Source organism: Salminus brasiliensis, chromosome 1, assembly GCF_030463535.1.
Source record: "Salminus brasiliensis chromosome 1, fSalBra1.hap2, whole genome shotgun sequence".
NCBI classification, from domain to species: Eukaryota; Metazoa; Chordata; class Actinopteri; order Characiformes; family Bryconidae; genus Salminus; species Salminus brasiliensis.
This window is the reverse complement of record NC_132878.1, coordinates 61,691,492-61,808,748: the sequence shown is the minus strand read 5'-3', so window position 1 is coordinate 61,808,748 and position 117,257 is coordinate 61,691,492. Positions and strand designations below refer to the sequence as shown.

The window sequence follows — 117,257 nt, the reverse complement described above, 5'->3', positions numbered from 1 at the left end:
TGATTAATTCAATAAATGTTGCTCAAACAAATTGGGTTCATTTCCAAAACTCTCAAAACAAAATTCAGTTTTTTATCACAGTTGTTTTCATAATGTCTCATGCAGCCCCCAGCCGACTACAATTTCAATTAATTTTCATGTATTCTCACCGCCAAAATGTGTCATTTTTGCACTGATTTCCTGTTTGGATTATGAATAGCCTCAAGAATCAGGACATTATGTATTTATGTATGCATGTATTTATTTGCATATTTATTGTTTACACAGTCTGCAGGAACTGAGTCCTGGTACGGATCAGTTGTGATTATTAGCATGGATCTTTTTACTGAATAAAGGAGCCACGTCAAACAGGTGTCAAAAAATCAGCATAATTTCATCGGAAGAAACGTCTTGAACCTGCTGCTGTCGAACAGCCCTGGGCTTCTAGCTGTGTCTGATGAACAGCGCTGATCAAAATGATGTTAAATCCTTGATCTTGCAAACATCCTGAAATGTTTAGTGTCATGGCAACACTTTAAAGAGCATGTGAGAGCAATTTTTTTGGCAAAAAAATTATAATAATACATTTCTTAAGTAAGCTTTGCCTGTGCTGTAATAATTTCTGGAATTTGGATATATATCAACCAATGATTTATAAAGGAAAATCATCAAAATTATCATGGGGGCCCAAACTTTTTCATACCACTGTAGCTAGGGGGCTCCCAAGTAGCACAAGCATCTTTGTGTTGGCCCTATCGTTAGGTTTAAGGTGGGCTGAGCACCCACTTCTCCGAGCATGTTCAGCTAAGGGTGAAAGCTAGCATTTGTGATTGTACTGCTGTGCATTGCTGTACAATGATTACCATTAGCAGCCTTCACCCTCTTAGCACTGGTCCATGTGATGGGGGTCCTAGCTAGGGAGTAGGATTTGGAATTGACTAAGTTGGGGGGAAATCTTAATTAATGACAATAGTAAAGCACAGCTAGCTGAGCAGCATAAGTATCTTTGAATAGGTTTGTAGTAACCTAGTTGGCTAACCTGTCTAGAAAAAACTAAAACAATAATGATACATTGAAAAGGCTATTTGCACTATAAAATATGTAAGATTATGTTAGCACCAAGCTAATGGTAGTGTGCATTCACCTTTTCACACTGGCTGTAATGCGACAGCTCTAGCTTAACCAAGGATATTTGAAGCTTGTAAGCCATACCTGTAGTAAACACTTATATATGTATGTATGTAAACACTTAAGTATATATGTCATCTAATGGCTTAACTTTTGAATATTATAATAAGAGAGAAATACTTGTTTTGAGATCATAAACACATTACGTGTCATTAGAGTAAACCAACATAGTGGAAATCTAGTTCGCAACTACCCAGCAACTGTGCTGCCTATGAGCTACTGCCAATTTACTGTCATTTTTTACAGTGTGTGCTGTATTAGTAGGCTCATTTCATTTCTGCAGCCACTGAAAATCTGCTGGATCCAGAGAGGATTGTCATCCTCTCTGCATTTGACAGGAAACGCAGGACAGATCAGCAATAAAACATACATTCAAGTGAAGTATTGCAAAGCAATTCATGTGCATTGCTTTTTGTAAGTATTCAGAGAGAAAGGAATGCATTAACTTAGCATGTCAGGCTTGTGATTCAGTAACTCTGTGGGAATTCATTCTGCTTGAAACAAATATCATTTTTCAAATGGAAATGAAGCACATGCACACAAACTCACAGTCACATTCGCACAAACAAACACAAATCATTATGAAATATTGCTGTGATTTAGAAGGTTTTTCACAGCTCAGCTAATCTAAGCAACATGAAAATATGCTTCAATGGAGCACCAATATTTGGAAAGACGTTTTAATGTGCTGATCTGAAGAGAATCCGTGTGTGGTGGCCTCTTGAGCAAGGCTTCCTGCTTGCTGTCGGATGGTTAAGTGGCTTCTACATGGGCTAAACACTAATGGCTTAAAAATTCCATACACAAGTTACCATTATTGCAGTGTAAAATCTCTCATTTGAGACGACCATGGGGTTGCTCAGGCACATAATGGCCACTACTAGATTTACAGGCAGTGACTTGACCGCTGACTCGCTTCATAGCTTCAGCAGTTTATTTTCGTAAGACTGTGGGGTGACAGGGCAGGGTAAAGGCAGTGTGAAACTGGAGGTTCACGTTGGGCAACGGATAACACTTTATCTGAAAGTGGCAAGAAATCTGTTAGATAACTATTAGAAGACTCTGCTGTTTGTTGCCTAAGCCAGTGCTGTCCTCTCTGGTCCTAGTAGACCCACTACCATGCATATATTTGTGTTTCCTCTAGTTTGACACACCCACTTAACTTAGTATGGACTATTTAATAAATGAATGAGTTAATCAGGTGTGTTGAGCAGAGGAAAAGCTCTAAACGTGCTAGGCAGTGGGACCAGGGTTGTAGGCCAGTGGCCTAACCTCTCCAGAAATCTTTGTCTAGGTGGATGCTGGTAAGACTGCATATGAAGTCTGACCTCTAACATCTTAGTAATACATTTTATTCCCAGACACCCAGACTAATTAGTGAATTTAACTATTTTAAGGTGCACCCACTGCTGATGCAGGTGTACAATTGCACATACTCAGATTGTCCAATCATCATTAAAAAAGCATTGCTGCATTGCAAAAGCACTGTAAAATGGAATGCTCTGGAGAAGCTGCCTAATAGTCCATGGTCACTGTGCCCAATGTCCTGGGCTGTAAAACAGTAGGCATGTGCTCTCTGGAGTCAAGGAGCTCCATACAATACCTTTGGGATGTAAACAATGTACATTGATCATTTTTAGTTTGTCACAGAAATAACACAATATTCTGAACAATTATTTTAAACGATACATTAATATTCTTTGCATTAGGTCCCTTTAATGCATATTATAGATTCAATTAATCTGACCAAAAAAATATCCCACCTTTCATGTTTGATTACAGCCTACCTTAATTATTGGCACAGGCCTCTACTTCAAACAACATCACAGTGTTAATCAGATAAAAGGGACATCACTTGAAAAAAATCTTGATGTTCTTTTTAGATCATTAGCTGGAAACACATCAATCTACTGTATGATTCTGAGTGCATTGTTGTCTGTGCAGGCAGAGGTCACCGATGTGGCAAGTTTGTCTCTCGGCTTCAGTGGGCACCAGATTTGTTTCAGTTCAGTGGCCTCTGTCCTCTCTTGAACCATAACATATTGTAATGTGTATTGTTCAGAGCGATAAGAGGCTTTCTTGAAGTTTGCTAAACAAACCAATTTTATTGCAGAAAAATATTTTCACTGGGCCAAGAAAGCACAGCTGGCCCTGCTGCTATCTGGGAGGGAATGATGGCTTAGTCCATCTTTCTAATCCATCTCAGGATCAGAATCGTTTATTAGATAAGCACAAGGAATTTGTTCAATTCACCCAAAAATAAACAACAAAATGTCAGAATGCAATGAAAAATAAATAAATGGAGATTGTTCCAGAATGGACAAATCCAACATGTGTTGATTCAGCCCAGCTAAGTGGGTTTGATGATGGGTTTGATGACCCAGTGTGCTAGTGTGTCGGTCTTTATCCAGCTGTTCAAGACAACTACAATACAATAACATGCATTATCTGAATTCTATTTTTATATAAAAACAGTCAGTGTTTATATGTTTTGACACTGCATGGTTCACTGGGGTTTTTTTCAGATTTGCTGGCTAAAATCTTAGTAAAGCATCAGTAATCGACTGCGCAACACCAATAACTTTCACAAAGTCTGGAAACAGTGACCTGGTGCAATACTCCATTATCATCATCATCATCCTTTTATCTGCTTGATCCAGTTCGGAGTAGAGGTAAGTGCAAAGCTTCAGCACTATTGACCAGTGCTCCATTATGGTTTAGGGCCAGCAGAGTTATTTTTCTCCAAGCTAAGAGGCTTGATACCTGTTAAAAAGTGGTGGGGCATCCAGTATTTTAAGAATTTTTTATTTTACAAACTCCGTAGCCCTTATGGTTTTGGTAACCATTTCAAAAATAGCGTTAGCAAGTTAGTAGTTTGGTTAACATTAGCCAAATGAAAGTCTTTACACAGCTCAAGCTATTGTCTACATTTAGCTTTACATTTTCATAAGTATCATATAATAAGCTACGCCTCACAGGAATGCCTTATTGAGATGTTGGAGTAGTGAGCTAATGCCAATCCTGTCGCAAAGGCAACTAAAAAACACGGTTAATATTCCAGATGTTACTCAGAAATAAAACATATATTTACTTGTTTGTCTTAAGAGTCCATGGTAAAAAAGGGAATTTTATTTATTTTATTTATTTATTTGTCAGTCCCAAGTCTGTGCTCTTGCCTGAGGACATTGTTTATCCATCTCAGTTCTAATCAATATCCTCATGTGCTGTGTGTGGGGAAATTAACCCACTGGCTGGTTTGTTACTGTGATTCAGACACTAATATGGCAGCTAAAACTACCTAAAAAACAAAATGGCATTAACCCAGCAGCTGAACTACCCAGCACTGAGAATAGTCCAACAACATCACCCAACAATGGCTCAACCCTGCAGTCAACCTGAGTGTGTAAATCACCAGAGACTAGTATTTGTTAAATAATCTAAAACTAATAAACAAGAATATACAATATAAATAATACAAATTAAAAGGTTACAGTCTGTAGGATCATGTGCATTGTGACTGAAGGCTTAGTGTGCCATATGATGTGTGAACAGCAGCTTGAGGAGATGCAGTGGCTGGTCACACGTGTCCTGCAGGATGTACGGTATGTGCTAGCCTTCCAGACTGCTGTCCAGAGCATCATGCAATGTGGCAGACTTGGATAGGCGAAAGTGAGGAAAATGTATAAATAGAAAAATGATTACTTTTCTCTCTATGCAACAAAATTGCATCAAAACGATCGATAATAATGTTCTGCCTCTGCACTTCTGCTGCTGGTGTTCAGGCTTTTTGTTGGGGGGGTAGGCACTCTGGTATAGGATAAAGTCTAAACATACTGCTTCAAGCCAAAATAGACAGAACTACTAGCTTGCCTTGTCAAGGCAAGGTAGTACTCTGTTTACTCAGGTAGTGGCATTTTTCTTTTACAGCTATTAAACTACATAAAACAGCAGTTTTAAGCACTACAACACAATATTTACTCTAAATGTGATACAGGTATGCAGTATCTGGAGCCAATATTTGGTGCATAGATTCATTTAATCATTTTCCACAATGTACTATACTAAGATGTACCATAATGATGACAAGAACTGCTAAGTACATTCATTCACTTCTGACATGAAAGAATATGTATATTGGGAACAGAATATTGATAATGACTGTAAGGTAAGTACTGTTTAATAAGGTAAGTGTTATTTTTATGTTCTACATAATTCAATTCTAATGTAATGCTGTACATGCATGGATATGTTCACTTCTACTACTACTATAATTTCCAACATAGAAAAATATGTACCAGGTATCACTTAGAATTTATATCTATTTAACCATTAAATGTACCGGTTAAGTACTAAGCACTCACTGTACTGTGAAACAAGTGCTATTGAAATCCCATCCCAGCCACATTGTATTCAAGAAGGCAGTTCAGCAAATATATTTGTAATTGGCTTTAAAGGCAGGTCAAGGGCTTGTAGTGACTTGATTTCAGACATGGCACACACAACACCTCACATCTTGTTGGCTTTTGTTCCCATTTGTCTGTGGGTGTTTATCCAGCTTTAGCAGGTGCCGCTACAGACAGGCTCTCTTTTCATTCCAAAAGTGTATTGACAGTGTCCCAGTCTAGCAGGCGCCTGATTGCCACCAAGTCCACAATGGCCTGTTTCCAAATGTGGAGAGAACCCTCCCCACCACCACCACCACCACCCACTCTATCCCCCTTCACACCAAAGATGCTTTCCTCTGTAATGTGCCATTCATCCAAGAGAATCAGATGCTTAACGCCGGCCTGTGCTGCCAGTCACTGAAACTAAGGCGCACGGCTCCAAATGAAGATGTGGAAATCCAATCTATGTTCCAGCCGGAGAAGCAAGCAATTTTCTCCCTCCTCCCCTCTATTGATCTCAGGGCTACTGATTCAGAGCCCAGCTGCTTACTGGACACAGAAAGTGGAGAGCTGCACCAAACACTAAGGGAATTTGGGACAAAACGATTGAGCCAAGTGTTTTTTTTTCCCTCCAGCTTTCTACATCATAACAAAAACCCAGGGGCTTCATAGAAGCAGTCAGGAATGACAGCACATTGTGAAGTGTACATTATACTCCAAGTTTCTCCTAGATGAACACTATACTATCAGAGAAACCTGACTTATTGTGTGGGAGAATGCAATGTCCTTAGCTGTCTTTCACACCCTCCTGTGAGAGCCTTCCCTGTTTATGCGTAAGTAAGTCTGATGTGTGAGTCTGCAGCACCCTCAGGGAAGTCGTTTGTGCTTGGTTGGACTCCTGTGCTTCACTGCTGCACTGAACATTCGAGTCCGACACAGAAGACTGGAGCGACATGTTCATTTATCATCCTGGTGATAAACAGGTTTGTTTTTATTTGACGTCAGGCTGTGTTATGAATATGTGAGTATCTCTGTGTTAATAACATGTCCCATATGGGTTCTGTTATATGCGAATGCAATACTATAAGAAGTGCAGTGATAAAGTATTTGCCACCTCATCTTTGTTGAACATATTAATCATAATCAATCAGTCAGATTTGCAAACAAAAGACAAACTACAGTTTTTAAATAATTTTCACATCCTCAAAATCACTGGTCCTGTGTGAAAAAAGTAGTTATCCACTAGTCACTAGTCAAGCCAAACTTACCAACCAAATTTAGTTTATAATTGAGATCAGTTGAACTAGACACACACTACAGCAACTGCATTTCCCAATGGCCCCAAAGAATAAAATTATAGTTTTGGAGAAGCCCAGCCTAGATTGAAACCCACTGAGATGATGAGCCTTAAATGGGCAGTTCTTAAAAGCCCTCCAGTGGGGGTGAATTAAAACAATTCTGCATAGAAGAGTGGACCTAAATTCCTCCAGAGCGACAGGAAACACATTCCAGCATTTGTTGTTGTTAAAGGCAGCACAGCTAATCATTACATATCCCTTTTCAATAATAAATCTGTCTGCATTATGTATTATATACACTATACAGACATACACTACATGCACTATATTTGGAGCATTGCTGTGAGGATTTAATTGCATTCAGAGACAAGAGTGTTACTGAGGTCAGGGTGTTGGATGATTACCACCGCACCTCATTTCCAACTCCCTAACTCATCCAAACATATTGACTGGAGCCCCATCTTACCAGATAGCACAGTTCCACTGCTCCACGGCTCAATGCTGGGGGGCTTTATATCTTATTATATCCCTCTAGCCCACACCAAAATTAGGCATGGTGCCAGTCGGTTCATGTTGATCTGCCACAGAGAGTCCTGTGTGTGCACATTTACACATCTGTGTCAGCAATGGTTGCTATTTAACATAACTGAAAGAATTCAGCCACAAACACTTGGACATATAGTGTATGTAAACACATATGTACTATATGTACTGTAATATCTATATGAGACCTATATAAGTGACTCTATATGATATGTAGCATATGCACTGTATATGTGTAGGCATCTAGTTAAGTATTTTTACTTATCTCTAAAATTGAACTAAAAAACTAACCCTAACTGAAACCAAAACAAAATTATTCTGATTCTGTTCCTGCAAGTTAACTTTTCTCTGGTTCTCATGACAGTTTTGCCCTGAAGAAGGACACACAATGATTTAAAACAGTAGCTTAAACTAAGAATAGTGAGACTATAACAAATCTGCAAGTTTTCGCACTGAAAGCCGTCTTCATTGGGAGACACTGGCCAATTAGCTGAGTATGTTTTATCTTTTAAAGAATAGGCGACGAAAATAATTTACTTAAATCGGATTTAAACAGCACAGAAACCAGGCTGCAAAGCATCTTTTAAGGATCTTGGAGCTCTCAGTAATATGATTTAAAAGCTACATGCTGGGCATTTTCATCCATGCAGAATATTAATCCCAATTAACTAATAAAACTTTTTCTGGCCAGCTAGGCAATGCCTAAATAGTCTTCATCATGTGGCATTAGCAAAGCTAACATCAAACACTTGTGGGTTTCACTCCCTGCAGTGTGAAGCATCTTATGAGGGGTGATATATGTGTAGCAGAGGACTTAGGTAAAGGTGTAAACAGCTTCCAGGCAGCAGCAACATTAGTGGGGGATTATAGATGCTGTGTCGAGGAGTAGTTGGTCCTTCATGAGCATCTCTTCACCCAAGGCTGAGAAACATAGCCACAACACACACATACACTGCTAACATACAGTTGCATGTCAAAAAAAGTTTGGGGTCGTTGTAAAATAAAAAAAAAACTTTAAAGGTCTAAAGAACCTTTGAAAAAAGAAATGACACATACTTACTACAAACATGGTTACGTATAGAAGCAGAAGTGGTTCTTCTATGGCATCATTTAGAGAAGAATTTGTAGCACATTTATTTTGTAAGAATAATATCTCACTTATTAATAAGGAAACTACAATGACTCTGCAAAAGTGTGGTAGGATTTCTAACCCTAGCCCTAAAATATTTTTACCTGTTTTAAGAAACTGTGAAATTATAGTTCTACCAGGCATTCTAATGCAGTGTCACCCCAGCTAGAAATGTTTGGTTAGGAGAATGTTACGTGAACATTCAAAAAATGTATTAATTTAATAAAAGTATTATTGTTGAATCTGTGTTTTTCATATTTCAGAAAGTAATGCCATCTCAACATCTTTTTTTTAACATCTGTGTAAATTCAATTCTATGTTCCAATTCTTAGGTTCGAAAAACATTATTTGAAATATTCACTACATATTTTTGGCAGTGTGCTTATGTATGCATTTTATTTATGTTTTTTATTGTATTGTCCTTTATTTCTTGTATTGACATCACTATGAAAGGGTTTTAATAACGTTGTAAGGCATTATTACGTCACACGTTTTCAAAAGGTTTCTGGAGCGGTACTCCTGTAATGGTACAGGATAACCTTTCTGAAACCTTTTAAAACATTGCAGAACATTCCTATAATGTTCTCTCCTAACTGTATTTTTCTCCAGCCAATCATTATAAAAAAAGGTGTTGTAAGATTGGAGAGTTTGCTGAATGGTAATATTAGCAGACCAACAAGAGCAAATGACAGACAAACTCCATACCAAGAGGCAAAACTGCCCCAACTGAGTGAGAGCAGGCTGGATGATGTATCTTCCTGAGTCGGCGTTAAGAGTTTGTGTATTGACGCCTGAGGGTTTCTCTGATGCTGTGATAGGGGTGACGAGATGGTTTGTTTTGCTGCCTTGGGAACAAACAGATAGACTGGACTTATTTGCAGCCACTCCGCAGCAGATGTCCTTCACTGCATGTCAAGCAGTGGTGCATCAAAGGTGTTGCTTCCATATGGAGATGGCTTCAGTTTCTCTCTCTCTCTCGCTCTCCCCTTCATGTATTCAGACATACTCTCCTGACCTCTGTTAAAGCAGCAAATGCCAAACAGTGAAGCACGGCCAACTGTGAAATTGTAACAATCGGGGCTCCATGTTGATCTGACAGTGGAGCGGGGCCCAGAGCTGAATGGAGCAGCAGAGGGACTCTCCTTCGTTCTGACATTTACAGACCAATGTTCTACCCACACTTTTCACAGGCCACGCTGCTTGCTTACACATTAAAGTTCCCAACCCTCATAACAAACAAGGTGTGTTTGGAGATGTGTTTTTTTCTGCTCATGGCTCCTCCTCAAATATCCTCAGATATGCAGCCCTTAAAGGAATAGTTTGAGCAAAACTCAAATCAACAGCTGACACCTGTTCATACCTAACGTTCTGAAGTTTGCTTCTTTAGTTTAGAATGGAGGATGCTAGTCTAACTTTGCTAACAAACTCTGGACTTGTCACCAATATCATCTCCATAAACACAGCCCAAAACATTTCTGAACCAACTCAAAACACATCCAGATCTTCCTTTCTTTCATGTAAACAAATCAATCAAACTTCTCCACACATCAGTAAGGACCACCGTTTTGATTATGCATTGCAAATCAGCATAAATGTTGAAAGAAGTAATATAATTAAGGGTCCCTAAATGTATATCGAGTATATTGGCAGAACTTAGAATTGTTGGGCCTAGTGTAAGATCATTTCATGTACATAGCAAATCAATTAAGACTGTGGCATGTGTTTACCTAGCTGATAAAGGTGTCAGCAGTGTTTATTAGCAATGTTAGCCTTGCATCTCCCATTGTGAACAAAAAAAGAAAATGTCAGATATATATCAAACTTGTCTTGATCGACTGCATCTGTAGTGATAAATCATCTTCATTTGTCAGGATTTGTTGAGCTTATTTTAGTTGGGGATTTTATAGGAGTTTTATAGGAGAGCAGTTGGTATAGCAGGCAGTGGAGTCTGCCCTCCATTTCCCAGCCAGAGTAAGTCCACAATTTTATACCAATAAGAGTCCTTGGCCAAGGCTTCTAACACTATATTCTCCTACCTCTATGAGATGATTCAAATAGAAGTTGCCCTTGATTGAAGTTTCAGACTAATCTCATTATATGTATAATGTTTTGGTGATTTAATGCAAAGACATAATTCAATTGTATGAGACCTAACAGCTGCCCTGTAATGTCTCATTGAATAAACAGCCCAGACTGAAGCATTCCTTGCAACTTGGCTATGAATGAGTGGAACAGTCCATGGATGAATAGGTTTACATGTTAGTTCATTGGTTTTCAGCACATTTTATCAAAACATTATGTAACTCATGTAACCTAATGTTTCCAGCTCTGCTGAGCGTTTGAAAGTTTCACTGTGCCAGATCTCTCTGCTTGCTGCTGATGAGTGTTTCTATGGTGAATTATGCTATGGAAATAAAGCAGGGTTAACAGTATTCTTTGGTTAAATAAAGAGAAAAAATTGAATATGGCAATCATTTTACTAATTATAACTGATATTTCAGTTTAACGTGATTATTTTGTTTTAACAGTTTGTTCTTCAGAGGGCTGTTTTTGTTACTGTACCTATAAGACTGATGAAGTGTGTAAATAACTTCTTTTCTAACTGGCTGCCCTGTATTGTGCCCCACTCCAAAATTAGCTCAGGTTGAAATATTCCTTATAACTTCAGTGTGAATGGGTAGAGGTAAACTGCTGAAGGTTGAACTGGCATATGGCTTTTTGTGAAATCACAGATTTAAAGTAGGCTGGTTTTGCAGCTTATTTTCAATATATGGACCAGATGATGGAGTGGGAGCAGCATTTACCTACTATATTAAGTCTTTTATTTAACAAGAAAATGATGTATTTTCCCGATATGGGCACTTTAAGAGATATCTGAATATCTGACTGAATAGTTATTTATTGTTGCTCTTTATCTACCTTTGGAAAACAATTGACATTCATGATAAAGAGTAATGTACTAATGTAATGGACTGAGTTTTTTGAAGTGGTGATATGTCAGTGTAGCACGGGTGTATCTCATGGAACTGGTGGCACTAAGCATGGTACGGTGCCAGTGGGGCTAGGTACAGCCTTAGTCACCAGGGAGGCCAGTGTGGTTCTACAGTTATGAGGTTGGGAAAGTGATAGGTCTGTAAAAAGAGATTGGAGGAGAGTGGGTTTGGGCTTAATTCAGTAAAACACTGACGAAGGGAGCTAAAAAGCTTGCAACTTCGTAGATGATTAGAATAGGGGTGAAGGAAATTATCTGGGTCCAGTTTGTAAGTATTGGGTGCATGATCTTTCCTATAGTATTTCACTAGTGATGAAGTTGTTTAGTACTATGTTTAAAAATCTAAATATTCTCTCCTTAAATAATATACAGTGATCAGTGCCTTGTGCTTTTTGCCATGTGGACAAAAATGCCCCTGTTTGTGCTTCATTTGATCTGCTAATGCTTAAACACATCCTGTGTGTTTCGAACTCTTTCTGAATTGAAGGATGAAGCATGGAACAATATTAAAAGCTATTTTAAAGCCATGACAGTAATCGCCTGTATGATTGGCAGTTTCAGTGGTGGGCTCTTAATGTGTAAGAAAGTATGGGGCATGACATATTAATTTGGACATTGTCACTGCAGTGTGATGAGATGATGCACCAAGTGGTTTGAGCTCTGGAAAAAAAAACAGCGTGATTTTATTACACAACAGCACAAGACTAAACTCCCCCAGCCTCACCTTATCCCTCGGGCAGTGGGAATGGAGATAGAAGAGGTTGCAGGAGTTGATTAAAAAGCTGTAAAGCCAGAGAGAGTTGTGGAACTGAGCTGTGACCTCTAGGTTTTGAGTGCGGCAAATTGAAAGCCGATAACCTCCAGAAAAGCTCCCCCACAGCAACAAGTAAAGAGGGTCAGCAGCTATGGTGCTGGCTGAAGAGGAATTAATTCACAGTGCATGGGGTTACATGCAGCGTTATACCTAAAAGACGAATGCTGTGCTTCAGTCATTTTGATGTCATAAACAGAATTAGCGCCGGAGCCCAAAAGGGATTTTTGTCTGCCAATCAATATGATGAGGACTGAAACTGGGAATCATCAAGGCTTTTTGTTTACTTGTTTGCTTTAGGACCATATGGAAGTTATCTGAAGAGCAAAACAAGCTGCACTTTGTATTTTCAATGCAATATTACTGTCTAGAATCCTGTCTTTTGGCAAATGTCATCCATCAGAAAGTAAACTTTAGACTTTATAATAATAAATGGCTGAATATATTCAATTTAAGCAAGGAATTCATTTGTTTTAGAATGACTTCACCAACAGCCAATCATGTTGGTTGCACATTCGTAAATCTACCTAAGTTGCAGGCAAATTAGACCATAGAGCACTAAGAAGAAGAACTGAGGCCTGATAAGTCATCTGAGTACTCTTTTTTTTCCTATGCCCGGAATGGTTTTCTTCTTTATAATCAGATGGAATCCTACAACCTACGTTACCTGCTCCCAACTGGTCGATAAGGAAGTGTTTATCTTGAAGACTGCTCCAATTGGCCTCTAGATAGTGTTCAAAATATGTATAGCAGCCTTGTAAGAAGGATGTAAAATGCTCAGAACAATAGCCCTCATATTACTTACAGTGCTGCATGAAAGTCTTTAGAGGAAATAAGCTGTAAAGGGTATTTGTTAAAATACAATAATATTGAAATAAATAGAACGGGACAATGTATCTGATGTGTGTGTTGTAGCACTTCCAAAGCTCTTTTTAAGGAAGACCTGTATTCACAGATATCATCCATGTATTATGTAGTTTACCTAATCAATCCTTCATTACAAGAAATCAGGTGAACTGTTCGGGAAACTGAACAAATCTGTTCACAATTATGACTTAATTTGTCCAGCCTTAGCATTAGCTTCAGTTGACTTACCCTTGACTGCCTGTAGGAAAATGGGGTCTATCTCGTTTCCTGTTCTGGACGTATGGTTAGTATTCTTATTTTTAGTGTGGCGGTTTTCTGGAGAAGTCTGTGGCACTTTGAGAAGAATTGGGAGCCTCTAAATGCTGACAGATAAATTCAGAACAGCTGTTTAGTTTTGAATCTTTGTGTCACTGTCATTTTAAAGGGCAACAACATTTTGTGCTTAACCAAAGTTTATTGCTAACTTGCAAAGCTCCAGGTCATGGTTATGCAGGTGTAAGTATGGATGTGTAAGATGTGTAAGTGATTTGTACTAAGAGAAAACTTGAAATGGACTATAAGCAACCTTTAAATGTACCAGCCATATACCTTTTACACTGGAGCAATAATACAACTGTAAAAACATTCCAATTTTACTCGGATGCTGCTTTTAAAAATGCTTATTCTGAGATTCGAAATTAGAAAGAGAAAGAAAGACAGCAATAATCATGAAACAAGAATGCATGGTATCAAGAGTCTGATAGGTCTGATTGCACATTGAGGCCAAATGTTCTCTTAAAGGCCCCTCTACAATGGTAATAGCAAGAACATGGGGCATGAATGATAAGAGCATTTCTGATCGTTGCTCAGCCTAAAGCTTAAATATGAAGTGCGCTGGTTTCAAAGATCAGAGGCTCTTGAAAGCATGAGTTCAAATCAAAGTTTTGGGATTGGGATGGGGGTGCGGTTTGGGGGTGATTAATATGATGTTCCTCTCAAAGAGTACTTTTCCAGGCCGCAGAATGCCAAGTAGTTTAGCAACAAAGAAATTTTACATGTGGCTGCATGCTGTTATAGATGACGAAAGGAATTGGAAGTGACAAGACAAATTATGCGATAATTCAGCACAGACACAGGGCGATCCTTTGTTACACACATGCGTACACACACACACACAGCATGAGTGGCATGCCGTACGAACTGTCTGTGAAGAGTCACTCTCAGCCATGTGGTTAAAGATGTGAAATCAAATGCAAAGCGAGTTAAATTTGTGCTCCCAGGTGTGGCTACACTTCTGACAGACTCTGCAGAAGAGCACATTCGCTTTGTCGTGATTGATATCCAAAGCCTTTTTGACTGGGTAAAGAGGCAGCTCCCTGAAAATCTCCCCTCCATCTGTCCTTAACGTCTCCCCATGCTGCCACTCTGAGCCAAAGCTTAGACAGTACGAGTGAAGGTGGATTGAGAGCAGCATGGATGATGATCTGAACAGAACATAAATCTTTTTGAAAACATCAGAAACGCTTGTGTCAGAGCTGCGGCAGTGGATTCTTTGCTTTCATTTTACATAGAAAATGAACATGAAAAAAAGACTGAACAGAAAGATAGCATATAACTCTGAAATGAACCTGTTTAGAGCCTCTCTGTAGATGGTATCAGACACAAATTCAATTATTGCATGGATTGCTTGCCAGGAGATAGAACAACCATGTACGGTGAGAGTGTTTACAATCTGTGGTCTCTGCAGAAAAATTATTTTGGAAATCCAATCCAAGACAATGATCAAATTAATAAGCACACTTAATTATAAATCAAAGGCTGAACGTGCTTGTAGAAAGGCCAGCACAAAGACACATGACGCACTGCATACTATTTCAAACCTCAGAAGACAAGTGAAAGTATGTGTTATTTAGCAGTGAATCCAGTAACCATGATTCTAGGACTGCATAAACTATGCAAAGACAATGTTAGAGTGTCCAAAGTAAAATGAACACAACACAAAAGCCTTGTATAAAAGTGCTAACATTAACATCTAACGAATGGGTAACTAAATAGAGGTGTATTTTTACACACACTGAAAACACTGGAGGACTATCACATCATAAAGCTATACTCAAGACATAATTAATGCATAAAATGTGCACCATAACCTTAACACATAAAATGTGCACCATGCACACTGTAATGGCTTCTTATTCATAGACTTCTAAATTAATCTTTTGGTTATGACATAAATGGTCAGACAGTTTTACCAGAAGACTCTAAAGAAATAAGCGCAGTGCAGGATAAATTTAATCTTGAGACATCATGAGATGAGGAACAGTGCTAGCAAGTTAAAACTCAGACAGATATAATCTTTGGTGTACGCTCCATGTTAAGTCCAGGTCTGCAACATTGGGACTCTGGCAGATCCTACCGAACTTAGAGGCAGGGGGCAAATGCAATGCAACCTTCATACATACAGTAGCATGCAAACCACATCTGCTCAAAATGTCTGTTGCTGTGAATAGCTAAGAGAGTAATAAGATGAACTAAGATAAATGAGATGAAAAACGATAGAGATGAAAGATATTTTTTTAGCCCTTTAAGCAATACTAGTGTATTAATCTTGTTTTGTGCAGTTTTAGAGTGAAAAAAGGAAAGGAGCGCTCTACAAACCCAGGAGATTTGAGCTCTTAGATTGCTTTTACCAAGGTCTCAGATCTTAATTTGCTTGTTATGGCTATGTTGTTCACAATTATCATTAGGAATGGCCAGCTGATGCACATTTAAAAGTTTTATAGGTACTCTGACTCCTCATAACTTGTCCCAACAATCAACAACTACTGGCTCTCTAGTAGTTGTGTAACACTCTACTTAAATTAAAATAATTGATGCCCACAAAGCTGGAGAAGTCTATAAGAAGACAGCTAAATGTTTTCAGGTTTCCTCAGTTTGTAGTGTAATTAAGATAGCAGTAAACAGGAATGGTAAACCAGAACTATATGCCTTTTGCAAGAAAGAATGGGCGAAAATCCTCCTAACAAGAATTGAAAGACTCTCAGCTGCTACAAAAAGCATTTACAAGCTATGACACTTGCCAAAGGAGGTGTTTTTGCATACTAATTAGGGTGCCTAAACCTTTGCTTTGGGCCATTTTCCTTTTTGTTATGCTACTTTGAAACTGCTAAATATGTCTAGCACAAACAGTACAGTCATGAGAAAAAGGTAGGACAGTCCATTAAAACCTTTGTCTTTTTTGATATATTTAAACTTTATTTAAACTTAAGTCCAGTTTAATTTACATACAGTGCAACATACATTAACACAGGCCATCCTAGCAAGTTCAGTCCAACAACCACAAAATGCGTAAAGTCACGGGTAGCTTTTGCCACAGCTTAAGTCACAATACTGCATCTACCAAAAAAACAGGTCCAGTACCAGGATAGCTAAAACTATGTGGTTTGGACAAATGAAGCCAGAGTTAAATGTTCTGGACACAGTAACAGAGGACATGTTTGGCGTAAACCAGACCCAGTATTTGAGCACAAGAACCCATATCAACTGTGAAGCATGGAGGTGGAAATGTCATGGTTGCAGTAGGGCCTGGAGAGCTCTCCAACATACAATCCACTAGGAATTCTTTATTGTATTAGAGGACGCTTGAGGAAAGTTCACCCCATAAAGGTAACTACCTAACATTAAGTGATTAAGAATTAATATGTTGCTCCTGCATTAAGGCATGCATGAGCCATGCTTACTTCATGCATATTCATGGTGCCTGATAATGTATTACATCATTATGTAATTAATGATCTTTCATAAAATAATGCATGAATTAATCCCATGGATCCTTACACTCGTTAAGTGTTACCAGTGTCAGCCTAGGGTTAATGGGAGAAATGCAGTCATTCACACAGCTATATTCATTTCAGGAATTCCTGGACAGCTACTCGCTAATACAAAGAGGACATATGGAAAACAATACAAACCAAGTTGCAGCTTTGCCACATTTCATTTTGCTTCTCTCTGCAGGTGTCTGAGTCACATTGTGCTTAATGTCATGCTCTGTTTGACTACCTTCTCCAAAATAAGAGTGAAAGCATGTGAAACAGTCCGTTTGGCATGGCAGCTAGAGTGGCCTACCAGATTTCAAGGGTTGCCAGTCATGGCTCTGGTTTCACCACTGAATGAATCATGACCATAGTTTCTCAGCTGCCAATGCCAGAACGAGAGCAAGTAAACACATCTCAGCTCTGTTCTAGAACTTTTACGACACCATATAATGTACACTCACCATCCACTTTATTACACTCATTTGCCTCTTTATGAGGTCTGCCTACTTTATAGGACTACTATGTGGGTGGACAGTTACAGCTTGTAGACCATCTGTTGTCATGCGCAATTTACCAGCTACCCTCTATCCCAGAGGTTATGAATTCAAGTCCTGGGGGGCAGTGTCGAGTCCAGTTTCTATTTTTCTACTCAAACATTCTTGTTTCAGCTCAATTGTTCATCGCTGGGTTTAATAGGTGGGTTTGAAGAGGGAAATTACTAAACTGGGCCGGACTCCAGGACCAGAATTGATGGCACTTGTTCTACCACATTCATCACTGGTCAGTTTCTGGTCACAGGGCCATTGTTGTTCAGATGCTATTGGGTGGTGGAACATTCGCAACACAGCAGTGTGTGGTGTGTGGAGCTGATATGAATGTATTATAGGGGTGTTTTTACATCACCCTGCTGAAACATCCAGCTTAAGCTTGGTTTCAGATGGTCTAAGCTTGCCTTTGAATGTAAAGGTGGTTGAAAAGCTGCTCATCTAAGCAAAAACATTCCCTATACTGGTAAGACAGCTGGTTATCCAGCTCTTGACCAGCATAGCGTATATTGCTCTTGATGTTGATGGACTAGTTAGTTCAGCAGCATGACCAATTTGACCAAACTGATCATCAAGCTAATCTAATTTGGCTAGGCTGGTTGACCAGCCTGGTTGTGATGGGAACCAGCTTATATAAGTTGTCTAGCTTGGTCAAGTTGTTCATGCTGGCAGACCAGCTAAACCATCAAACAAAAAACATGACCCTATGATGGCCAATAACTACGCTGGTCAACCAGCTTAACCAGCTTGAGTTGGACAGGCAGCTTTTTTCAGCATTGCACTTTTCTGCTATATTCAGAGTAGGTTCACCATCTAAAAAAGAAAAAAGTGTGGCTCTGTGGTTAGAAACTGACTCTTGATAAAGGACTAAAGGATGACTAACACACCAGACCTACTAGGAGTTTTAATAAAGAGGCAGGTAATAATGTACTGTGAAGAGGTTTAGGCCACAGTCAAAGGAATTCCTAAATAACACTGACGTACATTCAGAAATGAGAAAGTGGTTACAGCTTATTAAAAAGCTAATTACTTGCCCCTAATGCAGGCCATACCATAAAAGAGGTAATTTCCATTTCTCCTCCCTGTCAGTGTTCTTCTTCTTCTTTTTTTTGCATGCAAAATCTCACGGCTAGTCTTTGTGCTCCTCTTTCTGCAGACAATAGAAGACTGCACAGAGAGAGCGGTCAGCAGTCACTGTCTTTTTAATCACAGAGGAACGCAGCCATTATGTGGCAGAGGTGCTAAACAGCGTTCCACAGTGGAAGTCATTTGGCCATTACCAGCGGTGCGCTTCAATTAGAGAGGTGGAGCTGCTAATGAGCTCTTCTTATTACAGAGAAAACAACAACAGAGCATTAGCATGCTGCTGCCATCAAACGTCTACATCTTTCTTTCATTCGCTCTCTATTTTTCACTTGTACTCTCTGCCTCTTTCACTCATTTTCATACTAATTACCTTTTTATCTTTCTCCAGCTATTGGACTTTCTCTTCGTCTCTCTTTTCTCCTTCTATTCCTTTCCCCCTCCTTTTCCTTTCACTCTCTTTCCTTCACTATATTTCTCTTTATCTCTTTCTCTATTTCACTTTCTCTCTCCCTCTATGGGCCTGTTTACACCTAGCATTAACATGTGTTTTGAATCTGGATAGTATCTGGATCTATTTTGACCAGTTTACAATTTACAAGATTCTGTTTACACTTGTCATTAAAATGCGTCTCCAGTATGACCAGACGAGATACAGTTTTACCTTCCGCCAAAAAAAAAACACCAACATGTAGACATTTCCTTTTTACTTTCAGTAATCAACACTTTCTCATCAAAAATATCCTGCTCCAGGAGACGTTTCTCACATTCCAGTAATGGCTCTGCCAGAAAATGTGACAGACTATTTAAACAGCATGGGAGCAAACTCTGTAAAATTGCTTTCATCTACTGGTAAATAAGCATGAGCATGAGCATGCACACACACACAACAAGAGGGAGAGAGAAGCCAATATCCTCCGTAATTATTACTTGCCTTACCGTTTTCTTCCAACAGGCCTTTTCTGCTTGCTTGACAGAATCTGACCACAGAAAACATATTCCCACATACCATGCTGCCCGCTGTCCTGCTCTGGGGCCTCGCACTGACTCATCCTCACCTCACTGCATGACTGTGCTTGTGCCTATTTATCTGCATGGACTTTATCATCTCACTCAAGTTTTCATCTTCTATGATTTGATGGCACATTTGCCATTTTCTCTTAATCCAGTATTGTTATTTATCTGGTGTCAACCAGAGGAGTGTCGAACCTTTTGAGTCTTGGTTCCTCGGAAGAAATCTTGAATGATCTGAGGAAGTTCTTCCCTGATGCTGTTGATGCTGATGCCGGATCTATGTAAAGCTGCTTTGTGACATTTGTTGTGAAAAGCGCAATCGAAATAAATCTGAATTGAACTGAATTGAATTCCGTTTACACTTTCTTCCTCCTCTCTTCTCTCTCTCATCATTCTCTTGCATTTCATTTATCCCTCTACATCACCCTCTCATTCTTTCTTCCCCTCCCTATACCACTCTTTCTCTTTTCACTCTAACTTTATCTCCATCGCCCGTCGTTTTCTCTCTCTATCATGCTCGGCACCACATCCCCTTTAGGGGGCTTTGCTGTTTCTCTGTTTTTCTTTTCACAGGAATTCTTTGAACACTTCGAAAACAATATTTACGCTTTGTTTCACCATCCAAGTGAGTGTGTAATTAATGCAGCAGCAATAAGGAAGCCTGTCGAGCTGCTGAGCTGCTCCCAGGGTAAAGCTGAGAACAGATTTGCTATCAGATGGGTGTAGACCAGTGATTTCTAGGATCAGTGATTTAAAGTAACATGAACAACAGTTGACACCAATGTCACAGAATTATAAAAATGTATATCAATTTAAATAAAATCTACACACATACACACACGCACACACAGTCACAGAGCATGCCTTGTGTATGGTAATTGTAAAGTAGATTGCAGAAAATAAGCAGAAGCACAGCAGCATGCCTAATCTACTGCAAGTATGTGTTTTATTAGCCAGAGCTGACTGATCAACCTAAACAAATTAAAGCAGCAATTGCAAGCAGGGGGCTAATCCACATGCTTAACTGTTTGCTATAGTCTCATTCAATAAGAAAGAGCTGTGGAACTGAATCAGTGGCATGGAGTCTAAGCACCTCTGGTCAAAACAGGGATAAGGTTACAGTTGGAAAATTCTTTTCAACATTTTTGAGCAAGATAAGTGTACTATTTAGAGTGAAAAAAGGAAATGAGAACCATCATTTTAATATTCAGCCACCCCAAAGGATTTAGGTTGAAGCACACAATAGATTCTAATAAAGTCCTCTACAAATCAGCTTAATGTACGCACCAATGTTCAAAGAACCACCATTTCTGTCTAAATATATATACGTTTTGCTGCGTTTTGTCGAGGCTGAAGGCAGCCCTGGCTTTGTTCTGATTAGCTGCCCTGTATTGTTCTTAGTGCCTAGTTGAAAAAGCACTCTGAAACACTGCTTATAACAGCGGTGTCCAATTTTATCCACAGAGGGCCGGTGTAGCTGCAGGTTTTCATTCCATACAAGCTGGAGAACACCTGACTCCTCTTGTTTAATCAGTTGGTCTCTCAGCGTTTAAACAGTCAAGGAGTGCGGGAATGAAAACCTATACAGGGGCTTAACTGCTAAAAGAAGCATTTATGTAAAGCACTGTTTTTCACATCGCAAAAACAATACTTTTATCAAGGGCTCTGAGCATAATTAGCCTTTAAGGTCAAGGGCTTGTTCACAGTCATGATATAAAAGATTCTGTTTCAGGTTCTGTAAAGTTCAAAGATTTATAAATACTATAAATGACTCCTCAAACCTTGTTCCACCAACCATCAGCTATAGGCTCCTCTAGCAGCTCTAGCCAATGATAAGGTATTAAACTGTGCTGCACTCTATTGTTTTCTGGCTGATCCTCCACAAAATCATAGTCTGCACATTCCATTTGCACTACAATCTCAATCAAAGCTCAGTCTGTCTGATTTCTTTATGTATTGTCTGCATTGGGTTGTACTGTCTGTATGCACTTGTGTTTCTGTCTGCACTGTGTTGTGTGTTGTGTCTGGAGGAATGTTGTTTTGTTTCACTGTGTACTCTGTATATAGTTGAAATGACAATAAAGCCTCCTGACTTGACTTGAAGTGCTTTTCTAAACAGGAATGGTGGTGGGATCTTACTAGAAAATGTTGGGCTTTATGTTTTCAAAGAAACATCTAAACAAGCTTTTCAACTGGTGAAGTTATAATAGAACATTTTGGCTGCAGTGAGCAACAGAATAAAGGGTGTAAAATGTCATGAAAAGAACACCTCTCCAAGCATTAAACACAAGGGTGGATTAATAATGCTATTGGCTTGTGTTGTAGCCAGTGCAATGGGCAGCCTGCAAGGAAGAATAGCGAGAATCCTCCCAGCAAGAACTGAAAGATTCTTTGTTGGCTACAAAAAAGGTTCATCAGATTTTATACGTGCAAAAGTGGCTGTTACTAAGTACTGAACTAAGTACTGCTACTAAGTGCTTGAACTTTTGCTTCTTCAGGCCCTTTTTCTTTGTTGTTATTTTAAAAGGCTAAAAGATAAAATACTATAAAATATTGATATTAAAATAATTTAATATAAATTAATAGTTTATATTGATATCTTCTGATTTTTAATTTATTAAATAAATAAATAAATACAATATTTTAATAAAAAACAATTACATTAAATAAAATAAAATTATTTTCCTTAAAACAGATTACACAAAAAATAGTCCACCTGTCATCTTTAACTTTGTGCCTTTTTGAAAACAGGACATCTTTTGCTCATTTAACTATTCAACATAACATGCATTTGTTTACATTGTAAAACATTTTTACATTTTACATTTTGTTGCTCACACAGCTTGTATAATCTCTATAGAAATGGACTGCCAGGAGCATGGGACATTCTAAACACCCTTAGCTTCACATAAGCCTAAAGTCTATAAAGCAGTTTATAAAGTATAAAGCAGTGGAACGTTGTTCTCTGGAGTGATGGAGCTTCCTTTGGCATGTGTTGGAGCATGGTGTTTGTGATCCAAGACTAACCAACATTGGTACCTAACTTAACTAATGCTCTTGCGACTGAATGCAATCAAATCCTCATAGTAATGTCCCTATATCTAGTGCAATGTCTTTCCTGAACAGTACAGGCTGAGTAAATGGTGAACAAACTCTCTATCAATACCCGTGTATCCAGGGGAACCATTGGATAGGCAGTTGTGTAGAGGTGTAAAGGTCTGGACATGTATAGTGTACTGAAGTGTTTTGCTAAAAGGTACCTAGTCATGCTTTCTGACAACTAGAGTTGAGAGAGTGCTGGGTTAATGTTAATGCCGGGTCAGTATGGCACTGATTCAGCTATTTGGATTTTAAAAGGAGTAATCGCCCTGATTATAATCCTTTGTATTTTTTAATGTGTTGTGTACAACTGACCAAAGCAATAAAAACACAAATGGCTCAAAATCCAGTATTTGTGTGGTAAAACTGACAAAAAGGCAAGCTAAAACACTGGATTTCTGTACATTCTATCATATTATCTACCTGCATTTTATTTTTTAATTTTTTTCAATAAAGTGGCTTGATGTAGAAGGAAAAATGCATTGTTACATTTTCAAAACATAATGTTCGTTAGCGTGAAAAGTAGCGGTTAATTCTGAGTGTATTGTTTTTGTGATGAGAAAAACTTTCAGCAGTTAAGCCCCTGTATAGGTTTTCAGTCCCGCACTCCTTGACTGTTTGAACACTGAGAGACCAACTGATTAAACAAGAGGAGTCAGGTGTTCTCCAGCTTGTATGGAATGAAAACCTGCAGCTACACCGGCCCTCTGTGGATAAAATTGGACACCGCTGTTATAAGCAGTGTTTCAGAGTGCTTTTTCAACTAGGCACTAAGAACAATACAGGGCAGTTAATCAGAACAAAGCCAGGGCTGCTTTCATCCTTGACAAAACGCAGCAAAACGTATGTATTAAGACAGAAATGGTGGTTCTTTGAACACTGGTGCGTACATTAAGCTGATTTGTAGAGGACTTTATTAGAATCTATTGTGTGCTCTGCTTTTTGTTGCTGATTGGGTAACACTGCTGACACGCCCAACCAGAGAAAACCAGAGAAAACGTACCTCAGATCCCGTTAAGCACAGTTTCACACTGTTTCAACAGGGCATGTCGTTCAACCCGGACACCCTAGATAAATGCTTTGAGACTGAATGTGCCCCAGTTTACATGTATTAGTCTTAAAGGCACAGTACGCAACCCATGCTGTTTACTGCTAATGGATAAAGAGAGGTTAAGAAATGGTCGTGTAAACATTGGCTTTTATTTACTTTTACTGTTTTTGTCACATGAATCTATAGCAACAAGAAAAACACAGCATATGAATAAAGCAGTGGTTTTACTGTATATCATTATGCACCATTTCAATTGGTCTGTCCTTTTGCACAAGGTAAAGGACGGCTGATGCTATCATATAGTGTCAAAAAACAGTGTTGGGGGGGGGGGGGTGAATAGAAGTGCTTGGCATTACTGCATGGTATGCATTCACACAGTATAACAGTATATCATTCTCAGCAGGTCAGACCAGCCGAGTTTCCCAAGAGCAGAAGATCCAGTCGAGGGAATTAGGATATGATGCGACCTGACAGCAGTGACATACAGGTAGCGTGTGTGACTGGTGAAGGCTGGTAGACATGCATACAGTTACACACTAGCACAGTCATTAAAATCACACATATGAGTGCACGTACACATACACACACACACACTCTCACACATGCAGGGAAAAATATCAAACCAGAGCAGCAAGAAAGAAAAGAAAGAAACCAACTGCAGCAGACAAAGAAAAACAATGGAAATGAGATGCAGACATAAACACAGACTGAGAATAGGCTGCCTCATTTGAATACACACATGCTTTGTCAAGAGCCCCCCTGACTCACAGACTGCGAAGGTGTGTGTTTATCATGACCTCTCACAATACAGGGTTAGAGTATGGCTGCACACGCCTACAAATACAAAAGGTGCCAGAATGCATTTCTTGACATTGAAGAACAGTGTTTGCCTTTTTAAAGAAACTTTAGATGGTTCTTCAAGGAATCATCAGCTCCACTTACCATATAGGAGCACCCCTGCAGCACTGCTGTGTCTGATCCACTCCTACCAGCACAACACACACTAACACAATGCTGAGAATGACCCACCACTCAAATAATACCTGCTCTGTGGTGGTCCTGTGAGCTCCTGATCACTGGAGAACAGGGTGAAAGCAGGCTAAGAGTACTATTCTGATATGACTGTGTATATGTGTTATGCCTCCGTCTCCTAAGTCATTTTCTTGTTTGGCGTTACTGAAAAGTGATACCAAAAGCAAAAGAAATCTGTACAAATTATCAACAGATGATCTAGACTGCCAGTAACAATGGAATACAGTTCAGAAGGTGTCGTTAGAATAGTGTACTACTGCCACCTAGTGCCTCCATAGGCAAGTATACGTGACCCTGTTAAGCCAGGCACCACACATTGGCCCTAGAACACCTGTTTAAATCATAAGGTAACGGCTAAGCAATGAATTTGATGAGTTAGAGAAGAAACCCACAAACACATACACCCTCGGGTTAAAAATACTTTTTCTGGTGTAAATGTGGCCCAGTTCCCCTGCAACATCAAATAAACACAAGCGTTTCAGACCTCAACTCTGTACAATTCAATTTCTCAGCGTGTTTTCATAATAGACAAGCTGAACTCGGTTACTGGGGTGATATGTTTGAATGTTTAGTTAGAAAGCAAATCGTATGATTGTTCTGTCTTGACTTCAGCCGTTCTCAGAATTGCTCAGATGTAAACATAGTAAAAATGGTCACAATTCACAATGGAGAAATGTTCTTTATGGTGGTGATGATAGGAACCAGGTGTCTACCTGCAATGTCAACAGTGCAAATGTAGCCAATCTGCCTTGCAATGGCCTGGATGTTCGTTTTTCTGGCTTTGCAAAAATTATATTTCTAACTATTCTAACTATTTTCAAGAGTCTCTCATCAGATGCCAGGTAGTGTATTTCTAAGCATTTCATGTAATAACTTCCTGCGGTGCAGCTTTTAGAGCAGGGGTTCACAGTTTTGCAGTTCCTATACTCAGATACACCCAACAAACCTGGCAGTTCACAGATGAGCTGAATGAGGTGTGTTGAGCATGGAAATCACTAAACTATGCTGGAGTTGGGTACTTGGAGGCATTAAGGCAACTGAGAAAGTTCTCTGAAACTACTCTGGTTCTTATGACAGATTAGATCTTAGTGTTATGTGGAAGTATTTGTTTGTACCTTGAGACAGATAAGTACCTCTACAGTACCTTTCTTTTCTGATAGTGTTACAGAGTTGGGCTATTAAATCTGGCCCTGAGAACCACTGCACAGTCTTGGTTATACACAGACAACAGGTATTTTCAAGCCAATTTGTTTAAAAAAAAAAAAAGGATTTATGTACGCTCTGATTTTGCCATTAAGAATTTTTCTTTCTTTTTCGCTCATCATTTACACAATGTAAAAATATTATCTTTAACTTTATGACATCGGAGTCCCATTTATGTGAAGCAAATTCAGGGAAACAAAAATAATAATAACCCAATTATGATAATGCCTCTCTACCTGAAAGCTTTTTGTGTAATCCATCATTTGTTTGTAGCAGTTCTATAACATCTCATTATTTTCCAGAAAGGTCGCGGGTGTCTTTCAGACGTCTCAGCTATGCATAATTGAGGACAAATTCAGAAGCGACTCCCAGATGCATCTTTGTTTTTCCACAGATATTTGGCATCCTTGAAAGACTGCCTTACTTTAGCGCTCCGAGACTCCTGACTGTGGTATGCTAATCCTTGAAGGCTTCCATGCCCACCTGCCAGCGCTCATTATTTTCATGCTATTTTCAGGCAAACAAATATACAGTAAGGCTACGCTGAAACCTCGGCCAAAAGCATTTCAGAAAAACAAATGAGGGAGATTTTTTCCCTGTCAGTCACGGTTATGATGAGAAAGCACGCTGTCATGCTCTGCAATAAACATTTGCTGAGCCCAGTCATCTCAAGGCCGATTACACTCTGAGACATTTACCAAGCTTCCACTATGTCTTTACCTGCTTGACAAGATTGTTCTGATAAATTGAGCTTGTTGCATCCATGCACAGTTTTGTTATCTTTATTAAAAAAAGAAAAGTGGGATAGGGGAAATATCCCATTCTTTTTTTTAATTGATGCAAAGCCATATAAAGTAAAAAACTGGAAGTACATCCACTTCTATTAGCATCCCAATTTTATCATTAACACTACTATACTAACACTAGTATTTTAAGTGGTTAAGCTAACAGATCAGCAATATACAGTTCCCAACAGCCAGGCCTGCTCATCACATTTGAACTGAAGACATAAATCAGAAGCACTGAAGCACAAAATGAGTTGAGTACATGATTTATTTCCTGCATCACAACAGTAGACACTCGTTTGACCTTGCTTTAGACAGGAAATGTGTTCCATGTAACAACAAAAAAAAGACGTCCTCAGCTGCATTGTAGACTTTTAAATAAAGACTGTAATAGCCATTGAGACACTTTCTGGGTCTAAAATGGTCACCCAAAATAAAAAATAAATCTAAATAGGTAGTATAATGCCTAAAAAGCTACACAGAGAACCTTATATCCAACTTAAGTGTATAAGAGTACAGAAAGCAGTTGGCTGTCCATTTACAACTGAGAAGCAGCATATATTTATATATAAAAAAAAAAGGTTAGCAGCTGTACTGTAATACAAAAGTGAACATGTGACTGTGCAAAACTGCATCTAACACCCTTACTCCGAGGAGTTTATTTTGTACCTTGTACCAAGTAAATTCATTCAAAAAAAAGTGAGAACATTCAATAAATCAATACAAAAATATATATGTGTAACAAAAATCCAGCAGTGTAAACAGTCCAAACATGAAATATACAAGTCACAGATCTGAAAAAAAAAAAAACAAACAAACAAAAAAAAAAGTCAAAAACAATTTCTTTCGATGATTGTTGATTATGAAAGGATGTGATAAAATAATACACTGATAATTAAAAAGAAAAATTATTTAAAAATTAAGACATTGAAGTAATGTAACCCACAAATGATTGGTGGTCAATTTAAAATGTAAACCAAAAGGGACAACACTGAACAAAGAGTCATTTGAAACCCTGATATATGTGGCTTTGAACTGCCTTTTGCCTGAGGGCCATCAGGACTTGATTGGCATGTAAAGACTGTCTGATTCCACACACATGCAAATGTCCTTGAGCTGGAACCAAGTGGTCAAGAAAACCTGAAAAGAACACAATTAAGATGCATGAACTGCAATTACACTATGTTGGGAGTCACCTGGATGCCAGACTCAAGTCACACAGGATGTGTGTTGATGATAAATGTTCAGCTATTGATAAGAAGTGTTCAGCTACCACTGTTAAGTGTGGGCGTGTGATAAGCAGGCAGCTTTACTAAGTGAAAGCAATTCCCGTCAAGGCGTTCAGCCATGAACTAATGGCACGCCATGATGCAGTGCCCTTTTCCACATGTAATACGTGGAGCGTGGAGTGAGAGGGAAGTAGGATCTGAACTCTTTGAAAGTAGGGAAAGACTTTTCTTCAAAGCGCTGCTGCAGGAACAGTTTAGCCTTGGCCTTGAAATTGGCTAATGCCACAACATCCATCACAAACATTTGTTCATTGCTGGTCTTGTCAGACAGATGGAATTCAGGCAGGGTGAATTCAGTGGGGCTGACTGCCTGCCTATTTAGGTAATCCAGGGTTCCATCAAAAGGAAACCGGGATGGGCTTCCCACCCGTTTTAACAGATCTGCAGCACTTACATCCTCTCTTTTAGGCTCATATGTCTCAAAACCCAGTTCAGGCTTTTTCTGAGCTTTATTGTTGAGGGAATGTCTCCAAAGCCAGTAGTAAGAAGAGGAGATGAAGGGAAACTTGAGCTTAAATTTGAACAGTGACATCTTTGAGTTCTGAACATATGCTTTGGCTTCCTCTCTTAGTTTTTTCTTCTGCAGGTAGATCAGCTTGAGACTCTTTTGACTGCGTCTGGAGATCCTGACTCTGGGGGTTACCCTGCGGCTCTCTAGCAAAGCTGGCGACAGCTTCTCCTTGGGACTCTGAGTTTTGTCTGCATCTGAACTTTCTTCATCATTCCCCGAGAGATCTTTGAAAGGTGTGAACAACATGGCTTCCCTCCTCCAGTTGTAATATGTGGATCTAGAGATTCCTGGAAATCTTCTTTTGAAGATTCGGTAGGGGAATGAGGTGTTTGTGGCAATGCAATTTTGAAGGCTTTTCTTTGCTTCCTGCATCAGGGCCACATTCTGAGCCCGATCTCCCTCTAGTTTCTCAGACTTGAGGGCTTGCATGCTGGCAAAGGTTTCCTGACTGGGCTGTTTCTTGATCTCTGGAGATGACCAGTAGTCTTGTTCAATGCTATCTCCTGGGCTCAGCTCTCCAGTTGAGCCTCCAGAAGCGATACTGCCAGTGGACATGAGTTCATGTTTCCAGGCGTAGTATGTAGATCTGGAGATTTCTGGAAAGAACTCCCTAAACTGGTGCTGTGGTATGAGCTTCCCTTCCTTGTAGCAGGCCTGAAAGAAGTGTTTGGCCTCATATCTGGCGACTGACTTCTTGTGGTACTCTGTGCTTTGCCTCCTCCAACGATAGAAGGTGCTTTTTGTGATGTTGAACTTGTCTTTGAGAGTGGAGTAAGACAACTGCAAGTCCTGACTTGGTAAATCTTGGGGCTTTACAGACGGCAACCGCTGTTCGCTACTGGGGCTTCCAATCTTGAGGTCACTGGCATGAATTAGGGCAACAAAGTTGTGGGGTTTGAATATGGAGCCTGCTTCCAACTCACCTGACCACATAATATGGAGGGTGAATGGCTCATTATCCATTGGGCATGTTCTGGGGCGAATGAGACGATTAAAATACGGCCTGATCTTCGGATTATACATGGGGTAAATGGAGTATATGTTGCACTGGAGGACAGAAGACAGTGCGTAGACATGCCACATGTTCGCAAAAGAGCCGGGAAAACATGAAGCCTTGACATCTGCATCAAAGATTGCTTCTAGCACCTGCATAGGAAGCTTGAGCATGTCCTGGGATTCCTCGGCGCAGAGGGAAAATCTGGCCGCCTGCAGCATCACCTTCGAGTCGATCATGCCGCAAAGGTAGTACTGCTTCCATAGCAGCATTTCCACCACTGTCCTCACTTGCAGCTCCAAGCTCAGGCTTGTGGAGCCCACCAGTAGCATGCTGGCAGCATCAAACAGCAGGTTGCCCTCCCCTTTGCAGACCAGAGGAAGCAATCCAGCTGGTGCATCAGCTGGGTACAGTCTGTGAGCCACTCCATCAACACCCATCCACGAGGAGATCTCTGTGCAAAGCGCTACAGGGAGATGGAAGGGGGCGAGGACCTGCTCCACTTCCAGAGCCACTTTAATCAGAACATCCAAGCCCATAGACTCAGTGGCCTCCTGAAGCTCCCCCAGCATGGAGAGGACCACCTCCTTCCTCGGAATCATGCCTACAGCGAAAGGATTACACAAAAGTCAATTTTATAACCTTTAAATTTATGAAAAGCATTTAAAACAGGGCTTCAGTCTGCTCAAAATAGGTGCTAGAAACTAGAGTTGTGCAAGTTGGCAAATAATTTAACACTAATGTTGAATACTAAACAGTGCATTTGGCAAAGTTAATACAGTACAAAGGTGCAAATTTGCCTGTGTTTAATCCTATGACTATTCAGTGTTCAGGTAATGTGTGTTTTTCTATTCATCGATACTAAAATTCTGTTATCATGACAATCCAGAAAAAAAGGAGGGAGACCAACAGGACAAAAATTACATTCTATAGGCTATTTTAATAACAAAAGTAGGTGTATGTACTAGCAAACACTGGACAGTTAGCCTACCAACACAGCTTCTCCAAAACCGTTGAAGTACTGCTGGCGGTGCTTTTACACGCTCCTCCAAATAGTAGCACGTTAAAGCTCAGGTGAATGAATGCAACGTTTAGTTACAGTACAAAAAAACGTTGCTTAAACCCGTGTTGTGCATGTTGTGTTGGCTAAGGCTACAGTTAAACTGAATTACCCCTCTCCTCTTGCTCTACAGACGTGCCTACATTTGCGCTACGAGTTCCTACAAAGCTAAAACTTCCTCAATAGTTCCTTCATACATTCATTTACTCTTAAATCTGCCCAACCATATTTCACAGATCTCTTACCTGAAGCAAAAGTGGATCCTGTTCCAAAGGTGAGAGTCTCCTTTATTCACCGGACAGCAGCAGCCCTGAGCAGCCCTGTGGAGTCGTGTGTGTGTGTGTGTATGTGTGTGGGGGATTTAGTCCATTGCGTGCAGCTTTGGCAGTGTGCTCCAAACAGGCAAGGCACAGACAGCGACCCGGGTCCGAGTCGTGGACATTTGAAATGATAAGTACCTCCTCCAGGAAATTGTCAATCGCCCGGCCTGGTTTTGTGTGTGCAGTTTGTGAACACACTCTCTCACCACTCCCACCGCCGCGCTGTGTGCGACCACTTCAGCAGTAGTTGTTAACAAAAGCCCCCCGTTTAACACCAATGTGAGGCACACACGGTCAAGAAACAGCTAAAAAAAAAAGGTCAAATGTTTTTTGTTGTTTATTGTTGTTGTTGTTTTTTATTCTGAGCTCATTCCCTGACTTCTCAATTAAAATGTATGAAAAGATCCTATTTGACTTTTAATTCTTCCTACATTAGATCAGCATGAGCTACTGTCTTAAACAGGCCTACAAATCACAAATCAAATGAAATCAAAATCTATCATCTATCATGCAGTCATATATGGCACAACTAGCCTTGAACACTGTCACATGACAAAAAAGAGAATATATATATATATATATATATATATATATATATATATATATATATATATATATATATATATAACTGTGTATAAACAATGCTGTGAAGTTCAAATATATACTTTATTATTATTGTTTTATTATTTTATTATGTGTGTGCATTTTTAATGTCCAGTTTAATATGCAATGTTGAAGAAGGGTGAGGATATGGTAGGAAGTTGACTCTGGGGTTTAAGTTGTATATAAATGTACAATGTCCACTGCATTGTCATATGCGTGTATTGTGTGTCCGGATAGCCTGTCTGAGGAAGGTCCTCCTCATTCTCTCTGTGTTAAACTTCCTTCAGGGAGTAAAAATGCTTCCTTGACTGCTACAGAGAGAAGAGTCCATTGTTGGGATGGCTGAAGTCCTTCATTACTTATTTGGCGTTTGTCTGACACCACTTCCTGTAGATAATACAGATACACATAATTATTGATGGCATATGCCTAGTACACGGGGGTTCAAATTCTGTGTTTTCATTATTATTATTATTATTATTATTATTATCATAACAGAAACCGCAACACTTTTTAGATAGATGCTTTTAAGGTGCTCACATTTATCTACACATCTTTTCTATACACCTTAGTTCTCCTAACCCTGGCCATAGTCCTAAACTTAAGCTCAACTATATATATTATATATATTATAATTAGATTAGATTATAATAAGTGGTTCTTGTTTATAGAAGTCATCAATGATGCCTCCTTAAAATATTTTTTTACCAATTCACACACACACACACACAATATTCAGCATACAAAATAGGTCGATTGCATCTCAAGGATATGTGAGTTTATACCACCTAAAACAAGAAACATTGCATTTGTACACTTTCCTCAACACCAAAGATTTAGCTTTAAAGACTGTACACTATGGTTCCTGTAGTATAGCAACAACCCCTTTTGTTCTACCAGACACAGTTTTGAGCTTGACCCTCTCACCCAGTCAGACTATGGCCTACAGCCAAGGTGTTTTGTTGATTGGAGAGAGAGAGCAGGCAGACTGTGCAAATGGCAGTGAGAGAGACATACATATAGCTGCCATGGTGCATATCTACCACTCACTTCTCTGGGGTATTACTTTTAACACCTCTGCCTGTCTGCCTTTTGCAGGCCTTTCACAGCACCTTTTGTTCTTTGTCATGGCTGTTTTAGTCACACAACCCCCTACACCCCCCCCCCCCCCACACACACACACACACACATCACACACCAACCCCACAACCCATTCAACCCCACCCCACCCTGACCTATAACAGGCATGTATCCAACTTCTTACTCATTTCATCTGCTCTGTGTTTTTTATTCACACACCCTTGGGCCTGAAAGTAATGAGATATGTGGGGAAAGAAGTTTCACAAAACCTTCACAAAGTCAATGCAAGTTTTAATGCAATTTAATTCTCCCCTCTGGAGAGGTCCTTTCTACATCAATCATGTCTTCCCAATATGCAATATGCTAAGTTTCTGCCTGGTATTAACTACTGACTTCTTCATTCAGCAGAGTGCTTCGGTTTGAGCTGATGGGATGGGTAATAAATGAAACAGAGGTTTTCATTCTAAGTCGTACAGTTTCTGGAGTTTTACTTTATTAGACTAGAGGGTTGTAGCTGTAGATATCACTGGAGTTAGAACTACATTCACCAGAATCAGATCAGAATCTGATTCAAGTCAAGTCAAGTGGGTTTTTATTGTCATTTCAACTACATACAGAGTACACAGTGAAACAAAACAACGTTCCTCCAGGACCATGGTGCAACATAGACACAGTGCATACAGAACACAAGTGCAACACAATACAAGTGCAGACAGACAATACAACACAATACAGACAAAGAATGATAAATAATTTAGGGGTAGTGTGCAAATTATGCAGTGTGCAATAAATATTGAGTCCAGTGAGGGTAGTATAGTTATTAGTGAGGTAGTTATTAGTTATTCTGAACGTTTTTCAGGGAAATTGTTCATGGTGTTGATGTCAGAAAAAAAATCATTATCTTAACGTGTACCTGTTTTCACTTCTTGACATGTTTGACAAGCTCCAGCCATGCTGTACAATGTGCAAAAAAAAAAAGACTGGCAATTAGAATTTACACATACAGTAATTTACATGAATTACTGTACATTACATTAATTAATTTACATTAATTGCTCTAATCCAAGCTCTTTCTCCTGAAAAGTCACCACTGTAGACATGCAAGGTTTTAGCTAGACAGTGATTATGTACATTATAACATTATACATAACCGTACACACAGCTGTTTGCAAATTTTTCAAATAATATGGTTAGCTCATTTTTTTAGCAATTTTTGAAAATCTTGAAGCTGATTTTATTATTTGCTTAATTTAACATATTGGGTAAAATTATCTACACTATGTACAATAACCAAATAAACTGTAATTGTGCATTAAAACATGCAAAGGTGTGTCCTCTGTAGAGGATTAATTCAATATATGTCCACATGTTTGTGGACACCCCTTCTAATGAATGCATTCAGCTATATGTGCAAATGCACACACACAGCTTGCATAATCCCTGTATGGAAGTATTGCCAAAAGAATAGGACTCTCTGGAGCAGGTAAACATGAAACTATTTGCATCATGCCTAATGCCAGGCATGGGCTGAGCTGTGGAGCAGTGGAATTGTATTCTCTAAAATGATGGTGCTCCATCCAATACTTTTACGACAAGTTGGGGATGAGGTGGGGTGGTGATCATCCAACATCCTAACCTCACTAAAACTCATGTTGCTGAATGTAATCAAATCCTCACAGCAGTGCTTCAAAATCTAGTAGAAAGGCTTTCTTCACTGGACAGTAGAGACAGTTACTCCAACAAAAGCAGGATAAGCCATTTTAAAACCTGTGATTTAATAAGAAACAGTGATTCAGCAGGTGTCCTAATAATTTTGTCCATATATGTAGTCATTTAACCAGGAGTGTCAAATTGTGTGTACACCTTGACTTCCATGGAAAAAGGGTTTTGCAATTGAAGCGACATATATACATACACACATGTACAGTATAATGCAATATAAAGCAAATGTGTTTGGGCTTTTCTCAGGTATATAGATGCTGATCATATGGCATACAATAAAAAGTACAATCCCAAATATATAATGGACAGAATGCAGCTAAAACAGAATAGATGTGTAGTGAATAGTGTTGTACAGTTGCATTGACCATTCTTTCTCTAAATGAGCTGCGAGTGGGCTGATGAGTAGACGTGTGCTGCACAGGAACACCCCCAGGCCTCCACCCGCCACGTTTAAAATGCAAATGCTGCAACGCTGGGGTCGGCTCCGGTGGTCTGCCCCATGCTGTGGGACAGGGCTGTGTGTGTGTATGTGTGGGGCGTCTTCAAAGATGTGTGGTGCAGGGGACAAGGGGAAGCCCACCACCTTTTGTTCTTGAGCTTGGCCGCGTGGGCCAAGGCAAGAGTCAAGAGCAAGCCCTTAACACCTTCAGGACCTTCTCAACATGAGGCCCTCTGCCCTTTAAGAGAGCGCTGCTCACAGTTTGTCTTTGTCCACTGGTTATCTCATTAGCCAGAGAATGCTAAGCAAAGGTGAATGGAGATAAGAGATCACAAACATTTCAGAAGCCACTTTTCCCCCTCCCTTTTTAAGCCGGAAAAGCTGTTCCAGGATTCAAATGCCTCTGTTCAAGCACTGTTGAGCATGCGTAAACATTTTCTCTTTGTGATTGGCTTTCTGTTTGTTTGTTTTGTTTTTGTGAATCTGACCACTATGATTAGTCATTTATTTCCTCAGACTCGAGCAAACAATGCAAGGGATCAGTGGTAGAAACGGTCAGAAGGAAGGCAGTGTCTCAAAGAGTGGATGGTTTGTCGATACCATGCTAAATTTAATAAGCTGTGAAGCTTTGCGTAGTTCGAAAGCAAACACTTAATGACCAAAGTATTAAACCTCCACAGGGACACATTACCTCTCTTTGGTTCTGTCTGTGTATTAATCAAGAGTGTTTGTGGAGGAATGCTCTGTGTGTCTTCATCCACATCTCAGTGTAAGTGACAAATATACTGACCCAACAGATCCTGTATTTAAGTGGTTGCAGTAAAACCCAGTGTTTCTATTGGATTGGACCTTTTTTTTTACTAGTCCAATGCACTATATTTATTATTATATTATATTACTCTTTCTTTGTTTTTTACAGTGAATCATATCAGAGGGTTGAAAGGCCATGCTGTTTGTTAAAATTATATTATACATTCATTCTTTTTTAGAAGGCTGAAAACTTCAGAAGTAACTATGATCCCAAACGGCACAGAATAACATCACTATACATATTTCTTATTGTGAGACTATTACAAGGATTTTCAACATAATCTTACTCACATTTGTTATTTTTTTAAGTAATTGTATCTACACTTTATGTAAAAATGGATCTATAATCACTTTTACACTGTGTTTCCAAATGGTCACTGGATAGGTACCCTCAAATGTTCAGTATCTGTAGTAACTTCAGCTAACCAAACATCTGGATATAACAGTTTGGTTATGAAAGGTACAAAGGTGCACCTTTTCCCTGGGCATGTGAATGTAGTGTAGTATACAGTACACAGTATACTACCCTACCAAGACTACACAAGACTACACTACACAAAACCCTAAGGACCAAGTTGTCCATGTGAGCAAAGTATGTTCTTAATATTAAAGGCCCTGCAGTGTTGAAAAAGAGGAAAATGGTTCCATGATGCATAACAGTGTTGTATAGTTCTATATAAAAAAGTTATCTTTGTTCCACACAGAACCATTGCTTTTACTGATGACCCTTTGAAGAACTAATTTTAAGAGTGTACTTTTGGGAGTACATTGAAGCTAGAATCAGGAGGTTCGTGTAATATCCAGGATTTATGGTTGTGTATAATCGCTCATTAACTCCCAAGTGTTTATACATGGTACAGTGAAGGAATCACATATCATGTAATTTATTAAATAAGGCCCACTGGCTTAGCCAGCACTTTTGAGGCACCTTCCTTTTGCATAAGATCTTTAATTGGTGATATTGCTCTCCATCAGATAATCAAACCCTACTTGGTGGAGCAGCTGTACAGCAGCCTCTTTACTGTCAGTATACTGAAAAAAGGGTCATTTGACTCTAAACAACTCTAAAACCCAAATACAGTAGGACAGTTGTCTTTGGATATGAATAACCATTTAATCACACAAAGAACCCTCGAAGAACTATTAAGGGTGTCATGAAAGTGTCTTATTCTATTGACAGATAATTGCCTGTTGAACGGATTCTCTGCACTGGAGGAAACCTCTTTTGTAGATGGTTTTAAGAGGAACCTTTAAAATTATTCTATATAGCATCAAAAAGGATGTCATTGTTTGTAGTGTAGTTTTAAAATATTTGCACTTGCCAATATGTCATATTTGAAAGTGCATCCTGAGGCAGTATTGAAAGATCAACGCATTTATTTGTGCTGCTGAAATTATTGATTTATGCATGTATTGATTTGTCTGGGAATGTGAGGGAGTAACACATCCAACCTTTAGGCCGAAACCTAGATGCCTTCTTACTCCATATATAGTGCACCACACGAGTCATGAAATACTGGCCTCTACTCTGAAGTAGTGTGCTGTATGTCTAATAGATTATATATTATATAGAGTCATAAGTGGCACACCTCTCTAATGAACATTTTGTGCATTATTATGATGCAGAAGCAGCAGATTCTTGACTTCATGCGAAACTATGTAAAATTTTTCCTTTAAAACAACATCTTCAAAATCATGTTGATCAACTGACCGGTAATATGGAAAAATACAGCTCTGCTATCCATGCTACAAAAGTACAAAATGTTACTTTGGTGAAGTAGGCAGAAAAACGCTAGCGAGAACTACGTAACGCTGTGAGTCTTTTTGTGTAAAATACACAATTTCACTTTTTAGTGACAGTTCTGTATCTCTTAGCTTGTCCAGAAATGCATGTGTAAAGTGTATCCTTTAGGAGTGTCTCAAAGCATGAATGACACTTCCTGACTGTAGGGGGTGCCCAGGAGCAAGAAAGGCCCATTCTAACAGACTGCTGCTTTAAAGTAGTATCATATGAGGAACAAAAAGGAGCCATTAGGGATTTATACTTTATATCAAACTGAACAGAGCTCATTATTTTAGGCATTGCTCATTGAATCATAGCATTTAAAATCTCATAACAATATGGCTTTTACTTCTGAAGTCCACCTATAGGTGGAGGAAAACAATATTAACTAATCATCTCATAATTCACCTTCTTCTCCCACCACTTCCTCATATCATCAAGCTAAAACAATGACCCAGTTCAGAGACCCTTGGACTTCATGGTATGGAAGAAACATGGTTCATGTTTTCCAATTAGGATTTGGTGTTTGGTGTGTTTGTGTTACAATATGTAATCAGTGCAATGAATATAGTCATGCTGTAACAGACTGACAGCAGCTTCCACAGGCTTTTGCCACTGCAGCTCATGCTGTTGTTTTAGAGGCATCTTTTTAAGAGTAGAGCTCTGGCCTCTTTGTCACATTCTGAAACATGCTGTGAAAACCATTGAAGCAAACAGCCAGACTGTGACAGCAACAACACTTCTAGGCCATTTGGAGAGATTTTTCTAACCCCTACTCTAGGCTTCTTACACCAGTCAGGGTGCTACACTACAGAGCTCGGGGCGCATTTCAGGTCATGCTAGACGGAAGGAAGTGAAATAAGGTTTTCAAGAACATGAGAAAAATGGACAGGCTTCATGATTTTTCATGCAAAATAATATTACATGATTTCATGCACTTGTATGATGATGATGGCAATAATGAACCATGAATCCTGATTATTATATAAACCTTCTGAATTCTAGCCAGCTCTGGAAACATCCTTGATTTGTTGGACGGGTTTGATTTAAAGGTTTGATTTTTTTTGGGCAAAAATCATGTTTATTCAATGTTTTGATTAAATTAAATGTAGTTGTTCAGCTAAGAGAGAGATGGTATATTTGAAATCTGACTAAGGCTATAATGTAAAAGGTAATAGAAGTATATGATTACCAGGTAGCCATCACACTGCGTACCACACACACTTGCCTCAAACTGTGTTGAGCTAAATAATTTATTTAACAATAAATAATTATTGTTAAATGATCTCAAATAAATGTGTTTCTGTGGTTTCTATAATGGTTTTATATATATAAAAAAACACACTGAAAAATGGACGCTACAGTTGTTAATAGATACATAATGAACTTTTAAAAGTAATAATTTAATAAATGTACATTTATTCTGGAAGTAGTAGAACACTTCTTAACTTTTACATTTATGGTATCTGCTTTAAACTCTTATCCCGAGTGACTTGCCTTTGAGTCATGTTACACAGGTAGGTGAATGTAGGGTTAGGAGACTTGCCCAAAGACCCATATTGGTCAAGCCAGAGGAGGTGGTGTTGTTACCCGCTACGCTATACCCAACCACTGGAAGAGTGCACACGCTCAAGAGAAATTAAGTGCTCTTTGAAGTATACATACACTCCAGTACCCACTGAGGAACCTTTGCTTATAAGAATTTATGATCATAAGCTTCCATTACTTATTAGTTTAGCCTCATAGTTTCAGTGCAAAACTAAAGAGGCAAACTTCAAACAATTAATATTGCTACATTCAGGATCATTATGATGAATATTATGTAAATCGTATATTTTGTGTGAACAAACTGCCATTGGAAACACTTGAGCATGCTCCCAAATGGATTCAGTAGGGTGGTGTAGATGGGCAGGCCTACCTCCCAGCTCAATTCACAATTCTGCTGTGTACTAATGTAGGTTTGCAGGACTTGATTTGATAACTTTGGCCTTAACTTGTCATACACCCATTGCTGACACAGATGTGCAAAAGCACACACACATCTTGCCTAGTCCCTGTAAAGAAGTACTGCCGATAGACAGGAGCAGATAAACATGGGCATATTGGAACCATGCCTAATGCCAGGTGGTGGATAGGTGTTGATTATCCAACATGCTGGCCTAACTACTGTTTTTGTGGCTGAATGCAATCACATCCTCACAGTGAGGACACAAAATCTAGTAGAAAGTCATACCTGGCCAGTAAAGACTCCAACAAAAGCAGGATTTTGTCCAACTCAACACTGCCCACTAGTGGTGAAGAGCGCCATCCTTTCTCTACATCAACGTAGGAATAGCAGCACAATGCAAGGCTCCTGCATTTGAAAGGAACAAAGAATGGGATGTTTGCATCCACAAAGCATTAAGATGTCATGATAAATCAGTTGGAGCCATTTGTTTCTAAAATCTCCTTGTATTTCTTACCATATTGAAAACAGAACAGCCAGATAATGCAAGTTTGGAAGCTTCCAATGAACTGGACTCATAAATAAACAGTGAATGATGGATTTTCTACATAAAGTACCACCGTGTCTTTCTTTTTCAGTTATTTCAGAATCCTCCCAGCTAGACTGTGATGATTAAATAACTGCCAGTTTAACAATCAACCAGTGGCAGGACACTGACATTAATTATATGCAGATTAATTCTCAGATGAATTAATTAAGTCAGACAATGAACCAACAAACAAAATAAACAATGATCAAAATCACATGTGCAGAATGTTATAGTTACTAAATCATATATCATTTTAGTGGAAAGACTGCGGAGTGCATTTTTAGTTTTATTGCCTTATGAAAAGAGCCATAAACAGTGCAGGTACAGATATATTGTGCATGTTCATTTATATTTATGGCATTTAGCAGACGCTCTTGTACAAACATGGGTTTATTGACATACAGGCCACCAGCAAATCAAGACTGGGAGTTATGAATTATTCTAAATTACAGTAGTGTATATAAGTCACACCCAGCCAAGAAAGAGTTTATGGCTATTGCTATTATAGTAAAAACACCTGAATGAAACTCATGGAATGAAATCTGAAATTTCTCAATAACTGAGCAAAGTTTAAGATTTCCTTTTTTGTGGAAACCTCTGCAGTGGTGTCATGTATCAGTACTAGATGTAGACTAGTGGTCCTTTCTTTCTGGTTTCACCTTTTAACCAAATCCCGATCCAAATAATAAGAGAGGAAAATGCAGTGGTTCGTCATTGTAGTTAAGTGCACAGTGCTTGCTTGCCCAGGAGGTGGCGTACTTGTCAAGGGTCCAAATAAAGGCCGGTTTTATTGGAAATAGTTTCTGTCTCTTAGTGCTCTGCACACACTGGGAAAGAACACAATGTATCCCGAGCTTTCCCCTCAAAGGTAAAGATACTTCAGTGCATCAGTGTAAACGGAAACAATGGCGCTTCACTAATACAAACGAAAAATATCAACTATCAACAAAGTCATTAATATCAGTATAAAAGTTATAGAAGCAATTTGATCTAGGCTAAACTATCGATCAGGTTGGAAGTATGTAGATGTTCCTACGTGTATTATATATAACATACATTTGTTTTTATACATGAGTTTCATTATAATACTTTACAATGTTTTATTTTTTTTAGCAAAAACTAAAAACACAGAACAAAACAAAGCGGAACAAAACCATTAAAACATCATTGACGTTTAATATTTTTAATAACTTTTTATTTGTATTGTTTTTTATTGATTTCTTCCTCTTCTTCTTCTTCTTCTTCTTATTATTATTATTATTATCGTTATTATTTTTTAATAAGTTGTACAAGACAAACTCGGTTTAGAATGTATGTATTTTTTATTTATACATAAAGTTTTTTATTCCAATTAATATCCAATTCTAAAATATTTTCTAATTTATTTACTTATTATTTTTTCCGTTTTACACATTATTTAAGAATATCCTCGCGTATTTACTAGTGTTTTTTTCATTATTTGTTTTAATATTAAAATTAACTTCATGAACAATTATTAACAAATTATTATTACTCTATTATATATATATATATGTGCATGTTGTAATTAATACGTAAATAACAATACATCTGAAAAGCCCAGTTGCCGTGCTGGCTAGTTCAAAAACTCCCCTTGATCATGAGCTAAGGTTACGGACATCCGTGTTTACATGACGCGAGATGTGACGAAGGTAAATAAAGCAGAGCGCGAGAGAGAGAGAGAGCGAGAGAGAGAGCGAGAGAGAGAGAGAGAGCGAGAGAGAGAGAGAGAGAGAGGTTAAATTGAGCCTGCTGTATCTTATGTTTATAGAGTGCTCCTCTCTCGGCCTCAGGGAGATGCTCCATCTGCTGGAGGAGGCAGGGAGGACGCTGGGAGCTCCTCACCTCCAACACATCCATCGCGCATCAGATGGCACTACATGTGCAGCGTGTGTGAGGGGGGAGGCTTAATGTCGTGGAGTGTGGAACGCAGGGTTTAATCAGGGGGGGATTTCGGCATGCACCTGCCTCAGAGGACAGCTTTCTAGCAGGCTGGCGCCACTGCGCTGCAGAATGTCTCGGTGCGTTTTCGAGGAAGGAGTTATTAGTGAATGGAGGGAAAGTAGGAACCGCGAAGCGCTGGTGAGGGACATCTTGTGAGGAACGAGGGAATCTGCTCAAAATCTCAACCCAGAAAAGCCTCAAGACGGACGGGGAACGGGAGCAAAGACGGAGACACCGGGGGAACATGAAGGAGAGGGACTTCATGCCAAACATGGAGCGAGGTAAACCTGCCACATACACGGGGGACAAAAAGGCAAAAATGGCCGCTAAGACCAACAAGAAGTGGGTGAGACTGGCTACAGTTTTTGCGTACGTTTTGTCCGTGTCTCTGGCTGCCATCATCCTGGCCGTTTACTACAGTCTGATATGGAAGCCAACGTCTGCATCGCCGTTGCCTAGACGGCCAGATGTTGCGGCCGTGGTCTCTACCACCCCCATGAGCTCAAGTCTTATCAATAGCACAGATCATGTCTCAGACAATGGCAACAGGACTGATATTTCCGCTGCAGAGCCGGGGGCTACGGTGGAAACCACACATACAGGATCAGATTCTGCAGAAGGAGAGTCCCATGGGATGGCCAGCAAAGAGGAAGCCCCCCATGGAGACCTAGCACCCAGGATAACAAATACTGACCCCACAGAACTGTACACTACAGAGCAAAGCCATGCTGGTCCATCTACAGTTGAAGGAGACGGAGTTATAGACTTGCCTGGGACGCAGGAGGTCAAAGACTTTGTACAGGACAGGTATGAGGGTTCTGGGGCTGACTCCGCTGCAGAGAACCAACCAGTGGAACTCACCCGTACACACAAGCCACCCGGCTGGGAACCTGAGTCTCCCAGCGAGAGCTCACTGGAGTGGACAACTGGTCCGGCCACGTGGAGAACCTTCTTGGAAAGACCAGATGATTCCACCTTCACGCATGTCGAGCTGGAACTGGCCGAGGGGTCTTCTCCGCTGCAGGACGAGGTGGCTCCTAAAGAGGCAGAGGACTCCACCTTTGTGTTCACACCGGGGCGTACGTGATTAAACGCTGTGAATTCAGTGGCCATCAAAAGAGTGCAAGTGTGGGAGTCCGAATGGAATTGCTTTGATTTGACCATATTTTTTTCTGTGAGGACAGAAGCAATGTCAGTTGTCCTGACCTTGAAAAGGCATGTTGATAGTCACATGGGTTTTATGAGTTTCACACCAAGCGTCGTTGGTCATAGCTCTCAGACACTCTTTCAGATGCTATTTGTGTGGGAAATTCACCCAGAAGAAAAAACAGTCAGTGGGACTGGTGAAGGAATATGAGCCATTGATTTCGGACATGCTGAAGCTGGACAGTGACACTTTACAGTAGCGCGTACGTGTTTCCATATTGGATCCGATTTGAAAAAGGAGCAGTCTAAGGTAGAAACACAGCATACAGTGTGTACAGAATTATTAGGCAAGTTGTATTTGAGAGGATTCTTTTTATTATTGAACAACAACTATGTTCTCAATCAACCCAAAATTGACAACCTCATAAATATCAAAGCTTAAAATTTTTGGAAGTTGGAGTGGGTTTTTTTTAGATTTGGCTATCTTAGGAGGATATCTGTTTGTGCAGGTAACTATTACTGTGCAGAATTATTAGGCTTAACTTAATAAAAAACAAATATATACCCATATTTTCACCAGGTGAACCAATATAACACAAAATTTAGAAATAAACATTTCTGACATTCAAAAACAAAACAAAAAACAAATCAGTGACCAATATAGCCACCTTTCTTTACGATGACACTCAAAAGCCTTCCATCCATAGATTCTGTCAGTTGCTTGGTCTGTTTACGATCAACATTGCGTGCAGCAGACACCCCAGCCTCCCAGACACTGTTCAGAGAGGTGTACCGTTTTCCCTCACATTTCCTGAGGGACCACAGGTTCTCTATGGGGTTCAGATCAGGTGAACAAGGGGACCATGTCATCATTTTTTCTTCTTTTAGACCCTTACTGGCCAGCCACGCTGTGGAGTATTTGGATGCATGTGATGGAGCATTGTAATGAAAGAAAATCATGTTTTTCTTGAACGACTTCTTTCTGTACCACTGCTTGAAGAAGGTGTCTTCCAGAAACTGGCAGGAGGTCTGGGAGTTGAGCTTCACTTCATCCTCAACCCAAAAAGGTCCCACAAGTTCATCTTTGATGATACCAGCCCATACCAGTACCCCACCTCCACCTTGCTGGCGTCTGAGTCGGAGTGGAGCTCTCTGCCCTTTACTGATCCAGCCTCGGGCCCATCCATCTGGCCCATCAAGAGTCGCTCGCATTTCATCAGTCCATAAAACCTGATAAAAATCAGTCTTAAGATATTTCTTGGCTCAGTCTTGACATTTTATCTTATGTTTCTTGTTCAAAGGTGGTAGTTTTTTAGCCTTCCTTACCTTGGCCATGTCCCGGAGTGTCGCACACCTTGTGCTTTTTGATACTCCAGTAACGTTGCAGCTCTGAAATATGGCAAAACTGGTGGCAAATGGCATCTTGGCAGCTTCACGCTTGATTTTCCTCAATTCATGGGCAGTTATTTTGCACATTTTTTTTTCAACACGTTTCTTGCGACCCTGTTGGCTATTTGCCATGAACGCTTGATTGTTCGGTGATCACACTTCAAAAGTTTGGCAATTTCAAGACTGCTGCATCCCTCTGCAAGACATCTCACATCTCACTTTTTGATTTTTCAGAGTCCGTCAAATCTCTCTTCTGACCCATTTTGCCAAAGGAAAGGAAGTTGCCTAATAATTAAGCACACCTTATATAGGGTGTTGATGTCATTAGACCACACCCCTTCTCATTACAGAGATGCACATCACCTGATTTACTTGATTGGTAGTTGGCATTCAAGCCTATAGAGCTTGGAGTAGGACAACATGTATAAAAAGGATGATGTGATGATCAAAATACTCATTTGCCTAATAATACTGCACCACAGTGTATTTAGTTTTGCTCAGGTGAACATTTTACGATACTGTGCAGAAGTCCATAACACTTTACTGAAGGGCAGCATTCATAAGACTACATGATACCTACCTGTCTTTTATGACAACTGACATAGAACTGCATGAACATTTATAAAGACTTACTCCAACAAACGCTGGCCATTATAAAGGCTGCATTTGTAACGTTTGATGCCATTTTACCTGAACTAGTGTTAGGACATATTTCTACATGTCTATATAGGTTTATGTCAGTTGAAATAAAAGTGTTATGTAGGTGTTGTGTGGCTTTATTACCTTAGCTGTTCAGTAACGGGTTACCCAAAACAAGTAGGCGCCTGAGACCATATGTAAAGCCATTTATTTGGGCAGTGCGTTTTTATTTGTCAAAACAGTAATAGGCTAAATACAAATATGTATTTATAGGATAAGTAGGGATGTATTAGTAATGATCTATAAATCTATAACCTATTTATTTATATATCTAAAATGAAATAATTACTTTAAATGATCAGCATCAGACAGACTTAGACCTGACCAGTATTTTACATCAATATTTGTTGGTGTATTTAATGTACCCCTACTAATAAACAATAAACAATGCACTGTGAATTGATGTGTGTGTTTGCTAAAGTGTTACCACAGCTTTCTCTAAGAAGTCCAGTATTTGCAGTTCCAGTGCAGCACCTAGTTTATCTAGTCAGTCCTTCATTACAGTAAATCAGGTGAGATGCTGATATGGAAACTGAACAAATGCATACAGTGGACACTCTTGGAGTTCTTCTAACCAACACATCACTGCAAAACATGTACCTCCACTTTTGACATCTTTATTTTTTAACATAATTTGGCAGTCGTCCCTTACATGATGTCAAACCTTGTGATGTACGCATTAAAATAAATGCTTGTAATGAAATCTTTACATTTACTTCAGTTAAAAGTTATGTGTAACAGTTTCAGTTGATGTTTATTTTTGTGCATTCTAACGTTATATAGAGTTTTGCATTGCTGACAAACAGTTTGAAATTATTTTAATGCCTGCCCGAGACACTGTACTGTACGTAAGTACATAAAAACCCTTGTCAAATAGACAAACTTACACTGTGCAAAAATACTGTTAGCGACAACGTTAGGCCGTTTCTTTATATACAATAGAAATATATGAGCATTGTTGAAAATAAATGATCAAGTCTAATGATATGATCAAACATTATGAGCATAAATGATAAAGCTGATTTTAATTTAATAGGCACATTAGGGGAAAGACTGTAATACATTTCATATTATATCAGATTTCTTCTTATATCTTACCACAGCAGTTTAATCGTTTAAATTAAGGCTTTCTTTTAGTCCTATGTTACATTAAGAAACAAGAAGCAGACTGTTACAGCAATGAAATCGTGCCATTTAAGCCCAAGAAAACAGCAGGGCAGTGCTATGGTCTCTGACTGTTCCAAGAAATCCAACCAGATGGCTACAGAAAGGCTTGATGATGGTAGTGGCTTGAAGTGCACGCCATGCATGTGTTCAGTGGAAGAGAGGAGTAGGCTACGTAATAAATCAGTGTATTGAAAATTTACCTCGTTGACCTGTTCGTGTCTTGTGTTTTTTCAAGAGCTCAGTACCATTCAGAGATGTGGGTAGAAGCACTGCTTAAATCCACGGGATACACTGTGCATGTGAGCTTGGAACCACTGCAGAGACACAATCTTTTTAATCAGGAAAGTCTTCCCAATAGGGAACATGTCTCTTAATTACCACAGAGACTTCCATAATTACTGCACTTGCATACACCCAGTGTGCTTCTCCACAGAGAGAGCTGATTAAGTTATAAAGCTGAATACTGAAATGTTGCTTCCAGCAGTACTAGAGGTGTCACTATTGATCCAAAGTATCCAAAGTTTTGACCACTGATGACATGATCAAAGGCCAAACAATGACAAGGCACTTAAATGAACAATGCCCAGCCCTTCAAATTGGAAATTGACTACATAAAGATGATAAGGGCAGTGGTGGCTCAGCGGTTAGAACTCTGGGCTATTAATTACAGAGTTGTGGGTTCGATACCTGGTCTTGGCAAGCTGCAACTGTGTTGGCTGCCCTCCGCTCTGGATGTGTGTGTGCTCACTGCTCCTAGTTCACTACTGTTCAAAAGAAATTATTTTAATATATTTATTTAATATCCAGTACAATCAGCAATTCAGTTGCTCATTATCAGAAACAGGAAACATTAAAATGACAGATAATCGCACATGAGCCTCAAAAGCTAAACAGAATATCAGATGTTTCAGTATTTAGTGAGTCTTCCCCTTATATTCCTTAGCTTCCGTTCTTCTCAGAAGGCTCATTTTCAGTGTTTCTACAGAAATCTGCAGAATTTTTTTTTTCCACACCTTCAAAGCTGATGCATATTTTGCTTCTTACAATCTAAGTAATCCCAAACACATTCAATTATGAAGTATGGTCAGTCCACTTCCCTATAGGCACCACGAGTTTCTACTTGCTCCTGTTTTTTTGCATGTTTGCATGTTTTGCATGTTTCTCAGTAAGGGCTTTTTCATCAGCTCTATGTCCTGCTCCAAGACCTACAGTGTTCACAGTGGAAGGATAAGCAGAAAAAACCTGTGGGTGTTTTCAGATCTGATGCGAGACTCAGATTTCATGATTGATAGGAGTGATGCAATCACATTACAGTTTTTACCTTTATATTGAGCAAAAGTAAGCAACATTAAATCTTACATTTATAAGTATCTCAACCATTGCTTTCTCATTAACTGGTGTGAACTGGTTTCAACTGGTGATCAGTCCTGCGCAGTCCTGGGCTTCCCTATATGAGCTTATTTTCAGCTCCTTCCACAACTACCATTTCTATTGGGTTCAAATAAATGTAAGAAATGTTGCTGGTACAATTGAGAATTCATATGTCTATCTGTAATGCCAGGCCATTCTTGACTCAAGGCAGCAAAGCCACTCCAAATCATGCTACTTCCACCACCATGCTTAACAGTTAGGGTAGTTAGGGTAGTTTAGTTTTTGTGAACCATAACACTTGTCATTTTAAGATCCATTTGATCCATTTTTTTTTGTAGAGGAGGTCTGTAGGTCCATGAAGTTACAAAGAGCTTCTTTGTGACTTGCTGTAATATTATTTACTGGCCCTTGGAAGTGATTAACACATTTTTTTTGTGTTTACTGTAAGTAGAATTATATAATACACGTTGTAAAATGTAATGTCTAGTTTGTCTAATGAATCCTTCATTAAATTAAATTAGAGAGCTGCTTGTGTAACTGAGCAAATCCATACAGTTCACAGAGAAGTCCGGAAATTAAACTTCTGTCAGTGTTCAAGTTACATATTAGTAAATTTTCTGAAAGCGTGATACTGTATTCATGTTCAAGTGTATTCATTGTGTGCTGTACTTTATTCTGTTTTAATAAGTACTTACTTTCTCTGTTCTCCGAGTTAATGACTTAATCAACTGCCCACCCTCCTGCCACTGCTATCTGCCTAATGACTATGGTAAAAGTTACATGGACTTTAACTATCACCATCAACCAACATTACTATGATTATATTAGTTATATGATATTATTACTATATCAGCACACCTGAGCAGTAGAACAGTCTTGGTGGTTCGGTGACTTAGTTCTGATTAGAGGAGGGAGTGAGTCTTGGTTCCTCCCAAGGTTTCTTCCTCCAGCTCTGAGGGAGTTTTTCCTTGCCACGGTTGTCTTTGGCTGCTCACTGGGGGTCTTCGGTCTTGTTGATCTCTTGTCCTCTTACAGATTCCTGTAAAGCTGCTTTGTGACCAGTTGTAAAAAGCACTATACAAATACATCTGATTTGATTTGACTTACACTTACTACAAAGATAACCTTGTATCTCTAAAAAGAGAACCTTGCTTTCAGGGAAAGATTTTATTCCTTAGTCATTTTGCATCATTTTTAGCAGTAAATGCATCCCTATATTATGATCCCTTATGATCTAAGACAGGGGCTAAGCCTAGTATTCTGGATGGTGATTCTCTTTTGAAAGCAAAAATTTAGTCTAGGACTAGGCTTAATTCCTTTCTGGGGAAACCTGCCCTTAGACTTTGGACAATGTAACGAATGACTGCCAGATTCAAATTAAGCCTTCAAAAACGCTAAATTGATTTCATGACTGATTAGGACTTTTGCATAATACCGCATACAAAAACACTGTGTGGCAAAGAAATTACGACAGAGAAGTGATTCTAGACACATGATGACTCGAATAACCATTTCAATGTCTGGTTAAGTGTTTCTTCTTAACGATAGGTTGATTAAGTAATGGTCTATATTGCAGTAAAATGGGATTCAATACAATTTCAAGTATAAGGACCTATTTTCATATGCTATTTATTATATATAACAATTTTTGCTGTAACAGAGACTAGCTGTACTATTTAAATTAGGCATCATTATCAAGCTAACTGCCAGCTAGTCCCTGCTGAGTCATTTTTTAAAACCAAGTACTTGTGACAGCCCTAAACAGTAACGGAAACGAAATAACAGGAAAGCTTTTACACCAAGAGAGTCCAAAGTCAGCTAAACTCTTTCAGCCCTTGTGGTCTTGTAGGGCTCTTTTCTTACACTCGCTCCATAGAGACTTTCTCTCTGCCCAGAGCTGCAGTGCTCCCACCGGGTAATAGCCCTGACTCCATTAGCTTTAAATGGATGAGCAGGGGCGGTTTATCCAGCAGTAGCTTTTGACTGTAAATGCAGTTTTAGAGGGTGCTTTCATCTCCCAGCCTTTAATAACCAAGTGGTCAGACACTGCATCTAACATAATGAGCTGCCAATCCCTTATTACCATCAGCTCTGCTAACCCTAATTGACGAAATGACTGTTGTTTATGCACTTTCCAAACATCTACACTGAAGAGGCTAAAAAAATTACAAATATGAACCTTCAGTCAGGGGATTTTAGCTCCCAGATTACTTTGTGACAAATAAGAAAATGATGCACAACATAATTACCAGTTGGTTGTCAACAATAAATGATTAAAAAAAAAATACAAAATGCTACACTGCTCAACACTCTTCCTTGCACTTTTATTCCAAAGAGCTAGAGCTGTCACTGTTGATTACAGTAGTACTCTATCAGCTGTACCAATCTACCAACCAGGTGATTAATATTGAGTAATGAGAGCCTGCTAAATAGGACAATAAACACATTTAATACAGATGGTACTGTAACAAACCAATCATAGCCTTTCAAAATATAAAAAAAGCATATGTGTAAAATGCCTTATATAACACATGTGATTGTTGTCAGATGAGCTAGTTTAAGTACTTCCAGAACTGCTGATCTGGGATTTTCAGAATAAGCATCTCTAAAGTGTCCTCAGCATGCTGCCAGTGCACTATGAAGAAACAAACACTTGGTGAGTGGCAGTTCTGCAGAGAGATGCATCTTGATTTCTGGTGAAGCACACGTGGTAGAGTCAGAATTTGGCACTGGCAGCATGGATCCATGGACCCAACCTGCCTTGAGTCAACAGTCCAGGCTGGTGGAGGTATAATAGTGTATATGTGTAGGTATTTTTGCAGCAATAAACTATCACTTGAAGACCACAGCCTACTTGTGTACTGTTGCTGACCATGTGCTTCCATTTATGGCCATCTTCTAACAGCTATTTCCAGCAAGATAATACGCCATGTCACAAAGCAAAAGTGGTCTCAAACTGGTTTCATGGACATGACGATGAGCTCTTCAGTGTTGGTTAGGGGCCCTTACCAGTCACCGGATCAGAATCCAATAGAACACCTTTAGGTAGAATAGGAGTTTTAGAGTGTGAACATGCTCCTGGTAAAACTGTGAGAGTGATTTAAGACATGAAACATGATGAAAATGAGGTTTAAGAGAAAAGGTTTTTCCCACTCCTCCATGCAGAATTCTTTTAGCTGTGTGATGTTTCAGCTTTAGGTTTTAGACAGATGGTCTCAGATTTTCCTCAAGCCCCCTCTGAATAAAGCATTCCTAGTGGATTATATGTTGGAGAGCTCTCTAGGCCCTACTGCAGAAAAGTAGCTCCAAACCATGACATTTTTACCTCCATGCGTCACAGTTAATCTGGGTTCTTGTGCTCAAACATGTCCTCTGTAACTATGTCCTGATAATTCAACTTTGGATTCATTTGTCTAAAGCATTGTTCCAGGTGTCCTGCTCTTGGTCTAGGAGTTCTCGGGAAAACTGCAGTCTTGCTCTGATGTTTTAAGTTTACAGTGAGGGTTTCCTCCTTTCACACCTCCCACGAAAATCAAACGGGTGTGGTCTCTTTCTGATGGTAGATGTTGTACTTTGACTTCAGCTGTGGCAAGAGCTACCTGTAGATTCCGTGATGATATTTAAACCTCTTTACGCATGCTGTGGTCTGCTGTTGGACTGAACTAGCTAGGACTGATCTTATGCTCTACACTCACCCAGGTTGAAATGACTAGGTGTCTGATGTTTTGTTACAGGGCTGATACGGCCAAACCAACCTGTGCAGTATATAAATAGCGCTCTGTATCTGTAACATACCATCAATGTATTGCCCATTTACCTCCTTTAAAAACTTGCACACACTGTATAGGAATATTCCTGACATGCTCAGGATAAGTCTTTTTGGTACCCAAGATGAAATTAACGAGTGAATCTTTCCTTTTAACACTTCACTTTTCACACTGCCCTCTTAACAGCGGCATCACAGAGTGAAAGGACCCAGAATGACTCGTCAAAGGAAAGCTTTCTAGCTTGTTTAATGCTGTAGCCGTTAGGCATGCAGAGAGCTCCCAAGCGACCGGATGTGGAAAGAATAGGAAAGGGCAAGTTCACATGAAATCTCCCCTGGCACTCTCCAAATGCCACTCTCAACAGCAGAGAGACTGTGCCTGCAGCTTCACACTCTCGCATTTCTGTTCATCCTCTTCACAGATTAAAAAGCCCCTGAAAACAGCAGCACTCTGATCAACTGCACTCTGATTTCTAACCAATTTGGCCGTGTTCCTACTCAAAAAAACCCAAAACAAAACCCTGACATATAATTAATATCCAGGATGGTCATCTGGCTCCCCTAAGACCTCCTCAGCTGTCAAGCTAATATTTCACATGTATTACCATTAGAGCCATATAATGTCCAACAACCTCTAGTCTATAACAGAATTGAAAGTGTGAGAGAGAGAAAACATAAAAACAACATTTTCTCTAAATATGATGTTCCTGATCTGCTACTGAACTGGACCCTGTAGCAGATCAGGAACTGTAAACTAGGTCTGGGCAATATCATGGCACTGCTCCCTCAGGTAGGCAGCTGAATAAATAATACTTTTACTTGTTTTTTTTTTTCTGAAATTAAGGTTTACTATCTTAGAGTTTGTCCCCTTTTAATGCAGTAACAACCTCCACTCTCCTGGGATCTGACTGTACTCAAGACTATTAGTGATGTCAGATACTGATGTTGGCTGATTAGTTCTGGATCACAAACTCCTCTCCAACTCATCCCAGAGGTACCGGATGGCAGTTCGGTCCTGCTTCCCAGCCCAAAACCGGAGAGCTTTATAACTCTTAAGTGACCTCAGGCATGTGCAGTTGCTCCAGAGTTTGTACTAATGACAGTAGTTTTTAATAAAGGTTGTATATGATGTGGGTTAAATCCTGTATCCTAACCTTTAAGGTAGCAGAGGTGTGTACAATGTATTGTACAACACCTTACATTTCAGTGGTTTCATTGGAGGGTGAACAATAGAAAAACATTAAATACCCCACTTACAATGCTCTGGTTTACATAATCTGGGGGTTTTGGTTTTAGCTATAAAGAATGATAGGAATGACCATCGTTTCACCTTTTAGAGCCACATTCATTCTTCTGTTCTCTCAGGAATGTGGATATTCACTCCCCTAGAACTGAATTCTGGATCTCCCTCTGAATAAAATGTGAAATAACATTATAACGAGAATCATGGACCGAGGCAGAGGAATCAACTAGCTGAGAACTGCTGAAAATAAATGTATATGAACAATGTGAATTTATGAATGTATCTCCTCAGGTCTTGTTAACTCTTCCACTGTTTGTCTTCAAACCCTTACAGCGCTAGATCTTGACATCCTTGATTTCATGTCAGCTATTTTGCATTAGGATATTAAAATCCCCAAATAAATCAGTCTTGTGTTACATAATTTGAATGCCTTCTGGAAATGTAATCAGAGGCAGAGAAGATGCCACCAAGCTAAAATTAAATGCCATCAAAAGAGCCCATGAGCTTGGATGATCCATAGGAACTGTAGTGGAGGACACAATACAAGCGTTAAGCTAAAGGGATTGAATTAGATGATGCGTGTGTGTTTTTAGTCAAGGTCATCTACAAAGATGGGCCCTGGTGACGCACAAAGATTTAATCTCATCAGATAACCCAAATTCGTGATTACAGCCATTCATGATTACTATCAGCCCTCTTCATGCAGAACAAACAGGTTACCAAGACTGTATGGCAGCTGTGTCTCTTCAAAATGTACACACTTTTTGACAGCTTATTTTACATAAACATGAAAATGAACTAAAATCAATATAATAAACCACACACAATGAGTGACATTTGCAGCTTGAACAAATGAGTAAGCTGCATATTTATATTTTACACTGTGTCTAGGAATACAATATTATTTTTATAAGCAGAGGCTTAAAAAAATATAAACACCCCTATTATTAATGTTTCAGGGTTTCATAACAGCTTGGTGTGAAGAACATAACTGAGTTGGAGGACCACTTCTCCATGCAGAACATTTCCTGCTTTGTCATAGACTTTGGTCTTTGCTTGCTGATTGCCCTCTTCAGTACACATCACAGGTTTACATCTGGGCTCAGATCTAGAGACTCAGAAGTCCATTCAAACGTTTCCTTTTGATCTTTTTCTTTCCATTAGATACATATGAAATTTCTTCAAACAGTTTGAGAAGCAACTGAATTATACAGATATGTACATAAAATATTGGAAATCAACACTGTCTAAAAGCACTGCTTATTAAATTAAATCAAGTCACTTTTATTGTCAAGTCACATTACACAGGTGTAAAGGTGAGTGAAAAACTTGTGCATCGTCCCTCACAGTAGCACAAAAGAAAATACAAATTTACAATAGAAATACTGAATATTTACACATTAACTTATACTATACATACACACACACACACACACATACTCTCTATTTACAATATTGCACTGGTAAAAGCAGAGCATAAGCATTAAAGACCAATCCACAATTCTAAGGTAAAGGTAAAGGTGCACGCATTTGTCACTGTACACTGTACAGCGAAATGTGTCCTCCGCATTTAACCCATCTGGTAGTGAACACACACACACACACACACACACACACACACACACACACACACACACACACACACGTGTTAGGGGCAGTGAGTACACACACACACCCAGAGCGGTGGGCAGCCAACTCCAGCGCCCAGGGAGCAGAGAGGGTAAAGGGCCTTGCTCAAGGGCCCAACAATAAAATGCAGCTTGCCGAGCCCGGGAATCGAACCCACAACCCTGTTATCGACAGCCCGGAGCTCTAACCGCTGAGCCACCACTGCACTGCACTGTTTTTATTTGTAATCAATGTAGAAATCCTGGTCTTAAGTCTTAAGAATTCACTTACTTTTTCTAGCCTGCACTGTGGATGTTTACTTATTGTGCTTAATAAAAGACAAACAGTAAAACTGTGTTTAGTTAGATTATGTTTGTCTATAACTATCACCACACTTAGTGGTCAATGCAGAAATCCAGGTCAGGTTTACTTACTGCTTTAGACTGTATCCTGTAATCCCGTATCCCGTAATCTTCAAGGTCTACAATACATAGCATTTCAGATTTACATTTCATAGTATGTGACTCACAAACACCATGACAGATTTCACAACATTTATAGTGATCACGCATTTTGAACAGTTTGTTTTGCCTGGAATTTAGTATCAAAGGCAGATGGCATGGATGGCTTCCATGTGATATTTTACAGCTTGTCTTACGCAACAATACCATTTGCTGTGTTCTTCTGATGTCATCTGAACACAGATAAAAGCCTTTAAAAACAGGCTTTAAATAGCTGAATGCAGTGAAAGAACTATGACGATGATGCTACATCAAAGCGGTCATCAATACATGTATACACTTATACCAAAGAAGGGGTTAGAAGTTCACTGACAGTATAAGATTTGTTGCCTATTAAAATGTGTATTTGTTTCTCACAGAATAAACAGTACTGGTAGAATGGGAGTAATAACACCATTAACCCAAATTCAGAACAAATTCAAAACAGAAAAGTTTCAAGTCCATAATTTTATAATGCAACAGCTTTCACAACATTTCCTTTAATACTACAGAACATGTAATTTGGGTATCATGTATTTGTATTCCTGATTGTGTCACATAAAAAAATGTAAAGATGCAACACCCCTTAAAACATGGAAAAAGGAACCCATTTACAACAAATGCAGTGCAACAGTGCAGAGACATGAATCTCTAAAGATCAGTAAGCCATGGTCTTGAAGCAATCATGTACACTGTTCTCCTTTGACAAATGGACTCTGAGGTTCAGGTAGCATCTCTTTGCAGGCTGAAAATGAACAGAAACTGAAAAAGAACCTTATAAATAAAATCTATAGTTTTTGAACAAACATAAGGATCTCTTAAAATGTAATCACTTTCCTTTAAACAATTCAGTGTGTATTCATTTTAGCTTAGCTTTAGGTAAATCAGCTTCCTGTGTCTTATGTGCTCATAAGCTGATGTACACAAGCAAGAGGAATATCTTGTGGAGTTTTAGAGCATCCTAATAGGGTCCTGCAACATACTGTTTGCTAATTCTGTGCTCATCTGCTGTATGAGGACACCGTTTTGAATGATTCAGAGATTGGGTTTCTTCTTGATTTTCTCCTGCCACAGAAGAAGCACTTTTCAATTATTGGCCCTTTAAAAGCCTCATTTTTGGTTCAGGTTTTCTCTAGATCAGGAATAGCAACGTTTTCCGAATTTCTGAAAGAGATGAGAAAGAAAGATACTTAATACATTAGTCTGGAAAGGCTTGCCAAGCCATTTGTGAGGCTCTGGGGCTCCTGTAAACCACAAAAAACAGAGACATTAACTCCAAATAGAGAAATCTCAGAAGGGTGGTTAATCTTCCCAGAAATAGGCAACCTACCAATTCTCCTCCAAGAGCATAGTAATCGCTTTTCTAGGAACTCACAAAAGAACCCAGGTGAACAACTAAATAACTACATGACTTAGATAAGGTCACTTATCTAAAAAATATGAGTATGGCAGAATGACAACCACTAACAAAGAAGAACAAATGGACATTTTTTAACCCATTACATCTAGTGTAAAGCTAACACGGCACTCACAATAAGACCATTATACCAACTGTCAAACATGGTGGTGGTAGTGTGAAGTGTGCAAATGCTTTGCTGCTTCAGGGCCTGGGCAATGTTACTACAGGAGTATATCCAGTCATCAGTTCATGACCTGAAGCTTGAATCTAACTAGATTATGTATCAATACAAAGATCCAAAGCACAAGAGCAACCCACTTCTAAACTGGTCAAAATCATCAAATCAAATTTATTTGTATAGTGCTTTTGCACAGCTTTACACAATCAGTAATTAGTAAAAGACAAAAACAAACAAAAAAAAAATCAATAACATAAAAAGACATAAAAATCTAAGACCCCCAGTAAGCAAGCCAACGGCGACAGTGGCAAAAGAAAAAACAGGGCAGCCGGCAACAGGAGAAACAGGGCAACACATCAAAACAAAAAATGCTAAGTATACCTTCATCCAACACATAGTTTAAGCCTTCAATTTCTCCCAAAACATTTGTTCCAAACTGGCTTCTTCCACAAAACAATACGGTAGAGGAGCAGCAGAAGAAAACTGCAAAAATTAGGTGAACAATAAAATGAGCTGAATGAGAGCACACCGGCACTTGATAAAGGGAAAGGCTCTGGGGGCATCGCTGTGAAGCAGTGCTTGAAAACAAAGAAAAACCAAAGCACAAAGGAGGCTGGGCCAGTAGGTTCGTGACAGAGCGTGGGCAGAGAACTGGACCCTTCATCAATCAAGGTCGGCTTGTGCTTCTCCAGAGAAGACCAGACACCCACAAGCTTGACAAAAAAGATCTGTCTTACCAGAACATTACTTTAACAAGACACAGCAGGGAGTGGGTAAAACACTGCAGGAGCACATTGGCCATGAACACAGACACACCAGTGCTCCCTTGGAACATGTAATTAGGGATAATAGAGGGTAAGAAATTCAATTATATGGGTGTGCCGGAAAAGTGAAGACAAATATCCAGTGGAGGTCTAGATAAGACTGCTTCGCATTAACAAAAAAGGAACCTTTTAACATGCTTTTTGCTTCTGTTAAAGGTTTGCAGCATAATACCATGCACGCAATCAGAGAACTGTTGAAAATCTGTGTTGCGTTTACATGCACAAATAAGCACACTTGCAAGACCAATTACATCCTTATATTCCAATGTATACTACAGAACCGCCCCCCTTACCACATACAGACATGCAAATCCAGTCCCTCAATCCAGTATGATAGTATGGGTTAGAAAAACGACTTGCTTTAGGACAAGTACAGTTTCAGAAATCCTCTGGTTCTACTTTTAATACATTTTAATCTTCTGCCCGAAGGAAGACACTCAAGCAGAGGAAAGGCAGGGTGGGTATAATCACTTGCCATTTTCTGATGATTTAAGCTGCTTAATGTAGAGAGGAAGCCATGGTATCCAGTGGCACAATTTTAGAGGCAGTCTGAAACATCAATTACTTCGCTTTGTTATTTCAAATTTCTTAAGCAGAAATGCACCAAATCACCACTTTTCCATCCATCAATCAGTAAGAAAATTTCCTTGGTCAAATTTATGTTCAGTAGCCTATTATTTGGACTACTACAAGTCAAAGCATACAAATCCTTTCTATCCAAAGACTCTATTATAAGCTCTTAGGCCTACACATCTTCTTGTCATTATAATAGGTGTAGAGCCTGTCAGTCAAGGATTCTACCTTGTCCAGGGACTCTTCTACAAGCCAGGCACACAAAGCTTGAGTTTGTGTGGGTCTATTTCAGCATTTCATGTGTGTCTGTTGAACCAGACACATATTTTGACCTGTGCACATTACAGTCATCCTATCTTATCCCATGTGGAAGTGTTTATGTGATGTTATGCCTGAACAAGACACACAATGTTTGAGGAAAGGAATAAAAGTTTTAGGAACCATTCAAAACTGTATTTTGTGAAAATTGGTATTTCTTGCCCCTGGGCTGCCTCTACAGTTTGGAAGTGTCTTGCATTTAGCCACTCCTAAAGGACATACTTTTCTCAGGCTTTTTTGGACAAGCTGAGAGACACAAACCATCACTGAAAGTGAAAGAGGCATGTGGACTAAGGCGGTAGAGTAAATGATGGTAGTAGAGAATTGAGATTCCCATATTACAAATTAGGGGAGCATCACATTGATTTTAAAGGCTATTTTAAGGTAAATATGCTACATAGTGTTGCTTTAAAGAGATTGGTGTATTTATTGGAATATTATTCCATAGACTACGGCAGTGGGAGTTGATGGGCTTATGGTGCACCAATGATTAATAATAATCTCTGATGTTCTTTACTGGTTTCCTATTCTGAAAAAAAACTAAACAAAAAACAAACACAGAATCCAAAACCAGTGTCTGATTTACACAACATTATTTAGCTTATATATTAGTCTGGAATGATCATCTGTTGTAAAAAAAAAAAAAAAAAAAGTATTGTCCTGAACTGTAACAGTTATAGAAAGATACAAGATAAATGGTGAGTAAATCCTGCTGTTTTAGATGTATTAGATGCCCTAATTGTGCTGTGTTTGCAGGGCGGTTCTTAATAAATTGAAACATATGAACAATGACTTGATCCATCAGCAGATATGCAATAATGCAATTACAGCTACATTTATTTACTGGCTATTAATGGCTTGTGTAAACCTTCAAGGCCTTTAAAATGATTAAAATGACCATTTCATGATTACATGACTTCACAAAATCTTTATGAATGATGAATTATGATGTTTAGAATGAAACTATGCCACCAAGTGGACAATTATAAAACAGCACTATTACTTGACAGAAAGTACAGTGTGTGTATGTATTTAATACCAGGAAACATTTATAATTAACTTTTCACACTCAGAAAAAAAACAGTTCAAAAACAAATCTTGCAAATCCTTAAAATCTTGGATGTCTTAGAATAGAAATAAGATACATACAGAACATCGACACTATCAAAACACAGGCTTGAGATACAGATGCAATCTATTTTCAAACACTGTGCAAAATTCTAACTGATATATTCTGCTCAGTGAGTTTTTACTGAAAAATTATGTTGTACTTCTAAATGGAGCCATCATTTAGCATAAGCCATCGACTTCTTATAACACACTTCATAATAATATTTTACTCTTGTTATGCTGATATTCAAATTATTACCCTGCCAAGCATGAAAAACATAAGTGGATTGTGAATCACTATGGCAGAAACTGAACAAGGTTTCAACCACCTCTACCACATCTTTTGGTCAGCTGACTTGAGTACATCTCCTAAATTAAAAAAATTAAAGATAATTGTGCTTTCCGTGATGAGTTGTGCTCATTTAAACAAACCTACCTTCAGTCCAATGGTTGAAGAGAAGAGTACTCTCCTTTTCTTTTGCTCCACCTAAACTCTTCAGCACCAGACTGTGTTCCCCTCCTGTTGCCTTAACTGACTAACCTGCATATTTCTTACTGTTCTGAGCTATGTGTGGAAGAAATAAATACACAGTTTTAAACATTTTCTCTGTTTAAATATGTGTTTAAAAAGTGGACAGATTTACAGTACATCTGCAAGTTCATACTGGCATCATGAGCTCCCTGTAACTCAGTGGAGATGAGTGAGATGCAGTGGTTGCTTGTGGCACTGACCTGAGGGTGCTTAATAATGGAGCCGTCAAGCTGTTTCCTTTGGCTTGGCAGGGCTGCACCTTCTTCATCAGCTTGTCTTTGTCCACCTCCTTAAAAGGCCACAGAAACAATAATTAATCTCAAAAACAAAACCAGCAGCAGCTTATTCTTTATCTTCATCAGATCAAACTGATCTTGCTCTATAGTTATAGACAGGATATCCTTGGGAATTTGTAACAGGGAAAAGAGTAAAAGAACAGAGCTGATGTGCCTTGGCAAAAAGTTCCATTTTTGTCTCATCTGTCAAAATTGTGCGATCTGGCACTGATGTTCCTTGAGCTTGAAGTTCACCTTTAATCTCCTTTAAAGTTTTTCTGGGCTATTTTGTTACCATTTGTATTATCTGTCTCTTTGATTTGTCATCTGCTTTCCTCCTGCGGCCACATCCAGGGAGGTTAGCTACAGTCCCATGGATCCTAAATTTCTGAATAATATGTGCAACTGTAGTCACAGGAACATCAAGCTGCTTGGAGATGATCTTATATCCTTTATCTTTAACATGCTTGTCTATAATTTTCTTTCTAATCTCCTGAGACAACTCTTTCCTTCGCTTCCTCTGGTCCATGTTGAGTGTGGTACACACCATGTCACCAAACAGCACAGTAACTACCTGTAGCCCTATACATATATAGGCCCACTGACTGATTACAAGATTGTAGAAACCTGTGATGCTAATTAGTGGACACACCTTGATTTAACATGTTCCTTTGGTCACATTATTTTCAGGGGTACCATCATTTTTGTCCAGGCCTGTTTCATGAGTTTATTCTTTTAAGTAGGTCTGTTGAAGCATGGTTCAATATCAATGTTGGATTTTCATAGAAATTTTATTTATTACTTTTGTCAGATTCAAGTTATTTCTGTGACCATTGTGGGTTCTTCTTTCATTAACCGAGGGGTACCAACAATTTTGTGCACGTGTGTAGTTTACTATATAAAAAATGAACACTTTTACAAAATACTTTGTATCTCCATTTTTTATGTTTTTTTATGTTTTGACATCATTTGAATCTGACAATTGTCCTCCACAAAAATGCTTTAAAATAACCTGGAAGATTATTAACTTCCACTGAAAATTAGGACGTTTTTCCCCTTCTCGTGTAAAGCTGCTGTTTGAGAGATATGAATCATTTTTGCATGACACTGACAACATATCAAAGTAAATAGTGAAGTACGTAGTTATGCAGGAGTATGACTTTGACACTTTAACTGTACTAAACTGTACTGTACTTGTGTGGTAAACGACATACAGCAATAAGAGACAACACTGCACAAAAAAAAAAAATCATAAACCCACTCAACATGTCTAATATTTCTCCTTGTGTAATTGCCTTTTAAGAATAGCATACCATTGATACACTTATTTTCAGATGTTGTTTTAAAGAAGAATAATTCTCTTATTCAATAGGTAGATCATTTTGCTTACTTTGAGAAATAGTCATTGAACTTATTTTAAAATGTCTAGAAATAAGCCACTCTAACAATGTTTTGCAGTGAAGAAGAACACAAAGGTGACTCTTTATAGCCACCATTTCAAACACAAAACAAATGTCAATCGATGAACTTCTGGGGAAAGAATGTAAGATGTGTTGGTCTTCTTACAACTCACAGCCTGATACACCGCAAAGGATGATCTACAAAAGAAGGTAAAAGAGTATAAAAAGGAGCATCAGCGGGGAATAAAGAGAAGCAGCACTTAAGACACGGGGAGAACAGTGAGCTGCCAGATTAGCATAAGGTTTATATATGAACTGTCAATGTAAATCCCATTACTCTTTCCTGATTTCTACAAGCCTTCTACAAGGTCTTTTCGTGATACCCAGGGACTGATGTGAAACAGGGGAAGTCCATTATGGTCCTGATCTGTAAAACACAACACTAATTGGCTAAGATTTGCCACAGCACTGTTTCTACTGCTTAGGTGGAAGTCAACTTAACCCAATGCTTGTTTTAGTCACGCCTTACTTATAATAGCTCAGTGTGCTACTGTACTTTTTTATTTATCTGATTTCTGTTATTTTAGTATTATGTTGTTATATCCTTGTGAATCGCTGTATTTTATTATCTTGAAAGAGGCAACATGAGTAGCTAACGTTTATTCCCATTACCTGTGGAGAAGGCAGGCCTTCATCGGTGTGAGCGGCATTCACCTCTTCAGGCTCCTCAGCACTTAAACAGTCTCCCAAACTACAGTCTGTGCTGAGCACCACGACGCCATCCTCACAACCTGACTTTTTCTGACTGATCACACTCACACACACACACACACACACACACACACACACACACACACACACACACACTTTCTTCTATGAAAGCAACTCGTGGAGTGTTAGAGGTAGCTACAGTTAGCTGGCGCTAGCTAACACTAGCTTAAATACCTATATTATTATACCTATATATCTACCTATAAATACCTATATATATACACCTATAAATACCTACATTATTATATTTTCATAATATTCTTTTAGGTGCCACAACCTAACACACTGGTACTCTTACAAAATACAATGCTATACGCTTTTAGAGCCAAGTGCAAAATTAACTTGGACTGTTTTAACAAAAGAGTCACAAGAGGGGAAATAATAATAATAATAATAATAATAATAATAAAAATAAAATAATACAAAAAATGGTTAAAAATAGCATTTTTCTCTTTCTCATGGACCCAAATATGCCCAAACATAAAACAGCAACATAACTGTTTACACGTGAAAAGTAATTTTCAGAAGTTGTTTATATAATATATATATTTTATATAAAATAAGATAATTTTATTTTAAATATGTATTTTTAACATTTTAGTTTTAAGCAAAAAAGCTTTGTTGATCTGTTACATAATCTGTCACTGAAATGGCATATGTTTTTTTATTATACTTCTGTAGAATAACCCATACACACCTGCCAATGAATTTAACATGCCAGTTACCTGGCGCCAGCTAACACTAGCTTAAATACCAGATCTGGCCAGTGGAGCTTAGTGTCCGTTCACATTAAAGGTGCTTCTAGAGTCAAGTATGCGAACTTACCACTTAATAATAATAATAATGACACTGAAGAATAATGAACTACTTAGTAAGTCATATTTAGCTAGCTATATTTTAATTGAACGTTTGTGTTTTCTTACCGCATAATGCGGCTACTAAGCTATCACTAGCTATCGTTAGCTTAGCTAGCTAGCGCTAGCTGTTAGCTAGTTAACAAGCAAAACTCACATCCCAAATTACTGTTAAAAACTTTAGCTAACTGCATCAGCTAGCTAGCTCATAACCATGCAGAAAAGTGGATTATCTGACGCCTGGTGGCTAAGCTAGCTAGCTCTCCGCTAGCCATTTTATGAACCTACAGGGAGGAAAAATGGACCAAGTGCAGTTTGGCCGCAGAGAACGAGGAGAAGAGCGTGGGGCTACAAACATGTGACACAGCTAGCTGACAGACCCATGAGTAAAACAACGATCCACTCCTTATTTCTCACATAAACTATACCAGATGAATTATTATTTAGGTATGAGAACTTAGAGGGTAGCTAGCTAACTTCTTCCAGTAGTAAAATAAATGGTAGACTAGTAGCACGTACCTGTGTTTAGGTTTAATTGGTGTTCTGGCCAGAGCTAGTGCTAGCTAGCTACATGCTCTCCAGAAGAGCACATTAGACGTGTATTGAAGCTTACATTGAAATCACTGTTAGCTAGAAAGACTATTGGGCACCTTTTGCCATTCCAGCTGAATGACCTTCTGTCATCAGTCTTCATGGTGTGACCACCAAGTAGTTCTGTGGATTTCTTCGCAATCTGGGTGCCAGAACACATCCACAGCTGGCTCAAGCTTTGGCCCAAAATGCACTTGCCATTGCTATAGCACTAGCAATAGCACTATTTGGATCAAATCTGTGTGCTGTCTACTACTGCTTTTAATACAAATCAGCAAAAATCACAGAGGCTTTTACCACTTAGGGCTGTTTCAGACGGTCTATTTATTATGAGAGGTTCACACAGTGTAAAGGAGCAGCTGGAGGGTTTCACGGTCTTCATATAACATCTATGATGTTGTGTCTCAATTATCCTGACAGTGTCTTACAAAAACAATACCTTGTTGTCTTCTAGTCTTCACCTTAAATGATTGCTTACCACTTCTGTTACTACTAAGTACTATTAACTGATTAGGGGAAAAAAGGCAACAGGAAGAAAATAGAAAATGTAACTGAAATGTAACTCACTTTATCTCAAATCATACAAAACACTCAAAAGTTAAATACATTTTTATTAACAGATGTGGTTAAAAGGAAAAGGCCACTCTCAACAGTTCACATTTGACCAAAGAATGCAATAGAGTTACCGTAATATAATATATGCCTAATGCCTGGAATTAGCTGGGTGCAGTACTGTTCAGATACAAAATGACCAAGTTTTAATGTGTGGTCTGCATATAATAATTAACATTGCTTATAAATTTGATTCACATGGGTCATTGTACAGAAGTGCATTTCATACTGAGATTATAATTAAGTGCATCATTTGGCTACAGCCCTGTGACACCAGTGTGATCACCTGAGTAGATGAGTAGACATTGTTTTACAGCTTAAAATAAGAGCTTCAAGCTCAGAAGGTTTGGTGTGTGTTCTTTTAGGTGCCACAACCTAACACACTGGTACTCTTACAAAATACAATGCTATTCGCTTTTAGAGCCAAGTGCAAAATTAACTTGGACTGTTTTAACAAAAGAGTCACAAGAGGGGAAATAATAATAATAATAATAATAATAATAACAATAAAATAATACAAAAAATTGTTAAAAATAGCATTTTTCTCTTTCTCATGGACCCAAATATGCCCAAACATAAAACAGCAACATAACTGTTTACACATGAAAAGTAATTTTCAGAAGTTGTTTATATAATATAATAATAAGATTATTTTATTTTAAATATGTATTTTTAACATTTTAGTTTTAAGCAAAAAAGCTTTGTTGATCTGTTACATAATCTGTCACTGAAATGGCATATGGTTTTTTTATTATACTTCTGTAGAATGACCCATACACACCTGCCAATGTATTACAACGTTAAATGCCCATTCAAACCAGGGTGAAACAACAGCTTTTCCTTGGCAGACTAACTATTGTTTGTTCAACTACCAAAACTGTTCAGTACACAGGAACGCAGCTTGATCAGATGGTTTAGGCTAATTCTGAACCCTGCTACGGGGTGCCCATGTCCAACCAACCTGATTCAACTCAGCCTATTAGCTTATTACCAACCCCTTTCAGAGCTGAAGTGGGTGTATTAGAGCAAGAAAACACTATAAATGATAAGGCCTCCAAGAACTAGGGTTGAGAATAACCTGTACCTGCCTCTTGGCCACCATGAACTTTAACTGGGGATCACTCCCATAAATGCTTTAGGACTCTTTATTAAAGACAGAGACTTTGCAATTGATAGTCTTTAATGTTGTAATCTCATAGTATGACAACTTTACAACACCTCAAACTGTCAACTTTTTGTTACAGAACGTCTGTCTGACCAAAGATGAAACGCTAAGCACAGCTTATATCACACCAAAACCTTGAAGTCACCTCAAAACAAGTTCACTTAAAGTAAGGAAAAATCAAAATAGGATAAGTGTGTCATTGTGTACCATGCAAGACGTCTTAATGAGACTGCCTGTGCCCACACTGTGAACGGTCCTGTTCTACAAGGACCAAACCTACTCTAACATGTAATATGTAAGATTTGTTAAAATATTTCAAGCATTTGGAAAAGTTTACACTGCTAATGACCAACTAAATAGCATTGTTCTCTATGAACAACAACAAAAAAAATGGTATGAAGGGTGTGGTAAGAAGTGGACTTAATTCATTGTTAGTTTATCCCAGCAGTATATATATTTTTTAAGTGCTTGAAAAAAAGACATAGCTATACCTCAAGTTTGTGTGTCATATTATTTTTTAAAATCTTCCTAGCAGATGTTATTTAAATAATTAAAAATAATAAAACAGTAATGTCTAACGAAAGAACTGATAAGCTCACACTGAATCCTGACTGAACAAATTTCTTTATAATAATAATAATAATAATAATAATAATCTCCATTTGCATAGTTAATACACTAAATTCCAGATTACGTTTAAGGGAATCAAGGCTGATGACAAAGCCGGCTGAGTAGGCTAGAGGGGTCAGCTGGAGAGTGTTTCAAGAATGGTTTGTAATAAATTCAGTACTGTAGTGTTCTGTTGTAAAAAAACAAAAGGGTATATAAAATACCCTGTAATGCTATTTAGCTTTTCTCTTTCAACCTCGAAGATGTGTGGTTCTTGAACATCTACAAGAAGAACTCTTCCAGGGCTTCTGTACAATAGTAACAATGATGAAAGTAATATTTTGTCACAGAGAATGTAGAGCACCAAACAGGCCCTTATTGGCAAAATAGAAGTATTAGCTCTGTTAATACTTAACGTTTATAAGGTATGGTGGTACACAGAGCCTGGCATATCAACTGAGTATGGACCAATTGGCTGTGTCTAAAACATATGAACGTTTTGATCTTAGACTGATAGGTAAAACACAACGACATACTGTCATCGATTACGAGTAGAGTGAGTTTAACTGAGATTCAACAAATGGCGGTATGCCTAAAGCTCGAGGCACTGAATCCCACAACAAAAGCAGACCAAAACACCTGGATTATGCATACCTTTAAAAGTGCAGTTTTATAGGTTATTATTTGGTGTCTAAGTGCATAGATTTTCTCTCACATTTATGTAGAATGGCTTATTTAAAAACGTAACGATATACTCTCACTCTCGCTCTCTCGCTGTTTCTCACTGTCTCTTGGTGTGCTTCAGGTTGTAGTGGCTCCGCATGTCTTTGCGGAGGCGAAATTTCTCCCCACACACACCACAAATGTACAGGTGAACATCCATGTGCTTCTCCAGGTGTTCCCCGCTTGGAAAGATCTGGAAGCACACCTGGCAGATGGTCTCTCCAGCCGATAGATGGGATATCATGTGGCGCACGTGATCATGCTTGAGGAAGGTACCCTGATCGCAGACAGGGCACACGTAGCGAGCCATGCCTTTGTGCATGTCAGTGTGCAGCCGAAGCTGCCGCTCGCGCAGGAACTGCTTGCCGCAGGTCTGGCAGGTGAATTGTTTCTCCTTGGTGTGCACGGTGTAGTGCTCACGCAAGTGGCACCGCTGGTAGAAGCCCTTGCCGCAGATGGCGCAGAAGTGCTTGCGCCGGTGATCTGGCTCGCTGCCGTCCTCCATGGCAGCCGGCCGGAACGGCTCCTGTTCAGGACAGGAAAGCGTGTGCTCCACGGCCAGGCTTTCACTTTCAAAAATCAATCCACAGAGTGGACAGCGGAAACCTAAGTCAGCGCCCTCTAGCAAGCCTTCCTCCATGGATTGCGCATCTTCAAGCAACGGGGACTCCTCACCTGGGGAATCAGTTTCTGCACACTGGGACTCCCCACAGCGCTCCGCATGCTCCTGCAGCTGCCTGCCCTTGATGAGCACCTGGCCACATCTTCCGCAGGCACATATGTGTCCCATGTGGCTTGAAATGTAATGAGCAGACTGGTCTTCCTCGGTGAGCAAGGCTCCACACAGCTCACATGGAGTGCAATCCCCATCCTGCTTTTCCTCTTTGATCTTGTTCACCTTTGCTTCTGAGCCGGATTCTTGACTGTGGCCCTCCAGTGCACTGGCTCCATCATCCATGGCAGACCCTCCTGCCTCTTCCTCACTGTCAAATCTCATATGGTCTGCAGCATCAGCTCTGATGGTCTGGCGGCGTACCTTGCAGCTCCCTACACTGTGGTTAGCCACCTGAACCACTTTGATGTTTTCCATCTCTGTGTCCGAGTCCTCTTCCTGCTCTACTTTGATGGTTATGTTCCTGGACATGGCTGGATCGTTGTCCATTCCTGTGGCAATGGACCTGATCACAGTTTCTGGGTCCGACTTGTTGTCAGGCCACTCGTCTTCACCTTTATAAACTGCTCTATGTTCTTCCAGTCCCTCAGAGGCTGAACTCTCAGCTTTGCTGGAGTCGTTGTCAGCTGCCTTGCCTGCTCTCGGTGTCTGGAAAGCCTTGCGGTTGGTGCATGTGAGGATGTGCTCGATGAGCAGCTTCTCACAGCTGAAGACAAAGCCACAGTCGTCACATGTATAAGTGCGACCAAACCGGGGCCGTTCTTTCATGGCGGAGCTTCGGCCCGAGGTTCTCTTTCTCAAGTCACAAGGCTGCTCCACTAGATTATCAGAGTGTGCTGGAGCAAGTGTGAGGACCACATCTTCAACAGGCCTCACAGTTGAGATGTTAATGTTCTGACGAGTGGTTGTGCTTGCAAGCTTGGGCACACGCTCGCTCTCTGCAGGGCTCGGCCTCCGCTGCTCAAACATGCGTACGCCGAACATCATCTTGCCTCCCACTGCGCTGGAGGAAGACGAGGAGCTAGATGAGGAGGAGGCTGAAGAGGATGGAGTAAGGTTGGATGTTCGGATGTCTCGTAGATCCTCCAGAGAATCGGGGATGTAGTACATCTGCAGATAAGCCATGGAGGATTTCAGTTCCTCAAACTCAAAGTGGCCCACCATGATACGGCCAAGGTACATGAGCTGCAAGATGAGGTCAAAGCATTCCGCACTGATCTGCATGTTGCTGAGATCGAGGCGCGCCGTCCCCTGCTGGTCTCGGATGAACATCATCCTGAAGTAGGAGCTGCAGGCCGCCAGCACAGCCTTGTGGGCTCTGAAGTAAATGTCACCAATGGTGATGCAGCAGTCACACAGGAAGCCCCACTCCCGCTGGTTGTTAAGCTGCTGCAAGACATGCTCACTGTGGCTTGGCCTTGCCATCACCTTGTGGAGGACTATGAAGAAAAAGAAACAAAACACACCACCATCATGATTATGTATGAAGTAACAAGACACAGTGGGGTAGTTTTAGTCAAAATGCTGGCTTTTCACTCTAGCAAGGTTTCTAAAACTCAGTAATTTTAGGTCTGATGTCAAATTCCTCAAAAAGTTTAACAGCCAATACAGACCTAAATACAGCCTAAAGCAGATACACAATGTCAAACACCTATTCAGAAAAAAGGAGAGAGAGAAAATAAATTGCCATGGTGACACTGCTGTCTTTAAATCACCCACATACTTCTGAGCGCCTAACGTTAGGATTGTCACCATTAGGTTATTTTGTCCCTGATCCGATCCAAGTCTTTTAATGCTGAGTATCAGCCGATACTGATCTAATATGGTCTTGGTGTTTGTATAAATAATACAGTCACACAGTCTAGATAAGATGTGCTGCAGATTAATACTAAAGTAAAATCCCATTATTTTTAGTAACAGTTCCTATGAGACTATTCTGGACTGATTTATTTAGTTTAGCAGATACTTTTTTAATTATTGCTTTATACTACACTATATATACACATAAACATTTATAGTATCTTATAATCCCGTCTGACTCACATCCAGTTCCTTAAAAACATTGCAGTCAAATCATTTAGCAAGAGAGTGTGTGTGTGTGTGTGTGTGTGTGTGTGTGTGTGTGTGTGTGTGGTAGCCTCCTCCCGGTTCTGCTCTTCAGTGCTGTTTAAAAACAATGAATGGCGCGTGGTTCTTCCGGCGCAAAACAGAGCGTTTCGGTAAAAGTTTTATAAAGGTTCAGATATTACAAGTTTTTATGCTTCCCTGTAAAATATTTCCACTCTGCAAACTCTATAAACTTTTTTATTTACCTTCTGAGAACGTCCTTACTGCTGCCAGCTGGGCAAGAATGTTTATTAACGGCTCATTAAGGTTCACCAGATGGTACTCTGAACACAAAGGCTCGGAACTGAATTAGAATAAAAACCATTAAAGGATGCCTGTATCGGATTGTCCATCCCTAGTGTTTGTTGCTTTTGACAAATCTGAGCACAATACATTCTGTCACTGTGTAATGAAAAAAAAAGTAAAGCCAGTTGGTAATCTGCAACAACCATGTGCAAGTTAATATTGTGAATGTCAGCTTTTTCAAAAACATGCGTTTGCTCCTTTACACTGAAGGAGTTCTTAAAAACCTTTCAGTCACCTAAACATAGTGTTCATTTGGACGGGAGAAGGTAAAAAGGCATTTTTAAAATATCCAAAAAAAAGCTTCCAAAAAGTGGTTGGAAGAACACGCAGCACATTTATGAAAGTAGCTTATTTGATCAATTTACTTTTATTATGCCTTTGCCAAATGAAAATTTCAATGTTTGTGATTTAGTGTCACCCTCAACATTAAATACAAATTCTTACCAGAGTTTTAAATTATATATTTGATTATGCCGTTAATTTTCTCTGTATGAGGAAAAATATATACTATATATAATATTTTATAGGAAGATCTTACGCAATGTAAACTGTTTAGAACTATTATATACTATTATATACAATTATATACAAAAGAGAATCAGTACAAAGAAGCATTTCTTGTTTGCAGTAAAGTTATTGATATGTTGTTGATAATGGGGCAAATGCTTGGAAGACTCCTATTTCTCCTATTACTGACCTTTCTCACACGAGTCAAATGAAAAGTTTATTTTTATTTTTATTTATTTTCTCTGATCTAGATATTGGTATCCTTTTGATATTAGGATCAGTGCGTACTGAAAATGCTGGCTCACATACAAGAGAAAATAAGAATGAATTTGATCCAATCTAACAACAAATCTAGCCTGAAACAACACACATTGTACAGCACACACAGCCTGAACTTATAGATATTCATCCTAAAGGAATTGCTTAGTGGAAAAAAAAAATCCTAATACTTATTGTTTTATTTTATTTTTTTTATTTGTTGTATTGCCATTTGGCCTGACTAAAGTACGCTGGCTTTTCATTTTAGTGGGGTTTCTAAACCTCAATAGTTTTAGTCATCAAAAATCTGACAAGGTCTAATGTCAAATTCATCAAGAATCAAGTTTAAAAAAAAAAGTTCAAAATATCTGGATACGTGTGGACGTGGTAAGGAGAGTTATCAGCCCTCCAAGACTGTTATTTTGACTTCCTCAGCTGAGAGGGTCTGCTAAGTTATTTCTTGTTTTTTTGGTTACTCAATTACCTAGTATTTGGGTTAGTGGTGTGAAACCAGCTGTTGGGTTATTTTATTTTTACCCAGCACTTGGGTTACCTCAGCCCACTGTCACTATAGTTCCCAGCTGTTGCTTAGTGTAAAATCTAATCTAATGGCATAAATACACTCAAACAATTTGAGGAACGGACAAAGTACACAAACCCTGTACTTAAGTGAAAGTACAGATTTATATTTTTACTGGTGTATCAAAGATAAGAAAAAATACTTTAGAGGTCATAGTTAATTCTAGAGGTCATAACTGCTGTTATATTAGTTTTAATTTTCCAAGTAGATGTGTGTTATAATTTTAATATTCCAGCACAACTCTGTGGAACTCCTGTTCCTTCTGTGCATCACAGCTACAAAACATGAAAAAACGACTAGGTATAATGGGTCATCTTTATTGTAACACATAGGGGGTTTGGTTGAACTTCAATCAATTACTCAATACAGTTCTGTGTAGTTTTCTCATAGAAAGTTCCATAAACTAAATACATAAAAATATCTGCAACCCAATACATAGAATTAGTGGAAAGAGGCTGTGTTGACATTAAATGGTTATTTGTGGTAGGTAGATTTTTTTCCCCCCATAAACTATAGTTTATGGAAAAGTAAAAATGTAATAAAAACTAAGATGTTTGTTACTGTACTGTTTTGTACTGTTGGTACATTTTTACTGCCCCACCACTGGTGCGCAAAACCGGATCTCCATTTTTGTCACTTAACGTAAATGTGGTGACTTAACAAGTCTTTTACATTGTGTCAAAATTTCAGGATTATTGAACCAATATAAATGACCAAAAATGACTTAAAGTAATGTTATTATTAATATGTACTATATATGTAATATACTTCATCTTAATTTTTCTTTACACTGAAATTTTGAAATTTTGTTAAATCGCATTATTGGAGATATTTATGCATATTATTATTTACTTAGCTATACTTTAGACAGTAGTATATTTCAATAGTATATTTATACATAAGTAGGGCTGCCAACTGTCACGCATTGGACATGAGACACACGCCACTAGCTCTAGTCTCACGCCACACTCGTGCATTTTTAACGACCCCCTCGCTTCTCCTCCAAAACAACGTCCGGATGAATTTGACTACAGCCGCCGCTCCGGATTTCAGGAAACGCACCTGAACCTGAAACTGTATAATACATGAACACATAGCGGCAAGACTATTTTGCGATCTAACAAAATTGCAAACTAACTTCTTAACGCTCAAATAAATTAATTGTAAAATATTTCACCGGAGCATTTCTATTGGTCCAGTCAACATTACATTTGAACACAATGTAAAGAACAGCTGCCACTTTCAGCTTATGTCAAAAAGTGAAAAGTGCAAGGTTTTTGCATGATCGCAACGATTATAGCTAACAGTCTGTGAACTGTATCGATATGTTAAAAAATAAAGACACTCTGGCTCTCTTGTATACTATTAACAGCAAGCTCAGTAAGATGCATACAGGCCCGTAAACTCCTCAGATATACTGATAGTGAAAACGAGAGGTGTGCACGCCTTGCGTTTGTAAGTGTGCGCTCTAGCTGTACTTTCTCTTTGTTGTGCAGAAGCCGAGGGGTGTAAGTCCCGCCCCTGCGCTCTGATTGGCTCGTTCCTGGGTCAGACTCATGCGGGCGTCGTGGCTGTCAATCATCCCGCACTGAAAAAAAAAAAACTAAAAAACAAAACTCTCCTCGTCCGAAAGTGGGCCGAAACACCGGACCGGACGACTCGGGTTCATACGCGAGGTCGTGCGAGTAAACGGCAGCGAAAAGGCCACGGGGCTGGAGCTCTAATTTCTGCCTCTCTCGCTCGCTGACTGCGTGTGCCTCTCTCCCGCAAGCCCGCCGCCCCCACGCTGCTTACCCCCGCACGTACTGGGAGGAGGAAGAGCTCAGTGTCTCCTGAGCTAAAAGCTAATGTTTACATTCGGAGAAGGCCAGAATAAGAAAACTCACCCGCGTTTCCGTGCGCCGACCGATGGCGAGCGACAGAGTCGAGCTGGGACGCGGTGCCGCGGGCTTTCGCCGCTTTCTTGGCCCGAGAGGCGGGAGGAAAGTTGGGAGGACGGGGAGAGAGCTAATCGCCCCCTCGTTTTTTTGCAGCAGCAGAAGGAGCAGGAGGGATGAAAGAACTTCCGCACAGCCGCTTCACGAGTTTGCGCACGCAAACGCACACGCAAATGCGAGAGAGAGAGAGAGAGAGAGAGCGAGAGAGAGAGAGAGAGAGAGAAACGCAGCCCGCCCTAACACGACCGCGCAGCAGGGGCAGCCAGTGAGAATGCAACCATACATGAAATATATGTGCGAGCGAGGAGGGTACGGCCTGCCTGCCCGCTTTTATGTTTCCGTGCCGTCTCGGAACGGAATGGAGAAAAGGAACAGGAGGCCTAAGTCTAAGTGAGCGTTAGACCAGCGAAAATAATAATAAACCCGTGGAGGCCTGTCCTCGAGATCGTGCTTAAATTAACTTGTTGTGTGAGTTTGTAAGTTTATGCTCGTGTCCAATGTTCGGTTCCACCTTAATCAGGCGCAGAGTATAAGTGCACTTTTTTAAGGTGGAGAGGAGAATTCCTATAAAAAAAGGCTAAGCTAACGTTCACCACCATGCCAGCTATACGGGAAGCAACATTTCGTTTTCTTTTTTTTTTTTCTTCTGTTTTTTTTTTTTCTTTTTTTTTTTTTACATTCGTGCCTCTCGCCATGCGTTGTGTCTGCATCTGCTAATGTACGGTCACGTGACAGAGCCCGAGCAGAGCCCGTCCGTCAGACGCATAGGAAGCAGCACGAGCGCGTTCCTGCAGCAGCACGCACCAGATAATAAGAATAAGAATAAGAACAATAATATTACAGAGCGCTTTTCACGCACGTAGGCGGTAAGATTGCGTTTTCTTCAGCGTGTTTCCTCTGTCCGCGAGCGCGTGCATGCTTGATTTGTGGATGTGCATGCTCCGTTTCTTCGACAACTGCTTCATCGGCGGCGTACTAGAGCAGACGTGTGAAAATGAATGTGATGCTGTCTTGAAGCCGAAGGCTGGCGGGTGGGAGGAAAAGGGGAAAACGCGAGCACAGGCTACAAGCAGCGAGTGCTCGTCTGTCTGCTATTTGACGCTTCCAGCAACGAGTAGCGCCATTTGAATAGGAGGGGAAAGTGCGTCTGTGTACCGCCACTCAGGCATTGTCTCAGATCAACAGCCTTTAGAAGAAACTCAGGATGACACAAGCACTGCCACTTCACCCCGAACAACAGACACGGCCGTGATCTGCTCGGCGTATCATGCCAAGCAAGTCACTTAGATATGACCTCACTTGGTGTAAGTTGTGAATCGCACCGTTTCACTGCTGTTTCCCACGGTGAGCGCTTGTGCGTCTGGACGCATGTAACGTGTGAGACCAAGCGCAGACGTGTAGCAGACGTCAGAGTCGCTGGGACAATCCCATCCAGATGTAAACATCTGGCCTAGGTTTCCCCCGAAAAAAATGTGCACAAAAAAAGCTGGACTGACTTTCACCAGTAGAGGTCGCCCGTTGTGGCGTCTTGTTGAATCTCACTGAACTGGTTAAAAACAGGGTTTTAGACTTGTAACAATAGTGGAATGAGCAGTGGTGCTATGTAGAAGTGTTCTTTTAAAGCAGGACCATTTACAACAGTTTCTTCATCTTTAGCAATTTATCCAAGCTAAATAGCCAAAAATTTTTTATAGTCATTTCATTATTAAGTTTTGAGGTGCTGCAGTTTTACATATAATGGTTTTCTTTACTGTAGAGGTGGGCAATGTGGCATAAATGTAACACCACTGAACTTTGAGCAGTGTTTAACAATACACAGCATGCATTCATAATTATATTTATTCATATGTGTATTAACAGGAAACAACCAGTGTTGAACGATTTTAACAAGACCCGACAAGGCCAGTTCTGCTAGACCACCATCGGCTGTAAAGCATTTACCACACGAGTGTCACCAATATTTCAATGTCTCCAGAATTTGCATCCCTCTAATTAAAATGTCTTTTGTTACGAAAAATACATAAAATGTGATATTTTTGCCTTGTCGAACATTTCTTGACTAATGAGAGATACAAGGTTTTTCCTCAGAGCCATGTAATCTAGACCATACATTTAAAATACAGTAGCAAACAAATATGTATTATTTGAAATTATGGAGGTGATATCATAAAGTTGACATTTTAGCTAACAATTGAGATACAGATAATTGCGATACAGGATTTAATTTTCTGTTTATTCTGTAATTGTCTGTTTGAAACAACACAACTTTGGGTAATCTCTTGTCTGAGCAACCACTGGATGTCTTTGCTTGCAAAATGCTATCAAAAGAGAACATATGATTTCTATTCAATATTTCACACACTGCATTAAACTAAATGCACTTAACCAGGAGTAGTTACACTGTCTTTTTTAATTTTTAAGGTCAGTGTTGAAGTACTTGCTATACTTGCTTGGCTCAGAACAGAGTATTTATTTCATCACAATAAGGATAAACATTGTCATATTGCCCAGAACTACCTTGAAGAACCCTGTTTCAATACAAGCAGGCCTCATGGCTTCCCCTCAATATTATTCCTAATGACATGATTGTTTGTGTGCAGGGCTTTAGGCTAAAAGAGGGGACAACATGGACGTGTCTAGCCATAGTCTGTTCCTCCTGCAGCAACTGAATGTCCAAAGAGAATTTGGTTTCCTATGCGACTGTACCGTGGCCATTGGCAACGTGTATTTTAAGGCCCATCGAGCGGTGCTGGCTGCCTTCTCCAACTACTTCAAGATGATCTTCATCCATCAGTCCAGGTTAGCCAACCTGCTACATGCCCTTGATGTTCTTACTGTTCAGTCGGGTGTACCCAGTCCTGGCTCTAGAGATATACCACCCTGGAAAATTCTGATCCAACACACCTGCCTCTAAAATTGAGACGCCCCTGAAGGCCTTTATTACCTGGATCAGGTGTTACATTAGATTGGTAAATCTCTAGGGCATGGATTGTGCAACCCTGATGAGATTTTAAGAGTAAGCACATTTGTAAGATGAAGAACACATTAATGATTAGGCTCCAGTCTTATCTGGAAAGAGCCGGTGTGGGGGTAGGTTGTCATTTCAATAAAGCAGAGGACACATTATTAATCGTTTAAAAGTAAATTATTGAATAAGTCACATATGCTCTTCATTGTTTGGAAGAAAAACCTACCACCACTCTTTCAGATAAGACTGGACACCCCTGGTCTGAATATGAACACAATATACAATTAGAATTCTAGAGATGCACAATGATATTGGAATAGTGTGTCAGTGTCAGTTTTGACAGAGAACTGCCAATATATCTCATACAGATATATGATTAATCTATGCAGAAAATATGCAGTATATGTATATTGGCTAAGCTTATCCCAATTGTTTCCCAATGTTCAGTGAGTGCATTAAGATCCAGCCCACAGACATCCAGCCAGATGTCTTCAGCTACCTGTTGCACATCATGTACACAGGTATGGGCCCTAAGCAGCCTGTGGATCAGGGCAGGTTGCAGGAAGGCATCAAGTTCCTGCACGCATACCAGCTGTGCCGCAAGGCAGGTGAGGGTGGCCCTGACGCTTCCTCCGACGCCATCCGCATGTCCAACCTTTACGGCATCCAGATTTCCTCCCAGCTGACCGCTAAAGAGTCCTCAGGCCTGAAGGCTGCCAGCACCTCACGAGACCAGGAAGATGGTCGCTCCAGTACTCGGGCTGAGCGCTCTCAGACCGGCCGTCCCACTCTTGCTGTGGGGCTCGAGGTGCTTCCTTCGGAGCGCCCATCACGAAGCCTCCGCGGGGTCTCCTCCGTAGCCTCGGGGGACGATTCTAACTCCATTTCTACCAGGATCAAGCAGGAGAGGGTGGAAGAGGAGGAGCAAGAAGAAGGGGAGGAGGAACACCACGCGTCCGGCTCGCTCCCCTCTGCCCAGGGCAGCCCTTGTCAGATGGCGCTCTTCAAGGACGGTCCTTTGGCACTGCTGTGTCCGCGTTGTGGCGAACGGTGCCTGTCGCCTGAGGGCTTGCAGGAACACCTTTTCACTCATGCAGCCTGCACACTGGAGCCCTCTATCAGCAGCCTAATGGAGGGGGGGCCCTCAGAAGATGGAAGTGGAGATGCCAGGGGACAAGAAGACAGGCGGGCCCAGAAGGAGCGTGTGGACAGAGGCACTTTAGAGGAGGCCTTGCGGCAAAGCCAGGCACTGGCTGACGAGTTGGCAGCTGAATTGAAGCGGGGGGCCAGCAGCCCAACAGCAGGTTTCACCCGCAAGAGGAAAATGGCCTGCGCTGTCTGCAACCTGCGCTTCTCCCACAAGAGCCAGCTGCAGGAGCACATGTTCGCCCATGTGGGCAAGCCACTGCGTTACCACCGCTACGGCCGCTTCTGTGGCCAGCTCCTTCACGGCTGCGAGGGCACACCAGACATCGCAGCGGTGGCCACAGCGGCCGAGGAGGCCATTCGGGACACTCAGGACAACGGCAGCTCCTGCTACTCTCTGGACTCGGAGGTGTCTCAGGAGAGTGTGGATGCTGTGACTGTGGAGTGATGCGGTGCTATTCAATGGACCCTTGCACTGACATGCAGTCTTCATTCGTGGAAGATGTTCTTCAGCTTTGACCTCAGACACACTCTTCTATTGTCCTGTCTCATACAACTCCCCCCTCGTTTGAGTTCAAGAAGTGCTGTTTCTAAAACCCCTGTGTTGACGAGTTCAGTGTTGGTGTATATTCTGTCGTGGCTTGTGGATGTAAATGAGCACCGCTTGATTGAAGAGCCAGGTGTTGTGTTTTGTTCAGTAATACTGTATTTTCTAAGAGTGTTATGACTGACACTGCACGTAAAACTAAACCGGCACAGACATTGAATTCAAATTCGAGTCGAACTGTGCTTGCAACAACTACATCAGTACAGAATTGTTTGATGAATGTTTTGCGGCCATTCAGATTCCTGAACAGTCCACCCTAAAAAAACCTGAGATTAATCCTCTGTGAGATCTGGTTCAGTGCCTTAGAAATATTTGCCAAGCAACGCTAAAAGCACTAAAAGCACTAAAAGCACTTAAAGTGTTGCCCAACCAAATCCGGTCTGTGGTTGAATCACAAAAGTAGTACTCTTTCTTTCATTACATGGGACGTTGGTGTTGCCACATTAGAATAGTGCGCTGATTTCAGGAAATGTTCTCAGACGCTTGCGCAACTAGGTGCAGTGTAATGAAAGTATCCAACTGGTGCTTTCTGCTTAAGTGATTCTCTAAAAGCCTGTCAAAGGCATCACTGTATGGAACTGAAAGCACTGAAAAAACTCCTCTTGGCTTCTCAGCACATAAACAAAAATCTTGCGTAATTGGTATTATGTGGTTTTGTCAGTAGAAGAGAAAGCGTCTCCCTATAATAATGTTGAAGTTCAAGGCAGCTGCAGTAACATCCCTGACTCTGTCACCTAAAACCACACTGTCTTAAAGGTCACCTGTCATTAGCGCTGGTGAAAGATTGTGTGGTACATACTGAGAGCTGACCTTTTACGGCTCTAACAGAATGGTAAATAGCGCATGATGAAGATGATTCACTCTCTACTTGTGTCGGGAAAGTCCACAGACCAGATTTTGAGTTGTATTTATTGAACACTTGAGAAGAGGTAGGTGTACTGTGACGAGAAGTTTAAACCAGTGAAAAGCTAACGTCTGTGATACTTGTGTGATACTTGTAGAGTGAATTTTGAATAGTCTCTTTATTTTATGAGCTCCGAGTAATGTTGTGTGCGATTCTGTTCTGATTATTATTTTTTTAAATAAATGGCATTTTCAATTAACTGTATTCCATTTTTTAGGCTAGAATATCACAGTGTTTCATTGGCATTAGGTAAGAAATGCTGAATGTTGTGGTAACACTGTGGGTTGGTTTCCTGGATAGGGATTAAGCCTCGTCCAGGAATACACTATGTTTTAACGGAGATTCTCCATTGAGAAAGCTGTGCAGTGCAGGACTTGAATCGATCCGTCTCTGGAAAACCAAACCTCAGTCTCCTTCTTCCTCTTGTTACCACTAGAGGGTAGCATCTGCTGAGAAATGAAGCATTTTTCTTGCCAGTTTCTTGACAAACTACAAATCATATTTCAGCCTCTATTCTAAAGAATTGAATCAGTCTTAGATGATCTGAAGGAGAGACCTGAGGAAGTTAGTCCTACCCTTAACAGGTGAATTAGAGCGTGAAACATTTTACTATATGGTCTACATTTAAATATGAACATGGTCCCCAGGAAGATAAATGACTTCTCTCCCTGTCTGCTCTCACCACATATTTTCATTTATTTAAAGCCAACCTTTGAGTCCTGTGGGTACAGTCTCCACACAGTCAACATATGAAGGGCTTATGGAGTACTGTTTTACACAACAGAAGGCTCCTTGGAGGTACAAATCAAGGGAAAAAATTTAACCATGTGTTTGTGTAGCTGCAAACTGTAGTCCGTGGGTAATCCATTGCTATAGAAACTAGGCTTATGTCGCAGTGATATGAAGATAATGTCACATTCTAGCTAAAAATATAAACTGTGGGAGAAATAATGAAATAAAGCCCTCATGAGTTTTGCGTTTTAGGCAGATTATTGCCTATTCCAACTCTTGTGATGTTAGTGGCCTGCCAGCAACCTTTGGTGTAGATGTATTTGTTTATTTGCAACAGACAGGGCAACAGCTGCAAATCATGGCAATGTACACATGTTGCAATAACATAACATTTATTGTGTGAACATCACAAAACAAGAAAAGCATTACATATAATACAGGCTAGTATGCATGATAGTTCAAACTAGTAGCAATTTTACAGATCTTGTTTTCTTGTAAATGTCACAGCCATGCATGGTTAAAATGCAATCAATACAATGCTAACTCATCTAACACTGATTACTGCACAAAGAACATTGATTTTCCTTCCAACCATGAGGCTAGACACCAGTGAGGTGATGCTCCAGTGATATCAATAAAAAATGTATTCTTCGCTGCATGCTGTGAGTATGGCTTATGTGTATTAAAGGGCCCATATGGTAGAAAACTGTATTTCCTCAAGTATGTAAACACAGCTAAACTCTTTCACTCCCCAGTTTATGAATGAAAACTAAGCTGCATAAACAACCTGGTTTTGATCATCTGGTTTCTGTGAGGTCATAAAAGTCAAGCTGTTTTTTTTTCCAGCCTACAAACGGTAAGCAGTATTTTTTTAATAAAGAAAAATCAAGGGCAACCAGTAAGAACAAAGGTCATTTACATATACAGCCTTAAAGGCACGTCAACAAAAACAGACACTTTCTTTCTACTTTCTCAAAATGGCAGCGCTTTTATATGAAACCAGGACAACTCAAAGAAGTGATCCTGTCTTGTGAAATGGTTCTTCATGTCCATGGAAATCCTCTACTTGATGGTTTTCTATATTATAAAACATTGAGTGGCTCAGCAGACTAATGCGCTTTCACTATGGCCCAGGGGTCGAAGAGAGAGCACAATGTCCATGCACTCTCCAGGTGGGTAGATGGCATCCTGTCCCCTTATCACTCTTAAAGCAATGTTGGCTCAGGCCTCTGTCAGCTGATGTGGCCGAGCTGGGGAGCCAGAGTGCGTTGGCTGCCTGGCGATTCCGTTTCAGTCCTGTTTGAAAAGCTGCGGTGGCTGGCTTTACATTTATTGGAGGAGACGTGTGTTAAGTCCTTTCCCTCCTAGTGTCGGAAGCATTGCTAGGGCTAGGGGGAGCTGTGAACGGGTGTTCTAACTGGAATTACCACATTAAGAGGAAAAGGGAAAAAATGTACAAATATGTTATTTGAGAAAGCCTGCTATCAGTTGAAGGATACTTTTCCAGCATTTTGCAGCTCTGGAGAAAATTAAGAGACCACTTAATTATTTTTCTTAAATTTGCGTCTCTATGTGTATGGCAGTCATTGTATTCCAGGCATTTCATCAAACAAAGCTGAGTTAGCTGAATTTGCAGACTATGAATGGCATAAAGTCTCAACAGCAATGTGAAAGACTAGTGGAGAGTCTGCCAAGACATGAAAGCTGCGATTGGCCGTCAAGGTAATTTCACCATAGTGATTTTTGAATGCTCTCAAAGTTCAAATATTAGTACAGTGTTGTTTAAATCTGAATAATGATTTCTTTGCATTATAATTATTATAGTATTGTCTGTGTATTATCTGAGCAGTTGTTTTGAGCAGCTGTCCTTTATGTAAACAAATAAATGCCCTAAATAGCTAATATTTTTATTTGGAATTTAGGGGAAATGTTGTCCATGATTTATGAAATACAATGCAAATGTTAATTCCCCTAAACACATTGCCTAAACTGATAATGTAGGGTGGTCTCTTCATTTTTTCCTAGCTGTGTATAACCCATTTTGCTTAGAATTCAAGGAAAAAAGAGGCTGGAGAATGGTTAAGGACTGTTTTTGGTAGACTACATAAACCCACACACACTTCATAAGTGGATCTCAGGGGAACAAATGTGAAAATACAAGAAAAATGAAACACATGGGCCACTTAAGCATGGTCCTGGTCTATCTGATTATTCTGCAGCTCAGCTGAAAGCTGTTCCATAGCACTGCTTATGGCTGCATGGACCAAAGAGAAAGCTGTCTGCACCAGCATGATCTCTGAAAATTGACTATTGTTGTCACTTTGGTCCAGAGTGTGTAATGTGTCCTTTGTTGCTCGGTTAACCTTAAATCGGTGGCAGGACCCATTCACTGCAACAAGTGCTGACAGCAGATTGCGCTGTGGAGCGCTGCTTTCCAAAGGCTCCTGGTTTTCTTCATCCGATGAGTGAACACTATCTATTGTAATGACTGGTTTGCATTTCACTTCATTTTCAACCGGTACAATCTCATCTAGGTTATTTAGAAAGGCCACAGCAATATCTGGGGAGGCTTCAGGAACACTGATATCTGAATCACTCTCATTAACACAGTTTGAGGTGATCTGAGAGTCTAAGAGACCAGGAGGTTCTGAGGTCTCAGTATTCTGCATCCTTGTGTCCTCCTCATCCTTAATGTTTGGGAGATGGCATTGGATTAAATCCTGCTCGGGACAGCACCACTGTTCCACCTTCTCATGACTGACTGCAGTGTTCACGTCTCTGTTCACCTCTGCACTCAGTGTTACTTTCTCTGTACCCACTTCCTCATGATCTAGTTCTTTTTCTGGACAGCTTTCCTCATGAATTCTTGCCATGCCTTCATGAATCTCCTTTGATCCCTTCAGCTGCTCATCCACAGCTTTATCCCCAGATGGCCCAGGAGCACAGTAATCAGACTGATCAGCAGCACTTTTCTCAGAGGTTATTTCAATAAAAGTATGATTATCTTGTCCCACACAGCCTTTCTCTTGCTTCTGATTGCTGTTGGGCATCCCTGAAAGTCTCTTAAAAATGGGCCATATTCTTGCATGGAACTTTCTTTTGCCTTTTTTCGAGCCATCCTTTTTTTCACACCTTTCAGTCCCGTTGAAGGAGTCACCTGACAGAGGCAGAAGTTCACATTTGGTATCACTAGTTAGAGCATCTTGGCCATTGTCGTGTGTGGCCTTGTCTTCCCCATCCTCAACGGTTTTAATATCTGATGGCTTTCTTCTTCTAACACACGTAAAGGCAGGGAAGAAGACCCTTCTAATTGCTGCTTTAGCTCGGCTTCTTCTCAGCCTACACTTGCCATGTTGACCCTTGACCTTTCCCTGCTCTGAATTTGAGACCGTTTCTTGAGACTCTTCTTGGAGATCTGCCGGAGTTTCTTCCTCTTCTACAGCGAAGGCAGGCTGAAGGCTTTGACACGTAACCTGCTGCGATTCAGAACCCGCATCACCGTTGCCTTGGTGTTCTTCCACCTCGTGCTTCGGCGTGCCGTTATTTTTGTCTCGGCGCTGCTTTCTCGAAGCTTGAACATCGGACTTTTTCTCATCTTGAGCTGCGGATTTGCTTTTGCCTAGAAGTAATCTGGGTGGGCCTGTTAATTTTCTTTTCAAGCCCGCCTTCTCTTGAAACTCGTCACAGTTGGTGTCCTCAGACTCCATTCTTTGTTGAAGGGAATAAGGCTTGTTGAATTGAAAGTGAGGACAAGGGGAGTCTCCAGAACACACGGAACAGTTATTCAGAGTTGTTCTCCTCCATTCTCATGTAAGATTGAATCTTCAGAAGTTCTGTAAAAGTGAAGAAATCAAGCAGCGTCATTTGGAAAATTCGAAGTGTTGTCTGTTGGGCATTTTTTTTTACATTTAATATCAGATTTCAAGGGGTTTGTAGTTTAAGGAGTATTTACAGACTAATTTCCTCATGATTTGCTGCTCTTTTGAACAGGTGAGTTTAGTCGCTGCTCAATGAAAAGCATCCATTTCCAAAATGGCGACTTTTGGACAGAACAGGACAGAGGAAACATTCTTAACTCAATGAAGTCAATGTAAAATAAGAGTTTATTCCAAGTAATTTGGATCATTTCTATTGGGCCATTCATCCAGAATTATTTACACAGTGTACAGAGCAGCGACAGGGGGAAATCTAAAAATGGACAAAAATGGAGATACATGTTTTTGATTGGACAGCAGCGATTTTTTTCTTCCTTTAAAATGCCTTTTACACAGGTCAGAGCTGAATACTGCTACTAATAATTTACTAATTTATTACTGCATGCTTACTGCAGTGATGCTTTCCAGAATTCATCTTTTCACTTTGAAAAGTGACCAAAGACCAAGTTTCTTTACATAAACAACCAGAAAAAAAGTCATTATCATGGCTAGGGTGTGTCATTGGAGCGTTAATACATGCAAACTCTATATGTGCTAAATGTTTTAAGCAGATGTTCATTAGACCTCATTAGATTGCAGTACACCATACATACCATTCAAATCTCAGTTCACATACTTAAATGTATTATTTTTGTGGTGTCACAAATAACAATTTTTGAGGTAGTCAAATCTGAAACACTCCTTATTATATCAGCGCGGAAAACCTTAGTGTTCAGGTTAAGCTCTGTCCATTTGCACTGATGTAATAAGGAGTGTTTCAGACTTGACTACTTTTGAACTCGGGCAAAACCTGGAAAGCCAGTCATAACACACCTTGTTAACATAAAATCTGTTGTGTGTCTTAAAAGCACGGTAAAAAAAAACACAGTGTTTAATTTTAAGTGATGAACAGAGGTTGGAAAAAGGTCGTGTGGAAATTCATTTTGATAATGTAAATATTATGAGTGGACCTCAAGAATAACATACAATATAAATATAGGATACAAGCCCTTTAAGAGCAGGATAATGGAAAGGCTAATAAACATCATTGTTCAAAACCATTCTTTGACTACTTTTGGATTATACAAATAGTTCAATATAAACAGAATAGTGCATCAGCCTATTTCTTATACTAAAAATGTTAGAAACTAATGAAAACATAGATAAACACAGTCGAGATGTTTTTTCATCCAGAACCGTGTCTATGCGATTACCTTGTTAAACCCCATGCCTTAATATGGCTCTGTCCTTTTGTTATGCACAGATAAGTATAAGACATATTTACATCATACAATTACAGATTTTTCAGTTGAAGATATTTCTGCATGTAGGCTATTTTTTGCCAGTGATGGTAAGAGCTATTTATTTCCAGTCTACAATGGCAGTCTATTTTAAGAACAGAGCGACTGGCTACAAATCCTACTATTCTGTAGGCTAAGTTCCAGTTTCTCACCACAAATGAAAAAGTATTCTGCATGCAACAGAGCACCTCATCTACTGTATTTTTTTTCCTTCACTTTATGAGCCACAGTTTCACAGCCCAGACTGCATGACGACAGGACAAACACAAGCACAAGTATTTAGAAACTGTACAAAAAAGCCTACCTGTCTAAACCAGCACCGTGCCCAGGGTTTTCCTCCTGCTGGGAAAAGATGCCGTGGTGTATAGGGGTTGACGAGAAGGGTCTGTTTGCGAGAACACTTGCAGCTCCACCACCAGCTGAACGGTCTCACACGCTCTAGCTTGGAGGGATGCTGCTACCTAGAGGGCCAGGCTCTCATCAGTTTCCATAGCAACCACATGACTGACAGTTCATGATCTGTGGCATCCAACTATGCAATGATTTAAGGGCTTTACCAGCACAGATACTGCTCAGTGGCTGGCATGACCGTGAGAGAGGGTCATTGGCAGAGGTACCACCTCTGCTTAGTTATATAAGAGTTGTTCTTATTAGTTTATTATCATGGAGCGTGTATGAAACAGTGTTTCTCTGCTGGAATTAACCCTTTGTGTTAGGTAACACTTTCTTTTACTTCTCCTGTGTATTAACCAGGCAAGTGTGAGACATCCAAGTGCCAAAGTGCCAGGTGCTTAATATTCTGTTTGACATGATGGTGCGCTCATATTGCAGTTTACTACAATGGTTTAAGTACAATGAAATGGGGAACAGGTTTAATCTACTAACTCTGTTAGTGTGAGCTGTAAATCCAGTATACAAAGACAGTCTAACTCAATTACACTGAAATGCCTGGCGAGTTCTAGCTTTCAGGCTGAAGAAGGACATAGCAAAATAATCTCATTACTGAATAATTATTTGGAGTAACAAGATGCAGATGTACAAGCAAACAAAATCTACTTTCTACTTCACACTAAAACTTACTGTAAAGCCACACATTTAAGTGAGAATATAAATGAGAGAAATAATTCTCTCAATCAAATGTTGTATGTACCTTCATTTCACCCCTAATAACTACCTGATACTTTCTGGTACAAGTGAAAAGGTTAAAATAAGTGTATGTTCATATTCACCAGCTTGATGCTCCAGATAATTGTCAGTTTAATAGCTGGAACCTGAGTATTTCTGTATAATTAAGGTAGATTTGTTACTTACTATAATCGTACCCAAAATAATTACACAGCTTTTTGGAGTGTATTCCTAATTCTTTAGTGATCTTCCCGGTCACCAGATCTGAATCCAACAGAACACCTTTGGGATGTAGTGGAACGGGAGATTCCCAGTTTTATTGTGCTCCTGAAAAATCTGCTGGAATTGTATCATTTAATCCAGAAGCAGATACAGACCAAAAAAGTGTTTCCAACATCTCCTGGAATTCATGCTTTGAGGAATTAAGGCTGTTTTACAAGCAAAGAGTCCCTTCCCAGTGTTACAATAGAATTCTTAATACATCACTCTCATTTTGATTACAATTGTTTCGCCACAACACAATCGCCACAACTGTTCTGAATTTTAAATACTGGTTATATGTTATATTATATATAATCAGTATTTATCAATCAATCAATCAATTCTATATATATATATATATATATATATATATATATATATATATATAATTGTAAGTAATTCTAAATAAATAAATAATTGATTGATAAATACTGATTATATATAACATATAACCAGTATTTAAAATTCTGAACAGTTGTGGATGATTTCTATTGGCCCCTACATCATGAAATTCGAGATCCATGGGGTTTGCTCTGACAGCACTGATATACTCAGACGTCAGTTTACAACCACCACCCTAACCTCACCCTTGAATGTTTTGTATAGGTCGACTACTATGAGCACGGCCATCACCAGTACACAGTTAAAACATTATGAAAACCTTTCCAACCTTTTCAAGTTTTATCACAATTTATTCATTATGTAATCAATCAGAATAGTTTAGCTGGACATGACTGGAAATTTAATGGCCACAGATTTTACAGGGGTCTGAAAAAAAATCATCATCTCCATTTGGACTTGGCTGTCAAATTGCCTGCTCATCATCAGGACACAGCAGTGTAGAAAGGAAAACTCTGTAGGAACACTGAGGTTTGCAGGTGCATGCAAATACAATCACAACTTAGACATTAGCTACCAGTGTCATTTTTAGCTGCTCGCCATTGCAGGACCTGCTACACAGCGAGTGCCCTCAGGGCTCTTAATAGCAGGCTGGGCTTTTTAGCATTCAGGTAGTGTGTTGTTCTCACACTGTGCTTGGAACAGGAACTGTACCCCTCCTCAACCTCTCTTTTTTTCTCCCTTTCATTTTTTGTTTCTGTCTGCTCACATTATGTGGATGGAGATACTAGGGAAAGTAATCTCAGCACTGTTAGTAAAGGCTGCTTTTATAATACATGCCTTGAGCTTGGCAAGGATGTGTTATCTTGATAACTGAGGCTACTTTAAGAGTGATATTTGGGATGTCGTACATTTGGAGTTTATCCCGTACACGCAGTGCTATTTCAGGCTCGGCTCAGAGATTGACTGCATGCTCAATGTACAGTGACACAAATCCCAGAGGCTTGCTGAAAAAACTCAATTGTGCCCCGAACTGCCCTCCTAAAAGACAGCACATAAAACCCTCCTGGGCTGCTTGGGGAAGAGTTTTTCTTCAGATCCTTAGTCCTGCTACCGCAGACATGACCTTTCCACCTGTCCAAGAAATAATGTGCCCTTAATTCAGAACAACAAATGAACAAACAATAAACAAATGACTCTGATGTATAAAATTGCATGTACTGACCCTCGATTGCATAATCCACTGCCGTAAAATGCAGAACGTAGTGACTGAATCACTAAATTGACTAAAGTGAATAAGCACCATTAGATGTGTGACGATATTACTCATTTACAAGGGAAGTGCAACCCATCTCACAGCACAAGGAAAATCTTTCAGCCCAGTAAATATTACATGATGACCAAAGCCAAAAGTGCCTGGTCTCCCCTGAAGGAAAATCACATTTCAGAATAAACGTCAGAGTGAAAGATGGGACTAGGAAACACGTTCTCTCTCAGCAACGCTGCAATGCCTGCCTGAGTAAATAGCCACTTTATTAAATAAGCACAACACTAGGTGTCCACAGAGCACATTAATCAAAAGTTATTAAAAACACGCAGGTGCACACAGAAATGTAATTTTCTCAGAAAAAGTGTCTACTTTAATTTTACATGGACCACCTCAGGCAAGACGAAAAAAAAAATACAATAGCCCCAACTGTGACTGCAGTCTTCACTAAGGGTCACAAAGAAAATTCATCAAGACTGGATTCTGTAGCCATTATTCAGGACTGCCAACTCTTATGCACTGGCTGTGAGACTCATGCAATCAGGTCTAAAGTGATACATATGATTGCAGAGGTTATGATTTTATATATTGTGATACTTTAAGCAAGCAATTTATTTTAAATCCAATTTTATATAAACTACCATTGTTTAAAAACACACCACCATAAAATCTTAAGTAAAATAAAAGTTTACTTTTTATGGGATCAATAGAGTACGGAGTGAACAAAATGAACCCCTGTCTGCCACCAATCTTTACATGTAAACTATTCATTTAAAAAATCAATAGTGTTTTTTGAGAATCAACAAAGTATTGCAGAATGTAATATTACATGTATCGATATTTTCTTACACCCCTACAAACGCCAAACTTGCCAATTTGATGATTTTTAACATTCTCCGTTCTCCTCCAAAACAACCTCTGGGTAAATTTGACTACTGATAGTTATGATGAAGATTCCTACAGTTGCTGCTCTGGCTCTCAGCGGTCAAACACACAGCCTATTTAGGGCTGGACCAATCAGAACCTCAAGTTGGTGGTCCTGTGGTGACTTTTAGAGCAATCTTACTGGACAAAGCAGATGGACAAGCAGAAAACATTCAGACCAGCAGCTTCACAATTTCTGTAATGCTGCGTTCCATTTGAACTGGAAAGTCGGATTTTCTGAGTTCCAAGTAGGAAATTTCAACTGGAACGTCTCCACAAGTCAGATTTCCTACTCTGCAAGTTGGGAGAGCCTCAATAACCATGAGTTCATAGTCCAAGATGGCTGCACTGTACATCAACAGCAGTAAAACAGTTTAATTATACAGTATTATATACACAGTACTGTCCAACTTCTGTCTGTGACTTCTTATCAACTTATTCTGATCTGGGACATAAAATACTGGTAAAGAATGGTGAAACCAGCTGTGGTAAACTCTGAAGTCTTCAGCTGTTATTTTGAATAATTTGAAATAGTGTACAATTATCGTAGTGTTTAATTAGAACGTGGCCAATTCGGATGTGACGTCATTCCCGGCTCCAAGATAAATGGAACACTGCATTAGCCTGATCCCTGGCAGAAGTCCAAATAAGTATAATTGGACTTGATTTCTCAGTTGAGTAAGATGACCCTCCTCTTCCCATAACTCAGCTTAGTGTTAGCCTGCACAGGCGCCTGTTAGCTGGTGTAACAGAATTGGCTGTTAGCATTCTCCTCCCAAGCGAGTTGTCCAATGACGTTGCATTAGTGACAGTTTGAAACGATGGAAAGCACATTAGCCTTCACCCTCCCAGTGTTGGTAACATCCTGAGACTTGTATGGAAGAGAGAAACACAACGTTAAGTGTAACAGAGAAAAAATCACAACTAGCCCCTCCATCTGTGTTTGTATCTATTGAACTGATGCAAACACAATAAGTAATTTAGTACAATTCTTTATTAAATCAAATGCTAAAATAATTGCATGCAAAGTAAATGTAATTAGAGGCTATTAAATAAGAGGCTATTAAATGAGGCTTAACTTATTGATGTGTTTTTTATAACTTTATATGGTGGACAGGCTCCTTTCTCTTTCTTGACTTTGGAGGGTGTGGCTTCTACAACTAACCTCAACTTGTGGAGGCTGCACTTTAGTCAAGCTAGCTCTTACTGTGAGTACCTGTATGTTTCACAAGAGTGCTGTATGACTGCAATCAGTAAGTGTGTTTGATTTGATGCAAGGTGAACCTTCAGGGAAATCTCAAGAAATATATGCCCAGCACCTATCAAAATTCACATTCCAAATGTTTGTGGACACCCTTCTAATGAAGGCATTACACTGCTGACACAGATGTGCAAATGCACACACAGAGTCTGTGCCTGTAGGGAAGTACTGCCAATATAATAGAACTCTTAGGAGCAGATAAACATGAACCCATTGGCACCATGCCTAATGGCAGGAAAATCCTTCAAAATGTAATAGAAAAGTCTTGTAGAGACAGTTACTACACTTATATAATATAGGGAAATACCAGAAAGCATATTCTACCTAAATCTGTTTTTAAAAAGTCCATGCTACATTATACTCTGTGTTAGTTTGTGCATCACACTCCTACATAAGAGCAGAGATCATCAGTCTAAATTAAACAGTAGTAATTTCCAGATGATGCTATAAGCAATAACTCAGCCTCCTGTTGTTCCTGTATTGGTCAGCACTAGCCAGAGTAGTAAAAATAGACCAGGAATAATAGCTCACAAATGAAATCACATCATTTGTAGTACTTAAGTTTTCACAAAAAAAAAAAATAGTGAATGAAAATGTTTCAATCCAATTGTGCACAATTATCACAGCATTAGGGGCCCTAACCCCTGCAAAAGTCTTCATTGTGCTCTTCATCTAATGGTGATATTTTTAGTCTCCTCACAGTCAGAGCTGCAGTTGGTTTTTGTGACAGACAGGCTGGATAATACACAGAAGCAGTTAGTGATGAATGCATTTTTTACATGAAGCACTACGGCTGTTCTGACAAAGGCCTCTCTCTATGATGAGATGCCACCCAGGTCTGGAACAGCTTTCAGGCAGGAAAACACACACAGTTTCTAGAACACATGAACAGAGATGATCTGAAAGTATGCTTGTGTGGTGCGCATGTAAGGTCTTTGGAATTGCGTATTAAAGTGCATTGATTTTTTTTTACATTTCTGCGTATTTTGATAATTGAGATGTAACCAAGCCATTTACAGTTACAGTTAGGCCATTAAATGGTTCAATGTAGAGAAACCTACATCCTCATATTTCTTAACAGTGGTGGTGATTTGAACCAGAGGTTGCGACCCCAAAAACACAAATACAGCTATTTGATTTACTTTACACAATGATCTGGGAATCTACACATCTTCTTGGTTTTTATATTCAATGTTAAGAATGGTAAAATAGGGGTACATGCAAGTAATATGAATATTATGCCTCACAGCACTGATGATGGCTTTTAAAGCTAAAATACGACCTCTCGAAACTATCATAAAACAATGTCTCGGGCAACAAGCAACATTTATAACCATGTTATAAAATGGCAGAGGCGTCTGTTTCAATTCACTACCACTGTAAACAATTCTGACTCAAAGTCTTTTGTAGAATGGAGCATTTCCACCAAACCAATCTGACTAATCTGAATGTGACTTTGTTCACATTCTAAACATATATAAAACATTAAAAAAATTGGTGGGATTTCCTTTAAGGAGCTTACTGTAGTTTGCCCTCGTAATATTGGTACAGTTGCCGGTGAGCTCCAATAAAAGCACCATTAACTTGGACAGACATGATTTATTGGCACTGTGTTTGACTTCTAGATATGAGCTTTTTAATTAGATACTCCACAAATATAGACACTGTGTAACACTGCGTGAGACAATTTGTCTTTTAATTCACTGGCCAACTTACCTAACACAATGCAGCTACTGGCTGTTACTATACAGGTCATTGTTGCCATGAAAACAGGGCCACATGGGATCTCCATCTTCAGCACAGTGATTTCTCTGTTGCACAGTTTACGGAAATCAGTTATAATTGAATCATCATGGAAGGAGCAAGCACATGGCATCTATAAATTTATAGCCCTATTTGTCAGAGGCTTTTGATTAATGAAGCCTTTTTGTTAGCAGAAGAAAAGAAATATAGTCATCACCAAGTCAATAACACCATCTGCTATATGTTCAGCATATTAGACCAGATTAACAACTGACATCTGTAGCAGCGGCCACCTGTTTTTAACAATGGCAGTGGTTGGAGTAGTGAAAGCTCAAATACGCAAGCATGATCAAAAGAACACACAAATGTGCTAAGGTCACTAGGACCAAAAGTAGCTGAGGAGTCGAGGTGCTCACGCTCTTCTGCGCAATTGCAACCTAGCAACGCGTGTAGATAAAAATATCCACTACATACGTGACCAATCTGAGCCACATTCTCTCAGTCTCATCAACACTGTTGACTCATCTCACTGACAGACTGGCTTAAAGGAGCTGATTGGAAATGACCCTCACTCCTATGATTTGGCTGCTGCGTCCGTGTTAAATTAGGGAATATTCATCAGCTTGTATGTTGATGCGTTATGTCAGTAAGCATGAGTAACACATAATATCTAAATTAAAGACATTTCCAAAAGCAAATAACAGGACCTGGCCACAGTATAGTAATCCATAAAGGATACGTATTAGCAATTCTATATGAACTACACTGGCAGTCAAACAAATTGAGTTTGAACTCAGTTTTTGTAGTTTTTCCATAATTTTCCATCTTGGTCTAAATGAACTTCTTCCTACACATGTTCCCAAAGGGTTTGTATTTTTCTTCTCCACACATTTTCCAACACAGTCCCACAGGCTCTCAATGGAGTTTAAATCTGGCTGCGTGTTGTTCATGAAATCATCTAAACTTCCTCACTCCTCAACCCACCTGATGAGCAGTATGGCATCTTGTATGGTCTAAATTGTGTATTAAGTCAAATTTGTGGTTATCCTCCAGTGAACAGACCTTCGAAACAAGTGGTGAATTATATAAAGCTGGGCAATATGATATTTTATTGTATCTTGCTAAATTTTGTTATCGTGGTCAGAATATGCTTTTCTAAGCATATTGAGGATACTGTTAGTGCTTAAAGAACACTGATCAGATGCAGGTTTCATTACAGAAAGTGTAATTAGACTGGTTTAATTAGATGAAATGCAGCAGATGTTGAATAAAAATAACTGTGTTTAGAATAGGAGAGTATCTGAATAGAAGTTTTTTAGAATCTGTCGCTACTGATGTTTTTAGTCTGTAATTACATATAATGTGATAAATACTGTGAATCTGGGAAAAAAAATCTTTAAATATTGTGAAATAGTATTTTTACCATATCGCCCAGCCCTAGAATGATATATGATATAATGATACTTCTACAATAGACGATATACATCACAACATTCTGACCTGCAGACCTGCAAATTCCTAAAATACCCTAATAGTCCCAATTTTTTTAAAAGACTACCACAATCTTACTGCAGTGCTTTCCATTCAAATAATCTGATGCACCATATCCACATAAAATAATGAAAAAATAATGAAGCTCTCTGTGTAAAGAAAGCTCTCTGTATAATGAAGTTGGTCGGTATTCTTTATGTACTGATGATGTTCAGCTTATGCTCAGAAAAGCATATTAGCGGCATAGCCGGCTAGGCACTGGCCCCACCACAGGGAGACTGCTGGTTTAATTCCTGGCGATGCCACAGCCACCCGTGTTCTGGGGTCCCAGAGAGCATAACTGATCAGAGCAGGATGACCCTTCCTCTCCCTCTCTCCCATCATTCAGTGCAATGCTAGTCATTTCAGGTATCTAAAATAACAGAACTGAAGCTGGTAACTTTGTGTGAAAGGGGAAGTCCTAACTATTAGATGGGAATAAGGAATGATTAAACTGGGAGAGAAAATTGTGAAGAATTAAAAATAAATTTTAATTTATTTATTTACTTACATATTATTCACTACGAACAGGATAACAATTAAATACACTGTCTTGTTGCCTACTTCTACTTTCAACACATCCAAAACATCTACTTAACACCAGTTTTATCATCAATTGTCTTTTGCATTGTGTAAAAGATTCATAATGAATGGATCAATAGAAATATCGGACCAAATTACCACTAATTTTTTGTGAAACTTTTTCTCCTGTAAAGCTGTCATTTTGGAGATATAAGCACTGGCAACTGCCAGTGTATGTTAACCCACAAACTCAAGACACCACAAAATGTGCCACAGACTGAAACAATGATAGTAATGACAGATGGTTTTAGGGGCATTCGAGCTAATGATGGCTCTACTGTCATGTAAGGAAGGTGGAGGGCTTACCATGTGTGCAACAACAGAGAGAAAGCCAGCTCCCACATAGGCCTGGATGTCTGTGATTGACAAGGTAACGTCTGTGGGCACCTCTTTCAACTTGGGGTCATTACTCAAGGATAAGTGAGTCTTGGCTATGCTAACTGGATAGTTCCCGAAGCCCTTCAGGAGAAAGAAATGAAGGAATACACAAAGAGGAGCAGTTTAGATTCTTTAAAATGTGTATTAAATACATCCCCCTCCCCAGTTTGTTTGTCAATGTAAGTCTTAGAAAAAGCTGTGGTTTACTTCAACTGGCTATTTGACTGCACCTAATCGTTACATTTACAGCTAGAAGTGCTACATGACATACTATTAGGGGATTACAGTGTCTATTATTAGCACTATATTGATGGTGACTCACCTGTTCCATGTAAAGTGCTAGCTTCTCTTTGGCTTTTGGTGAGAGCTTCACATCTTTAGCACCATATGTCGTCTGTGCCACTTTCTGAATCTTCCTTTCGACCGGCAACTACAAGACCATATTGATCACAGTTCATCTTATCCATCTGTTATGTACTAGGCAGCACGGCTATTGCAAAAGCAGTGCAATTTAACTAGTTACAATTAGGCCTCGTCTTTGAATATGCTGGGCATGATATAAATATAGGCTGATAATGAAACAGCTCCACATAAGGAGGTGCTAATTGATTCTCCAAGGGACACATGATGTCGCAGCGCTGTTAACTTCAGGAAAAACACACAAATCGCACTGAAAAGACTTAGAATCGCCTAAAAGTTCCCCTGACATGAATGATTATAGTGCATTTTAAGCACTTTCTCTAGTCTACACCTGAATCAACTCTTTACCTACTTAACAAGAACATAATGTGCTGGAACAGTCATGTGTTGTGTTAGGGAAAAAAAACATAAAACAGAGCATGGAGCCCCAGGACTGGAATTGGGAATCCCTGATATTAAAGACTTTTCTGTGGACAAACAAAACTTTCTTCAGAAATGTGCGTTTTAACACTTGTGCAAGTAGATATACATGCAAATCACTGGTGTTCCATTGTTGTGTTGCAACGGACTACATCACATTTTCTTTAGCAAACAAATGGTCTACCACGTTGACTCCCTTTACCTGCAAGTCGTAGAGGTAATGAAACGAGCTGGGTAGCTCGGCTGCTCTCTGAACACTCTGAGCCAGGGCCAGTGCTCCAGCACCCCCATCAGACCAGTTAGTGCACAGCACTGCATCAAACACCCCAGCCTGCCTGGCTTGGCTACACACCAGTTCCAGCTCAGCCTTTGTGTCAGCACTATGGTCACAGAAATCAGAAATCAGGTGTGAGCGCCTTTGTGTTTTCTACACGAAGCTTCTGGACTGCAAATTTGAAGTACATAGTGTTACAGCATATCATCCCTGTCACGCGAAAACCTAGTATCTTCAAGGTTGATATATTATCTGGCAGTTGTGTTTACATTGTGCCTTAATTGATGAATGGACCAATAGAAATGCTCCAAAATGTCTATTTGTATACTGACTTGCATTCAACATTAAGAATTATTTTCCTCTTCCTTCTTGTTAAGTTATTGTTTTAGAGATATGAGGCTTTTGTGCTACAGCAACGATATGTGGGGTCCAAAATGATCCTGATTTAGTCTGAGCTGAATCTGAAACCCTATTTTTATTTTTATTTTTTTACATTTAAACATGGAAAGATTTAGAAAAACTTCAGAAAGATCAGATATTCTTCTTAGTTTTATCTCTTACACTTGTGGAATACATACAGATTGCACATTGTCAATATAATAAAGGGGTACACACATGTATTAGGAATTAGAAACAGAAAGACTTTTGGACCCCACTGGAACCTACAAAGTCCCAAAAGTAGAAAATACTTGCTAGTACTATGCAGAGAAGGAAATGTCAGGGAACACATTTGATGGATAACCTGAAGGTGTTGACAGCCACCACTACTGGCAGGCCGTATGCTCTGCAGTTCTCAACTTGTTTCTGTAGGTGAGCACAGCCTTTCTCCAGCAGCTTCAGGTTCTGCAGAACAGAGTGAAATCATATTCATCATCTCCATTACCTTACTCACATGCTCTCATTTTGGGTGATCAGGAATACACAGGAATTCACTCTTAACGCTGGATACATGCCTGAAAATGTACTGGGAATGCAGTTTGAAATGAAAAACCAGAGTATGATTGAGAACTATGTATTTGTGTTGTATCAATCTTTGTGGAGAGGTTCTATTGGCTTCTCTACTACTGTGGCTGAATAACACTGTAACGTGGGAGATGCGGAGGCTGGATACATGTGCAAGTCCAGGTTTACAACAGGATAAGCAAGCAAGAAATTGAGGGAACAGGGGTCTCCATAACAACAAAATTTAGGCAAAACCTAGAAAACCCACAAGTGAGAAGGACGGGCACAACAAACACTTCAGAGCAACAGGTAGACTAACAGAGCTAACCAAATATTGTATACAAACTTAAGACACAGGTAGAGCTGGACAATATGATGTTTTTTTTTCTGAAAATACTCTGGATAGAAGCAGTACGTAGATGTTCTTGATAAAGAACACTGATCAACTGCATGTTTAATAACAAATGGAACATAATGTGTGTGTGTGTGTGTGTGTGTGTGTGTGAAATGTACCCCATTGATTAGTTTTGTCCATTTCAAGATATCACATGAAGTATGACGATATATCAAGGGTTTGTAGTAGCATGCTATTATAGATCATATAATGCATTTATACTATTTTTTATATGCATACCATAATTGCCATTATGTTCCTTGTACCATATTATAGGTCAGAGGTGTAGCTAGTCTGAATCGACATAGGGGGCTAGAGTCTATAGAGGGTATGCATGTGGTGTCACAGGTGGCGGAAGTTTCAGCAGGAATTTGGAGCTCCCCTTTTACAGTCTGCTGAAAGCTCAAGAAAAGAGAAACAAATAGATTGCTGCAATTTATAGAAACAGCTGGAATCCAGACAGCAAAAGGTGTGGGAGCTCGCGGAGTGGTCACACTCTGATTGCAGTTGCGAATTTAGCGACATGCTAAAGTAAGAGGGAAAGCTAGCAGAACCTGCATGAGCCAGGCTACTAAAACAGTCGATAACACTCCTAAGTCAATTCATTCAACTTTGTGCTCTCAGATAAGAGGTTTTGTCCTCTAAACAGATGTGATTTCAGCCTCAGTTAGCTGGACGTTCCTGGCTTCCTTTTGCCACTCATAGCCTGATTAAAGATGGCGGGACGTGACGTCAACAGCCTGAGCCCCATATGATGTTCTAATTGTTCAATTCTGATAATAATATTCTTATATATCTATTCCTTTGGTTGCATACTCAATACAACTTACTACTTACTACCCTTGGGCCCAGTCATTGTGTGAGTGGTGTCTAGTACACTTCACACACAGCCAAGGACTACATATACATGAACATGTTAACAATGTTTAATAATCTTTCCTAATAATCTTTCCTTTTTTTAAATTTTAGTAGAACATATTTCTTACCGAGAGAAGTCTTAACATCTGGTCACTACAAAAAGCTAAACAGACACATACACACACTTACACAGATACCTACTTACTTGCCCTGGAACAAAACCAATACAACAGGCAATATTTTGCAAAACGCTGTGCTCACCTCCTCTGAATACTCTTTAGGCAAGGGAAAGCCTGCCGTGACCTACAAGCAAGAAACAATAATGACACTTAATGTCTTTTCCATCTCTGAAACACATTTACTGGGCCAAGAAAGCCCAGGAGACTTCTGTATGAATGGAAAAGTACTGTACATTATTAACACATCCACACATCACCGAGAAGGAGTGTGTGGGAGGGCTAGGTGGCTTAATTACACTGTCATGCCTTTAATGATGCAGACTCTTCTCACAGGCGTGGAAATGGTGTGATCTCACACTTCTGCTGGAGGTGATTAAGGTCATTCTTGCTCAGGACAGGCTGTAAATGTTGGTGTGGTTTAGACTCACCCTTGGGGCACCCCCGTGCATTTTTAGGGTGCTGACAGTGGCCACTAGCACAACCACATTTGGCTGCAGGCCTGAAGAGCGGCAGTTGATGTTGAAGAATTTCTCCATACTGACGTCAGCACCGTGAGCAGTCGCTGTGACTGATGCAGTGTGACAGAGGGCAGCATTAGTCCTAAACGTGTTCATATTCCAAAATATGTGGACTCATTTGGTCACGCGGTTATGGGCATTATGTTTGGTGGTATTTTATTATTCATTTTTTATTCTTAAATTAACTCTTTTTCATTCAATCAGTAAGTAACAGTGACTATAACTCAAAGAAGTTCTACAAATGTCAGGAACAGAGTGACAAAATATGTCTCACCCACAAATCCCTGTGGGCCCACCAGTTTTAGAGCTATTTTGTTTGCCATGACGGATGCACTGCCATGGGTGAAATCAGCACATGAGCTACTGTGAACAAATACTGGAGTCCCCTGAGAGAAGGACAGCAAAAGACAGAGAGAGAGAGAGAGAATCAAGATAAAGGCCAGAGAGAATATAATTAGCCATTCAATGTCTCATTGAGCACACCTGATCAAAAAAGAGGGGTTCTGACAATTGCTTTATTCTCTTAAATGGATCGTAAAAAATTTAGCCTAAGAACAAACTTGAAACTGGAACACCATAACCCCTAATGCATTAAACTCACTTTTTGTTTCTAACATGGTGTGTGCATCTATTTTGCTTCTCTTATGTGCCATGGAGCTTTGTACTGAATGGACTGCTGTTGTCTGTTGACTGCTGTGAGTCACTACTGCAAGGCAAATTGCTTGTTTCTTTTTATTCTCTCGCTGGCACAACCATTTTTGTGTTTTATTAATGACCCATCTGCCAGAAAAGGGAAAAGATATGCATTACATTACATGCAACTCTTCATCGCTTGACCTTTCCTTGCAGAACACCTTATTCTTCAACAAAGTTTCATTATTGAAAGAATTTGATTAAACCTGGCAGATTTTTAGATAGGGGTCTAATCTTGTACTCTTGCAGACAATAATAAGATAAAGCAAACATTCCCAAACATAAATGGTCTGCTACAAACATGACCTCATATCTTAACATTAAGGAAATAAGATCATCATACCTCCAATGTTTGCATCAGGCAAGGCTTCAGAGAATTGTTCAACAGCAGGGCTAGGGCATCACTAACGCCCTAGGATAGCAAAATAGCAGGAGGTGAGCTTACATATTCATGTAGAGATATATTATGTATGCCAGCATACAAATTCACAAACAGTTTCAAGCTGACAAACATTCCTAAGGTTTACACACTGACCAGGTCCTCAGTTGTTATGGGTTCTTCAGATGTGCTAGCAGCGACCACCATCTTGGCCAGCCTGTGCCGCAGGTCTTTTACACTGCCGCTCAGAGACAGAATAGCCAAGATCTCATTCTTTAGGAAGTCAAAGTCCTGCCACACAATTATTCCCCCTTTTAAAAAAATGCCTCTGACACTGAAGAGAGCATATGTAATACATTTTGCAAGAACAGAAAATTATGAAATGCCTCATTGCCTCATACATTATATAGGCCTACCTTCATTGTGGCTGGGTTAATGTCCAATCGGACAAAACGTCTTATTTCTTCGGGAGTCAGGGTTAAGGGATCAGATGTCTCAATGCCTAGTTTCTGCATAGAAGTTATAAACCCCCCATCACTTTTCTCAGATGGATATTATATTTATATATATCATTTAGTTGCAAATAACATCATCACACCAAGATACATGTGGATACACCTGAAATTGAGTGTGAAGACTGATACTTGAAGAGAAATGGTAGAAAAAAAAAGACCTCACTCGGTCATACATGTATCAGTCATGCATTGTTGCTATGGTACTGCCAGGTGGTTGCTATGGTGTTACTAAGTGGTTGCTATGGTATTCCAGGGGGTTGCTATGATGTTGCAAAATGTTTGCTAGGCAGCTGCTATGGTATTCCAGGTAGTTGCTATGTGTCTCAGGTGGTTGGTCAGGTGTTACCAAGTGGTTGCTGTGTTACCCCTATGTGGAAGGTTGTGCATTTCTGGTGTTTCTGTGTCTTTCCCATCAGAGAAACTATGCATCAAAAAGCAGGTTATCTTAAACTGCGGGACAAGATATGCAGCAAAAATCTGGCTCAAAGTATAAAAATAAAAAGTATAAATGCGCAAACAGTCTCATAATAAGAAATATTAGATGTTTTAACCTGATTTAAGAATATTTAACTCAGTTTAATTTTCTGCATTCATCCTACCTGTAGCCTACTGAGCTGAGAAGATGAGAAGGCTTGATTACCATCTCTGAACAGCACCAGAAGATCAAATAAAACCTGTAAGAAAAGGGCATTTCAGGGTAACCCTAAAAAAACACTTACAAATAACTACACACAACCTCATCTAACCTTGTCTGAGTATTTAGCCTGGTAGTGGGTGTATGCAGTGATGGTGTCCACCAGAAGGCTGCTTGCAGCCAAAACAGCCTCAGTCTCCCCTGTGGACTGAAGACTGACCTGGAAAACATGTTGAGACAGTGGATACGAACAGACTATAGATAGGGAAAGAAGATCTTGCCCTAAGATCCAATGGCTTACAATAGATCAATATACCTCCTCTATGGGGATGATCTGAGAATATCCTCCTCCAACTGCACCACCTGTGAATATAGAGCGCATTTCACAGTATGCCCTAAAAATGGGTACAGTAAACAGTAAACATAGTACATTCACTATGTGTCCAAATGTTTGAAGACACCTGCTTATTCAAGCGTTCTTCTGAAATAAATGCATTATTAATAGGGAGTTTGTCTCCTCTTTGCTGCAGTTGCAGTCTCTACACTTCTGGGAAGACTTTACACTATGCGTTTGAACACTGACTGCACTCAGAGCACTACGATGGTCAGATTAGCTCCAACTTCAAATTCCAACTCAACCCAGTGGTATTGGATGGAGCGCCACCAGTCCAACTCATATCAGGGAGACGTTTTTAAACATTGAGAACTAAACAGTCTTACCCCTGAGACCGAAACTTGATTGCGGGGAGGGTTGCTGCATGCAGGCAAAAGCATTGATCTTCAGATGGGCTCCTAAAGCTTGTGCCAACCCAATTGTGATGGTTCTCTGGCCTTCACCCAGCAAAGCAGGTGTAATTCTGATTACATAAGAACAATCAGGATAAAAAAAACGTTACAGATACACTGTCATCTACATTCATCTAATTAACATCACCTTCAGATTTCAGAAGCACAGATTACCACCATGCTAAAATCGAAAACTTCACAGGGTCTATTTAGAATGAGACACCTTAACAAGAATATAAAAGATGCTTCTAATGTAATTAAACCCAGCTTTACAATTTCCTAGATTACTCCTGCAGTCTATTTGCAACAACAAATTCATTGAGCGATGCTACAGGACAACCATATTTTATTCTTTAAAGACCTATGCTGGAAAAAGTGATCTGAGGATGTGAAAGCTGTTCTGGCACCTTTATTATTAAGTGTTCAAAAATATTTCAATGTACTGTTCAGAAGTAAACCACAGCTCTATTTGAATTTCACTGCAGTTACCAGATTCTATTAGTTCCACTATATGGCTGCTGATTAATGATATCTAATACACAGTAAGCCATGTCAAGACTCCGTAATATAAAGAGGGGGTTTAGGGAATAGGGTTGCGTGTTACCCAGTGACCACCACGTATTTTCCATTAGATTGTTTATCCAGGCGTTTTAAGACATCCACTCGGACTTTCACCCTGCTCCTGCCATAGGATTCCACCTCATTTGAGAAGAGGCCCACTTCTTTGGCAAGTTGAGCAATCTGATTTTTTGGGCATGAGCGAGAGATCTGGAAATCCCTGTAAAAGATCACAGGGAAGGAAGCAGAGTTTGAAATCAATTTGGTCTGCAGTGCCAAAGTGCATGAACCATTTTGATGAACAGTGATTATAAAACGGATTGTAGAAGATTATAGAAAACGTTTGAATGGTCCTCCTTAAAATGTTATGAGATTATGCATACAACTATACCTTGGCTGAGGTTTCAGTGGTTTCACTGTTTTGTAGGAAATATTCCACTTCCCTCTGTACATCCGCAGAAACTGCTTAGCACTCTTGACTGTATTCTGGTGAGGATAAGTGTTATTTATGTAAGAAAGACGTTTGTGCGTTAGGCATACGCCTGGATAATTCACTGCCAAGATAGCAATGAATGTCTGACTGTTGATGTCTGCATAAGCTGTTTTCAGTCAGTGGGGCATCTGTGTTTTCCACTGCCACGATAGCAATATGGCAGAAATTGACCTGAATACACCTCCTTTCAAGACCACCACGCCCATCAGCGTAGTTACATTTGCAAACACTGTGGCTATTTAAACGACACAGGTGAAAGGCGTGAAAATAGACTGCTGACGGGGTGTAAGATAGCAATGGCTTAGTCCTTGTAAGTAATCATCAGGTAATGATTAAGTAAATTAGTAGTGCAACATTATGTTGTAAAATGTTGTAATATTCACTTTGTGAATTCTCAAAAGCGTATGGATTTTATTTAACAGTTTACATGTAAAGATTGGTAGCAGTGGTTAATTTTAGTGGTTAATCCCACTGTTCTGACTGTCCAAAAGTCAACTTTTCTTTTACTCAGAGTTTTTTTGCAATATATTACCGTTCTTACAGTATCTCAATATATTTAATCGTAACCTCCATATCATCTACAAATCATATTGTCAGGCTCTTTCCCTTCTTGTAAGGACAGTTCTTCATCACAGCGTCACATTTCTCCTACATTCTATATCACAGACCTTGACATGCGCCATTATTACAAGATAATCAACCTTTACTTACATACATCTATGAATGGTTAAAATGGTTTGCCTCATCAGTGTATGTCTTTATCAGTAAGTGTCTTACAGGTCCCGTGAAAGCAAGGCTTTTTTTGATGACCTTTACTGAAAAGCAGCTGTGAAAAATTACTCCTGTAGCTTTTAATGAAGCACAGACATCTAAGCATAATGACCAAGATGACTTCACCATTCCATTCATTTCCTGGTCTTTTCCAGTGATAACAGTGATAGAAACATTTGGCTAAGAAAAACAGTATTTTTAAGGTGTCACACTGATGTGAAATGCCTCAATTTGTGTGATCGTTTGTGCAGACATGAATCGCTTCATTTAAAAAACAGATCTCTTCCTTGGTTTCCTACCTCCATCAGCATGACAACAGTCATGGGCCCCACTCCTCCAGGGACTGGGGTGATGTATCCGGCCCGCTCTATAGCTGACGGGTAGTGTACATCCCCAACCACTCGCGTCCCCCCTGGCTTGCTATTGTCTGTAGAGAGCAAAAACATGAGCTGAAGTTCCAGACATACTCCATTAGAAAAAGTTCAAAAAGAGGCCCTGAAGAACAAGAAATACCTTGGATGGGATTGATGCCACAGTCAATGACCACTGCACCCTCTTTCACCCATTCTCCTTTCACCAGCTCTGCTTTGCCAGCACCCACCACCAAAATGTCGGCCCTCTTCACCTGTCGAGACCATCAGACTACAGTTAGTTCAGTTCGTTAGAGAGGTTCCTAACACTGGCCCTTACTCTAAAACACCTGATTTTATACATTTTCTTATTAAGTGGAGCGCTGTAGAGCATAATAAAAACTCATCATCCTCTGCTTTTGTAAGAGACAGGCAGGGAGAAAGAGAAAGAGTGTAGAAGGCATCACTTGTTCAGGGAGGTCTGAAGTCTTGGAGTGACAGCTAGTTACAGTTGCATGGTTCCACAAGAAGAGATCGTGCATGGGAGCCCCAACGATCTTACTCCGTCCAATGACTACCACATTCTTCCCGGACACTGACACACCTGCACACAGTAATAATCAGACTTTTCTGAACTTAACACTCAGTCCCAACTCTATTACAAGTACTACAAAAGACATATACTAGCTCTCCGCTGTAGGAATTCCTACTTTGTACTCTAAATATATATCACTCAGTATATACAGGGACCTTAAAGGTCCTATATATACTGTACGCCACTGTTCACATGTTTGAAATTACTTCAAAAGTTTGGAACCCGGGTTTTTGTAATACATTAAATCCCATTTGTTTGTTTTTGTATTAATGTATACGTTCATTGGAATACACCTGCCCTGTGCACTTTGGGTTTTAAGTCATTTGGAGGAAACAGGGAATCTTAAAAAAACAAGAGGAAAAAGAATTCTACATGTGTCCAGAATGATACACAGAGTGCATCCTGAAAATAAAAGCTGTAGAAAAACAGGAATTATGAATAAACTTAAACGTGATGATCAAATCCAAACACAGAACTGCATCAGAAACTCAGAATGAAGATAATTATAATTACATTATAATGTTGTTACTTGTTGGTCCTAAAATACCTGAAGTATTTAGCAAAATGTTTTAAATGCTTAAATTAAAATAAAATATAAAATAGCTAAAATGATTAAAAAGACTCCAAGTGATTTCAAACTTTTGAAGGATATGTGTACTTAGTAGCCCTTAGTTTGTCCTGCACACTTTACCCATCCCACTGTGTCTCATTCACAGGAATGGGCAATATGGTAAAAATATTACATCACAATATTTAAAGACATTTCCATAACATAATATTTATGGCCTTTTACATGATCACATACAAAGAACACCAGTAGCGACAGTTTCCTAAAAACTGCTTTTCAACTATTCTCCCGTACCTCGTACAGTGATGTTCATTTAAAATGTTCTGCACTTCATTATTTTAAGCAGGACTAAATAATGGTCCCAGCATTGACAATACCCATGAAATTACTGTGTACCATGATAACACAAATTCTCACAATACAATAAAACATTGTCATATTGCCCACCCCTACCCGTTCATCACTGGTCAGTTTCTGAACACATGGCAGCTGCTGACCAGCTATAATTTGGGTGGTGGTCTATTCTCAACACAGCAGTGACAATAACATGGTAATGGAACAGTAACGTGTATGCCACTGGTACAGCTATATCATGCACAGGCAAGACAGGCTTTGTGGTCAGAAATATAAAACAATAGGTGATGATATTGCATATTTAAACATACTGACTGACTGCTTCTCACCTGTCTGCTTGATGAGCTCCATGCAGCCATTGGGAGTACAGGGGATGAAGCAGCTCCTTAGGTCTCCACGAGCCAATTTCCCGGCGTGAACACTACTCAGGCTACAACAGCGACACAGATGAAACCACCATGAGTGTTTTTGCAGGTAATAGGAGGAGATGCAAATGAGTTGGCACACGTTAGCACCCAGAAATGGAGCCCTTCTGCGACACTTGTTATGCTAGACCAGACGTGACACAGAGGATGGCAGACGAAACCATTTTTTTTTCCAATGATAAGAATACAATTCACAAATTGTATTATTGCTGGGTATCACTTACATAAACTTTGTGTAGACTGCAGTTAGGCATACGTTTGTAATCAGCTGTTAATAGACCTTATTGCTACCTATACGTTAGCTAGATGTTTTGTTTGCAATATCAGGCGGCACATAACTTATTGTTGTTGAATATACAAAAATACTTTCTGATCCAATGTAGACATGTTTGCTGGTCTAGATTATACATTTAACAAGAATACCACATATAAATACTGCAAATGGTACATATCAAGCTTTTTATGCCTAGAAACGTTTAGAAATCAAAAAGAGACCCAAAGCATATTTTTGTGCTGGTGTGAAAGGCTACACTGAATAATTTAGGAATGTACTGCTCATGGAACCTCACATTTACCACATCTGGTGTTGCATGTGCCCAAGTACAGTATGTTGATCAGGTGAATATAAAAAAACTGATTTTTTTTTATTTGTTTTGGTTTGATTTTTAAGGTGTTTAGAGATGTAGTCTCCAACCCCCCTCCTAAAGAGATTCTCTTCCTGCAGGCTTCAACTCTAAGCCAAATCGAACACACCCCTTCAACCACTTTTGAGACTTTTAAAGGGAGCAATTATCAGGAGTTATAAGTTGGATCAGGAGTGGTGGATTAGGGTTGAATCCACACACTATGGGAAAACAGCTCTCCAAGAGCAGGATTGGTGACTTCTGGTCTAGAGATTGCTATTTGTTGCTCGCAAAGTTTAGAATTGAGGCATATTATTTGAATTGTCCATTCCACCTTGCAAGCTTAAAATGCAGGCATCAAAATAAAGCCTCTGCACTATTTCTCCAGAACAGAAACATTTATAAGAAGCAGGTGAATGAAAAATCCAGCTTCAGCTTCAGGGTGGGACAGAAAAGCACACAACAGCTAGGCCCTCTCTATGCTTCCTATCAAGCTAAAAGCTCTGCAACAGCTGAACAAGCAAAAAGAAACCATTTGTAGCTACTAAAGCCTGGCCAAAGGCAATATTTACACCACAGCTAACTCAGTCGCTGGTGTTCACAGATAGCTACAAGCACCAACAGCAGTGCATCAGAAAGCATGCTTTGTATCCATTTGAAAGAAATTGAAACCTCATGTATTGTGGCTGGCTGTGGACCTTCAATCTATTTTACAGAAGCAACAGATAAATGCTGATGCTGGATATGATGTTACTTGGTGTTTAATATTATCATAAAAAGCATGAAACCAGTCCATTTTTACCAACACCTCAGCCTCCAAAACAAAAAAAATAGGCCAAGTGGTTCTTATTCAGTGAGTGGACATGGGAGCCAAGTGAAGTATGCTAGAACTGAGTACTTTTAGGTCCGTGGGAAATAGTATGCATGTCAGGTGTCCTGGCTGTGTTTGGACTGTAAATGGGTGAGCATGTTTCAAGTCCTAGCACTGTTTTTGAACTGCTCTCGTAGATTACCTAGCAAATTAGGTTCTTTTCATAATTCAAAGAGCTGACACTTTTAGCTGCAGCTAAAAGGGAAGGCTCAGGCTGGAACTGCAACAAGTCATTATAATAGTGAAGGATACAAGTCATTTTGGAGTGCAATATTTTAACTACAGATGGAGGCTGTACGTCAAATTGGTTTCCTTATGTGTTCTGCAGAGTTTAGTGTTCTGTTTTTTTAACAGTTTGGTCAAAAACTAAACTGATATCTGAAACCAAACCTATATTGAGTTTTACATTTTTTTGACAATTGTCTTAATGGGGGTGCAAAAGCATTTTGGAAATTATTTCAAATATATATTTTTGCATCTGGTAGTTGTCCTGTATGTTAGGTAAGATTTTCATGACTGATGAATATATCTAAAATCCAAAATCTAAAAAAAAGAAATGCTTTTTTGAAGATGCAAGGTATTTGCATGCCAGGAACGATATATCAGTTGACTGTGTACATGAACGTAGTTTACTGACGATTTACCTGTGTCACCAAACAAGCAAGAAAACATTATAAAAAGATAATTTAATAAACATTTTTTAGACTTATGTATCGTAAGTCTAGTATCGTAGTATTTTTTCAGGACAGTGTTGTGTCATAAACTATTAGCAACACATACAGTTGAAGGAAAAGCCTGGTCACATATGCAGAAAAAAACAAAAACAGGACTCATTTGTCTTAATGTCATGGTAAATCTGTTGATGCACTATGTTCATAGTTTCTAGTTTTTCACAGAAATAACACTGTGTACATGCATTATCATTTCTCACCCATCCACATCCTTCTCTGGAGCCACTGCATTAGTCATTTTATCTGTGTCTATTGGGTTGATTGAGTCTATTGGCAACTGGATGATGAGCCCATGCACTGCAGGGTTTTCATTAATCTGTTCAATACTCCGCAGCACCTGAAAAAAAATCCATTCCCTGGTTGCACTATTAAAATGTATCTACTAGATGGTAAAAAATGCATTTATTAGTTGGAACTTTCTTCATCATACCATGACAAGACATGGTTCAGGCTAACTTGGGTGTGTGTTAGTTTTAGTCTAAGAAGTGTTAGTCTAAGAAGGCAACAAACAAGACTTTTTGTTTTGTTGCTTTTTGTTGCCAGACATCTGAACTACTTACCTCATCTTCTGTGGCGGTCCTTGGAAGCCTGATGTGGTTGGCATTAATTCCAATCTACAGGTGCCAGAAAGAGTATGAGAGAAGCAAGAAGAGTCAGAAAAAATTCAACAGGCCTACACTTAAGAGTTTTAACCTACCTCAGCTGCCGCCTTCAGCTTCATACGGATATAGAGGTTTGAGTCTTCTCTGTCTCCAACCTAGCATGTGCACAGTTGAATGAAAAAAAAAGTCATAGCATCAATTAAAGTAATGCCAATTAAATAAGTGTGAGTCCATGAACACACCTCTGCTACTCTGCAACTCTACTATCAATATACTATCAATTCTGGATTAGTGAAGGAATGTCTGGCTGAGTAAATCCTATTAGCTCTCACAAGAGCAATGGAAACTGACTGCTCATTGCCAAGGGTTATTATGGATCAACAGTGGTCACAGGCTGATAAACTACAACTCAATTTATGCCAGTCTGCTACTTTTCACAAGGCCAACAAATGTTCTAGGTTATTTTAACATGTCATAGAAAATCATAAGCAAGAGTCTTTTTTATCTCTATTAAGACACGGAAATGATGAACAGAAAGAGAGTGAAACTTTACCAAGAGACCATCTGGAGCACAGAGAAAAGGAAAAAAGGGATAGAGATAGAAGGTGGTTCGGAAGAGAAGAGATTATTCGCCTTGTTATCTTCACTGCAAATATCAGAGAACATGAAGAGCAGGGGTCAACTGACTTGTAGCACCACTAGGCCAGGTCTAAAGCCAGGCAGTTGATGCTTCATCTCTGCCACATCCTTCTTCAGTCGCTCCCTCACCTGTCTTTACAAAATATAATACAGTAAATACACAACGTTAAGTAAAAAGACACAAAATAATTTTGATAAAACAGACTGAATTTTGAAGATTAGGTGGTAAATTGTTCTTTTCCGCTTGTTCTAGGACTCGTGATACATCCAGATGTAGACACCTGCTCACCAGAGAGTCTTATACAATCAGAGGTTTTAATCAGACGTTTACCTCCCTTTACTGCAGTCACAGCCTACATATTCGAACACTGCAGTGAGGATATCTGCATTCAGGCTCACAAGCATTGTTGTTCTACGGTACTGAGGTTGGATGATTAGTTCTGGATCAGAAATGCCAACTCCAATTCCAGCCCTATCACTCCAGAGAAGATTATACACATTTGTATTGAACACCTGCGTCGGCAAATGGATGCAAGAAGCTATATTAACATCTACATACTTTTGGACAAATCTCTCATATGTCTGCAACCTGTTACTTTAGTAAGCAAGGATAATAAATAATACACTTAAACAGTGGGAGATCATATTCAAGGGAGACATAAATCATGTTCATGGATGCTCCAACTCACTGTGAGGTCTTGTTGCCCGAGATGATGGTTGCTATGGTGCGCTGACTTTCCCTGCATCTTGAGGCTCCATGTCGGAGCCTCATAGCAGTGACAGAAAGCATGTTGAGCTGCCCTGTAAAAGACAGGGAGAAGGAGGCAGTGAGGTTAAGGAATGGGCTGGACATTACGGAATCAACTGTTATTCCGCCATTTCACGATTATTTCCATAATTAGTTGTGAAATGATTTGCTTTTATGTTTGATTTGCATCCTATATTAACCAGGTAGTGAGGGCAACGTCTGAATATGATTAAAAGTAATCTTAATAAATAAGAATAATAAACTTTTCATTGGATTTAAAACATAACCTAAATACTAAGAAAACCTAAGCAATCACACCATTAGTAAATCACAGTCAATAAACTATAAACTACAATTAATAATGAATAAATAATGAAATAGTTCAAATATTGAAAAATAACAGCATGTTTACAGCATTCCAGCAAAGAGGAGAAATCAGAGAAAAGAACAAGAGTACAGCACAAGACTTGAAAAGCAGTGTTGCACAACAGGACCATCGCAGCCCCCCTAAGCACCTCCACAGAGCTCGCTCAGTGTTCTGCAGTGGTGTAGCTGAGACACACAGCTGACACAAGAGCCTGCAATGCCACTTCAGTCTCCCTACACAACTCTCTCCTCCTCCTCCTGGGTGAGTGAAGACTGCCAGCCCTCTGGCCGGTGTCTTATCTCTGGCTTTCTCCGCAGCATACCAGTTTGCTCCGGACAGCCTGAGAAAGCAGTAAATAAAGGACTTCTGTTCAGGCCAAGGCAGGCTCACACGCCCTTGTGGTTGGTGCAAAAAAGGGAAAAAAGCACCGTTACACCGCTGGAGTAGGGGAAGTGGGCGGTTCCAGAATCTGGCTCACTGTCAGCCAATCAGAGAACTTTTCATCTGTGAGTGTGTAATTCCTGGGTCTCTGCAGTGCTTTTTAATTCCTCCATCCCCTCTATCTCTGGTCGTCTCCTCAAGAAAAATGTCTGCGTGCAAAGGAGGAGTGGCAGAAGGACTGGGAGGGACTTGGCTCGGCTGGGTTGCAGTGGAATGAGCAGGATCACGCTGCAGGTTCGCCCTTGTGGACTCTGGTTGGTGAACAGTCCCTCCCTCTCTGCTGCCTCAGCCAACAAATGAGAGGCGACCTCCTGCAAGCCCCTGACTGCCGTCCAACCGCTGAAGGAGTTTCTCTCTGTCCGCCCTATTACTTGAGGAGACGGGTTTAACGGACTGCTGAGGAACACATGGTACTCTGTAAGGCGGAACTCCACCTGTAAAACCAGCTTTGTATTTAGCTCTGAGTCATGGAGGACATGTTGATAGTGACTGGTGTTTTTGCTTCTTTAGCTACTTTGGTACTGAAGCTCTGAGGCTAATGTAGCGGGGAAACGGGTTTGCTCACATATCACTGCATAACTTTTAGCCTCAGCTAAGTATATATATAAAAGTATATATATATATAAAGTATATATATATAAAAGTATATATATATTATTGGTTTTGTAGGACTTGTAGCATTCAGTCACGCAGTGCATACAACCCTTCCGTCTTCCTTCCCTGCTTCTCCGCTAAAACGAAGTGCCAGAAGAAACCGTAAGTGGATGAAACACGAAACCTGGTCACCTGGTGAAAAAACCCTCCCGCTACTCAGGCCGGTCGGTCTCAAGGGGGCGCTACAGCGCATGTCGATGCGTTTTGCCCTCTAACGCCTAAACCAACATTTTTAGAAACAATTTTTTATTTCCTAATTTGCATAATATGCAAAACCCTTTTTAATTGCCCGTTTTCACTTGATCCTCGTGTAAATGCTGTAAAAAATCACAAGATCCTGAACCTCAATAATTATATATAAAAAAGATGAAATTTGTACGTAATATAGCGACAATATGTTACTTAACCTTTCTTGTAAAAAATGTATAATTTTCATAAAATTCTATAACTCAATAATGCTTCATTGAAAAATAATTAAACTTCATTTGATACTTTTTAATAACCAGTAAAGGTTCAAAGGAATAAAGCTTAGTTCAGTGTTCCAAACAACTCTGCATTTTTTATATTATTATATTATTCTAAATATTATTATTATTTATATATTTTTTCGATGTACCATTATTTTGCATGTATAGATTCAGACTCAGATTCAGTGTACATTCAGAGATCTACAAGTGATCTGGCTTGGCCTTAGGGTGGCACTAAAGCACTCAGAAACACACTTTGTCATTTGCAATGACATTATTTTAGAAACTGAACTCCTTGTCTGCTATTTTGACGTATTCATTTAAATACTACAGCTTATTATACGAAGGTCAAAAGGTCAAGCTGAACAAAACTCAGTTAACATCTTGGTTGAAGGCTCCTGATCAGTAATCATATAATATAAAAAGGATAGTACTTCTTGTGAGCTCAGTCAGATCAGCCAGATGTGACACTGGTTCATATCTCTGTCATTCTATGCTATAGAGACTAAAGTCTCAATCATCCAAATCTGATTCCACTGATTCCATGTCTCATGCCCGGCAAAAAAGCCCCAAGAACCATATAGTTCTCTCTGTCTCATTTGCATATTGTGCAACAATTGTTTCAGCAGTGCATTAATACCAAGTACAATCAAAAATAATAGGGAAATAATAGGGATGACTATAATGCTTTACTGATTGCCAGGAAACTTCACAGGTGTGTACCTTTGGAGACTCCTAGGTAATGGCAATGCTGTAAAGCCTGTGCAAAGCTGTACTATATTACTTTATTACAATTTCACAAATCTGTTTCTCAGCAACCGCTTGTCCTGTCCAGATTCAATCACCATGACATTTGATGTGGTGTGGACTCTCTACCGGTCAAATTTCAGCTAGAAAATAATCTGATTGTTATGATTAACCAAGACCTAAAGAAGGAACCATAAAGGGGGCTTTTTGGTAGGATATTGAACGATTTTAATGGTTTAAGTGAGAGTACATACGGTTGTATCATGTGTTCAAATAGTTCTTTGAGTTGTCATGATTCAGTATATTGCATACTAAAGAACCATTGAAAGACGTATTTTGTAAGAGTGTAAGAAGAAAGCGATCCCACCCATTGCCAAATATGATCAGCATTTGTTAGAACCTGCTAACTTCTGCAGACACATTTTTCTGCCACTAGGTGGTGATATAAAGCTATACATGTTTGCTCTGCAAATTCTCACATTGACCAAAGAGATGATAGGAGATGGTAGTTGAACTGGTCCAACAAATGCGTGCACTTTAGTTCTACCAATTTAGTGTTTTCTAAACCAGCTTTCCAGTCTGTCTGCATTAGTAACTGTCTGTTAATGTTGCTTTTTAAATTCTAAATGCAGAACATACATGTAACATTAACAATGGCCCAACAGACACACACACACACACACACACACACACACACACACACACACACACACAAAACCCCTCAAAAAACAGAACCAGTTCTGGTTGATAATATGTATCTGATGCAGGCCATACTGTCACAGGATTACAGCTCCAATAAGGAGAGTGGTGTACCTGGCTAGGTGCCATCCTTCTGCATTACCACGCTCTGCTCAGGCCATGAGGGCTCTGCAGAACACCATTAGAGCCCTGTAAGCATTAAAAGCATTAGGATTATTTCCTGCTCATAGACATTAGCGGGTAATTGCTCTGGTCTGACTGATCTTGTTAGCCAAATGATATAAGCCTGACTTCTTCCTGGTGCCGAGGAGAAAACATTTGTAGAGGTGGACAAATGGAGTTCAATGATGCATCATTTGCACACATTTAAAAAAGAAACAGAGCCCTTACATCATAGAGTTAGGAGGTGGAAGACTGGGACCCACTAACAGTTGTGTTATTGACATCAAATTCAAATCTTAGATATTACAGACAGAAGAAAACAATAATAAAAATCAATAAAAATTTAATCTTATTTAACATGTTTGCTTTGAGTGGTACAATTGGGCCTAAATCATTTAACAGATATCCTGATACACTAAAGTGACATGCAGTAAAATAAATAAATAAATAAATAATCTACTGGCAGAAAGTTACAATTTTTACTCCTTTAATGGAAAATGATTATATCTGATAAATATACATGTATACTCCATACATTATGTGTAATTTATAGTTTTGGAGGGCACTTTTCTTAGTTTTGTGTGTAGACCTTGTGTATTGTCATCATAGAGAATTTCTAAAAATGAAAAACTTTCTAGTCTAGTATCATAAGGTTAATAAATACACTCTTCTTTGCAGATCTTGCAGAATCCCTAAAATGAAACATTTTTAAATTAAATTAATAATAAATTTTTTTAATTCAATTACTATTTAATTATTAAATAGTAAATTAAATTACTTAAATTACTATTTACTATTAAAAATTTGTATTTATATATTTTTCTAATAATGTAATTATAAGCAACAAACTAAAACTGTTGGTGTTTTAGGTAATTTTGCAATGGAGCTACGAGGTTAGTTTACCTAAGAACTAATATTAGTGTATATCTCACCAGTTAGCACTAAACAAACTGTAAGCTTAGAGCATCATACCCTTCCCTTAAAACCACACTCCGGTGCTGTAAGGAATCTCTAATAGACTAGCTTATGTGGTTTGTGACACTGACTGACATACTGTCATTGACAAGTATAATATAGGACAACCGTACAGTCAAAGAGTAAGCTTCAAAGTAACTGCCAACACACTTTTTAGCTATATGTGATGTTTTTGTCAAGTTTTATAGATGCCACTGAAAGGAGTGCAGACCTAATTTACAATTCCAGAAGCTAACATTAGCTTTTTAGCTACATTAGCTTCATAACTATATAGTGCAAAGCGAAAGAGGTCCTTTACCATTTCTTGCTGATTGACTACATTTGAGGTGAAGAAAATGGTGGAAATTACATGTTTTTTCTTTTCTTTTTTTCTTTTTACTCGCACTTTAAAGGCTTCACACTGTTTCCCTTATCCTGAATTTCAGCCCTTATGTAACTGATGGAAAAAAGTGCTTATTTTAAAACAAGTTCCCCAGCAAAATTAGATTAAAAGCATGTGTTGTGCTGCATAATTGAGCGTACGCTGTTTGCTGTTTAGGTTATCAATATTAATGGCCCTGACTGTGTAAGTCTGCTTAACTGTTTCTCTGTCCTGCTTAGAAAAGCTTTACTTTTCTGATGCAAGCTCACTGAAATAGGATCTCTAGGCTGATACCTTTACCAGCATTCAACTTGTGACTACAGAAGAGCTTCCTGAGCTGCAGTGCTGATGATTATTGTCATGGTTTCTGGTGCGCTCTCATTAGGTGACGCCACCCCATATAATTCCTCTGACCCTTGAGACACTCTTGTGGGAGAGAGCTTGTTTTTCCGCATCCGAAGGTGATCAAAGAGGGGTGGCACATGGCTGCAGTGTTAAACAGTGTATGTGTGTGTGTGGGTGGGTGGTGTATGCGTCAGATCACTTATATAGCAAATTAATTTCAAGGAGGTTGGTGATTACATCCCAGAAGCCGCAATGACTGAGATATGTTTACTAAAGCTGGGAGAAAGGTCTGCTTTCATATAGTTCATTCTGCACATCACCCATCCCTTCTATCTTATTGCTTTAATGACCTTGATCAGCAGTGTCTACACTTTTCACATTTGGAAGGTTCACAGTGCAACCAATGGTAGTTTTTTTTCCTGCTCCTAGAACATCCGATCTAACTAATCAGCTCATTAATACCTCCATCCTGAGTTGGCACAAAAAGGGACAGGACCAAGTCTGAGGACCTTTGCACTATACAATAGCTTATGCTATGTACACACTCAAATGAACAAATAGGGCAGATGAACAATTTGATTCTGATCTGTTCCAGTCTATGTAAAGTCATTGTTTTTATGGTGAATGAATTAATGTTATTGACTACGCAGGACAAGGAATTGGACGACAGTTTTCAGTAGCTCTCAGAGCATATGCATGCATGCATCTCAGTAATCTGCTGTGCCTACCACGTTGGGAGAAATTCAAATAGGATGTGGAGGGAGAGTAGTTCAGTCTTGTGTGTATCATTGCACCTCTAGAGAGTATTACAACTTTATGACCACACAGAGATGTTGGCCAATAAAACATTGGGCCTCATTCGCCAAAAGCTTTCTAAGAATTTTCTTACATTTGTTCTTGAGTAAAGGTGATGTCAGATTCATGATGTGTTTTTTAAACCAAAATCAACCATCCAAATAAGTGGATTTTAAAAGAAATTCTGCATAAGAAAGGTTGGTGAATAAGGCCAAATGATACTAAACTGAGATTGCACAGGATGTTCACAGATCAGAACAGAAAAGTTTTTAAACACTGGCCAAATGTTTGAATGCTTTCTCCCTCTCTCAAACTTTTGTAGAGGTGTGAATATACAAAGTCTTTGTAATAAACTAAGGTGTTCTACTTTTCTGCTTCTCTTTTCAAACCTCCTCATTTGCCTTTTCTCCAGAGTTAAGGACACAGCACAGCAGTCACAGTGTGCTGTTTCCACACTTCTGCATTCTAAAACACTGAGGATGGCACACTGCACAATCAAAATCCTTCATCCTCGAACCCAGCCGTGCGAAAGCAAATTGTCTCTGCAATTGCTGCCACGGCAGTGAAGGGGACATCCGTCCCCAAGCAAATTTCCCCGGCCCCTCTGTCCCACTTATGTCAAGAGTCAGCACTTGCTGAGGGGGTTCTAATAAAACCGGGCTATGAGGACACAGTCTAATAAATCACTATCAGCAGATCATAAAAAAAGAAGGGCTGAACCATGGTTATTTACGCTCGTAGCTCATAGTTGTCCTTACTTGGTGCCAGCCAGGGCACACTGGTGCCAAAGCAGCTGGAAAGGTAGGGTGGCACAACTCTATGTAGGTCACTGAGTTTTGGACAGGAACTAAGCCTGAACTGCCAGAGGGAGGGCTCTTCTAGTGGTGCTAACCTCAAGACGGGTCAAGGTGTTTACAAACCAATGAAAGCACACTAGACACTAGTTCTACCTTCTTTTTAAATAGGAGAATTAGGCATAGAAAGATGGGTGCAGAGAAGCTGTCACATGGGGAAATGTATTTTGTCCCCTTTATATAGAAACAGCTTTCTTGCTTAGTGCTATGGCATTAGAGCAATAATTAATACACAATTACATGAAATCACAGCTATATAGAGAGACCACAAGTTCCCCAAAGTATTCAGACTTTTGCTGTGTTTGCAGAGAGTGTGACATTTCTGTAGTGCACTAGGGGGTGCTAAAATACACAGGTCAAACTTGATGCCAGTGGTATGACTCAGGCCAGGAATCTTTAGGAGTCATACTGAATACCGCAAACATCCCTGTTATTCCCTTTCATACAGTAATGGCAAATATTTACAGTAACAAGCTAAATTTACTGTCATTTCGCTATTGCAGTGTTGTTTTGCCTGTAACCTTTTGAGTAGAAATGAAACAAAGTTTTACTGGCATTTAATTTTGATTGTAATTAGTAGTTTTTTACTTACTTGAGTCATTTTGTTTGCTGAACTAAGTTCAGCACAGTTTTGTGAATTTCTTGATCTAATTCAACTTGCTAGTCTATCACCGGGGTAAACTACACATTTCCCTTGTACTCTACTACTCTTCTTCATTTGTGCCTTTACTTGTACTCAACTACAGTGCCATTTGTTTTGTATTTTTGCAGCAATTTGACCTAAAATGTGATCTGATCTTCATCACAGGTCAACCCAAGATGAAAAAAATTTTTTTTGTAATGGGTAAAATGATCCTAAATACAATACAAATTTTGCTGGAAACATTTAGCAGACAAGAACATAAACTTGGGTCAAAGTCTACTCTTCACTATACAGGTATATGAAAGTATGGGATGCCTTGAAAAAAAGGAG

The 117,257-nt window shown here is 39.5% G+C and overlaps 6 protein-coding genes across 21 annotated transcripts; 2 read left to right on the top strand and 4 right to left on the bottom strand.

Annotated features, from left to right (window-relative positions):
- Positions 1 to 27,973: 27,973 nt before the first annotated feature.
- vrtn (vertebrae development associated) lies at positions 27,974 to 30,926 on the bottom strand. The gene is made up of 2 exons (XM_072697453.1): positions 30,898 to 30,926; positions 27,974 to 30,196 (listed from the first exon to the last, which is right to left on the bottom strand). Exon 2 carries the CDS (start codon positions 30,192 to 30,194, stop codon positions 28,140 to 28,142), a length of 2,055 nt encoding a protein of 684 aa, XP_072553554.1. The 5' UTR covers positions 30,195 to 30,196; positions 30,898 to 30,926; the 3' UTR covers positions 27,974 to 28,139.
- Positions 30,927 to 41,677: 10,751 nt separating this feature from the next.
- Positions 41,678 to 45,796, top strand: LOC140577453 (uncharacterized). Its single transcript, XM_072697443.1, has one exon. The coding sequence runs from the start codon at positions 42,150 to 42,152 to the stop codon at positions 42,990 to 42,992; it is 843 nt and encodes a 280-aa protein (XP_072553544.1). The 5' UTR covers positions 41,678 to 42,149; the 3' UTR covers positions 42,993 to 45,796.
- Positions 45,797 to 63,961: 18,165 nt separating this feature from the next.
- On the bottom strand, positions 63,962 to 73,824 carry zbtb1 (zinc finger and BTB domain containing 1). The gene is made up of 2 exons (XM_072685120.1): positions 73,045 to 73,824; positions 63,962 to 68,840 (listed from the first exon to the last, which is right to left on the bottom strand). The coding sequence occupies exon 2, from the start codon at positions 68,824 to 68,826 to the stop codon at positions 66,787 to 66,789; it is 2,040 nt and encodes a 679-aa protein (XP_072541221.1). The 5' UTR covers positions 68,827 to 68,840; positions 73,045 to 73,824; the 3' UTR covers positions 63,962 to 66,786.
- zbtb25 (zinc finger and BTB domain containing 25) lies at positions 72,763 to 78,919 on the top strand. 7 transcript variants are annotated; one of them, XM_072685171.1, is made up of 3 exons: positions 72,763 to 73,360; positions 75,696 to 75,894; positions 76,511 to 78,919. In XM_072685171.1, exons 2-3 carry the CDS (start codon positions 75,722 to 75,724, stop codon positions 77,655 to 77,657), a joined length of 1,320 nt encoding a protein of 439 aa, XP_072541272.1. In that variant the 5' UTR covers positions 72,763 to 73,360; positions 75,696 to 75,721; the 3' UTR covers positions 77,658 to 78,919. The 7 variants fall into 7 exon arrangements, with proteins under 7 accessions (XP_072541272.1, XP_072541256.1, XP_072541265.1 ...); XM_072685155.1 differs by having other exon boundaries at positions 74,956 to 75,894; XM_072685164.1 differs by having other exon boundaries at positions 72,763 to 73,961.
- A 908-nt stretch (positions 78,920 to 79,827) lies between these two features.
- LOC140560608 (uncharacterized) lies at positions 79,828 to 83,172 on the bottom strand. The gene has a single exon (XM_072685109.1). The coding sequence runs from the start codon at positions 83,157 to 83,159 to the stop codon at positions 81,636 to 81,638; it is 1,524 nt and encodes a 507-aa protein (XP_072541210.1). The 5' UTR covers positions 83,160 to 83,172; the 3' UTR covers positions 79,828 to 81,635.
- On the bottom strand, positions 83,172 to 110,018 carry mthfd1a (methylenetetrahydrofolate dehydrogenase (NADP+ dependent) 1a, methenyltetrahydrofolate cyclohydrolase, formyltetrahydrofolate synthetase). Of its 10 annotated transcripts, XM_072685044.1 has the most exons (28): positions 109,933 to 110,018; positions 109,359 to 109,470; positions 108,718 to 108,802; positions 108,126 to 108,185; positions 107,989 to 108,042; positions 107,629 to 107,765; positions 105,108 to 105,208; positions 103,729 to 103,865; positions 103,425 to 103,536; positions 103,211 to 103,338; positions 102,039 to 102,133; positions 101,694 to 101,867; positions 101,024 to 101,160; positions 100,620 to 100,666; positions 100,416 to 100,523; positions 100,269 to 100,343; positions 99,571 to 99,663; positions 99,311 to 99,445; positions 99,119 to 99,187; positions 98,357 to 98,468; positions 97,993 to 98,132; positions 97,647 to 97,688; positions 95,934 to 96,034; positions 95,120 to 95,297; positions 94,400 to 94,507; positions 94,006 to 94,158; positions 84,972 to 85,128; positions 83,182 to 83,285 (listed from the first exon to the last, which is right to left on the bottom strand). In XM_072685044.1, the coding sequence occupies exons 2-27, from the start codon at positions 109,457 to 109,459 to the stop codon at positions 84,976 to 84,978; spliced, it is 2,835 nt and encodes a 944-aa protein (XP_072541145.1). In that variant the 5' UTR covers positions 109,460 to 109,470; positions 109,933 to 110,018; the 3' UTR covers positions 83,182 to 83,285; positions 84,972 to 84,975. The 10 variants fall into 10 exon arrangements, with proteins under 10 accessions (XP_072541169.1, XP_072541130.1, XP_072541138.1 ...); XM_072685029.1 differs by lacking the exon at positions 109,933 to 110,018 and having other exon boundaries at positions 83,181 to 83,285; positions 109,359 to 109,788; XM_072685037.1 differs by lacking the exon at positions 109,933 to 110,018 and having other exon boundaries at positions 83,181 to 83,285; positions 100,269 to 100,283; positions 109,359 to 109,788.
- Between the last annotated feature and the right edge of the window lie 7,239 nt (positions 110,019 to 117,257).

Bases quoted from the DNA above. Each gene is read 5' to 3' on its own strand.
- vrtn (XM_072697453.1), bottom strand. From the start codon at position 30,194: ATGATTCCGAGGAAGGAGGTGGTCCTCTCCATGCTGGGGGAGCTTCAG.
- LOC140577453 (XM_072697443.1), top strand. From the start codon at position 42,150: ATGAAGGAGAGGGACTTCATGCCAAACATGGAGCGAGGTAAACCTGCC.
- zbtb1 (XM_072685120.1), bottom strand. From the start codon at position 68,826: ATGGCAAGGCCAAGCCACAGTGAGCATGTCTTGCAGCAGCTTAACAAC.
- zbtb25 (XM_072685171.1), top strand. From the start codon at position 75,722: ATGGACGTGTCTAGCCATAGTCTGTTCCTCCTGCAGCAACTGAATGTC. The intron at 75,895-76,510 runs GTTAGCCAACCT...CCCAATGTTCAG, and splicing joins ATCTTCATCCATCAGTCCAG to TGAGTGCATTAAGATCCAGC.
- LOC140560608 (XM_072685109.1), bottom strand. From the start codon at position 83,159: ATGGAGTCTGAGGACACCAACTGTGACGAGTTTCAAGAGAAGGCGGGC.
- mthfd1a (XM_072685029.1), bottom strand. From the start codon at position 109,522: ATGTCCAGCCCATTCCTTAACCTCACTGCCTCCTTCTCCCTGTCTTTT. The intron at 107,766-107,988 runs GTAAGTAGTTCA...ATTTTTTTTCAG, and splicing joins GGACCGCCACAGAAGATGAG to GTGCTGCGGAGTATTGAACA. The intron at 99,188-99,310 runs GTCAGTGTGTAA...TTGCTATCCTAG, and splicing joins CCATAACAACTGAGGACCTG to GGCGTTAGTGATGCCCTAGC.